At 44.5% G+C, this 109,539-nt stretch overlaps 4 protein-coding genes across 4 annotated transcripts; 2 read left to right on the top strand and 2 right to left on the bottom strand.

Annotated features, from left to right (window-relative positions):
• Positions 1–32,363: 32,363 nt before the first annotated feature.
• Positions 32,364–82,576, top strand: UPB1 (beta-ureidopropionase 1). The gene is made up of 10 exons (XM_060249682.1): positions 32,364–32,550; positions 35,739–35,910; positions 43,790–43,877; positions 51,412–51,506; positions 52,658–52,819; positions 57,461–57,630; positions 71,846–71,927; positions 73,350–73,392; positions 75,945–76,099; positions 78,960–82,576. Exons 1-10 carry the CDS (start codon positions 32,396–32,398, stop codon positions 79,041–79,043), a joined length of 1,206 nt encoding a protein of 401 aa, XP_060105665.1. The 5' UTR covers positions 32,364–32,395; the 3' UTR covers positions 79,044–82,576.
• On the bottom strand, positions 82,567–93,824 carry GUCD1 (guanylyl cyclase domain containing 1). The gene is made up of 6 exons (XM_060249683.1): positions 93,673–93,824; positions 91,102–91,186; positions 89,053–89,218; positions 87,947–88,038; positions 84,976–85,217; positions 82,567–84,085 (listed from the first exon to the last, which is right to left on the bottom strand). The coding sequence occupies exons 1-6, from the start codon at positions 93,707–93,709 to the stop codon at positions 83,994–83,996; spliced, it is 714 nt and encodes a 237-aa protein (XP_060105666.1). The 5' UTR covers positions 93,710–93,824; the 3' UTR covers positions 82,567–83,993.
• Positions 93,825–94,285: 461 nt separating this feature from the next.
• SNRPD3 (small nuclear ribonucleoprotein D3 polypeptide) lies at positions 94,286–97,275 on the top strand. The gene is made up of 4 exons (XM_060249681.1): positions 94,286–94,543; positions 95,830–95,979; positions 96,591–96,783; positions 97,122–97,275. Exons 2-4 carry the CDS (start codon positions 95,854–95,856, stop codon positions 97,181–97,183), a joined length of 381 nt encoding a protein of 126 aa, XP_060105664.1. The 5' UTR covers positions 94,286–94,543; positions 95,830–95,853; the 3' UTR covers positions 97,184–97,275.
• A 1,056-nt stretch (positions 97,276–98,331) lies between these two features.
• On the bottom strand, positions 98,332–105,698 carry LRRC75B (leucine rich repeat containing 75B). Its single transcript, XM_060249679.1, has 4 exons — positions 105,456–105,698; positions 104,398–104,526; positions 101,691–101,803; positions 98,332–99,957 (listed from the first exon to the last, which is right to left on the bottom strand). Exons 1-4 carry the CDS (start codon positions 105,696–105,698, stop codon positions 99,399–99,401), a joined length of 1,044 nt encoding a protein of 347 aa, XP_060105662.1. The 3' UTR covers positions 98,332–99,398.
• Between the last annotated feature and the right edge of the window lie 3,841 nt (positions 105,699–109,539).

Below are 109,539 nucleotides of genomic sequence, written 5' to 3'. Positions count from 1 at the left end.
AAGCAGAATGAAAGGGGGGAAAGTGTAAAATAACAGTAGTCCTCAGAAATATTAAAAGCTATTTGACTGTCCATGCTGGACAGCACTGAATTGCAAATCTGTTTCATGTTGTAAAAACTTACCACAAATCAGGTATGAAAAAGATGGGAGGGTGATGGGGAAAACACTGCCATGCAATAAGTTGCCAACAATGTTATTTGGATTCTCTGTTAAAACTGAATGCATATTGACATTTACAGACTAAACAGCTCATTTAGAAGCAAGTTAAATTAAAGGGCTGGGGCATCTCTGCTACAAGGAAAGGCATTTGGAGTTTGGAAAAGAAAGACTGGAAGAGGGAATTGCTCAAAACCTGATGAGAGATGTAAATGTGATAGCACCAGTTGGGAACAATTACCTTAACGTTATTAAGTTTAGCATTTATGTAAACATGGAGTTGCCCCAGACGACCCACACAACCACATTTAACTTTAGAAGGGGTAACTTCTCTCAAATGAGGGAGAAAGAAGAAACTAAAAAGAAAGGTAAGGCAGGTCAAATCCCTTCAGGAAGCTTGGAGACCATTTAGAATTACAATACTGAAAGCACAGATATAATGTATGCCACAGCTTAGGAAAGGTATAAATGGGTTTTTTTAAAAGGCCTGCATGATTAACAAACAATGTAATTGAAGCAGTAAAAGGTAAGGATTCCTTTAAGTGGTGAAAGGCTAATCTGAGTGAAGTAAATAAAAGGGAGCACAGGCTTTGGCAAATAAAATGCAAGTTGGTGATCAGACCAGCAAAAGGTGAATATGAGAAACATATTGCAAAAAACATATAGACCAACAGTAAAAATTTCTTCAAATACATTAGAAGCAGAAAACCAACCAGGGAGGCAATGGGGCCCTTGGATGACCAAGAGGTGAAAGGATTACTAAAAAATTATAGGGAAATGGCAGAGAAGCTGAATGCATTTTTTGTCTCTTTCTTCACTGTGGAAGATTGGAGGTGTTTGCCCACTCCAGAACTGACAATTTCAGGAAGGGTGTAGACAGACCTGTATTGGATTGAGGTAATGAGACAACTGATGGACAAACTATAAACTGACAAATAACCAGGCCCAGATGGCATACATCCAAGAGTTCTGAAAGAACTCAAATGTGAGTTTGTGGATCTTCTGACATAAATATGTAATCTATCAATAAAATCTGCCCCCATTCCCAAGGACCGGAAGATAGCATATATAATCCACATCTTTTAAAAAGATTTCAGAGGAGATCTGGGAAATTACATGCCACTTAGTCTAGCATCGATACTGAGTACACTGGTGGAATCCATTATTAAAGGTTAAAGGTTGAATTAATAGGCACATTGATTAACAAAAGCTTTTGAGAATGAATCAGCATGGATTTTCTAAGAGAAGATCTTGTCTTGCTAACCTTTTTGAGTTCTTTGAGGGGGTGAACAAATATGCAGACAAGGGTGACCCAGCAGATGTTATTTGTGTAAATTTATAGCAAGCATTTGATAAAGTTCCTCATCAAAGGCTCCAAAGTAAACTAAGCAGTCATGGGATCAGAGAACAAGTCTTTGGAGTAAAAAAAATCCTAACTATACATATACATTTGTAGAGATAAGAAATCCTGCAGAGCAAGCAGTTCTTGTATACTGGAAGCTGCATATGAGCCCCAGTGGGGAGTCTATCCTCTGGGTGCAAGCACAATTGCTTTTTAACCCTGTAGTCAAGCTGTTATACTAGCAACCAGGGTGGGTAAAAGGGGGTGTGTTTAATATATGCTTTATATAAGAGCCACATAGAATAAACGTCAGATGTTTGAGAGCTGTAAGATGTGAATGTCAGATGTTTGAGAGCTGTAAGGCAGGCAGGCAGGAAGGAAAATTGATGGGGGTTGGAGGAGCTCGAAAGAAAGCAACTTTAACTTAAAATGCATTCTCCAAGCCGCCGGCTGGCTTGACTGGGAGAAGAGATTTAAAGAGAGAAATGCCTTCTCCAAGCCAGCCAACGAGGTGGTGGGAGCTTAGAGAGCCACACCATATGCATGAAAGAGCTACATGTAGCCCCCCGAGCCACAGTTTGGCCACCCCTGCTTAATGTATTAAGTGGAGATTATTCAAGTGCTTAAGAGTGCAAGTGGGAGGGTTGCTGAGAGCAGTGGTTCTGGATGCCAAAATTCAAGTCCAGTAGCACCTTTAGAGACCAACAGGATTTTCAGGATATAAACTTTTGGGAGTCAAAGCTTCCTTCGTCAGATGCCTGGAGAAGGGAGCTTTGGCTCTTGAAAGTTTATACTCCCAAAATCTTGTTGGTCTTTAAGGTGCTACTGGATTCAAATCTATCAGACCAACAAAGTTACCCTCTAAAACTAGTTATGGATTAGACATGATTTGCAAGGATGTGATTTGCAATTCAGCAAAGCAGATGCTGAATTAAACAACAGTCAGAGAAACACAGAGCTAGATCAAGGTGAGAGTGGGAATCTTACAACGTAATGAGCTTCCTGTATGTCCAGAGCAGACAGTTCAGCCATGCTGGTTGAAGGGAGTTTAAACTGTGGAGGTTTTTTTTACTGCCCCTTTGCATTGTACTGTCTGACCAACACACATTTATGCACCTCTTTACACTTCCTCCAGAACCACAAACACTCCTAAGTTTCTTGGAAGTGAATTTAATGACCAAGTATATGCTGTAGCTACTGTTTAATTGACAAGCAGGAAGTATGATTAATTCTGCTCTTAAGAAATGTTTTGGTTAAAGGAAAGACAGCTGTAGGATCAGGAAGAAGGGAGAGACAGAGATGCAAAGGAGGATGCAGGGCTGTGTAGCAGAGGGAAATGTAGCAGGTGCTGCTTGTCCTACATAAGTTAGAAATACTGTTATAGCCAGAAGTTCAACTACAGGAGACTTGTCCCCTGTTGCATCAGGGCACCATATATTTATTATTGTTGTTGTTTCATATTATTTATACAGCACTATTACTGAACATCATATGTTACAGAGGAACTTAAGCAAGAGACAGGTCTCTTTCCTGAAGAGTTTCCAATCTAATATGCAATAATCTAATCAGTGATAACTGGTATTTCACAGAGATGTTGCTAAAATAGCAACACTGGCACAGAAGGAAGAGGAGATTGGATCTATATCCTGCCCTTCACTTGGAGTCTCAGAGCAGTTTATAATCTCCTTCCCTTCCTCTCCCCACAACAGACACCATGTGAGGTAGGTGGTGCTGAGAGAACTGCTCTTGAGAGAACAGCTGTGAGAGCACTGTGACTGACCCAAGGTCACCCAACTGGCTGCATGTGAAGGAGTGGGGAATCAAACCCAGTTCTCCAGATTAAAGTCCACTGCTCTCTATCACAACACCAAAAAACATGAAACAGAAGATTGTGGAATCAGAGCAAGGAGACCCCATTGAAAAGGAAGAAAAACTTTAAATCATGTGCATATATATATATATATATTTTTAATCAGGGTGTATCCATCCATGCTGAGTTTTGCTTCTCAAAGCATGAAGTCCCACTGTTGCTTGTTCTATAATGCAATGTTGCTTTCCCTATGGAACTCTGCCCAAGCAGCTTCTATGCGTGAGTGAAGGGCCAGATCCAGGCTGGGAAACTCCTGGAGATTTGAAAATGGAGCCTGAATACCTCATTGGGGAACAATGCCATAGAGTTTATCCTCCAAAGCATCAATTTTCCCCAAGGGAACTGATCTCTGTATCTTGAGATGAGCTGTAATCCTGGGGCATCCTCAGGTACCACCTGGAGGCTGGCATCCCTAGGGGCATTATGAGCCCAATATTATAACGGAAAAGGGCACTTGGGACTTGGGCCCCATCAATCACCAGAAAGGACCCAAAGATCAACAGAAGGCCTTCAACCATCAGCCAGTCAGCCTCGGAGTCCACCTTCAGCTCCTTCTAACCATCGCTCTAGATTGGATCAGCAGCTTGAATGGTGTCCTCAGCTGCCAGGGCCCAGCATCTGCACACGCTTGTATTCCTGTATCCCTTAGCACTGAATTGTAATTGTCCTCCTGGTCCACTTCTGGAGACAATCCTGTCTGAAAAGCGGGGTATGAATAAAATAAGGAACGTGTGACAGAGAAAGGAAAAAGGCATAGTCTCAGTGGCCCTGATGGAGCCCCTATGCACTCTCCATTGAGGGGCACAGATGTCTAGCCAATTACACTTTGTCTTTTATTCCAAGTAAAAAATGTGGGATTGTCAGCATTGATTTTTCCAGCACTGTATATGATTTAGAAACTAATGTGAAGCGCATTGATCAGAAGCTTTCAAAGCAGCTAGTGATTAAACACCAGGATTCTGGGAAGCAAATCCCCTGAGATGGGTAGGCAGTGCTGCTGCCAGGACTGGAATTGTTTCTTGATTGCATTACCTGTTGTTAAAGTTGCCAGCCACACAGGACTCATGTTCCAAAAGTTCAAACATTTCCAAAAGTTTGGTGACTTTTTGTCTCCCTTTTACTGAGCGAGGTAGACTGAAGCTGGTTTCCCTGGCCCTGTCTTTTCCTTCATTCTTATTTATTGATTTTATTTTAGCACATTTCTCTTCCACCCATACCCTGTAGGGCTCAGGGTGGAGTACAATTTTACTTTTAAAATTATTTTGCAGGTGCATGCATTGTGCATGGGGAAACCAGGAAGTGTGTGCATATACATGGTGTGAGAGGAAATTAAATGTATGCACTAGGCTTACTTGTTTTTGTCTCCTGGCCTGCCCCTCCCAGTACTGAGTGGAGTGGCCTGGCTGGCTGCCCACCTGCAAGCTGGCTGTAGGGGTGGAAGAGGAAGCAGGGAGAAGTTCCAAAGGACAGCTCGCTAGTTCTCCTTGTTCACTCAATAGGCTGTGCAGGATGATCACATACTGCCTGCAAGGCTCCTAAGAGCGGGGGACAGAATTCTGGGGGCCCATGGATCAAGGCAAGGCATGTGATTTGCTTACACAAGATGCTTGATTTGAGTCTCAATGGTGTGAAGAAGGCTTCAGAGGAAGTCTTTGTGCGGGGGGGTGGGGGTGGGGGTGGCCATGATGGCTGTCCACAACACCAGCACAGCTTTCATCCCATTCTTAGCCCTGCGAGGTTGAGCAGCCAAGCTGGAAGACAGCAGTCCATTTCTGAATGTTGGAGTTTCAAAAGGCATGAAAGAGTTTCTTTTCATGTTTACTGCTCTGTGTTGCCACTGGCCTTGACCAAAAACCATGATATTGTCTTTCAAAAGCCGTTCATCCTCCTTTATAGGGTTGTCAAGTCCAATTCAATAAATATACGGGGACTTCGGGGGTGGAACCAGAAGACTTTGGGGTGGAGCCAGGAGCAAGGTTGTGACAAGCATAATTGAACTCCAAAGGGAGTTCTGACCATCACATTTAAAGGGACTGCACACCTTTTAAATCCCTTCCCTCCATTGGAAATAATGGATAGGAGCATCTTCTTTTGGGGCTCATAGAATTGGACCCCCTAGTCCAATCCTTTTGAAACTTGGATGGTGATTTGAGGAGAGGCATTGGATGCTATGCTGCAAGTTTTGTGCCTCTACCTCAAAAAACAGCTTCCCCGGAGCCCCAGATAACCACGGATCAATTATCCATTATACACCATGGGAATTGGTCCCCATAGGGAATAATGGAGTGCCAGCAGACATCCCCCCACTTTCTTTCTGATGACTCTGAAGTGGGGAGAGGGCCTCCAGACTGGGGGATCTCTTGCCCCAGCCTGGGAATTGGCAACCCTACCACTTTTTCATAGAAGTATTTAAATCATCAATATGTATTGGAAATGGTAATAGATGGTCCCTGACCTGGATAGCCCAGGCAAGCTTGATCTCATCAGATCTCAGAAGCTAAGCAGGGTGGTTAGTACTTGGATGGGAGACTTGCCTTGAATTACCCAGTTGGAAGGCAGGGGTAGGCTTATTCAAGAAAGAAGGAAGGAAGGAAGGAGGGAAGATGGGGGAAGCATCTTGGAGGTCTGATACGAAAGAAGCTGCTGTTTGAAGTTAACAAAACCCTGAACAGTGACTTGGGTAGCAATTCTAATAACTCTTTCCTGAGAGTAAGCCCTGTTGAATAAACTGGAATTTACTTCTGAGTAGGTGAACTCCCTACAGTGACCGTTCACTGCCTCTGGCACTGTCACATTAGCTTCAACTCACATTCTCTCAGTGGTTCTCTGGTCCCCCTGGATCCTAATGCTTTAGCACTGTATAACCATGCAATCAGCAGCCTGATCTTTGGAGTGGTGGGAAACTATGTGATGAATGAGGCATGTTTAACTGAATGGACTTGGAGATTTTCAGCTTAATTATGGAGCCATATGGAATGTAAAGGGAGCAGAGAGAAACCAGAGAGGGAGATGCAGAAGGGGATTTGGGCAAAAAATCTTGCTGGGGGGATAGGGATACAGCAAGGGAAACTTACAGGAGCAAACTGGGCATAGATCAGGCTTCCTCTTAGGGTTGCCAGCCTCCAGATGGGGTCTGGAGTTCTCCCAGATTACAGCAGGTCTCCAGATGACAGAGATCAGTTCCCCTGGAAAAAAATGGCTGCTTTGCAGGGTGGGCTATATGGCATTATACCCCCTGAGGTCTCTCCCCTCCCCAAATCTCATCCTCCATAGGCTCTGCTTCCAAATCCCCCAGTTCATTGTTAGAAACCCTACTTCCTCTGGCTTTTCCTTTGGAACCCAAATGGGGTGTGCAGCTCTTTTTTAACTTGCATCGTGAGTTGAATTCCATGCCTAGAGAAGAGATCCCTGCATTTTAAAAAATGCATTTGTCACCAGCACAGGGACTCAGTTCAGCTTGAGACCACAGCATAAGGGGAGGGGAGTTAAGCCTTCCCCTCATGTCTCTTTTCCCAATCTATAGCGGTGGCATCCTGGTATAAAGGAGTCCCTTTTCTATATTTTGGATAATAAAGGACACCCTGGCAATCTAGCTGCAAGACCTGTGACCTCTGAGTAGCAGTACAACATTCAAAGTTTGTTTCTCCCAGTAGAAGCTGGTGTTCTTTGTGTTCTTGCAGCTGTCCAGCCAAGTGTGAAACTGGGAAACTTTCTACAATACTGGGTGTTTTTGTTCTGAAGCATCAAAGAGGAAAAACTGGAGGAACAATTGATGTCAGAGGAACAAGTGCAGCTCAAGGAGCAGGAGGAAACAATGGATGTGCCATTCCTGAGAAGAAGAAACACTGCACAGCACAATTCACTTGCTTGGGAAATCCAGGTATAACTCAGTTATCCTGGGCAGAGAGGTGCAGCTCAAACTAGGATCTTGAGAGACAATGCACCTTTAACTCTTGTACAAAAGCAAGGTTACTGGGGTCCCCCCCCCCCATTCCCTGTTCCTTACCCAGCAGTATTTGTTCCCTTTGTGGGTGGGGGGAGCCCCAGTGCATCATGTAAAGGACAGTCCTCAAGCAGGATTGAAGCATACCATGTCTCAGGGGGCTATGGCTCAGTGACACAGCATGCAGAAGTCTTAGAATAACTGCTCTTTGTCACATGTTGCAACACCCTGGATTATAACTAAAGGATAGATTTATCTTTTGCCAACCAGTATTGGAAACAAAATATTTTAAATATATGGTATGTTGTGCGTTTTTTAAAAAAAATAAGAGGAACTTGGATAGGATTTGATTTCTGCTTGACACCTGGGAGAGATGCTATCAAGTGGATCAGACTAACACAGCCCTGTGGCAGAGTTCTGAAGATGCCTACTGGCTCAAAAAGGTTAGGGACCCTGCTCTAGTCTCTAGATTAGGGGTGCCCAAACTGTGCCTCACATATTGTGTGGCTCTTGAAGTCCCCACTGCCCCATCAGCAAACTTGGAGAAAGCATTTCTCTCTTTAAATCACTTCTCCAAGCCAAGTTAGCCAGTGGCTTGGAGAATGCATTTAAAGTTGCTTTCTTTCTACCTTTGCCTCCCTCATCTATTTGCCTTCCTTCCTTCCTTCCTTCCTTCCTTCCTTCCTTCCTTCCTTCCTTCCTTCCTTCCTTCCTTCCTTCCTTCCTTCCTTCCTTCCTTCCTCTGACATTAACGTCTTGTGGCTCTCAAACATTTGACATTTATTCTATGTGGCTCTTATGTTAAGCAAGTTGGGCCACCCTTGCTCTAGATTTTTGCAGCATTCAGGATCCAACTCTGGCAACAGGAAGGGGTGTGATCATCAGCTCCTTACATAAGTCTTCAGTTGATCTCTAGATGGTGCAACAGCTCTTTAGTCTTGCTTGATCTATTCCTGGTCTGACTGTCTGTCCATCCATCCTTTCCCTTTTATGAACATAAGACTGGGATCAAAACAAAGTCCAAGAACTATGACTTCAAGGGTTGCTGTCCATATTTCTCGAGAGATTCACAAGCTGAATGAGATTTCCTTTGTTTGCTGTCTTTATTGCCTGACATTAAAAGTTATACTGTCTTTCTAAACATGGAGGTTCTGTTTTATCTAACATGGCTATAGCTGTTGGTGCACCTTTTCTCTGTGAACATGTCTGCTTTTCAAAACAAAAGCCAGCCAAACTAGAGGCCATCATCACATCTTGGGCTAGTAAATCCAATAAGTAAGTAAGTAAACTAGATTTATATCCCGCCCTCTGTCTCGACTATATGAGAAGACTGTTTCAGAGCATCGTTAAGAAATGTGTACAACTTGTGTGTCTGGACAAAGAAGAAGAGGAGAGGAGATTGGAATTATACCCCGTCCTCACTCAGAGTCTTAGAACAGTTTACAAACTGCTTTTCCCCCTTCCCCTCCCCACAACAGATGCCCTATGAAGTCGGTAGGTCTGAGAGAGCTCTGAGAGAACTTGTGACTGACAGCAGCTGCATGTGGAGGAGTGGGGAATCAAACTCGGCTCTCCCAGATTAGAGTCCACACTCTAACCACTACACCAAACTGGTTCTCCTTCAAAGGAAGCTTAAGCATGTACTGCTTGGGGTTGCAAGAGGCACAAAGCACTGAAGTTATATAGATGGTCTCTTATTAAAAAAAATCTAATAAAAATTCAACAGGGCAGCAAGGCAATTTGGCTGTGTGGGGGATCAAAGAAATGTAACTGATGGATTGGTATTAAATTCAAATAGGAGGGAAAATGCCTCTTGAACCCACATCCTGTTATTGCTGGAGAGGAATGCAGAGGTCCCAGCCAATAGAAACAAAGCAATATGACAGACCCAAATCCTATCAACATTGCAGCCTTCCTAGGCTATAGGAAAGAGACAAACATAAAGGACTGGCAAGTAGTCTAATGTCAGGGCCCTTCCCTTTAGCGAAGCAATTCTGCCTGGTCTTTTTGTCTAGAGGCTAGCTTTCCTCTCTTGGAACAGAGCTGTGAGACCTGTAGTACCCAAGGAGGAATCTTCCACACAGAGCAGGTGCAGGCTGGCATGTACATTTGTGGCTCTTTCTCTAAGCATGCAACTTTTAAAAAGGAAAATTAACTTATGAAAGTTTTTCTTCTTTTTATAAACATGTATGGAGAAGACTTTAAATGTGCATCTGTGTGAATGGGTCTCAAATTCACACTACGGCAGTTTGAGTCTAAGCAAGAAAACATTCCCTCTGCTGTTGCCAGGGCTGCCATTTAAGGGGAGTGGGGGTTCAAGATTCCCAGGGTCCAAGTCAGCTTGACAGCCCAGTGAAGCTAAAACCATCTTGCATTCAATATACTTCTAATGCATTCTGCAAAGGAGTCTCTGAGAGTTCAGGTAAGACACAGCCGTAGCAAACAGAGAGACGCTCTTTCTAGCTGGTGCTATTTGCCAACCTTTTTAGCAGTATTTTTTAAAGAAAGCTTTCCGTGGCTGTTAACTTTTTGAACTTCAAGGCTGAGGAATACCCACAGATCATTTCTCTATTATACCCTATGGGTACTGGTCTCCATAGGGTATAATGACATGTTCAGTGGACATTCCCTCCCCCTCTCTGATAACCCTAGAGTAGGGAGGGCTTCCAAACCAGGGATCCCCTGCCCCCAACTGGAGATTGGCTGAGTCTCTCTCACACTCACCAGAATGTGGTGGCAGAATACTGAAGGCCACCTTGAAATGTTCCTAAACCCACTAACCCTGCTGGGATGCCTTCACTTCTCTTTCCTCACATAGTAACAGAAAGCCAAGTGATTTGTCTTGTTAGGATACTCAGTTTGGATCAGGGTCATGAAGGGGTCCAGATGGAGTTTTTGTCCGGAGGCCCAAGGTGGTTCTCAGCAGCTTGGCTGTCACTCAGTCCTTAAAGCTTCTGGCTGAGGGTTTACACCCAACTTAAAGGAATGCATCCAATCTAGGCAATGACACAAAGGTGTTTTCCATGTGGGGATAGGCTCGTGCAATTTCCCTGTTGCTGCTGCAACTGCCAATACAGCACAGTGTCAGCAGGCCTTCCACATGATAAGTTTCCCCACAGTTTTCCTGTCCTAATGCTCCAGCAGTGGCCACTCCCCTCCTGCACAATTTTCTCAATTTTCTTTTAAACTGGTAATTGAATATCACTATAACGATTGGTATATGATGTTCTCTGAATCCCCAGTTTTCATTTTCAGAAGGTAAGTCTCTGTCGCCTTTCATTATGAAGATATAAGGGGGGAAGTATTTCTCTGCAAGTGGAGGGACTGCTAGAGTCTTAAAAAAATAAAGCTTGGAATTCAGAATACCTGGTACACAGATTGGTATAATGGTGTTCAGTACCAGTTATTAAAAAAAAAAAAAACCCTAGCAGGGAGAGTGGCTGTTGTGGGCACAGGGGCAAGACAACGGCTGCTGTGTGGACAGAGCTGGGAAAATCTGAACTTCCCCACCCACACAGCAGCCATCCAGGCATACCATAATCTTTCTGATATCACAGCAAAGTATGTTTAGGAAAGAAAAAAAGCAGAGAGAACCTGGGAGGTGCAGGGATGCACCAAAATGCAAAACACAAGCAGTCCCATTAAAATCAAAGCATACTGCAGCCAAATTAGTCCTAGTATGCCCAAGAAGAGCTAATATTCCTAATATCCAGACACTCTGTTTCACTCAAAGAAGGGGGAGGCCAAAGATGTAAAGTGGGAGGGTGAACCAGAGATCAGATATCTGTGGAGCTTCTAGGAACTGGTACAAACATATGAGCAGTCAATAATAATAAAAAAAGGGTATTTCAAAGGGAAGAGTGGCAGGGACAACAGATGTGTGGGTACTCTGCTACTCTCGGAACACTGGTAGTCCTGGGCAGGTAACATCTACTTTGGGGACAGATTTTGGCCTCAGTTATAGGACCAGGGGCCTGAAGTAAAAAAAAATTCTGAGTTTGGAAAGGGGAAGGAAGGTCAGGTGAGTTAACTGGTGTGCTCACAGAGTGGCTGAAGGAGAGAAGGAGGGAGGTCTAGAGGCCTGGGAATATTTCCAACTACGCTAAGAGAGGAGCAGTGTCTGGGCAGAGAGGTGGTGTGGTTGCAGGTAGTTTCCTCATTGAGTGGAAGGTTAATTGGGAGAGTACAATAGGTCCCTCCACCCTCTTTGCTGGGTTTTGTCTTTTGTCTTGGAGATAGCCTCACTTTTGGGTCTTGACTGACTGCTGGCAAAAGGAGGGGAAAGTTAGGATCAATTAATTCAGAGCCATGATGGCAATATTTCCCTCTCTACACCTTTGGATCTTCACCCCAAATTTCTTTTAAGTGTCTCCAAGAAGCACACTCTAGCTCTCCATAGGGTCTAATCTTTGTCTTACTTAATATTTGAAATGGGCCTTTAACTATATTAATAGAAATAAAAACAACAAAAGATGAGAATGCCAACAGAGGCTTCTGTATCCTTTGGAGGCTGCTGTGTGGTCTGTCAGTTCTGCTCTCCAAAAGTTCACAAGATTAAATTGACATTGGTGAACCTGTCAAAATCTTGATTTGCTTTTGATGTTGTGCTTGGGTCACATGAAATATATGGAAAAGCTTTGCTTTTTTTCTGTTCTGGTCCTTACTAAGGAGTTCAGAATGTCGAATGCACAATCAAAAATAGTACATTCACTCCACCAGCCAAATGGGCAGTTCCACATTTGTAAGAAGGCTCCTGTTTTGTGGATCTGTCAGGATTCTCCCAGGGTGGGAGGAGGACCAGATGGATAACTGGACTGTAAAATTAGAAACTGAGCCCCTTCTCTTCAACACACCATTCCATCCTGTGTAAGCCAAAATGCCCTCAAAACGAGGATGGGGAATTGTCAGGTGGGCACCTGGCTTAATCAGGATCTTTTACCTGTGTATACAGGATTCCACGTCCAGAAATTAATGCTTAAAAATATTAGGGACTCTAATTAAGTAAAACAATTACAATTTATTCCAGAAAATATAGGCATACATACATGACAATGTGCTCAAGAAACATACATACAGTCCTAGGAAAAATAGAGAGAAATATAGAGACAACACATGGGTAGACAAACAGGGTGATAATTACCAATCATAGTCTTCAAGAAGGCTCCAATGGCAACGATAGAGGAAGTGGAAGAGGGGATCCAAAACTTGGCCTTAGAATCTAGACAGCGGAATTGGGATACTGCTAGAAGCACACATGTGGGGAGCTGTGTCACAGGTTATAAAGACTACCTTGAGCCCTTAGGGATGACAGGTGGTCAGCTGGTACTTGACCTCAGAAAAGGGGAGGTTCTGCAGTGACCATGAGGGCTGGACTTCTGCAGTAGCCAATAGCAAGTTAATTGGTGGCACCTAATTGGGTGCCCATGACTGACCAATGAACAAGCTTGGTCCAGGGGTACCTGGTTGGATTTTCAGGTTGCAATGGACCAGGGTGATGCTCCAAAATGGGGAAAAGAATGGGGGAAATTACTGGGTGGAGGTGTGCTTGAGTTTACCAAACTTATCTAAAAAGGTGACAATAGATGGCCAAATTGCTATTTAAGGTAACACCCGGTTTACACAAAGGAACTTGGCTCTAGCTGAAGATGGTCTTCCTCTTGTTCAGTCTTCTTCTTGGCACCAGTCTTTGTCTTGAGTTCCATTAGACAAAGGCTTAGGCAGTCTGGCAGGATCCACACCTAAGATAAGCTTGATTGCCTTATGCAGAAGTTGAAGCAGCTGTTGGATATGGAGTCAGGAAAACAAGATGGATTCTGGTGGTGTTAGCCTTTGGTTCATGGAAACAGGCTGGAAACTGTTTGCCTGTACAGTTCAGGGTGGTGTGGCTTCTTCCACTGCAGTGGTCAAGACTGGGCACACAAGGAGCAACTGGAAGCTCGTCTGTAGTTCTGGCTAACACCCATCCAGAGATGTAGAATGCTGCTGCAAAGCTGAGGCTTATAGTATCCACATAAGCCTTAGAAACTGTGGGCAAAGTCCACTTCTTAGAGCAGATGTGTGCGAGTCAAAACTCCAGGCACCCTGGCAACCATACTGGTGATCACAATGTCCATGTGTATGAAAAGTAGGGGGCTTTTTCTTACACCTGGAATTCTTCCAAATGGGTTTATCCTGCAGTCCTTTTTACTGTGGGCCTGTATTTTCCCCTTGGGTATGCTGTTAATCAAAAATTAATCTTTTAGGTCATTGTCCCAACACAGATAAAAACTTTACATGCTTCCACAAACACTGTTAATGCACTTTTCAGTTCACTTTCAATACACTTTGCAACTGGATCTTGTTGTGTGAAAGCAAAATCCACTTGCAAATGGCTAAAGTGCATTAAAAGTGTGCTATTCAGTGTGTGTGAAAGTGCCCCTTCTATGCTGCAGAAAGTATGCATCATACCACCACTGGTCCTAAGTCTTGAGTACTTACAGTTACATGTATGCATATACCTTGGACTCTCACATGAAGGCTTCTTGGAGAAGTCTGTTTGCTCCTGCATCTTGGGGCAGCATGCTTACAAGGAAAGATAACAAAAGGTAATTTTGTTGTAGAACCATTTATCCAAGAATGTGAAAGAAATCCTTCCCAAACTGCACTTTACCTGTAACTATGCAGCTGGAGGAAAGAAGAAAAACAGAATGGTACTGTTCCTATCCTTACAGGGAGAAGGGAACCTGGGTATCATCCAACACAATGCACAACCAAAGTCAACTTTCCTTCACCTCACTTTTCTGTACTTAATGCAGGAGCCAGCTCTTCCCCGTGGATGCCCAAATTTGCTCTCATATTCCATCTGTTTGCTACATGTTCCAGAATGCATGATCAGCCTAAATCTTCTTCCCCAACTGGGACAAACCCCTTGAATCCCTTAACAAATATAGACCATAGATCTGTATTCTTCTGACTTCCTTGTGGCTCTTGTCAATCATTGCTCACAAACACTGACCTCTTTCACAAGGCACACCTGTCAACTGTTGGTTTATCTCTTTCTCTCTCTTGCTTCTTTGGGACAGTGAAACCAGTTGTCACTTGTAGGTTTCTTTTCCAGCTGTTCACACCAGATAGCTAAGCCTGTCTCATCTACAGTTGGCAGCAACATCAACAGAACCCTGGAAGCTAACCACAGGCATGTGCCAAAAGGGGGGTCAAATTTGGTCCTCACATTCCCATTGGTGTAGTACAGTTGGGTAATTATGGCTCTCTATCCTTAGCTGACTTTTCAAACAGTTGTGATGAATTTTCCTTTTCCCTGTTGAACATAAGTTTTGTTTGATTACTTTTCAGGCATCAAGTTGCCTCTACTAACAGCTGATGTCCTTGGAGCTATTAAGAGGGAGCTGTTCTTAAAAGACTTTGGAGGGTTAAGTGTTCTTTATTGCTCCCATTTGGGATTTCTTCTATAGTGACTGTTTTGCCTGTTATGGATTTGGAATTAAACAGCAACACTTACATTTTGGCTTTAGATGTTCCTGCATCTGTGGCCAATAGTCACCCTGACACCTGTTCCTTACAAAATAAAGACTCACAATTGAAGGCAGGAAAGTGCCTCACCTTGTGATGAGGGTCGCCCTGGATATTTGGATGGCTTTTGCAGCTGTACCAGGGTGGCTTCCAGTGTTGGACTGTTTTTCTGCACTGAGCATAGACATAAATCCGATGGCTTAAATTTCAAAGTCTGAGGGGGTATATTCTTTAGATCCCTATGTATAATCTTTGGGCTGTTTCCCATCTGTTTCTGGGAAATATCCAACTCATAAACTCTCTCATTAATAGAGAAACTGTAGTAAAAACTCTTCAAAGACTTTAAGGATTTTGGCCAAGTATTTTCTATCTCAGCTTTTTGCTCCACTTTGATGTTTGCTCTCAGGGTTTTTTTTTGTTTGTTTTGAGCAGGAAGGCACAGGAATGCAGTTCTGACTGACTTGGCATCAGGGGGTGTGGCCTAATGAGTTCTTTCTGGACTTTTTCTACCAAAAAACCCCCCTGTGCGAAACAATGGTGATGTCATGGGGTGTAGCCTAATATAAAAATGTGTTCCTGCTGGGCTTTTTCTACAAAAAAAGGCCTATTTGCAGTAACAATTACAAAACAGAAAAAGTCTATACATTCTGTAATGTCAGTAAAAATCAAGAATGACATTTTTGCCTCTGTCTCACTAGCCTTGGATGCAACATGAAATCTCCTACACCCAGTACGAATCTAATTTAGACACTAATGGATTTAATATAGGCCTCCTTGAAGCCTTTCCATTATGGTATGAAATATCTTCTCACCACCACTCCTATTATTTTTATGTGTACTGAACATCTGTCTGATGAAGAGTTCTGGAGAATACTTGAAAGCTTGCACATAGTTTTCTGATAGTTTGGATGGTAAACAGTATTACCCAACTTTTTTTGGGGGGGGGGCATTTTTTTTCCTGTACAGTCCTAAACAGTTAAGTCAGTCAGTTTGGTATCCTAGTTCTGAGCTGCTTGCTGGTTGGTAGCCTCTTGTGAATATACCCCTGACAAGCAGAAAAGCAGGGCACCCTTGGCCTGCTCACTTTGCACACAAAAGTAGAAATGTACCAGAGTAAAATGTGAGTTTCCATCTCACGTTGACTGTTAAAGGGAAAACATTAGGAAGTGGAGACTGAATGGTTTGAGTTGTACCTTACTCAATCTATTCATTTCCTAATGTTTGTTTTATCTGGCAGTATCAAGGTAGAATCATAGTATCACAGTGCTGCAGAGTAGCTTGTGCATCTCCTTGAACAGTGGCCCCCAACCTTTTTGGCACCAAGGACTGATTTTGTGGAAGACAATTTTTCCATGGACGGGGTGGGGGGTGCACAATGGTTTCAAGTTTATACAATTGTGCACTTTATTAGTTTGGTGTAGTGGTTAAGTGTGTAGACTCTTATCTGGGAGAACTGGGTATGATTCCCTACTCCTCCACTTGCAGCTGCTGGAATGGCCTTGGGATAGCTTTCACAGAGCTGTCCTTGAAAGGGGGACAGTTTCTGTGAGAGCTCTCTCAGCCCCACATACCTCACAGGGTGTCTGTTGTGGGGGAGGAGGATAAAGGAGATTGTAAGCCACTCTGAGTTCTGGAGTGGAGAGCAGGATATAAATACAATGTCTTCTTCTACAGTATAATAGATGAAATAACTATACAACCCATGGCCCAGTCGCTAAGAGGTCATGGACCCGTACCGGTCCACGGACCGGGGGTTGGGGAACCCTGTCCTAGAACAGTGGTTCTCAACTAGTGATGTGTGTACCTTTGGTGGGACACTCAGGTAGTCAGTGGGATGCAAGGTTGTCACAAGTAGCTAAAAATTTGCTTTCCTTTAGTCCTCATGTTTATCTTGTGTGTTTCCTCCTAGTGATCCTGCCACAAACTGTCCATCTGTGAACTTTTGCCGTAGTAGTAGTAATAAGAGAATGCCTATAAACATATCAATAAACATATCAATATTTTCAGGAAAAAGTGGGTTTTTTGTTTCTATCATGGCGAGATCTGGGTTCTTTCACAGAGTGATTGGTGATGTGAGATAAGTAAGGTTAAGAACCATTGACTTAGAAGACACAAAAAAAGATCACAAAAAATTTTTCCTAGGCTATTTTTTAAAAGCTTTTATTTCATAGGATTTCCCCCCTCTGTACTCTTTACTTAATAGCATCATATCTGTTGTTCTGATATGGATTAGCATCATATCTAGTCCATGTTCTGTTTCCAGGGCAGAATAAAACTTGGCAACATACCAGCGAGGGGAGTAGATTGGGATTTTTTTTCATTACACATGTTTTTTATTATATTGAAGTAAAAGGTAGGCCCCTGTGCAAGCACCAGTCGTTTCCAACTCTGAGATCACATCACATTACGTTTTTTACTTTTTTACGGGGTGGTTTACCATTGCCTTCCCCAATCATCTACACTTTCCCCCCCAGCAAGCTGGGTACTGATTTTGCCAAACTTGGAAGGATGGAAAGCTGAGTCAACTTTGAGCCGGCTACCTGAACCCAGCTTCAGCCGGGATCGAACTCAGGTTGTGAGCAGAGAGCTCAGACTGCAGTACTGCAGCTTTACCACTCTGCGCAATGGGGTTCCCTCTGCGCCATAGAGCTCCCTATACTGAAGTAAAAAAGAAAGGTAAAGTGCCTGTGCAAGCACTAGTCATTTTTGACTTTGGGGTGACATTGCTTTCATGTTTTCATGGCAGACTTTTTATGGGGTGGTTTGCCATTGCCTTCCCCAGTCATCTACACTCCCCCCCCCCCCCCAGCAAGCTGGGTACTCATTTTACTGACTTCGGAAGGATGGAAGGCTGAGTCAACCTTGAGCCGGCTACCTGAACCCAGCTTCCGCTGGGATCGAACACAGGTCATGAGCAGAGGGCTCCGACTGCAGTACTGCAGCTTTACCACTCTGCGCCACGCTACTGAAGTAGCTCTCATTAAATAAAAGTTTGGCAACCCCTGAGTCCATTATTAATGCCAATTACTATGCTAAGTATTCATACACATTTAGGCTTAAGATTTCCAAAATGTGGAAGGCCTCAAGGGGATATAGCTATCTGCAGCTGCCAACAAGAGCATTTATATACTCAGAGTTTTAACGGTTTTGCATTTTGATCACAAAAGAGAAACTTTATTTTGACTGTGGAGAATTGACTGTCTGCATTTTCTGTATTTATTTTCTAAGAATCTATGGGCAAGCATGCCCCCTGCTGTCTGCAAAACTAACAAATTATTAGTAATTAATTGGAATGCTTAAAACTTCTCTGTGACGATATCCATGATGAGTATTTTCTGTGAGATTTTAAAAATATTCTCAAACACATTTTAGAAGTTTAGGAGCCCCATACTCCAAAAACTGGGCCAGGCTACAACCTTTAAAACCACACACACCATTGCTGAATAGACTTGCTGAACAGCATGTTTAAAAAAACAACTGGTAACCACAGCAAATGAGTTAATTCATGAAAGCAGAGGAGAAAGGGGGAGGGAGTGGGGAAACAGGGAGTGGAAACAAGGAAGGATAATGATTCTGGGGATATGGTTCCCAAGAAACAGGTGGCTGAGGGAGAAGGAAGCATGGGTCGCATCTCCAGGCATTTCTACATAAATTTGAGGAATAGAGACTTACTTAAAGAACCTCTAGATTCTCAGGATTTGAAGGGATCTACCTTTTCTGCATTAAGACTATGCAATAAGCTCTTTTTCAAAAAGGTATCAAGCATGGAATGACAATAAGAGGCAAGATGTTAGTAGCCAAGTATCTTAGCAGCAGTGATCACTTTGGAGGCAGTAATGGCTTTGCATGTCCTGTGACCCGAGATTATGTTGCTGCATCTTTCCAATTAACCATGATATGTTGATGGTCCTCAAGGGAGGAAGGACATATTTGGTGTAATGGAAAAAATAATGGCATAATATGCAGATCCCTTCAGCACTGAGGCAGGCCAGCTGCTATGGGCAAACAGGCATTAATCAGCAATGGAAACTGAGTCTCCATTCTTAGGGAACTTGACATGGAGAAAAGGGGAAATGCTTTGCAATGTTTTAAGGAACAAAGCCACTGGAGTGTCATGAGCCCTGACTAGGAGGAGCTGGAAGGGCTAACAGACCTGGAAGAGTTGCCAGCCAGTTCCTCAGCTGAACAAACAGCAGCTGGCCCATCAATCACTCTCCAGGCACCAGTGTCAGCTGTTGACGATCAATCTCCTCCAAGCTCACCTCCTCCCATCTCAAGAGTTCAAAGCAGGCTCCAGAAAGAACTTTCAGAGCGCAGACATGAGGCACACTGATGCTTCAGATCTCTCAGCCCTGAGTTCTAGCAGAGTCACTGCCACCCAGGGAGCAGGCCGATTGAGACTCCCATATAGCTCCCACCCAGAACCTGGTAACCTTGTGGAAGCAACAAGTCTATTCTCTACCTTGCATCCATGCTACTTCCTGATCCTGACCTGCTTGATTTCCTTGGCACCCTGACCTTTTGGCTTTTGGACAATGACTTCTGATTCCAGTTTGTGATTCTGCATTGGTGACTTGGCTCCTGCTTGACATCCTGGACTTTGACCTTGGACTGGCTTTGGACTCCTGCCTGCCTGCATCCTGAGAACGTGACATGGACCATGTCAGGGTGTCAGATTAATTCTTTGAGAAGAAATAAGATCCAGATGTGAATGTGGCCCTTAAGGTCACTCTTTCTAAATTAACTCTTTGTCAGCATGATATGCAATTCTTTGATCATCTCCTGCCTATAGATATATGTCAATAAGAGTGGATGGAAGGATATTAAGGATCAAGAGTAATTTCAGATAATTTAAACGTCAATATGTATTTCAATTTTCATTTTTCCATCCTGAGGACCAGGCTTCCAAAGTTGCTGTTGCTGATCTTACGACTGTGGCTGTGTGGAAAAGCACATTAGTAGTAAGCACAAGGTCCTAGATTCAGTCCCTGCATCTACATTCTAGCTCCCAGTCTCCAGGCTTTCTGTAAACTACGCAGAAATGAACTATTCAAGAGGGCTTTTCTGCACAGGCTATAGAGTTGCACTGTACAAACTGGTTGGATAAATTATTAGGGACTGTGCTGTATACTGCTATGTAGAGCTCATTGTAAGTAGGATCCTTTTTATGTAATTTCAGTACCTCTTAATGTGCCATGTAAATACTTATGCTATGCTTTCTGGCAGTTCCAGACTTCTAAAACCCGAATAACTGGTTATTGATTTCTCCAATTTGTCAATTGTACTGACTCACTATGTGTAATCCACCTTGAGTCCCTGTGATTTGATTTATTAGATTTATATGCCACTCCATTCCCTGTCAAGAAAGGCTCAGGGTGGCTTACAACAATCAAAACACAATAAATTTGACATATTACAGCTTAAAAATCCATGTTGTTATACTTTAAAACTTAAAACTGATTTACTGCATCAGATAGCACCCTAATATCCATCAGAGGTGGAACAGCAGGGAGCAGCCAGCACAAAAAGGAGAGAAGGGGAGAGGAGGGAGGCCAGCAGATCTCTCTACCCATCACTATCTTCATCCATATGCCCAGTGGAACATCTCAGCCTTACAGACCTTGGAGAATTGAACCAAGTCCTGCAGGGCCTGAGTCTCACTAGATAGAGAGTTCCACCAGGTTGGGGCCATGGATGAAAAGGCCCTGGCCCTGGGGATTCCGGTACTCCTGGGGAGGGGAAGGTATGACGGTGGGAACAGGCAGAAATGGAGGGGAAGGAGATCGAGACAAGATAGTGCTCGACCACCTTCCAGCCTGTGTCCCATCCCGATGGTGACAGGTAGCGGGGCAAGGCGAAATTACTCGCCTCCGTCACTGGTGTTATGTAATGCCAGGTCCATTAATAATAAGACCTCCATCCTCCGGGAATTCCTGCTTGAGCAGGATATGGACCTGGCATGCGTGACCGAGACCTGGGTTCGCGATGGAGAGACCGTAGCTCTCTCCCAGATGGCGCCCCCGGGATACTCGGTCTTTCACCAGTCGCGGACTAGCGGGCGGGGGGGAGGGGTGGCCCTGTTCATTCGAGAGGCTTACTCCTTCCGGGCCCTCCCGGCTCCGGAGATCAAGGGCATTGAGTGTGCCGGCCTGGCGTGGGATGTTGGGGAGGGGTTGGCGATCTGGCTGGTGTACCGACCGCCTAACGCACCGGCCAGCGCCTTACTATCACTGATGGAGGCCGCAGCAGGATGGGCATTGGAGCACCCGAGGCTTCTGATCCTGGGTGACTTCAATGTTCATGCCGATGACGTGACCTCCAATCAGGCGATGGACCTAGTGTCTTCCATGGCGACACTAGGACTCTCCCAAATAGTTACGACACCCACTCACCAGGCCGGTCACATGTTAGACTTGATCTTCGTGTCAGGAGTTTTAGTGAACGATCTTGCTTCTATAGCAGTGCCATGGTCGGATCACTATGCCCTCAAGGCTCGTGTGGACGTCCCACCCCAACCCCGTTTGGGCGGCGAGCTTATTTTAGCTCGCCCGTGGAGCCTGATGGACCCGGAACGGTTCCTGACGGCCCTGCGGGATCCCTGGCCCCCTGGCGATTCCCTCGATGACCTGGTGGAGTCTTGGAATAATAGGCTCACCGGGGCCATCGATGAGATCGCGCCTAGGCGTCCTCTGCGCCCTCGTTCAAGGCCGACACCCTGGTATAACCAGGGGTTGCGGCAGTTGAAACGAGGACTCAGACGACTAGAGAGGCAATGGCGGCGTACCCGAGATGAAGCGACTCGAACATCTTATAGAGAGGTTATGAAGTCCTATGAGGTGGCAGTCAAGGCCGCAAAGAAAACTTACTTTGCGGCAGAGATTGCGTCCGCAATTTCGCGCCCGGCACAACTGTTCAATACAATTCGGACTCTTACAACGCTGCCACAGGGCAGACCAAATTTTAATGAATTGGAAATTGGCTGTGAGGCTTTTGCGAATTTTTTTGCGGATAAAATCGCATCGCTCCGTTCCGACTTCCCTGCCACATTAGATACAGTTAGCGAACCTGAGGCTCCGTGCCTGTCTTCGGAGTGTGTCCTGGACGGTTTCGGCGCGCTCAGCCTGGAAGAAGTTGACAGGATCCTCCTATCTGCACGCCCAACAACTTGTAAATTGGACCCATGCCCCTCCTGGCTTATTAAGACCTGCCAGAGGGAGCTAAGATATCCTATACGGGATATCATAAATAGATCCCTATTGGAGGGACATTTTCCATCGGCGCTCAAAGAGGCGGTGGTCCGTCCCCTCCTGAAGAAAACAACGTTAGATCCGACCGAATTGGCACACTACCGGCCGGTATCGAATTTGCCCTTTTTGGGCAAACTTATAGAGAGGGCAGCGGCGTTGCAGCTACAGAGCTTCCTGGATGATGCTTCTGTCCTCGACCCCTACCAGTCTGGTTTTCGCCCGGGCCACGGGACGGAGGCGGTGCTGGTCGCCCTGGTGGATGACCTTCGGCGACATCTGGATCAAGGCGGCTCGGCGGTGCTGATGTTGTTGGACCTATCGGCAGCGTTCGATATGGTCGACCATCGGCTCCTGGCGTGCCGCCTTGCCGACGCAGGGATTCAGGGGTTGGCCTTGCAATGGCTTTCCTCTTTCCTTGACGGTCGGGGACAAAGGGTGGCGATTGGGGAGGAACTGTCCCGGAGACACACGCTTGAGTGCGGGGTGCCTCAAGGGGCGGTGCTTTCCCCGATGTTATTTAACATCTATATGCGCCCCCTTGCCCAGATGGCCCGAGGGTATGGGCTGGGTTGCCATCAGTATGCTGATGACACCCAGCTCTATCTGCTTATGGACGGCCGGCCCGCCTGCGCCCCAGAAAATCTGGACCGGGCGTTACAGGCAGTGGCTAGGTGGCTTAGGCTGAGTGGGCTGAAGCTGAACCCGGCGAAGACAGAGGTCCTTTGCTTAGGTCGCTGCGGCCCGGGAAGGGAACTCCCCCTGCCAGTTTTTGACGGCGCTCCATTAACAGCGTCGGGCAGGGTTAAGAGCCTGGGGGTGCTGTTGGAGCCTTCATTGACGATGGAGGCTCAGATAGCAGCCACTGCCAAGTCCGCTTTTTTTCATCTTAGGCGGGCGAGGCAGTTGGCCCCCTTCCTGGAACGTGACGACCTGGCAACAGTGATTCATGCTACGGTCACCTCGAGGCTGGACTACTGTAATGCCCTCTACATGGGGCTACCCCTGTGCCGAACCCGGAAACTGCAGTTGGTGCAGAACGCTGCTGCCCGGCTGTTATTAGGGCTCCCAAGATGGGAGCACATTCGACCGGGGCTCCAGGGTCTGCACTGGCTGCCAGTAATATTCCGAGTCCGGTACAAGGTGTTGGTTATGACCTTTAAAGCCCTATATGGCCTAGGACCTGCCTACCTTAGGGACCGTCTCTTCCCACACGTTCCCCAGAGAGTACTACGTTCAGGTTCACAAAACCTGTTGGTAGTCCCCGGGCCAAAGGAGGCCCGCCTAAAATCCACCAGGGATCGGGCCTACTCAATAACGGCACCTTATTGGTGGAACCAGCTGCCGGAAGAGGTGCGGGCCCTGCGGGATCTAGGGCAATTTCGCAGGGCCTGTAAGACAGTCCTCTTCCGGCAGGCCTATGATATTAACTGACAATGCAAAATATCCTGGATGAAAAAATGTATCTATAGGCCGCCGGTTTTTTACTCTATCTTGTTTTTACTAAATTATGGTTTAATGGTATTTTAATTGTTTAAACTGGAATTGTTTTAATTACTGTGTTGTAAGCCGCCCTGAGACACCTAGGTGAGAAGGGCGGGGTATAAATCTTAATATAAATAAATAAATAAATATAAATAAGGACAGCTGGACTGTTCTGGGGCCAGGGATCACTAATAAATTGTTACCAGAGAAGTGTAAGGTTCTCTGAGGGGTGTATAGGGAGAAGCAGTCCCACACGTATGATGGTCCCAAACCATTTAGGGATTTAAAGGTAAGAACCAAAACCTTGAACCTGATTCGGTACTCAATCTGGAGCCAGTGCTGTTTTCAGAGCACAGCCTATATATGTGCTCTCAGGGGGGTCTCAGTATGGACCTGTGCCACCACATTCTTGACCAGCTGAAGCTTCCAGAGCAAGTACAAGAGCAGCCCTGCATAGAACAAGTTACAGTAGTCTAATCTAGAGGTGACATTTGCATGAATCACCATGGCCATGTCTGCACAGACAGGTAAGGGGTGAGTTGCTGGGCTTGGCAAAGATGGATAAACAAAGACTACAAGAAAGGTGGATGATAAATAATGTAAATAAATAAAGCAAATATATAAAAAATGTTGTTATACTCTCTGGCCTCCTCTTGATATCACTGCATACCATTTCCCTGATCAACAATATACCTCCCCTTCCATGCTGTATTTAGTTCTAATAGGGAGAATAGACAAGTGCCTTATTATGCATGTACTTTCTCCCTCTTGAAGGGTGTTCACAGTCAGGATATTTAGCCCACCTCCACCTCGTTACCATTACCCCAATTCCTATTAATCCTCTCTGGCTGGTTTGGGACCAGATTACACGTCTGGAATTCCAGCCATGTAACCCTGTAAAGAAAAGCAGCCAGGTTTGTTTAAAAGTTATAGTTTATGGGCATATGGGAAGCAGTAGAAAAGGGAGGGTGAAATGGGAATGACTGGCAGTTCTGAGAAAACAGAATTCAATCCACTGTAAACTTACTTTTTATTTGAAGAGAATGGAAGAAAGTCAGTTGTGCATCATAGCTGTACCTTGATCCCTCCATTCTGAAAACCCTGAATATGTTTTGCTTTAAATTGGCTTCTCTTTTTCAGATTTTCAAAAAGTTTCATTGGTTTTAAACAGGAAAAGGAATGTAGAATGGGATAAAGTAAAAAAGAAAATGCAATATATTCTGGTATTATTTTGTAAAGGAATACTTTTAAAAAAACACCTTAATTCTACAATATTTTCTTTACACAGATTGTCCCCTATTATTTTGTCTCCATTGCACAAGATCCATTTTCAAATCTTATAGTATAAACCAGGGGTCCTCAAACTTTTTAAATAGGGGGCCAGTTCACTGTCCCTCAGACTGTTGGAGGGCCGGACTGCCGTTACTGTACAAGGCCGCGGGCCGTCAGTTCTCCGTCTTCTGCATCTCTCTCCCTTCCCCACACCACACACCCCGGCCTGGGAACTCACCTCACCTTGGTATCACCTCACACTCTGTCTCCGCCGCCTCAGCCCAGTGCCGGAAGTGTGTGTTGCTAACGCAAGTTTAGGTCGAATGTCACTTCCGGTCTGATTTTGCCATAACCCAGCGGGCCGCATAAACATCCTCAGCGGGCCGCATCTGGCCCGCGGGCCGTAGTTTGAGGACCCCTGGTATAAACCTTTTGTTAAAATTATCTAATAATTTTGACAACTCCAGTGTAGATAGATTTTATAATATAAAGTACAGGAAAAAAGAGAAGAAGAAAAAAGTTCACAACAGAGAATCTTAAGAGTTGTGATTATCTAACCAGGCATAAAATTTCCTCCAATATTTTCTTGCTTCTTCCTTAGGTTTCCCAGCTAACAGCTGGGACAAGAAGTCGAACTCTGCTGTTTCCAGAACTTTTCCCACCAAGTCCATTTTCGTGGGAATTTCCTGGGTTTTCCATCTCTGTGCGAAAAGAACCCTAGTTGCTGTATTAAAATGAGTAAATTGGCTTCTGTTTTTCATCAAATACCATTTTGCTTTCCTGTCAATAAAATGACTTGTTTGTAGTACACAATTTTTTGGTAGGTCATGAAATCAATAGTGTCACAAACAGCACTCAAATTGAGCCCAGGAGCATAGCGGTAACCAGCAGGGTAAGCTTATAGAAACTCCTATCAGTACATTTCCCCAGTAGTGCAATGAGCAGCTCCCTGGTATTGTTTCAGCTTGGGAAAATAGCACGTCAGGGAGGGCTTTATCTCTCATATACAACAGTACAAAACAGGTGGGAACTCTGTTCCCAACACTCTCGGTATCACATGTAGCTGAGCTCTGTGTCTAAAGCTGAAATCAGCAGTTTCACAAAAATATATGGTATTGATTTCTAACATTCAAAGTCTTCTACTTTATAGTGACATAACTCCCGTCTCTCCTTTGTAATTGATCACATTAATTATAGTCATGGAAATAAACTGGCATAAAATAAATTATTTTAAATGGCCTTATGAATACTTGGAACCATTTGGGTTCCACTCACAGGATCCTCTATCTAGGAAAAATTACGCGTTTGAGAACATTTTTCTAGCTGGATAATTTCTTTATCCAAGCACAGTCTGGTGAGGACAAGAACTAATTTGCCTGAGCCTTACTAAAGGCCTAATGTAACATTGTCACGAAGTGGAAGATTCAGTGTGTCAAAGTTGGGGTTTTCTCTTATGAAAGGAAACATGTTTTATAAAACATCTTTCTTTGCTTCCACATGATATTCTTATCAGTCTTCATGTTAACTGCAATGAAGTCTGCTTCCTATGCACGTACTTTAAGCCATTTTGCAAACAAACAAGCCATCGAAAGAGAAGTTGCTGAAAGTCCAAGCTAAGAATAGAAACATGATTTGAAGAGAAGAGTTCAGCTATGTGACCTCTTTCAGGAGATGAACACTAAAATAACAGCTCTGTGGGTTATTTATTTATATATTGTTGCTCTGGAGTATGCAGCTTGTACAGAACATATTGAATTAATACCAAAGCACAACTAACCAGACAAGTTCCCAGACTCTGATGAGCAAAAGCTATGTAATGATGGGGAGTTTATTCAAAGCTGAAAATGACCCTTTGGAGTGGAGATTGGCATGTCAGTGATCAGTAGCCAAAGTGTTCAGACTTACAGGAAAGGTCTCCTGTGCAAGCACCAGTCATTTCCGACTCTGGGGTGACGTTGCTTTCACATTTTCACAGCAGACTTTTTACGGGGTGGTTTGCCATTGCCTTTCCCAGTTATCTACACTTTCCCCCCAGCAAGCTGGGTACTCATTTTACCGACCTCAGAAGGATGGAAGGCTGAGTCAACCTCGAGCTGGCTACCTGAAAACACAGCTTCCGCCAGGGATCGAACTCAGGTCATGAGCAGAGCTTAGGACTACAGTACTGCAGCTTTAACACTCTGCGCCATGGGGCAGACTTACAACATAAGTCTAAATAACAAAATCTTTATTTAAAAAATGGACAGGTGTACATTGGAGCTTTGACTAATATCCTGGGCAATCTTTTCCCAGAAAACTTATTTTTTAATAAAGTTTAGAGAGTTAACTAAAGAGAAATGTGTGAAGATAGACTAAGGAGGATCACCTGCTCTGTACCTGAGCATCTTTTTCCTGGGGATACTCTTCTTCCCTTTCCCGGTTGAATCTGTCCACCACCTCCACTTTAGGAAGTATCTGTCTATGGGAACTTTTCTCTGTGTACATACAGAGAGTAATTAGCTCCTAAGGATAACAGAAACATTGTCAATGAGACTTATGATGATCACAGCAGTGTCTCTTATAGGAGAAACATCAAAACTTGGGGCTCAGTCAACATTGTGGAATATTCTGCCAAAGCACATGTGACTACTTTCCTATCAGTATTCCAGTATTTCATCAATGCAGGGCTTTTTGTAAAGAGTTTAATGTTGACCAATGGTGGCAGAACTAAACCCTCCCCCCAGGATTTACATTTGTACCCTCTTGAGAGTGTTTTATTTGGGATGTCTGTTTTTTATTTTGTAGTTTTAAACTGACGTTTTATGTTTTAAAGGTTTTTAATTTTTTTTTAAACTATGGTTATTCATTTACCACTTCAGGTGCCATCCTGATGGCAGAGTACATAGTATATAAATCTGAAATAGATAAACCACAACATGCATTGGCTTGAATTCCACATAAATTTACACAGGTGCAAAAAATGATGTTTGTGTAATTTTTGCCAATTCCTCCCCTCCCACAGGAGACATCCAGTTTTCCCCTAAGCTACTCCTGGGGGTCCTTTCTTCCAGCAGCAGCATTTCAGGGGGTGTTCTGGGCTGCTGTAGGAGGGAGGAATCAGTGAGGAAAACATAATATATGCACTCCTGCATGTGAAAATAAGGCTTTTATTCTTGCACATTCTTTCTGTAAAAAGGTAGTCCCCTGTGCAAGCACCAGTCGTTTCTGACTCTGGGGTGACGTCGCATCACAACATTTTCACGGCAGACTTTTTACAGGGTGGTTTGCCATTGCCTTCCCCAGTCATCTACACTTCCTCCCTCCCCCCAGCAAGCTCATTTTACCGACCTTGGAAGGATGGAAGGCTGAGTCAACTTTGAGCCGGCTACCTGAACCCAGCTTCCACTGTGATCGAACACAGATCGCGAGCAGAGAGCTCAGACTGCAGTACAAGTTTTACCACTCTGCGCCACCTAATACTAATTTACTAGTCGAGTTCAACCTTAGAACAAAACAAGGAAAGACATAACAACGAGAGTGATTCCATTTATCAGAACAGTTTACTGATGGTAAGACATTACGGTCTTATAAAATGGCCTACTAGAGAGAATGTATTTATTTGTTTATTTAAATAATTGCCTTCTGCTTTTCTCCAACATTGGGGACTCAAAAGCAGGTGGGTCCATGGAAGTCCTGAACAAACGGCTGCAAAAGAGAATGGGTGGGATGAGGGACTATAAACTGAAGCTCAGTCCTGATAAGACTGAGGTGCTGTTGGTCAATGACAAAGTTGTTCAAGGTCTGAGAAGTCAGCCTATTCTGAAGGAGGAAGTGCTCTCCTTGAGGGAGAAAGTTTGTAGCTTGGGAGTGCTGCTGGATCTTGGCATATAGTTGGTTGAGGTCTCCTTGATGGCATCGATTGGCTTTCATCAGCTTCAGCTGATATGCCAACTATAGCTCTTCTTCTAAATGAGTGATCTGGCTATGGTGATGCTTGAAGGACCACCTTATCCTATTCTGTTCAGCCTATCAGTTAAGATAGTTCCTAAAGTGATGGAGATGTGCTTTATCAGCCACAGTACCTTACCTTTACAATGCACTCATAGATGTGGGGCTCACCTGATACCTACTTTAGTGTATATTATGTTCCAAGCCAAAGCATTTCTCTTTGCCCACAGTTTTAACTGAAGAGTTCCATCCTTTCAACGGTATTTTTATGTCCTGCTTCTAGCCTTGTAGTGGTTGTTTGTTGCTGCTGTTATGCTGTCATGATGCCCATGGTGTTAATCTCTTGACTTGTTTTATTTATAAATGTTATGGCTGATGTTTTGATGTTGTATTGTTGTGTGGTTTTTACTTTGTGAGCCATCTAGAGCAGGGCTATGGAGACAGGGCATACATATACTTGTGTCATTTAAAAGATATAATGCCTTACTTCTTCAGATTAAGGACTGTTGGACCAGCTAAAGTGCTTATGTAACCTTTTTGTTGCCCAACATGATTAAGATTCTTACCTGCTAAGAAACATTTATAATTGAGAGACTTTCACTTACACTTGTAAGGAATAAGGTAATTTGGGGACTTTCAGTCAAGTCGCATGACCATTGTTAGTTCTAGACATAGACACTGCTGTACAAGACACTTTAATTGTTCCTTGTATTAAAATTCTTTTAAGCTGTTCCTCATTCTCATTGTCTTAATCTGTAGAGCCAGAAATATTACTCCTCCCTATTCTCTGAGGCACCTCCCACATTTTTTAACAACTCACTATGCCCTCCAATGGGATTCAATAATGAAGTTTAGCAGCATCTAATTCATTTCTCATTCCCTCCTAAAACTTGCCTCTTTTCCCTTTTCAGTGTGTTAATTTTAAGGATAAAAGAATGCATAGCTGGGTAAAGCAAAAAAGTTTATTTTAAGAGTACTGTCGGGAAGGTAGATTACCCATGGATTTCTTTATTTGGATTAAAGTTAAATATTAGTCATTCTTCCTCTGACTGTTTGATTTAAGAAGATTAATATTTAACTGGAAAGCCTGTAAGTAGTATGTTCTAAGAATGGTTCACTATGTAAAAAAGAAATGTGTGAACATGTACAGTATATATTTATTTAATTTTGGGCAGGGTTACCAGTCTCCTCAAAGGAGCTAGAGATACAGAGAATTCATGTAATATGAATATCTACAAGCATAAGAATGGCTCAGTAGTTATTAAAATATGGGAAGAACTTGGTTTTAAAACAGTGGTGTCTGACTATTGAAGCTGTTATTTTTATTAGCTAGTGTGCCTTGTCTAATAGTTGGGTCTGAATGTACTTTGGTATTGGGACAGCAACTCCTGATTTGTGCAGAAGATTAATTTTTGTGGGCTGTAAGATGATTTTCCAGAGATAACCAAGTGCTCAAAATCAATTGGTGAGAACATGGTTAATCATTATGGCTTCTGGCACTTACAATGTACCACACTGCTGTTAAAAAGAAACATGACCTTGTGTGAAAAAGTTGTCCACTCACAGTGCATAGCTGTGCTTTACTCAGCAAAAAATGCTTTTTAAAGAAACTGGTAATAATCTGAGATAGATGTTACCAAGGCAGCAAACTATACAATCTACTAAATTTAGTGAGAATTTTGCTGTTGACATTACTGGGGTATAAACTGTAACTCTAAAGGGCTCTAACCAGGTGGCAGATATTCTGGGGAGAGGCATATTCTCTTCAAAGACATCTCTGGGATAAATGCACAGCTAACATGTCACAGATATTCTCAGAACTTTTTTTGCTGTTGAAAACCATTATTTTAGCTGTTGTGTATTTTATAGATACGCAAGCCTTGTAACACAATCTGTATTCTCTTTGATGTAACTAATTTGAACATTTAATGTAATTTAAATTTCTTTCAAAAAATGATTGTGTTTTGTTAAAGCAGCTAATGTAAAGTACTTCAGTCATACTTGGAATTTTAAGTGTGGCACAAACTCTATTAAGTATTTCAAAGGGTAGCTGTGTTGGTCTGCAGTAGAACAGCCAGATTCAAGTCCAGTTTCACTTTAGAGACCAACAAGATTTTCTGGGTATAAACTTTCAAGAGTCAAAGCTCCCACTATCAGGCGTGTGTTGTGTATGTGTGTAGGAAGGAGAGGCACATAGCATTATCCCACAGATGTGACACTGCTTATTTAGTTCTTTCATGTATGCCAGTCTAAAGGTCAAGTGCTGATGGGTGATGCAGGTCCTGAAATTAACGCACAGAATACACCCGAGGACTTTTACACTCAACTATATTACAGAGAAGCAAAGTGTAATTTACCTTTCCTATAGAACAAAGCAGTAGAAAAGGTGCACTTGACTACTGCTTTGTTCTATTGCTTCAGACCAACACAGCTGCCTACTGGGATTTACCTTTCCTATAGTATTTTTAAGTAAACTTTTTTTGCTTTAACCAGCTATACATTCTTTTACCCTTTTACCCACCCTGCTGCTCCCTTTTGTGGGTCCCACTCCCACATGTTCTGTATTCTTTTTTCCATTTGCGCTTTCCTCAAAAGTGATAGCCATTCTAGGGTCGCCAGGTCCGACTCAGGAAATATCTGGCGACTTTGGGGGTGGAACCAGGAGACTCTAGGAATGGAGTCAGGAGCAAGGTTGTGATAAGGGCCATTGAAGGGAGTTCTGGCAGCCACGTTCCTTTTAAATGCCTTCCTCCCATAGGAAATAATGGAAGATGGGGGCACCTTCTTTTGGGGCTCATAGAACTGGACTCCCTGATCCAATCTTTTTGAAACCAGGGGGGGGGGGGAGCTTGCTATGCTGAAAATCTGATGCCTTTATATATAAAACACACACACACACACACGCGAGCCTCAGATACCAATAGATCGATTCTCCATTATACCCTATGGGGACTTGTCTCCATAGGGTATAATGGAGTGTCCAGAGGACATTCACACCTTTCTAATAACCCTAAAGCAGGGGAGGGCCTCCAAATCAGGGGATCCCCTGCCCCCAACTGGAGATTGGCAACCCTAAGCCATTCTCTGACAGGCTGAGTCTCTCTCTCTCACACACTCAGACACGCACGCACACATTCTCTCTCTCAACAGAATGAGGTGGCGGAATGCTGAAGACCACCTTGCTTCAGACTGCAGGTGAAAGATGGCCTTTTGAATGCTCCCTCGTGTGAAAAATGCCCTGTAAATTAAAAAAAAAACTGCAAGCTAAGCTGTGCTAATTTTCTATTGTAGAGAGAGGTGCTCACACGGTAAAGGAACATCCAAAGCTCGAATCCAGCAGGCGCATCTTCATGCGGGTGTGTAACACGTCCTACCACTTCAGAGCACTGCTTCCTGGTTCTTCTGCACGTATGAACCAAGGCTTAGTTATACATGCGCGCCTTCTCTTCTTAAGGACTTCACCAGCACCGATGCATTGGAAAGAGAAGCCGAAAGTTTTCTTGCTTCACGCGGCTCTCGTTTTCCCGCCCTAGAGCTCGTGCTCGGAGGTGGAGCGCTCCCCCTCGCGGAGTTGCAGCGGAGCCAGCCAAAATGGGCGGAGGAAGTCTTGTGAGGGGCCTCTCTTGTAGGACCCTCCTCCTAGGGCAATGGTCATTTCACCGTCGGTTTGCAGTGAGCGGTGGCCCACGCATACCAGAGGCATGGCAGCCGGCATAGATTCGTTAAGTCGGTGCCTAGAGCGCTATCTACCTGCAGAGCAACTCGGAGAAGTGAAGCGGATACTCTACGGGGAACACGTCAGGTTCGGTAGAACTACACGTCCCGACAGGCTCTGCGTGTGCGCAGCCGACTTACCCTGGCCGATAGGCATGGGCAAGCGACAGAGTGCCTGCTGCGATGTCAGTGTTCTGTAGTTTGCGGGAATGGCCCAGAGGTCCCAGAGAAGGGACGCAGGCCCGTCAGGGAAGGCGGCGAGGTGCCGCTATAACTTCTTTTTAAAACAATTATGTTGAAAAGAATGTGGAAAGTAACACGTAATTGCCACATTATTGCGACAGAAACTGCCGTGGGCGGGGGAGGTGTCGAATATTTGGTGGTCTTACAGACAAAACTGCAAATCCCGTCTCAAAATCCTCAAGGGGATTTCGAGCCTTTTAAATTTAGCAGGCTACATGGTGAAGTACGAAAAACAACCAAAGGAGGTGGAAAGAAAAATGTGGTTCAGGGCACGACAGAATTACAGTTTTGTAGGTCAAGGTCTTGTGCTTCTCTGTTATGCCCTGAAGCGTCCTTTTTCTCCCATTCCGCTTTAGTTTTTGTTAGGAGAGATGAACTGAATAGAATTACACTTCAGGTTTAAGAGTGGGATTTAATGTAATTCACTGCTGTATGTTAGTCAAGCTCATGCATTTGTTCTGTTAGCCTTTGATTTTTCAGCAGTTGCCCTCTTTAAAGCCCTTAAGTGGGTTAAAAGGGCAGGATCTGTGCTGTTAAGTGTCCTTTGGCATTCCCCCCCTCCTATCTTGCAACACCTTTATTAAATGTGAGCTTGTAAATGAAAGGCACATTTTCCTCCTTGGCAGTACTTGTGTGGATCCAGTGTCATATGTTGAAACTTCTTGCCATATAAAATTGCAGAATTACTGGAATAGAACGGTCAGGTGATGGAAACTCTAGTGCAGCAGTCAAAGAGAAATTCAGCAGATAAGGCTTCCATCATAATCATGTTTTCATGCTGAGGATATAAAAATGCTGCACTTTATAGTTAAAATGAACTGATGCAGATAGATGTTAAACAGCAAATCTTTGGGGCCATTCCTTGAAACAATTAGCCATTCCTTGAAACAATTTACCTCTTTCCCCTTTCTAAAGCTGTCTTGTCCTTGTTTCATGAAATAGGAAGGATTGGTTTTTCTCTGGCATGTCTTGTGCTTTTAAGAACTGTGTAGCAAAAAGAAATTCTAGAAGAATCATTCAGATGTAGTGAGAGGAAAATCTTCATCTGAATTTCTGCTTGCCAAAGGTCTAGAGCCCTATCATATAAACCTTGGCATCCTAATTTCTTAGTACTGTTGAGAAGAAGAAGAAGACTGCAGATTTATACCCTGCACTTCTCTCTGAATCAGAGACTCAGAGCGGCTTACAATCAACTATATCTTCTCCCCCTACAAAGACACCTTGTGAGGTGGGTGGGGCTGAAGAGGGCTCTCACAGCAGCTACCCTTTCAAGGACAACTTCTGTGATAGCTATGGCTGACCCAAGGCCATTCCAGCAACTGCAAGTGGAGGAGTGGGGAATCAAACCCGGTTCTCCCAGATAATTACACACTTAAGCACTACCAAACTGGCCGTTGACTGTTGGCTCCCATTCTAGTCATTCCACAATTACTTTTTAAAAAAATAATAATAATTTTATTGTCAATTTCAAACCATTAACAAGTTTTAATTATTGCCACTCTTTTAATTGTAATTTAATCTTTTAAAATAATTCATCTTAATTGTAAGTTTTTTAAGGCTGATTGGAATGTTGATATCTCCATGCTCTTTCTAGCCATTTGAATGGATATGACTGTTTGATGATGTCTTTCATCCCATTGGTGGTATATATTGGATATATTTCAGTTTTAGATTATTCCACAATTACTTTATGGCAGGAATAATTTGAACAAGAGCTGTCAAACTACTAAGAGCCTCAGCCCCTTGCTGTGTCACTCACACACGAGGTTGATTGAGGGCGAAAAACTTGGTGAAGCTTTGGCGCGCACGCGCGCGCGCACACACACACACACACACACACATATATATATATAGTAGCCATTACTTTTTGACTCTTTTCTAAACCAGCATGCCTGTCCTCTCTATCATATATATATGCTAACAGCATATAGTCTTTCTCAACAGTAGCTCTGGGATGTTGTGGGGGAGGGGGTGGTAAATGCTTCTGAACAAACTTTCTTCAAGGTATCCTGTTTTGGTTTTTGACCAATATTAACCCATGATGACATTAGTTTTCTTAAATTAATAATTTGTGAACACTGAAGAAAACCAAAAGGTCATCTTGTCCATTTATTCATGATAAGGCACCCCCTTCCTCAAGTGGATCAACATGTGATGCTGCAGTCCACTCAGAAGTCTCAGAGTGCAGCACAGCCAGCTGCCTGCAGAACACACGGCTTCCAGGGGTGACCTTGATTTTTCCATTAGTTATGCTGCTATGCTATGGAGGTTGATTTAAATTCCCAGAAATTAATTGCTAAGTTTCTATTTCTAAGTACTGGAGGGGTGCTATATAAGGATTCCACATGTGTGATCATGAATAGTTTCCAAGGACCATAGATTGAGAGGATAATTGGGAGGCAAAGGATCAGGTTGAGCTGGAAGCAGAGGCCATGTGGCAAATTTGGGTTTGCTTCTGCATAAAGTGCAAAATGGCCATGGGGTACAGCTTGGTGCTCAGTAATGGCTTGTATTTCTAAATATTAAAATAGAAGATAAAAGTGTTCACATTGATAACTGATTGGAGAGTCCTGTGTTTTATGTTAAGGGAGGGGTATAGTAGCATGGAGTTATTGTGCAAGTGAGACTTAGAATGTTAAGTATGTTCCACTTCAAAAAAATTAAGAATCATTCACGTACTTGATTTAACTTTTTATGAAAGAGAAGACTTGTGCAGTAATTACTTCCTATAAAGAGGCAGACAATTTTTAAAACACTTTATCATACAAAAGAGCATCACCAAAAATACATTTCTGTGACCATGCAATTGCATGGCAAGTTACTCAGTATTACACAAGTGAAGGAACATGTGAGTGAAGGAACTAGTCAGTGAATCTAGGTTAAGCTAGCAGCCTAACCTTCCTTCAGTTTGCTTATCTCTCCAGTGGGCCCCCGGTCTGTATTTTTTATTTGTTTTCCCCCCCTGCTAAATTGCTGTTGGCATACAATAGAGAGAAAGTAATGTTTTTGTCCTTCTGTGTTCTGTCTTTCCAGGCCACTGGATTTGCCTTCTGTTGCTACATCAGCAGCTGCTGAAAGGAACTTTGAACTACTGGGCTATGGATTTCAAGCTGAATCAGAACAATTGAGGCAGCCACGTGTTGTCCGGGTGGGATTGATTCAAAATAAAATTCCACTCCCCACAGATGCACCCGTTGCTGAGCAGGTACTAATGTTGCTAGTAAAGAGGGTGGCCACAGACTAACTTCATCAACCTATTACTACAAGTTGGGGGCCACAAAAAATGGGGGGGGGTAGAGATAAACTGTGAGGAAACTCCTGATTGTATTGCAGTAGTGCAAAACAGCTGTGCTGCAGGGCTAGCTGAATAGCTGCCTGCTTCTGTAACTCTGAATCTCAGTGTTCTGACATTACATTACATTTTCATTTTCAGCAGAAATGGATAGTTGTGAACTCCATACATCAGAAATGCCACCTCGTCAGATTGATGATACTTTTTACCATATGTGGTTGTCCTGTAAAAAGGCCAGTAAATATTGGAAAGATCTATATACTGAAACTCAAAAATTTGAATATAAAATTTGCCATGTTACCTGAAATTTGCCATGTTAACTAGGAATTTTACCAATGAATATAGATAGAACAGTACACAAACTGTTTAGGTATATGTCAACTGCGGCACTAGTAGTATTTGCAACTAACTGGAAAGCCAAGGTTTGCCCAAATTTTGAGAACAGGCAAGATAACATGCAAGAATATGCTGTCATGGCAAAAATGATAAATTATATAAATAAGAGATCAATAAATGAATTTGAGAGACAACTGGAGAGCTTTTAAAGCTTATTATAATTCTTTTATATAATTATATAATTAAATATTATATAAGCATCAATTAGTATATGGAATAATATTATTTTTTCACATTATTACAAACTATACAGTTGTCATCCTTAAATTATACACAGAGTTAATAAGAGTTTACCTAGGTGTCTATCTTTATAACCTTTTGGATAAAAAGGTAAAGGTGTGCAAGCACCAGTCATTTCTGACTCTGGGGTGATGTTGCAGCACAACGTTTTCCTGACAGACTTTTTATGGGGTGGTTTGCCATTGCTTTCCCCTGTCATCTACACTTTACCTCCAGCAAGCTGGGTACTCATTTTACCAACCTTGGAGGCAGGGACGTAGACTTTTCAATTTCCTGGGAGGGGCTGGGGCCCAGCCAGAGACATTTAATCCAGTGACATCATAGGGAGGAGCCAGTGACATCACAGGGAGAAGTTCAATTAGCATTTCTAAGGAGGTGAGGTTGTAAAGTCTTTCACTGAATTTGCAGCTCAGAGGGAAAATCACACATAGCCTTTATCACCCCATTCATGCCTTTGAAGCCCCAAGTCCTGTGTTGGTTGCCTGACGGACTTAGCCCCTGCTGGGAAAATCCGGGGGGGGCTCTAGCCCCCGCGTAGTTTACATCTATGCTTGGAGGGATGGAAGGCTGAGTCAACCTTGAACCGGCTACCTGAACTCAGCTTCCACCAGGATTGAACTCAGGTTGTGAGCAGAGCTTGGACTGCAGTATTGCAGCTTACCACTCTGCACCACAGGGCTCGTAAACCTTTTAGATAGGGAATGATGAAAATATACTATTTGAAAATAGTAGAATACTATGTGCAAAGTGTTAGTGTGAATTATTATATATCAAGTATTCCCTTTAATGATTGTCCTTGATATCTGTAAAAAGTGCCCTTTGTATTCTTTATTTTTCCCTTACCCCTTTCCCCTTATTCTGTATTTCTATAAAAAGGCAAAAATATTTTTTTTAAAAACCATGTTGTCTGATATCCTGAACTGCAAGCAGTATGAGTTATAATCTTATTATCTTGGCAGAGATGTCTTCTCTGTCTTAATTTGCTTCAGCATCTGGGTTGTTTTCTGAAAGTATAAAAAAAATTAAGATGTAGAGCATTTAGGACCTTTTATCCCATGATTCTATAACAGATTTCTGATTAAAGACTTTGTATAATCAATTTGCTTTAGGTACTGCAGCTGAATCCTGTCAAAGAAAACTGTGCAAGCATTCTGCTGAAGTTGCAAAAAATCAAATTGTCTGCTTAACATGACAGCCCCACAGAATCCCCATTGATTCAAAGGGAGGCTGCTCAACATGTATGCTTGGTACAGTGAGCCCATAATGCTAATGTTCAATCTAATGCATTTGCTCTAATCTTCTGTTTGCTTATTTAGGAGATTTCTGTGCCACCTCTTCAGAATCTTGCTGTAAGTGGCTTACAATGCAAACAATAAATTATCTATATAAAAACAAGCCTGGAGACATAAAAACAGCATAAAACAATTTGTAAAACACAATTCAGACCTGAAACAGACCATAAAACAGCTCAAAAGATAAACCCCCTAATTAAACAACCATGTAACAAGATATGTTTTTGCCTGGCACTTAAAAGACAGTAAAATAGATGTCAGGCGAGCTTATTTCTGATTCATGTAACAGTAGCTTTATTTTTTGCTGTAGTGTTTTGCTTCTTTCTGAAACCATAATAGCACCTGCCAGTAGTTTTCTGAATGTATGATATGCTACCTCCTTTACCTTCCTTTATTTATTTTCATAAAATTCTTAGTTGGACCCAAAGAACAGGATGGCTTAGTTGTGTTTTGCAGAATGACAGAATGGTCAGCATGGGGGTGGCTCTGTGGTAAAAGGAGAGCCTTTGCTCTAAATAAAACAGCTTATTTAGAAATAATAGCAGTGTAATGATTTCAGTATAGTTCATAAGCATAATGGTTTCAGATAGGTATAGTTCTTCTTTCTCTAAAGTTAAATAGACCTAGCCATTTAGGCTTATTTTCCTCACTTATCACTTAGGTTAATGGCTTCCACAAAGAACACAGATTTCTCTGATGCTCTGCAATTCCTCACTCACTCACCCACTCAACTCCTTTCTGTCCCACAAACCCTTTCCACAAACTCAGATAACTGCCCCCCATACAGAAGCCATCCACATTTCAATCACCCATCCAGGCCCTTCTCCCTTTGAACACATGAAGCTGCCTTATACTGGATCAGACTTTTGGTCAATCTGTCTACTCAGACTGGCAGTGGCTTTTCCAGAGTCTCAGGCCAGATCGTTTAAATTGGAAATGCTGGGGATTGAACATGAACCTTCTGCATTCCAAGCAGATGCTCTACCACTGAGCTATAGCCTCTCCTTTTTTACTCTAGGGGCCTGCATTTTAAACTACAGCAATAGACATATAAAACCCCACACTAAGTCACAGAAATAAAATACACACAAAATATTTACATAGCGAAGCACCACAGTCTGCAAGTCTTTAATTGACTTGGATATGATAACATCTCAGAGCTGAGTGTCAAAAAACTAGCAGAGTGGCTAGCAAAAATAAGTTGCAGATTTGTGCAAATGATCTTAATTTGAATTGTTTACTCAGGGACATATTATTGAAATGACTTGGGCTACTTGGCCCCCTCCCCCCCATTATAAAGAAGTTTTCCAGAATAACTCCTGAAGTTATTACTACTTTCAAAGGGGGATGCTATTATTTCTTTGTCTCACTATCATGTCTTCTGCACTGGGCACAAATGAATGTAATCTGCCCAGAGCTTCCTGAATCATCTTAAAACTATATTCATATATTGCATATTGTTACTAGCAACATTTTTCTCTCTTCTGTGTTACCTTCTTTTTTAAAGCATGGAAACAGAAGAAGAGTTATGTGAAACTTGGAAGCTAGCTCACTGCTTTATTGTTTTCTTTGGTCTCAGTAAAGAAGTTATGCTTATTTGGATTTGTTTCAATAGGCTTTCTCTTCTGAATGCACTTTAAGATATACTTAAGATATGATGAAAGACTGTATCATTCTTTAAATCTGCTCTCACCTCAAAGTGACTGGGTTACAGCAGTAGCTCTAACACTGTCAGACTGGGAATTAAGAATTCATTTATCCTGCAAATGATACAGAAAAACTATGTCTCTCATTCTCCAAGAAGTTACTCAAAACATTTGATCAGTGTCCTATACTACAAACAGAAGCTGATCAAGGAGAAACTCTCTGAACTGGACATTTCTACAAGAAATCAACCTGCTTGACAAAATTTCCACAAGAAAAGAAAACCATCTGCTCTCAACGGGAGTTGCTGAAGCAACAAACCCCCCAAAACCTCTCTAACCTGCTGGCTGCTTATCTTAACAATGAGAACTCCAACAATATCATCAACCTTTTGCAGCACAGGCTCAGCCCAGAAGAGAAATCTGTTCTTTCAGGTGGGTTTTCATTCTCCCCCTCAATATTCACACAGATTATTCAGTTCTGCAGGGACCTGGAAGCCATTTCCCGCTGTCTACATCTGAAGGAGTGCTTTCAATATACACAAAAACAGAACAAGAAAGAACAGGCAGCATCTTGACAACATACCATCACACAATCTACTGGAAAACAGCTACCATTCCTCTGACCTACCAATGAACAAGATAACCACCAACTGCCATCAAAACAATGCTACAAATGATGGTTGCAATGCCACACTGGATCTCTATACTGAATGCTTTTCCTATAGAGTCCAAACTGATGTGGTCAGCAAGCACCACTGTTTAAACAGAATCTCAACCATGCTGAAAGGAAAGCTATAGACCAGGGGTGGCCAACGGCCGGGGCTAATGGGAGTTGTAGGCAAAAAACATCTGGAGAGCTACCATTGGCCGCCACTGCTATAGACAGTTGCAGGAACAATCCAGATACTATAATTAAAGAGGTAGACAATGGTGGAGCTGCTGTCATCATGAATAGATCAGACGACATCCAGGAAGCTCAAAGACAACTCTCAAATACTGCTTTTTACAAACAACTGGACTCAGACCCCACACAGGAATACAAACAAAGAATTAAACAAAGAAATTAGCCCTGCACATTCAGGAACAAATCTGTTCAGACCACAAGAACCTCAACAAGGTACCTTTTATCTTCTACCCAAAATACACAAACCTGACAACATTGGACGCCCCATTGTCTCAGGGATAGGCTGGGAGTATCTGAATATACATACTCTGTTCTAAGACCCTATGCCATCAACTCTCCTAGTTATGTACATGGCACCACAGACCTGAGGAAAATATAGTCTTTTGAACAGCCTTCCATAGAATACTATTTTAGTCACCGTTAATGTGGAATCTGTATACCAACATCCCCCCACAAAAATGGATTACAAGCTGTAAGGAACATGATTTCACCACTGTTGACTTTGCCACCAAACTGTGCCATTTCATTTTCACCTATAACCACTTCAGATATGGTAAAAGCGTGTTCCTTCAGATCAATGGTACAGCCATGGGCACCCGCATGGCCCCACAGAATGCTAACATCTTTATGCCCAATTTGGAGCAATGCTTCCTAAATTCCTACCCAGTCACACCTCTCTTACACCTGTGATACATTGATGACATCTTTATTGTTAAAGAAGCCCTCAACATAGTCTACCAGCCAATCAACAACTTTGACCACCATCCACCTGACAATAAACCGATCTATGCAAGAAATACATTTTCTGAACACTCCTCTAAAAATATACTATTGGACGCATAGACACCACTTTACACAAGAAACCTGTTGACTGACAGACATATCTACATGCCTCCAGCTAACATTCTTAAACATACCAAACAATCCATTTTATACATTCAAGGCTGTATGCTGCAGCCACATCTGCTCCAATCTTACAGACAAGAGATTCTCACTTGAGGGATCTACAACAGATCTTTTTGGAACTAAAATATCCATCTGATGAAGTCATGAAACAGAATAACAAAGCCAGAATGGTACCCTGAGAAACCCTGTCGCAAGACAAGCCCAAAAAGGACAATAACAGAACACCACTCATGGTGGTCACATATACAGCTCTTGACTCAAAACAGTTCAACGCATCATCAGCGACTTACAACCTCTACTAGATAATGACAGTTCTCTTTCACAAGTACTGGGAGGGGCAAAGCTTTTCTTGTGCACAGACAGACCCCCAATCTTTAAAAAACTCCTCACCCACAATACAATATTTAATTTGAACATGGACACTGGTACCAGAGTGTGCAGTAAACCCAGATGCCAACTTTGTTGTCACATGCACCAGACAACACAATCACTGGACCTAACAATTAGAATGTGAGATTGCAGAATTACAAGTTATTACAACACTCAGGACAATGGAACTCTCAGGGCTTGACAGAGATATCAGGTTCTTATCTAATTACGTGTGCTAAGTCATTCAATTCTCACTTATACCAAAAATTAAACTTTGTTGACGTTAGAGGTGCTACTGGACTCAAACTTAGTTCTCACATCTGGTTGTTAACGCCTTTATTATCTGCAGGACCGGCCCTTGGGCACATAGCACCCTAGGCAGACTTGGCTCGCCACCCCCCCTGCGCCTTCTCCCTTCCCCCCCAGTTTATTTAAATGGCCAGAACTGACAGTGGAGCACCAGCTCCAGGCTATCTAAAGTTGCCCCCCCACCGATCAGCTGATCGACGGGTAAAACCACGTGGCCTGCTGTCAGTGCCTGGGCAGGCCAGCAGCAGCAGACTATGAAGTGACTGTGGTGCTGCCTCCTCCCCACTTCCTAGATGGGAAGGAAGTGGGGAGGAGGCAGCACTGTGGTCACTTCGTGGTCCGCTACTGCTGGCCTGCCCAGGCATTGACAGTGCGCTGCGTGGTTTTACTCGCAGATCAGCTGATCAACGGGGGTCCGCACCTTTAGATAGCCCGGAGCACGGCGCTCCACCGCCAGTTCTGGGCATTTAAATAGACTGGGGCGGGGAGGAGGAGGCTGGGGAGCAGGCAAACTAGGTGTTTGCTTAGGGGGGAGAGGGGAGACCGCATTCAGTGCCCCCTCCCTGCTGGCGCCCTAGGCAACTGTCTGGCTTTCCCAGTGGGCGAGCCGGTCCTGATTATCTGTATGCTAATTTGCTGCTATTAACAGGTTTTACAAACTGCTTTAATTAAATCTTAGCCATACTTGTCACTGAGTTACTTATGGAAACTAATTAGCCCTTCCTGGCAACTAACCACTTCACCTATATGTAATGGTTGAGAAAGTCTTGTTTCAGTGTATCTGAAGAACTGCGCATGCACACAAAAGCTTATATCCAGAATTAAACTTTGTTGGTCTTAAAGGTACCACTGGACTCAATCTTTGTTTCGTCAAAAGTAAGACGAGGATGAGCTGGTTTTGGGAAGCTCAATGGCAAATTTGGGTTTGTTTCTGCATGAAGTGCAAAGTGGCCATGAAACAGAGCCTTTTACTCAATAATGCTATACATATTGAAATAATAAAAATGAAATATAGAATATAAGCTTGTTCACTTTTAACTGATCTGAGATTCCTGCATTTTATACTGGTCTGGGTAAATGATATGGAGTTACTTTGTGAGTGGGTCTAAAAAGTACAGTAAGTGTAGGTGTGGCCCCAAACACTACCATCAATTTAGAAGTGGGATCCAATTCATAAAGATTGAGAACCATTGCTTAAAGTGAAACAGATATAGTTATTAAAACTCTGGCAGAGTTTCATTATAATCCTTCATCCTTCAATGGAGTTGCAGGGAGAGTTGTGTCAGGGAGTATTGTGTTATTTACTGCTGAAAAAGGAATATAAAGGAGGGGGATGCCCATTTCTGTTTGAGAAGTGCCACACTTTCCAGCTTCAGTGTTCTAGACAGAATCCTAACAAGGTTTAGAAGGGGAGGAAACATCAAAGGAATAGATAATATCAGCAGCATCAGGACCTGTCTCTCCAAGATACTTTTTATCAGTTCTTCTTCACAGCATTGCTTTTTATTGAGGCGTTTCAAATCCTTTGCTTTTTATTGAGGCGTTTCAAATCCTTCAGAAGTTAAATCTGGGATTTAGTTTGTGGCTGAATTGGAAGCAAAATGGGAACATTATTTAATTACTGTATTTACTTACTGCTTTTCAACAGAAGGTTCTATATACAGGTTATATAGTAAAATTGAAGTGTTCAAATGTGTGTGAATTTTTACAGCAGTTCTGTTGTTTTCTAGGTAGCTGCCCTGCACAAGCGCATAGAAGAGATTGTGGAGGTGGCAGCAATGTGCAAGGTGAATGTAGTCTGTTTCCAGGAAGCCTGGAGTGAGTAGTGTTTTGCTTTGTTTCCCTGTGTTTGGACTCTGATGTAATTAATGTTCAAAATCCCATACCAATTAAACAGCTACATTAAAGCCTGCAATAATAATTAAATAGAAGTTCTTCAATAAATTGATGTTATAAACAAACATCAAATGCTGAAAGGAGAATGACAGACTCCTGTGGAAGACCAAGGCCCTGTCAAGCCTCAACAGAAATAATTTCTAGTGGTTGACAATAGTCATGTCGTTTATATTTTCTCTCACGTACCCTTTTCCTTGTGTTATGTCATTGTGTTATATCCTTTTCTTTAAACTAGAATTTTTCAGACTTTGATATAAGACATACTTTCCCCCCAGGAATAGGAGACATACTTCATCCATTCCTCAGAATTTTTTAATGATGTATAAGAATGATTCCTTCCTCTGTAACTCACTGATCTATAAGGAGACAAGTCTGGAGCAGTGACTCATGTAGAGTTGCAACAGGCAGGCTTATCTGAAGAGGGTAATTTTACTGCATTTCTGCAGAAGGGAATGATTGGGTGATCACATAGGGAGCTTTTTTATTGGCATGGTATGAGATTTTCAAAGGCACATACCTCTTCTTTAGGTAGAATTAAAAACAAGTTCCCAAAGGATTCAGGGATTGTAAAGCCCTGTCAGAAGAAAACGGTTTCATCTTCTTCGTGGTCTCTGTGCAGTCCCACACATGGGTTTTCCCGCTGGAACGAACCTGACCTCGGAGAATTCAAAGCTAGCCTTAAGCGTTATTTTTGGCGCGCACTTCCTCCCGCTCTGGGGAGTAGGCATCCACTGCGCATGCCTAGAGCGAGGGGGAGGCGCTCCACCCACCAGTTTCTTTCCGACCGCCGCCCGGGATAGTGCTTCCTCGCTGCGTCTCCTCTCATCTAGCCTACCTCACTCGTTTTTTCCTCGTTACCGATCACCGATTTCTCTCAGTTTTCTCTTCCTCTCAATCTTCTCTTCCACCTGGTATCATATAAAAATATATATATATATATTTCTTCCCCCTGTCGTCCCCTTCCTTTTCCCTCCTCCCCCCCCCTTCCCCCCCCGGCGTATGGAAGGAAAAGAAGTTAAAATCACTTTTAAAAAGTGTACCCGCTGCGGGACTAAAATCCCTTCGTCAGACGGCCACTCGTTGTGCTTATTTTGCCTGGGCGAAGCTCATAGAACGGACAGTTGTGCTCATTGTGCCCAATTCGGCAAACAAGCTAGAAAAAACCGCGCCGCGAGACTGAAAAGCCATCTGCTGGAAACTTCGCTACAACCGGCTATGTCTCAGGCCTCTGAATCTCAGAGATCTCCACCCTCCCTCACTCCTCAAAGGGACGGGACGACCCAGGCAGCTTCAGTGGCTTTGACTCCCAGGAAGCTTAAGCCCTCAAAACACCCAAAGAAGCACCACGACTCCAAGAAGAAACACTTGGAGTCAACGGGCAAGGAAAAACCGCCTTCACCAGACCAGAGAGCCTCGGAAGCGAGGGCCTCCGCGGCGGTTTCGTCACTGCGAGTGATTACGGCTCCGAAACCACCCATTCCGAAGCAGACCTTGACACCGACAGATACCATCGATACCGAGGTCATTCGAATCCGATCTTGATCGCCTCCGTCGATTCACGAATCCTTGCCAGACCATTTCTTGGCCGATCAACCGACCCAGCCATCTACACAGTTGCTGCAGCACCAGCTAGGTTCCGACTCCTTCCGCGATGTGACTGCCCCTCGTGTTTATAGGGATGCTATGGTATCTCCACTCCACCTCGACTCTCCTCGGCGTCGAGACCATGCACCCTACAGAAGTCACGAATGCTCTTATTCTGGGGATAGACGAATCGCATCCCCTAGGCACCAAGACACACAGAGCTATCGGTACCACGAAAGGTCCCTTAGTCGGGATAGAGCCCCACGGTTCCGAGAACGATCCTTTAGTAGGGACGAACGTCGTCGCTGTTATAGCAGGTCACGCTCTCCATCGCGATACTCCTACCAGCGCTACACACCATCACGTTCTCCCTCCATCGACTCCTACCGCTCTCGATACCGTGGCCACCGCTCCGACAGGTACCGAGACTCACGATACCAAAGCTCACGATACCACGACCAGTACCAACACCATGACTCTCCTCGATACCAGCAGACCATATTGCCTCGTCGCCTGGAACAGGGAGCATCTCCTCGGCATCAAGATGCTACTTCTCTTACACCATCAACGTCTAAGCAGCAACCCAACCTACCGGTCACCAAACCTCCGGTACCAGAACCCTTAACACCCATTGTACGAGAGGTACGGGATCAAGAAAACTCAGATCCGGAAACTTCGGATTCGTCACAATCTATATCTCAACCAGCGTCACCGGCTTCTGAAATAGTCAAACCTGCGGATCTTTCCCCATCGGAAGGGGCCAAATCTTACCTTGACCTCATCACAGACATGGCCACAGCTTTGAACATCAAGTTGACCACCGACCTTCCCAAGATAACTGACGTGGTCCACGACCTGATTAATTCGGACCTACCTGCGGGCTCATCACTTCCCATGCTTCCGGTTCACTTAGAAGCACTTAAAGAGGCTTGGGATAAGCCGGCCTCTATACTACCAACGTCGAAACGTGTTGAAGCCCTGTACAAGATACACGCTCCGGAGTCCAAATTCCTATTCAATCATCCAGCACCCAACTCGATGATTGTACACTCGTCATCGAAATCGAAACAAACGCGCCATCCAGTACCTCCGGAGAAAGAAGGGAGAAAACTGGATACCCTGGGGAGAAAACTATACTCCATCTCCACGGCATCAGCCAAGATAAATAACTACTTGGCATACTTCGCTGCATACTCTCATAACATTGCCTCCCAGCTTGGTACCCTAGTTCCGTCGCTGCCAGAAACATCCCAAAAGCAAGCTACCAAACTACTAAGGGAACTCAATTGCCTCAGCAAGCAACAGATTAATACCGTTCGACATTCTGTCGGTTGTACCTCCAGATCAATGGCCACGGCGGTAGCTCTCCGAAGGCATGCCTGGCTGCGTTCATCCACTCTACAACAGGATATAAAATTCAAAATCGAGGACCTCCCATTTGATGGGCAAGGACTCTTTAATGCAACCACAGATGATATTCTGACAACCGTAGATGACAGTAGGAAAGGAGCGAAGCGACTTGGAGTCACACAGCAGCAACCTCAAGGCAACCGACAGAGACCCTGGAGAACCCCCTTTTATAAGCGGCCCCGTTCTCCTAAACAATCTGACTATTGGAAACGGAAGGCACCACCTACCAAACAGCCTTTCCAACACCGCCAAAGACCACAACCTCCCAAAAAGACTGCTGCTGCAAGCAAGCAGTCTCTTTGACTTCGCCCTCCTACTTCCTTCTCAACCACAACTCTCTGCCCCCAGACTCCTTCCCTTTCTTCCAGTGTGGCAATGCATAACAACGGACTCTTGGGTGCTTCAAATCATAAAAAAGGGATATTTCATAGAGTTCGACTCACCACCAAAGAACTCTCACTTCATACCAACTCCGCCCTCCTGAGCTCTACAAGACGAGATCGAAACTCTTCTGGCCAAGCAGGCCATAGAGCCAATCCCCCCCCAATACCATCGCACGGGCTTTTATTCCCGGTACTTCTTGGTACCGAAGCGGGACGGGGGTCAGCGCCCCATATTAGATCTCCGCAAGTTAAACAAATACATATGCCACACAAAATTCCGCATGATCACCCTACAGTCCACACTGCCACTCATTCCCAAAAACGCCTGGATGGCACTTATAGATCTACAGGACGCATATTTTCACCTTACCATCAATCACTGCCACAGAAGGTTCCTGAGATTCGCCACAGGCAACGCCCACTATCAGTTCCGGGCACTTCCATTTGGCCTATCAACAGCGCCAAGAGTCTTCACAAAATGCATGGCAGTGGTAGCAGCATTCCTCCGTCAACAGGGGATAGCTGTTTACCCCTATATAGACGACTGGCTCATGGTGGGACACTCGGAAGAACAGCTCAGAGAACACATACAAACAACTCTTCGCCTCCTCTCAACCCTAGGGTTGCAAGTCAGCCACCAAAAATCCCATCTCTCCCCCTCGCAGAATATACACTTCATAGGGGCACGTCTCTCCACCACAGACCACAAGGCCTACTTACCCATGGACAGGGTCGCAAATATTCGAACTTTGGCCAACAGCATCATATCTCATCCAACGCAGACAGCTCTCGTATTCCAACGTATGCTGGGTTTAATGGCAGCAACAACAGCGGTCCTTACACATGCACGACTTCGCATGCGACCTCTGCAACTCTGGTTTGTCAAGACTTTTCACCCGCAGAGACAGTCTCAACAGACGCTCTTAACAGCTCCCAACCATGTCCTACCATCCCTAGAGTGGTGGACGGTTCAAGATCATCTCCTAGAAGGAATGCCCTTCCTGAAACAATCGCCATCAGCTATTGTCACCACATACGCTTCGAGATGGGGGTGGGGATTCTCTCACGGTGCAAGGGCAATGGACAGTGAACGAGAAGTCTCTACATATCAATTGCTTGGAACTTCTCGCTGTTCACAGGGCACTCAAATCCTTCCTGCCATCTCTGCACGGCCGTCACATACAAGTAACATCAGACAATGTGGCGACCGTGTTCTACATCAACCGACAAGGCGGGACCGCATCTGCAAGAGAGCCCTGGATCTTTGGCACTGGAGCATCGCTCATGAAATTCATCTTACAGCAGTGCACCTGCCAGGGGTACAGAATACGCAAGCAGACACACTGAGCAGGATGATAGTGAACGACCACGAGTGGTCAATCAAGAGGAGTTATCTTCTCCCTGTCTTCAGCATGTTCGGTGCCCCAGTCATAGATGTCTTTGCTTCTCCAGACAATGCCCAATGCAACATCTTTTATATGCGGGGACCCCCTTCCCCCCTGTCACCAGGGGATGCATTCCTTCAACGGTGGAGCGGCCCACTTCATTTTGCTTTTCCACCCGTTCCTCTAATAACAAAGACAATTCAGAAGTTACAGTTGGACCGCACCAACTGCATCCTAGTCACACCATGGTGGCCTCGCCAGGCATGGTTCACTACTCTCCTTCTGTTGTCCAACAACATTTACCACTGCTTTCCACAAGCGCGGGACCTGCTGTCACAACAAGGGGGCAAAGTTCTGCATCACAACCCCTCTCTTCTCAAACTGACAGCATGGAGGATCAGTTTTTAGGTTTTCCTGACGAAGTCCGCCACATCTTGTTGAACACCAGGAAACCGTCTACTAGGAAGTCTTACACAGCCAAATGGAAATGGTTCTCCCAATATGCCATGCGCAACAACTTCCGCTCTGCGTCCTCCTCCATCTCGCAGATTCTTACGTACACTGTCTCCCTCTCAGAGTCCGGCCTCACATACTCCTCCCTGAAGGTGCACTTGGCAGCCATTTCAGCCTTCCACCAGAATATAGAGGGTCGCACAGTGCTCTCACACCCTATCACAAAATCCTTCCTCAAGGGAATCCTTCATCTGAAACCTCCAATACGGCAACTTTATCCTACCTGGAGCCTATCCCTAGTGCTCAGCCAGTTAATGAAACCTCCCTTTGAGCCGATGGCGTCCATCCCCCTGCACCTTCTATTGTGGAAAACAGCTCTGCTGGTGGCACTTACCTCTGGGAAAAGAGCCAGCGACATTTGCGCTTTTAGATCGGATGCACCCTACACTGTCTTCCATCATGACAGAGTGGTTCTAAGGCCGGACCCAAAGTTCCTACCTAAGATAGTGTCACCCTTCCACCTCCAAAGGGCAACCACCTTGCCATCCTTCTTCCAGAATCCCACTGATTCGGGACAACGATCCCTCCACAATCTCAATGTACGTCGGGCCCTTGCATTCTACCTGGATAGAACTGCTGTTTTTCGCAAGGACCCAAGATTGTTTGTGTCCTATGGTACTCACAAAAAGGGACAGAAACTCTCTATCCAGAGACTCTCTAAATGGCTGGTTGAGGCTATAACACTGTGCTACCAGTTAGCTAAACAACCAGTTCCAGAACGTTTGAAGGGCCATTCTACCAGGGCTCTATCTACATCCTCTGCCTTTGCAAGGGGCGTGCCCATTGAAGACATCTGTGCAGCTGCAGTATGGTCTTCCTCATCCACCTTTGCCACGCATTATGCCATAGACGTGTATGCAAGGCGGGATGCGTCCTTCGGACAAGCTGTGCTACGATCCATCGTCAATTGAGCTTACCCTGACTTCTCATGGTAAGTGGACGCACCTGACTGATTTCTTTTATAACTTCTGAAATTTCTCTTTCAGAACCAGCACCCACCTCCGTGCAGATCAGCTTATCAGTCACCCAATGTGTGGGACTGCACAGAGACCACGAAGAAGATAAACAGGTTGCTTACCTGTAACTTATGATCTTCGAGTGGTCATCTGTGCAGTCACACACGCCCACCCATCCAGCCCCGCTGCTGTTTCTGTAGTTATTACACTCTATAGACCCTGCTTGTCATACAGCGGCTTGAAAGAAACTGGTGGGTGGAGCGCCTTCCCCTCGCTCTAGGCATGCGCAGTGGATGCCTACTCCCCAGAGCGGGAGGAAGTGCGCGCCAAAAATAACGCTTAAGGCTAGCTTTGAATTCTCCGAGGTCGGGTTCGTTCCAGCGGGAAAACCCATGTGTGTGACTGCACAGATGACCACTCGAAGATCATAAGTTACAGGTAAGCAACCTGTTTCTACGGTGTACCTCCCACTGCAAACAACCATATAGCCTCACAACTTTGCTCCTTGCCACAGCTGTGTCCAGCATGCCCCTGGAACTACTCAACTTCCTGCTTTGTAAGATCATTCCCCCACCCGAGTTCCATGTAGTGTAGAATCAGTGCAGAGTCACCTGCCTGAACTGAGACTGATTGGAAGCATGCAACCAGAAGTGCCTCCTGTGCCAGGGGTCCGTCAGTAGATGTGTGTGTGTGAGTGAGTGAGTGAGAGAGAGACAGAAAGCGATGAGCCCAAGGTCACCCAGCCAGCTGTGTGGCAGAGTGGGATAGATAGTGATTGTTGTAACAAAACAACATCTGGTGTTGATGTGAGGAAGAAATTCCTAAGTGTGTGAGTCATCTCCATTCTCGGGCATTGTACATTTGCAGTGAAATCTGAATTTACTTGAAAAGATAAACTTGAAAAGATAATCATGTTAATGTAATTTCTTATTCCAAGATCAAGAATAAGGAAACAAAGTTGCCTGCATAATAGTCCTAGAAATGGAAAGATCATGGTTTCAGCTATGAAACATTAGGCACCAAAACCAAGACTGTCATCTTGTGCATTCAGGTGACTTTAGGAAAATGCAATCTAGGCTGCATTTTTTTCTTTTTGTTTGGTATTAGTCTCATTTTCATGAAGATAACTTAAGATTCAGCAGCAGAAGAAACAAAAATGGGTTTCGATTAGAACTCCCATGTGACAAAACTGTTGTGTTGATATCTTGCTCTGGTGTTTTTCCAGCAATGCCTTTTGCTTTCTGTACAAGAGAGAGGCTTCCTTGGACAGAGTTTGCTGAATCAGCAGAAGATGGCCCAACAACAAGATTCTGCCAGAAGGTAGGTAACTGAATTCTTGTCTCTGTTATTTTATATCACACTTCAAACACTCTCTAGGACTGTATCAAAATAGACAATGTGCACGATGTGCAATATAAAAGATATTGCTTAGCCATGTGGGTCAGGCTCTGCAATTTGTCTGCAGAACTGAGGGAGCACAAACATCCTTTAATGTAACTAAAAGGAACTAAAGTTGCTGACAGGGCCCATTGAAGAATGGCAGACCTAGGTAGGCTCCATCAGTCCTACTGAAGTCAAAGGATATAAGTAGACTTCAGCTCATGTTTCCCTGCACTCAGATATGTTCTTGTATGGCTCCTGCTCACTATAGTGAGATGTGAATAAGAGGATTGTTCACAACTCACTCATTTTTTTTTTGTAATGGAATGTTAAATGTGGAGCACCTTTGCTATGAGGAGAGTCTGAACAGTCAGGGACTTTTCAGTTTAGAAGAGAGAAGATTAAGGGGGGACATGATAGAGGTTTATAAAATTATGCATGAGGTGGAGAGAGTGGACAAAGAGAATTTTTTCTTCCTCTTCCAAAATACTAGAACTTGAGGGCGTCCAGTGAAACTGATGGATAGTAGATCAAGATGGGCAGCTGTGTTGGTCTGTCTGTAGCAGTAGAAAAGAGCAAGAATCCAGTAGCATCTTAAAGACCAATGACATTTGTAGCAGGGTATGAGCTCTTGTGAGTCACTGCTCACTTCTTCAAATATCTGAAATTTTGTTGGCCTTTAATGTACTACTGGACTCTCACTGTTTTGTACTGATGAGAAGTAGGTTCAGGATGGACAAAAGGAAATACTACCTTACAAAGAAAGTGATTTAAATGTGAAGTTCACTGCCAGAGAATATAGTGATGGCCACAGGAATAAACGGCTTTAAAAGGGGATTAGATAGATTCATGGAGGATAAGTCTATCGTGGCTACTAACAATGGTGACTGAAGGGAGCCTCCACAATCAGAGGTATTAAGCCTCTGAATCTCAGAGCCAGGAGGCAACATCAGGGAAAGGCCTCTATGCCCTGTTGTTGGCTGTCCAGAGGAACTAGTTGTCCACTGTGTGAGACAGATGTATCATTAGATGGGCTATTGGTCTGATCCAGCAGGGATCTTCTTATGTTCTTATAAAATTGATATTTGCAGCTAGCCAAGAAATACAATATGATTGTGGTGTCTCCAATCCTGGAAAGAGATGATGTTCATGGAGGAACTCTGTGGAATACTGCAGTGGTAATTTCAAACTCTGGTGCTGTCCTTGGAAAAAGCAGGAAGAATCACATCCCACGGATTGGAGACTTTAATGAGGTCAGCACTATCTAGCATTTTCTTTTGCTTCATTTAAAACATTTTTGGCCTGCTCTCCTAACCAAATGGTTCTTAAAGCAGTTCAGAACTCAAAATGACACAATAACAGCAAGTAAAATAGAAAAACTGCAGCATAAAAAGAAGAGCCAATATGATTACTATAACCTGCACTAAAAACAGCCAGGGAAGAGTTGGGGACACCTACAACTGTTTCCTCCAAGATGACTGGAACTATCTCTCCCTCTAAGAAAGGTTCACTGTCTCCCAGTTAGTGCCCCTCAGTATCATCTGATAAATCTAAAAAGGCATGAGGTGAACTTAGAGGTAGGCCTTGCCTCTCCAAGCAACTTAGCTACATCCTTGGGCTGCAGCAGTTGTAGTTCATTCAAGCAGTTGCTCAGAGATTGCTCTGATAGCATTCTGAGATTAATCTGTCAGATGACACACAAAACTGTCTTATACTCCATCAGACTATAGGTCTGGCAGTGGCTCTCCAAACTCTCAAGCAGAGGTTGTTCACATCACCTCCTATCTCTTTTCCTTTTAGCTGGAGATGCCTGGGATTGAACCTGTGCATGCAAAGGGGATGCTCTACCACTGAGCCGCAGACCCTCCTCCAAATGACATTCTCCTAGTCTGTATGGTATACCATAGGAGAAACAGAAATCTAGAGCACTTACCCTTTGTAGCTTCTGTTGACCAGTGACCCTAAAAGATTATTGATTGATTGATACTGATACCCTTTTGTAGCTACTTCTGTTTTTATTATGAGCAATTTTATTTATATAACTTTGTATAATGCCTTGCAGACAAGTCACAGTGAGTAACTCAGTTAGCCATACATTTATCATTGGGGTTCTGAAGTCAAAAGACCCTGTAAAGTTCTGTTGGATGGCTTTGTGCAGACACGAGAATAGGGGAGAAGTGTTGTTCTTTGCTGCTATCATCCTTACCCCATAATATTGTCATGCTCTAGCTTGCTGTATTTTTGTAGTTTTGTTACCTACTCACACATGACGGTTTATCCTGCAGTAAATCAGTTAGTCTTTAAGGTGTCACAAGACCATTAGTTATTTCCCTTTATAAATTCCCCATAACTATGTATGGGTGTGAAAGCTGGAAGATGAAGAAGGCTGACAGGAAGAAAGTTGATCCATCTGAAAAGTGCTATTGAAGGAGAGTTTCACAGATACTGTGATGAACCTCCAAAAAGAAGAGGGTTCTAGATCAAACCAAGCTTAAACTCTCCCTAGAAGCTAAAATGACCAAACAGAGGCTATTGTACTTTGGTCACATTAGAAGACAACACAAATCACTGGAAAAGACAAAGACAATAATGCTAGGAAAAGTTGAAGGTAGCAGGAAAAGAAGACCCAACATGAGATGGACTGACTCAGTCAAGGAAGCCACGACCTTCAGTTTGCAAGACTTGAGCAAGGCTGTTAATTATAAGATGTTCTGGAGGTCATTAATCGAAAGGGTTGCCATAACTTAGAAGCAACTTGACAGCACTTTACACATCAATTCCCCAGTTTTCTCAGGCAGTTCTCAGGGGATTGTAAATGTATAAACACATAATGGCACCGTACAGTTGTGATTTTACATAAGGAAATGTACTAGTGCAACTACAATAAAATGCCTTAACTGGCTTTGTGGTGCCAGAGAACAGCCAACTGCTATGTTTCTAGGCCTAGAATTCTCCTAGAATTATAGCTTATCTCCAGACTACAATTAATTCCCCTGGAGGAAATGGCAGCTGGTGGGGCATGATGTTCTAGGAGAAATTGAAGTCTTAAAGTGGCTACAAAGGGTAGGTTCTCTAGGACTTCTGCTTCTCTTATACTATACCATAGAGCAGCGGTGGCCAAACTGCAGCTCAGGAGCCACATGTGGCTCTTTCACACATATTGTGTGGCTCTTGAAGCTCCCACTGCCCCGTTGGCCAGCTTGGAGAAGGCATTTGTCTCTTTAAATTACTTCTCCAAGTCAAACCGGCCAGTGGCTTGGAAAATGCATGTAAAGTTGAAGTTACATTAAGCAAGTTTGGCTACTCTTGCCATAGTGACTAGAAGAAATTATTGTTATTGTAAAGAAACTAGGCTGCTTGCAGATTGAGAGTGGGAGACAAATGTAAAAGTTAGCTGTCAGTCACTTCCCGAATGATCCATCTGTTAACTGTCAGTTGTTAGCCAAAATGCCCTCCAAACGAGGTTGGGGAATTAGTTAGGTGGGCACCTGGCTCACTAGGGATCTTTTCACCTTTGTATACAAGATTAACCAACCAGAGAGTGATGCTTAAATAATGGGACTCTAATTTAATAAAACCAATTACAATTTATTAAGAAAAGTATAGTCTTCCATACAAGATAAAAATACACATACAATCATACATACAGTCCTAGAAATATAGATAGATCGATAGGGGAACATAAAGGGTAGACACACAGGGTAATATTACCTATCGTAGTCTTCAAGGAAGGCTCCAATGGCGACAAAAGAGGACGGGGGAAATGGACCCAAAACTGTGGCCAGAATTGGGGATGGATCTAGACAGCGGAACTGGGATACTGCTAGAAGCACACATGAGTGGAGTTGGGTCAGAGGTTAAATAGACTAGCTTAGACCTTCAGGGGCTGGGAGGTAGGAGGGAGGAGAAAGGGGAGGCTTTGCAATGACCAGGAGGGCTGGACTATTGCAGAGCCAATAGCAAGTCCCTTGGTGGCACCCAATTGGGTACCTGTCTTGACCAATGAACTTGCCTGGATCCTGGGTACCTGAAAGAATTTCCAGATTGAAACAGGCCATGGGGTAGGCTCCAAAGTGACAGAATAGAAGTTATTACTGGGTGGGGAACACTTAAGATTAGATGGACTTATCTGGAAAGGTGATAATAGAGAATCAAATATTGACCTAGGTATCACCCGGGTTAGACAAAAGGCTTGGCTCTGACAGGAGATAGTCTTCCTCTTCCTTATCTTCTTCCTGTCACCAGTCTTTGTCCTGGGTTTCGTTAGACAAAGGCTTGAGTGGTCTGGCAGGATCCATGCCTGGATAAGCTTGATTGCCTTATACAAAAGCTGAAGCAGCTGTTGGATATGGAGTCAGGAAAGCAAGATGGATTCTGGTGGTGTTAGCCCTTGGTTCATGGAAACAGGCTGGAAACTGTTTGCTTGTACAGTTCATGGTGGCATGGCTTCCTTTACTGCAGCGACCAAGACGGGGCACACAAGGAGCAGAGTTCTGGCTAACACCCATCCAGAGGTGTAGAATGCAGCTGCAAAGCTGAGGCTTATAGTATCCACATAAGCCTTAGAAACCGTGGGCAAAGTCCACTTCTTAGAGCAGATGTGTGAGAGTCAAAACTCCAGGCACCCTGGCAACCATACTGGTGATCACGATGTCCATATGTATGAAAAGTAGGGGGCTTTCCTTACACAGTCATTTCCCAAATGTAGTAGGCAGGGCTTTTTTTGGGGGGGGGGATGCAGTAGAACAGCATTCTGGAACCTCTTTTTGGAAACAAATTTCTCAAAAAATGTTTAAAAGTTCACGAGGGGCATCCATGTGTATCTCCTTCATTTCCCTCTTGAGAGTTCCTGTACCTCTTTTTCCAGAAAAAAAGCCCTGATAGGTAATGGGTGGGGGAGTCATTGACCTTTTTAGCTCTGTGGGAGGGCATGTTCATAAAATCAATCCCCTTCAAGTATTAGTTATTGTGGAGATTATTTGAACTTTCAGTGGACAACTGGAGAGAAAGAATTGATAAATTGTCAGTCTCCCTTCTTCCCGCCCCAAAGCAAATATTTCCTCACTTTATAGTCGTAAAACAAAATACTAAGAAATCACAAAGAGAGTGGATTTTTGGCCCTCTACAGTAACATAAGAGTGGCTCTGCTTCAACTGAAAAGGCAGGCCTTCTTCCTGATTGGTTTTGGATGAGTTTTATTTGCTCTTTAATAATAAGAAGTGATGATCAGTAGCACAGGCCTTGTCTGCACTCTCTGTTGCACTGCTGTGCAATCAATGTGTGCCAGGCCTGGAAAATCAGGAACATTGTGGCTCAGGATAACCTAGTGGTGCTGTTTCTCCTTGTCCTGTACAGTTTGTGTTGGTCTGGATTTTTCAAGTGTTATCTATTATGTTAGAGCCAAGGTACAACAGTCTGTGCTTATGCCATGATATAAGGTGGTTACATATCTGCCTGTAAATTTCCATCCCTGCAGATGCTTCTATTTAGAATTCTGCTAAGAAAAAACTGTGGCTGGTTTCTTTAATCTCCTCTATTAAACTGATGATGAATATAAACAGAGCTGCATGCATTTTCTCCTTTTCTTCCACCCTCCCCCATTCTATATCAAGGAAGCTCAAATTTTGCTCTCAGAAGACATTATGCAAAAATATCTTTACTTTAAACAAATGCTTCTGAGAAGGGTCAGGAGTCAGGACACCTCAGGGTTGTAATTGTGCCAGCTGAGGAAGTGAATGAAGGAATAGATCTCCCCTTTTGCCCCATTACCTAGACTGGCTCACTAGCCTAGAGGTGTGCATCAAGAAGAAAGCTTTTTGGACAGAATGATATTTGAGTGTTTTCTGGTGAAGTATGTTTCAGTCTCTTAAGGCATTTGTGTGTGTGTTTTGCAGTCAACCTACTACATGGAAGGGGACAGAGGACATCCAGTGTTCCAGACTCAGTTTGGAAAAATTGCTGTCAATATTTGCTTTGGGCGCCATCATCCCCTCAACTGGCTCATGTACAGTTTGAATGGAGCAGAGATAATCTTTAATCCTTCTGCAACTATTGGGAAACTGAGGTACAGTTAGAATCTTGCATGCTCACTGCAGGATGTGCTATCCTATGTCGTTACCAAATTTTTGGCTTATTGGCAGAAAGGTACTCTGGTTTTCATTAAATTGTGATCTTCTTCGTGGTCTCTGTGCTTCACACTATTGGGATAGACGGCGCCTGCGCCATCTCCGATGGTGTCTCTAAAAATTTAAGCAAGGATCTTCGCGCCCCTCCCCCGACATGCGCAGGAACTTCATCATGCATGCCTGGAGGCGGCGCACCCTGTTCCTGCCAGTTTCTTTCTGACTGCACTTGCAGGAGGATTCCTTCCCCGTCACTTCAATTGGTGCTTCATTTTCTTTGACTTCTTCTATTAAAAATAAGACAGTTTATTAATATTATAGTTAGTGTTAATTAGTTGTTAGAGTGGCTCCAAGTTCCTTTCCCCCCCTTCCGCCCCACATTGGGCCCGTGGCCCATGTGGGGCTGTTTCAAACGTTGTTCCCAGTGCGGGAGCAAACTCACTGATGGGCACTCTCTATGCCTCCTGTGTCTGGGGGAAGGACATTGCATGGATACGTGCCCGCATTGCCAAAAGTTCGGATGGCAAACCAGGAAAAACTGAGCGGCTTGCCTGAAAACGGCTCCGCAGACGATGTTGGAGGTTTCCACTCCGGAGGGAGCTCAGGCTTCAGCGGTAGTCACTCCCCGGCTACAAACACCTGCCAAACATACTTCTGCCCCCACGCTGACAGCCTCAACTTCGATGGGACACACAAAGGAAGTATTGGCTCCAATGCGTCACTCCTCGGCTTTGCAATCCTCTCCTGCTTCCCCGTCTAAGAAGTGTAAGAAGGACAAGCATCGACAACATGCCGACGGCAAAGAACGCAGCAAGAAGCAGTGCCTATCCTCCACACCAGAGGACCAGTCAGCACTGCAACTTTTCCCACTCCAGCTGGACCCTTCGTTCTTGAAATTGGTTCCGAAAAAGATCCTCCAAACCTCGACCAGAAAGGTGAACTTCCCAGCCCAGAGGAATGTTTATGTTTAATTCGATTTATACCCCACCCTCCCCGCCAAGCCGAGCCGAGCTCAGGGCGGTTTACATCAAGTCATAGCGTGCTGTGATCACAGGCATAAAACAATAAAACCGCTTAAATATATAATTTAAAACACATAGAGTAAAACAATATACAGCTTGGTGCTAACACATTAGATGTTCCTCACAGTTCCAGGATGGCGGTTATTCCAGAATAGCAGCCTAGCAGCCGCATTCTGCACTAGCTGGAGTTTCCGGATTTGCGACAAAGGCAGCCCCAAGTAGAGGACGTTACAATAGTCCAATCTCAAGGTGACTGTTGCATGGATCACAGTTGCCAGGTTGCGATGGTCAAGGAAGAGAACCAACTTTTTCGCCCGCCTCAGATGAAAAAAGGCAGATTTCGCAGTTGCTACTATTTGGGCCTCCACTGACAGAGAGGCTTCCAACAGCACCCCCATACTTCTGACCTTGGACGCCATTGACAGTGGCGCCCCATCAAAGGCTGGTGGAATTTCCCTGCCCACACCGCCATGACTCAGGCAAAGGACCTCTGTCTTTGTTGGATTCAGCTTCAGTCAGCTCAGCTTAAGCCAACCAGCCACGGCTTTCAATGCCTGATCCAGGTTTTCTGGGACAGCGCCAGGCTGGCCGTCCATCAGTAGATAGATCTGGATGTCATCTGCGTACTGATGGCAACCCAGCCCATACCTCTGGACAATCTGGGCAAGGGGTCGCAGGTAAATGTTAAACAACATTGAGGATAGAACTGCCCTCTGAGGCACACCACAATTAAGTGGGTGTCTCTGGGACGACTCTCCCCCAATTGACACTCTTCGTCCCGGACCGCATAGGAAAGAGGAAAGCCACTTTAAGGCTAGCCCCTGAATCCCTGCGTTGGCGAGGCGATGGACTAGCAACTGATGGTCGACCATATCGAATGCAGCCAATAGGTCTAACAACATCAGTACCGCCGAGTCACCTCGATCCAGATGCTGCTGGAAGTCATCCACTAGGGCAACCAGAACTGTCTCCGTCCCATGACCAGGCCAGAAGCCGGACTTGGTGGGAATCTAGGACAGAAGCATCCTCCAGAAAATTCTGTAACTGTAACACTACTTCCCTCTCAATAATTTTCTCCCAAAAGGGTAAATTTGAGACCGGTCAATAGTGTGCCAATATGGCTGGGTCTAAGTTGGACTTTTTCAAGAGGGAGCGGACCACTGCCTCTTTAAGAGACATTGGAAAAAGCCATTCCAAGAGAGATCTGTTTACAATATCCCGTATAGGATATTGGAGCTCTTCCTGGCACGCTTTAATCAGCCAGGATGGGCATGGGTCCAGATCATGTTGTTGAGCGTACAGTGGAGAGTACTCTGTCAACTTCCTCCAAACTGAGCGTTTTAAAGCGATCCAAAACCGATCCGAGAGACAGGCATGGAGCCTCAAGTTCGCATACTGTTTCAACTGTAGCGGGAAGGTCGTGATGGAGCAACAAGATCTTGTCTGTGAAAAACTTCGCAAACACCTCACAGCCAATATCTAATTCTCTACGGTTTGGCCTGCTTTGTGGCAGTACAGTAAGTGACCAAATGACACTAAACAATTGTGCCAGGCGCGATGTTGCAGACGCAATCCTAGCCACGAAGAAAGCTTTTTTTGTAGCTTTGACTGCCATCTCATAGAATCTCATACACTCTCTATAAGATGTTCTCATTGCTTCGTCTCGAGTCCACTGCCACTGCCTTTCTAGCCATCTGAGCCCTCGTTTCCTCAGCCACAATTCCGGGGTATACTACTGTGCAAGCTTAGAACGGGGGTACAGAAGGCGTCGTGGTGCAATCTCGTCGATGGCCCTGGAAAGTCAGTCATGCCACGACCCTACCAAGTCATCTAGAGAGTTGCCAGGGGGCCAGGAACCCCAAAGAGCCATTTGGAATTGCTCGGGTTCCATCAGGCTCTGCGGGCAAGCCAAAATATGCTCGCCGCCTAAACGGGCTTGAGGTGGGACATCCACACAGGCCTTTAGGGCATAGTGGTTTGACCATGGCACTGCATCAGCAGTAACCCGATCCACCACAACTCCCATCGCAAAGATCAGATCTAGCATGTGCCCTGCCAGGTGAGTGGGTGTTGTAACAACCTGGGAGAGTCCCAGTGTTGCCATGAATGACACTAGGTCTGTCGCCTGAACAGAGGTCGGGTCATCGGCATGGACATTGAAATCACCCAGGATCAAGAGCCTTGGGTGTTCCAATGCCCAGCCTGTCACGGCCTCCATCAGGGACGGTAAGGCACTGGCTGGTGCGTTATGCGGACGGTACACCAGCCTAACAGCCAGTCCCTCCCCAACATCCCACGCCAAGCCAACACATTCGATGCCTTCAATCTTTGGTGACTGAAGTGCCCCAAAAGAGTAAGCCTCCCATATGGATAGAGCCACCCCTCTCCTCTGCCCACTAGTCTGTGATAGGTGAAAGACTGAGTATCCTGGGGGGGCAACCTGAGAGAGAGTTACTGTCTCCCTGTCGCGCACCCAGGTCTCAGTCACACAAGCCAGATCCATTTTCTTCTCAAGCAGGAAGTCATGAAGTACTGAGGTTTTATTGTTTATGGACCTGGCGTTACATAATACCAGTGACGGAGGTGAGTGATTCAACCTGGCCCCTCTACTCGTTACTATTGGGATGGGACACAGACTAGAAGGCGGCCAAGCTCTCCATTTCTCTGCCACCTTCTTTTATTGTTACGTCATAAGAACATAAGAGAAGCCATGTTGGATAAGGCCAATGGCCCATCGAGTCCAACACTCTGTGTCACACAGTGGCCAAAAATTTTATACACACACACACACACACTGTGGCTAATAGCCACTGATGAACCTCTGCTCCATATTTTTATCTAACCCCCTCTTGAAGCTGGCTATGCTTGTAGCCACCACCACCTCCTGTGGCAGTGAATTCCACATGTTAATCACCCTTTGGTGAAGAAGTACCTCTTTTTATCCGTTCTAACCTGACTGCTCAGCAATTTCATTGAATGCCCACGAGTTCTCGTATTGTGAGAAAGGGAGAAAAGTACTTCTTTCCCACTGTCTGTTCCCACCATCATACTTTCCCCTCCCCAGGAGTACCGGGATCACTAGACTGGTCATCACCCCAATGATCTCTGCCAGCAGCCTCAGATTGATTTAGAGAGAAACAGTTCACAGCCTACGTCAAAGCCCTCGATTCCACTGAAGCTGATGAAATAGACCTCACTCAACAGAACGTTGCCTCCTCAGACTCTGCACAAGCTAGCCCGACAGGCTTTCCAGCCAGACTACCGGACCCAGGACAGCCCTCTTGACCTGAGCCGAGAGTCCCACCTGATCCTTACTGACTGCGGTACCCCGACCTACCGGATCTCAGGTACCCGCCTCGCTGGCCGTCCCCCCCACCGAGGTATCATCCGTGGGACCAGAGACAGCTCCGATACTTCTATGGTCCATACCAACTATGGCCCCCACTCCACCAACAACCAGAATGGGACCAGTATTCTACGCTCTCGACCCGCTCCATACTGAGGGAACCAGTAGACCCACAGAAGCGTCCTAAGAAGAAACCAATCACAACTACCCCAGCTGAACAGACTCATCCAGCACCATTGGAGTTGGGCAGATCAGACCTGAGAGACTCGGCCCCTTCTTCTGATGATGAATCAGATGACGCAACCTCCGATACGGGGGAGCCGACACTGGGACCATAGACCCCGGTGGGTGAGGATTTCCCCATCTTCCCATCCGAAGACCTAAGATCATATGGGGATATCATTAAGAGGATGACTAACACCCTGGGGTTAGCTGTCGTGCAGCCCCAGCCAGAAGTGACCAAGTTAGTTTATGACATTGTCCAAAAGGACACTTCCCCCGTGATTGTGCTCCTGATGACTTCATTCCTACTAAAGGGAGCAAAAGCATCCTGGGATAAACCCGCTTCAGTTGTCATATTGTCACACAAGTTGGACCACATGTACAAAATACAGGACACTAATGCAGACTTCTTACTATTTCACCCAAAACCTAACTATATGGCCATTAGCTCCTTGTCCAAAAACAGGCACTCCTCCTCTACTCCGTCGGACAAGGAGGGTAAAAAGCTGGACGCTTTTGGTTGTAAGTTTTACGCAGCAGGCGCACTTGGCATCAGTATGCTCTTTGGAAGCAAGTCTCGCAAATCCTTCCCAACATACCAATCGAGGTGGGTACACAAAAAGATCCAAAAGGAGGGCATGCTAGTAGCAAAACAGCATATCACCTCAATTAAACATAATTTGGACACGTCAGCAAAGACCCTCTCTTCTGCAGTTGCCCTGCGATGCCACTCCTGGCTTCGCTCCACGTCTCTGACCCAGGATGCAAAGTCTACAATAGAGGACCTCCCCTTCGACAGCACAGGCCTGTTTCATGCCCCTACAGATTCCGTACTGCAGGAAATAGACAAGAATGTAAAGGCCTCTCAAAACCTGAGTGTTACCTCCTCTTCCATAAAGCAGTTCAAACCCAGGTTGGGACCTCGGCCTTGGTCCAGACGCTCATCATCCAGAAGCTCTCCCGATCACTCTTGGAGAAACCGCCCTTACAACACCACACAACCGTCTTCCTACGCAAAGTCTAAGTTTCAGGAATCGCAACAACAACAGTGTTCCAAGAACACCAAGGGTACCAAGCAGGAGTTTGACTCCCCCCGAGTTGGCCCGCCGGCAGTCCTCACAACATCCTCCACTACCTGTCTATACCCCCTCCTACATTCTTGGCAAATGACTACATCAGACAAATGGGTACTTTCAGTAATTGCCAGGGGGTATGCAATCGAATTTCATACTCCACCCTCACCATTGGGGATAGTCAACACACATCCTTCCCCGGTCCTACGGAAGGAAGTCCTCATATTACTGGCCAAGGAAGCAATAGAACCGGTACCTGCCGAGATGAAGGGTGAAGGGTTCTATTCCAGATATTTCACTGTCCCCAAGAAGGACAGCAGTCTTAAGACCTATCATGAACCTGGGAGGACTAAACAAGTTCATTTCTTCAAGGAAATTCTGCATGACCACCCTGACACAAATATTACCCATTCTGCAGAAGGGCTCGTGGATGGCAACAATTGACCTTCAAGATGCCTATTTCCATGTCACAATCCAGGAGGATCACAGACCCTTTCTGAGATTTGCCATAGGGGAACAGCGCTACCAATACGAAGCGCTGCCCTTCGGGATTTCCACAGCCCTGAGAATCTTCACCAGGACCATGGTGGTGGTGGCGGCCTACCTCAGACTACAGAATATAACAGCTTTTCAGTATACAGATGATTGGCTGCTGGTGGCCAACTCGGACCCACAACTCTCTCGGGACATTCAGTCTACATTGTCCCTTCTCCGGGAGCTAGGACTCCAAGTAAATCTTAAAAAGTCCAATCTCATACCCTCACAGAGGGTTCAATTTATAGGGGCGATCCTGGACACAGTGCAAGCCAGAGCTTTCCTCCCACCAGACAGGGCATCTACCCTTCAACAGCTAGTGGTGGACCTGCAGACTGCAAGACAGGCCTCAGCCTTCACCATCCAACATCTCTTGGGACTGATGGCATCTACAACGGTGGTTGTGAGACAGGCCAAGCTGCGCATGCGATCCCTTCAGAATTGGTTGCTTTCCTGTTTCAACCCATCACATCACAGGCAACAGAAGATTTTCCACATTCCAGACAGGGTTCTGTTATCCCTCACATGGTGGAAGACAGATCAGAACCTTATGGGGGGAGTCTCGTTCTCAGCCCCTGGAATGACAGAGACCATCACTACCAATGCATCCCTGTGGGGGTGGGGAGTGCACCTGGCAGACAAACTGGTGGGGGTCATGTGGGATACCCGTCACCGACGTTCCCATATCAACATCCTAGAGCTGCAAGCGATCTTTTTTGCTCTGCAATCTTTCTGCCCACTGCTGTGCGGCAAGGTAGTCACAATAATGACGGACAGGCCTTGCCTATATCAACAAGCAAGGGGGTACCACTTCCAAGAGTCTCTGTCAACTAGCGACAGCCCTCTGGGACTGGTGACTAGTGGAGGACATCCACCCAATCTCAATACATTTGCCAGGGGACCTCAATGCACAGGCAGACTTCCTAAGTCAGGGAGGAGCAATTCTCCACAAATGGAAACTGAACACTCAGTTTCTTCTACCACTATTCCAGCAGTGAGGGCACCCTCCGATAGACGTGTTTGCAACCCACCTCAATAGGAAGTGTCACCTGTTTTGCTGTCAAGGAGATGCAGACCTGGAGTCATTAGGAGATGGCCTGCTGATCACATGGTTGAATAAATTTGTGTATGCGTTTCCCCCCATACCTCTCATTACGAAAGTTGTCAGCAAGATACAGCGGGAGCAGCCAACGTGCATACTAAGTACCCCATGGTGGCCTCGCCAACCATGGTTTGTGACACTTCTACATCTCAGCGGCAATCAGTTTCACCATTTTCCAGCAGCCCCAGACCTCCTCATCAGTCAGGAAGGCCTGGTACTGCATCATGACATCCTGCACCTGAAACTCACAGCATGGCTAATCCAGTGACCTGTTTCTCTGTAAGAGTACAGGATATCTTGGACAATTGTAGGAAACCGTCTGCGAGGCGGTCTTATGAAACCTAATGGCAGAAGTTCTGCTCTTTCCTACCGGCAACCCAGGTATCTCCCGAGACAGTGCCTTTGGAGACGGTTTTCTCCTTCCTGTTGTCCCTCAAGGACAAGGGCCTAGGCTATTCTTCACTCAAGGTTTATCTGGCTGCAATTTCGGCATATCACAAGGACGTGCAGGGAGCATCCGTCTTCTCCCATAGAGACAGTAAGCGGTTTCTTAAAGGTGTCAGACTGTTGTGCCCCACTATGCGGGAACCGCTGCCAGCTTGGGATCTGCCCCTGGTTCTACATATGCTTACTAAGCTTTTGAACCGATGGCAACCTGTGAACTCCGTCTTCTTTCTTGGAAGACACTATTTCTAGTAACCGTCACATCGGCATGAAGAGTTAGCAAACTGGCAGCCTTAAAGGCTGATTTGCCTTACATTAATTTTTCAGTGGAGGGTGTAAGACTAGTTCCGGACATCACCTTCTTGCCGAAGGTGGTCTCTGACTTTCATGTTCACTCTGAGATTTTCCTCCCGACGTTCTTTCCACATCTGACCTCGGATGAGGAATGTCATTTACACTCGTTGGATATTCGCAGAGCCCTATCCTACTATGTACATCGTTCGCAACCTTTTTGTAAATTGAACAGGCTCTTTGTTGCATATGCTGAACAGGCTCTAGAGCAAAGACTCTCGTCCCAGAGACTTTCTTAGTGGTTGGTGGAGATGATCAAGCTCTGTTATTTGTTGGCTAAACGACCCCTGCTGGGACTGGTAAGAGCACACTCCACAAGAGCCATTGCCACATCCACGGCCTTCCTGAAGGGACTTCCATTGTGGGAGATCTGCAGAGCGGCCACGCGGGCATTCACACTTCCCGCCTTCCTTCCCCACTGCTGATGACCCCATCTCTTGGGGGTTACTTGGCGGTCAGAAGGAACTGGTGGGATCTGGGCGCCCCACCTCCGGGCATGTGTGGTGGGGTTCCTGTGCATGCCGGGGGAGGGGCGCGAAGATCATCGCTCGAAGCCTTAGAAACACCAACAGAGTCGGCACAGGCACCATCTATCCCAATAGTGTGAATGCACAGATGACCACTTGAAGACCATCAGTTACAGGTAAGCATCCTGTTTTTCAAGTTTGGCTCATGCTGCCCTATGGCTTCGGCCATTCTGTTTTATAAGAGGTTTAACATTTTTTTCTGCTGCATCATCCCAAGGGCGCTTTAAAAAAATTGAATCCTGTAATAAGGAAAAGGCCTTTTTTTGTAGCAGGAACTCCTTTGCCTATTAGGCTACACATCCCTGATGTAGCCAGTCCTCCCAAGACCTTACAATAGGCCCTGAAAGCTCTTGGAGGATTGGCTACATCAGGGGTGTGTGGCCTAATATGCAAAGGAGTTCATGCTACAAAAAAAGCCCTGAGGAAAAGCAAATGCTGGAGGCTGAGTACCAGGAGATCATCACTGCAAAACCAGGAGAGAAAAGCCAACTCTGGCCAGAATTCTCTATCTGTCTACCATCTTTGGGAAGAAGGTGCATGTTCCAGTCACCCTTTTTACCAGAGCTATGAAGGGTAGTGAAGTTAGTTTTGTACATTCTTCTATTTTGGAACTTTAATTATTTTATTTACTTCATTTATAATCCGACTTTCTCGCTAGTGGATACTCAAGGTTGCTTATGTAATTCCCCCCTTCTCCATTTTATCCTTACAACAACCTTGTTAGGTTGGTTAGACTGAGTTAGACTGTGAGTTTGTGACTGGCCCATGGTCACCCAGCAAGCTTCCATGGCAGAATGAGAATTTGAACCTGATTCTTCCAGATCCTAGTTCAACACTGGCTCTCTCCTGAAGACTCCTTTTAGTTGAAGAGCAATGAATACATGTATACAATAAATACATTTCTGGATCTGCAGAATTGGCCTTGCTTCTGCTAGCCAAGGGAAGGGACAAAGAGCTGTACAGAGCTCTAAGGTTCTAGCCCTCTGACCACAGCATGTCTGATGCGGCTCCCTCAGCTGCTGGGATCTCATCAGTTGCCTTTCATGTGAGTATGAGTAACTGCCCACATCCATAAGGAATGCAAACTTTTTTTTTCCTTTTTAAAATTAAGGCCAAGCTCTTATATGATACCGAATATTTTGCTGGTACAATGCAATGGTGGATGTTCCAAATGCACCCATGATTGGATAATGCCAGCAACAAACTCAAGGTTAGTATCCATGCCAGACTAGAGGGAGGTGGTATAATTAAGAAAAGATTACCAGATTATTAGAGTCTTCACAGTGCTGTCTGGAGAAGAGAAGTGAGTGGCTGGACGGTACTGGAGGGTGCCAAGAGTTCTCATTTGTCAGTCAGATTCCTGTCAAGCTCCCTGGTTGCTTCAAAGACTTCCTCTTTATACAACCATTTGAGGAAAGATTCTTGGTTTACATTATTTGATTGTTTCAGTTTGTTTGTGGTTATTTTATTTTTAAAATTTTACTCTCTTAGTGGACTGTTTTGATCTTGCTTTGTTTGACTGATGTGAGCTACCTGAAAGCCTTTGTGGTTGTTAGAGCAGGATAAATGAAAATGAAGTGATTTTTCAGAATGGGAAACCAGATCCTGTAGCACTTGAGATTAGGTCTTATTAGATGTCTCTGTAAAGACTGTTACCAGTTTATACTGTGTAATTCGCTTTGAATTTCAGTGAAAAAGGTGGACTGTATAGTCAATAAATAACTAGATCGCAAGCCTGCAGCTTGCTTAATGCAGTTATTGTACAGCACCTAGATTTTGAGGTGCTTCATAAATAACAACAATAACAACTTAAGTAGGCAAAATACACAGTGCTGATGGGCCACTACTTGTCTCAATGGAGACTCTGTGTTGTTACAAGAGATGATAAGTGTTTGTTTGGATTGTTCAGTACCAAAAGCAGCCTCCTGAGCAAATAAGGCAAGCAAAATGAAGAGGCTTTTATAGATTTAATCATATTTCCCTCTGTAGTGTTTGAAGGGTGGGATCAGAATAGTCCTTATGATTTATGAGATTATGTCTGCTGTAATACAGAGGTTGAGGATATAATGCCTTATTTGTTTAGCTGTTCTGTAACTATGTGTGCATGGGATTAGTTTGTCCCTTGACTGTTCAGAGGTTGTGTAATCAGAAACTGTGTTTTTAAAAACACAGTGAAAATTTGTGGTAAACACTCAAAATGGCTGCTACCTTGGTGGTGGCCAGGATATAAATAGTCTGTTGAAAATTCATGTTCATGACTGTTGATACCACATTTATTCTTGGTTTATATTGATTATTCTTCAGTTGCTGCCCCATGCTTTTATCTGTTTTATTTGTAGTTTGCTGTAATTTTATGACCTTGAGCATAAAATAAATTTATTTGGAGGTTTTGCAAAAACTTCCTTTAAGAGAAGCAACACTGTATTTTTGTATGACTGACAGTGAAAGGAATTTGATGTGCCTTCTTCATCTGATAGAGGCCAGGTTTTGCCTGCCTTTTTCCTACCATGTTTCATGAAATGTCGTAAAGACCAGATGTGGGATGGAGCTGAACTTTGCCTGCGGTTTAAAATGTTGGATTGCTTCAATGCCCATTAGAAAGGAAACTGACATGTAATTGTATGTCACTTTTAAGGGTTTTTTTTCCTGGCTTCTCTGAGTGGTTTTATTGTGGCAGGATTATTGATGCTCTCTCCCCTTGATTGCTTTATTACTTAGCAAGGGCACAGCTGTGATTTAAATGTGATACCAGTGAAGCAAAAGGCATTCACCCATAGGACTTTGCACTTGTATAGCATCTAATTTATACTGGGCTGCTACATGGTATGCGTATTTTGCATGTGCAGCAGCCCACTTTAAACAAGATGCTGTCTGCCTGCAAAGTCACACATTTAAATTAGGCATAATTTGGTGTGAAGAGAGATTTCTTACCACCCTCTGTAGAGCACAATGAAGCACTTCTCTGCAAGTGGGTGCTTACTCTTCTTCACACACATTTGGCTTAATTGGCAGATACAGGCTGATTTTGCATTTGGCGTTTGCCTCCCTTTTGCTCCGTGGTTATTCCATGCGGGCGCGATTTCCCGATTCCGCACTAGAGGATTTCTCCCGGATTCAATTCCTAATCTGTTCCGTGTGTTCTGATTCCGCATTACTGCTGCTCCCAGAGTTTCCCCCACAATTGTAGCAATTTCCCCCTCCCTCATACATTTCCCTTTTTTTTTTTAACACGCATGTGTGTTCGCGTTACAACGTGATCGTCTTTGTTTGCGTTACAACAAAATGCCAGAGGCATAGTACTGGCAAAGTCACGTGTTTTCCTTTTGCCCTGCCATTGGCAGGTTATCTAAACCCCGGGAAATCTGAGTCGGCAATCCACCATTTTTATCCACACACGCTGAATGTTAAGCACACAGTTTTCCATTAAAAGCTATAACAAATTACAAATAGAAGCATGAAGGTGGCGGGGGGGAGATTTATGCCGAGGGGTTAAGGGATAAAGTTTCCCCAACCTATCAAAAATATAAACCTATAAACATAATAAAATTCCTGTTCCCATTTGAGGCCATATGGGGGGGGGGATTGATAAAGGTGGCAATCGTGCATCTTTAAAGTAGTTCGTGTAACATTGCTGTTTATTTAGTTGCATTGTAATGATCTTATTTGAAAAAAAATTATAATAGGAGTGATTTAATCAGAGGGGGGAAGTAATCACAATGCAATGACACATTATCAAAATCACGTGAAATACCATAAAGAATGGGGGCGGGTGGAAGCAAGGGATGTATTCAGTAAAAGAAAATCGCGTTACATCGTTATATATATTTTTGCGTTGTAACGTGAAATGTGATTTGTTTTAAAAAAAATTACTTTATTTCAGGAAAATATTGGATAATTTTCAAAGGGAGTAAAATTAAGGAAGTATGACAAAATAACTGGGCTGAATCATGGGCATGGAGTTATGTGAGTGTGTTCTACTGATGCAAGAAGTTTGACAGTGCATTGGCGTGAGTTCCGCACATAAATTTTGAGCCCTGAAACCGCATCAAAAATAAACGTCTCGCTTTTTGAGGATCTCCTAAATGCGGGGCAACACCGCTTTGGAGGCGGGTCAAACTGCCGTCCTGGGTCAAGATATGCGGAAACCAACATCCGGGGATATGGGAAAACACGGCGCCGGAGCAAAGGCTAATGCGGAATCAGCCTTAGTTTCAGTTGGAACCTAGTCCCAAAACCTGTGTTCATTGCCAGTGCTAAACTAGATGTTGCATGTAGTTATTTTATGTGCCCCCCAAAAAGAAACATTTCTTTTGGGACGGTGGCTCAATGGTGAGCAGAAGATCTCCGGTTCAATCCCTGGCATCTCCAACTAAAAAGGGTCCAAGCAAATAGGCGTGAAAAAACTCAGCTTGAGACCCTGGAGAGCCACTGCCAGTCTGAGTAGACAATACTGACTTTGATGGACTGAGGGTCTGATTCAGTATAAGACAGCTTCATATGTTGTTCATATGTTCATTTTCCCCTAAAGAAAGAGCTGTTTCCATTCATTGCAATGAGACTGGTGCAGAAAAAACTTTCTGGTGGATTGTGCCTCGTGTAGTGGAAGGGAGAGTGTACCATTAGGATTTTCTGTTTTGGGCAATAATATATTTTATGCTGGCCCTCATGATCCAGGCACAGAGAGTGCCAGAGCTGGGCAGCAGCCCCCAAAAGCAGCAGTATGTTTGTCCCTATGGCTGAGAAACCCTCCCCAGAGTACTGTTGGGTTACATGTAGAGATGATAGGGTTTTCCACACAGGTTGTTTTGCTCTGGCTAGGATGCTGTTGGAAGCAGGGTTCCCCACCCCAGTGCTTCATTTTGGTACCATGGGGATTTCATTCACCTCCTGGATGTTTCCTGCTTTTGCTGTGGTCTTTCTGAAAAGACATCTTTTTGGAGCAGTTGGAACAAACCCTGGCTGAATGCTGTTTGGACAGGCAAGCCTGGATCTTTCTTGGTCCTGTTCACATTGGTGCCATTTTCTCTGCCTCAGTCCTGCCAGGGTGGGAGGGGGATTAATTTTTTAAAAATTGGTAAGGTCGGTAAAATGAGTACCCAGCTTGCTGGGGAGAAAGTGTAGATGACTGGGGAAGGCAATGGCAAACCACCCCGTAAAAAAGTCTGCCATGAAAACGTGAAAGCAATATCACCCCAGTCGGAAACTACTAGTGCTTGCACATGGAACTACTTTTACCTTTTTAAGTGGCTTATTGATGACGTGTTAGTTACCAGCGGGGAAATTAGTGCTACATGACAGTGGGAGACAGAATGGTCACTGGTGGGACTGGAGCAGGGAAAACATAGGGAAACCCACAGCATGGAAACCCTGCTGCCACTGCATTGAATCAACAGTAGCAATGGGAAAACCGCTGAAAAAAATTGTCACATGTAAAATGTCTGTGAAATGAAATGAGGAAGAAGGTAGTCTCTAAATTGGGTCTTTCATGTGCTGCAGTAATAGCATTACGCATACTGTTTAAAAATAATTTTTGCAGTGAATCTTTGTGGCCCATTGAGGCAAGAAACGCCGCCATTGCTAACCATTGCTTCACCTGTGCCATCAACCGAGTAGGAACGGTAAGATTTTTTTTTTTAGTTCTTTATAGTTTTTAGATTTATAACTTGGGAGCAGAACTACTTTATGCAATGGGCAAAAGGGGCGGTTTCCCATGGCCCACCACTGTTAGGGTCCACACCCAGATATAGTAAGAGTAACACATTCAGGGATAGGCCAAGTCATATAGAGAGGAAACAAGGCTATACATGCTGACCCTGCCTCTTTTCATGCCTGTTTGTGCAAACAAGTGGCATTTCAGGTAATGGGGATAGCACCCGAATGTGTACCTTGAAAGGGGACATTTGGGGAGGGGGGTGCATGATAAGTTGTGAATCTCCACTTGAATGCTTGATCCCTCTTCCCTTGTATGTGCATTGACCCTTTTATGAATATAGGTGGTTAGCAGGTCCAGAAAAAGTCATTTTGTACATTTCTCCTGCCCCCACAAAGCTGGCTTCACTCACGTGTTATAGCTTGGGATTATGCTCGTTTCAAAATATAGTACTTAACAGAATGATGCAGTAGCATTAAAATATGTAATCATAGATGTATAGGGGAAATGTGCTTCTCTGATCAGCAGTCTGACCTTTCCAGACTGATCAGCAGTCTGTAAGCTGCATTCCATCTCCAGTTTGCCTCCACTGCCACCCTCCCTCCCCACTGTGCCTCTCATTTCTGGCAGCTGTGACATAGGAAATTGTCCTGCTTGTCCTCTGGGTAGCGAAAGTTTGGGGCAGCTGGGTGTAAGAGAGGTGCGTGCACAGCCAAGTGTATTGGGAGAGGGGGGGAGAAGGCAGAGGTTGCCGGTAGCCATGTCTCCCCCTGCAGCATATTCTTCTGTCCTGCTTGTCCTCTGGATAGTGAAAGTTTGGGGCAGCTGGGTGTAGGAAGAGGTGTGTGCACAGCCAAGTGTGTCTTAGGTGGGAAAGCAGAAGTTGCCTGTAGCCACGTCTTCCCCTGCAGCATATTCTTCAGCCCCTCCCTTTTGGGGCCTTTGGCCTTATTGCCACCAAATAGATTCTACCTGTGAGAAGATGAACTGTTGTTCCCATGCAGTGGTATGGCTGCTATTTCTCTTCCCAACCTCCCCTTCCCATTCAGTCCTCACTGAGTGGCAAGTGGCTAGTGAATGTTTCTCTGGGTGTAGTAAAAGACTCCAGCTTGCCTGTTTTGCGTAAACCAGTGGGCATACTTCCCCCTCAGGGTTTTGCGTTTCATGAACATCAGGCAAATTGGTAGACTGAATGTGCAGACAGGCCACTCTGGAGGGAGAAGGCAATGCTTTATTCAAAAGCCAGACAAATCTTATTAGATTTACAAAGACTGTCAGATAACAAAGGCAATATGGGTTAATCTAGTTTTGTGAAGGATGTGAGTATTATATTGCTGTGGGAGAGGCAGAATGAAGCAAGAGTGCCATCTTCTGTTTGTTTTAATTGCAGGAACTTTATCCAAATCCCTTTACATCAGGAGATGGAGGAGATGGTATGTATGTTTTGCAGTCACCTTTTGCTTTCTTTCCTCTGGAAGCTGAAATCAATAGCTCTTTGTTCTCTGCTGATGCCTTCAGTTGCACATCACTGATAGCAATTGAAGGTGGCTCTGAGGCAGGTGGGGTGGTGGGGTGATGCTTATCTACCTATATTTTTGTCCTGCCATTCCTCCAAGAGGTTAGGGCAATGTACAAGCCTTTCCCCCTTTCTCCGGGGTGTCATACATGCAGTTCAGGGATTGAATCAGGCTCCGATCAGGGCCCCAAAGAACTGGCTGTCATCTGCTTCCTTCCTATATCTTGCTTCCTTCTGCATAACAATTTGCTTTGCAAGGCTTGCTCAACTGCACAGGAGCTACAGAGCAAAACCTCTATTTTCTCCGTTAGCTGAGGCTCCTCCCTTGGGGAGGAAGGGGGGAGGAACAGCTGGCTTTGGCAGGCTCTCTCAGTTGCACAGCTGAGCTACTGAGCCAAACCTCTCTTCCTTCTATTGGCTGAGGCTCCTCCCCCCATCCCCTGGGGAAGAAAGGAAAGAGCCAGAGCTTCCTTTGCCCAGTTCCCTGGATCCCATGGGCAGAATACAAAGAAAGCATCTTTAAGACCAAAGAGTGCTAACGTTTTAAGCATATTTTAAGTTTTAAAATATATTTTATATATATACATATATATTTGTTTGTCCATGTTCTTTATAAAATTTATATCTCTGCTACCTAATCTTAAATAGGTACACACATGGCCCACCCCAACATGGCTCGGCCCAACCCGACATGGTCCGTCCCAACAAGGTCTCATTTATGTAAGATCCAGCCGTCATAACAAATGAGTTTAACACCCCTGGTTTAACTTAAGGTTACCCACTGAAGGTCATGGCTGGCTCTCCTGGGTGGACCCTTACTACTACGCCATATTGATTCTCTGGAGAGCTGTAGTTCTGAATCCAGTTACTTGTAGAAAAGCAGGCCCATATCAGTGCAAAACGACTCTTGGATGGATTTGTTTCACTTGAACAGAAACCTCACTAACCTCTTGATATTGTGTGGCAAAATGCCAAGGAGTGTTTAAGGAACTGTTTATGATTTGACTGTTCAAAAAATTCCATCTGGTCTAGCAGAGCATCTTGTGCGAATCAGTGCAGCTCTTTGAACCGTGTCCGTGATCTAAACTTAAAAATAAGTTTAAGCAGTGCTCTTGTCCTTTTAAAGTCTCTGTTTTACATGCCAGGGGAACATACTGAAAAGATATTTTGGTTCTATTTCCCATTGCACTTTTTTAAATGAAAAGAAATCCCCATTATTGATATTGAAATATGCTAAAATAATGTTTCTTGTTTTTGTACACTTCCAAAACTTAGTTTCAGTATTGCTGGTTTATCTTTTTTCACTAAAGCAAAAGCAGGGAGGGAGGGGATTAATTTGTGTAAAGGAATAGAACTTCTTCACCTGTTGCATTGGTATTTTGGGGTTTGGAGAAACATCCCACATGTGTCTGAAGTGTTCTTGTGTCTGGGCAGCTGCATTTCTATGCTTGTTTCTGCTGCATTATTTATTCAGTTTCCCATGCTGGCCAGCTGCTTTTGATGAAGTAGCTTATAGTGCAGGCCTAAGAACATTTTCCTGGCAGCCAGTTGCATCAAGTAGAATTCTAAATAGTTGTGTTTAGGATTGCAGTGCTAGTCATCTCTGATTTACCTTGCCCACAACCATGAGACTGTGCTTGCAGCTCAGCTTTGTACCATGTATGTGGCAAGGCTTATCGATGTGAAATAATATTTGCAATTTTTAAAAGGGTGTTTCCCACCCTCAAGCCACAATCTGCATTAACCTGTGCCTACATTTAGTTTAAGAATTCTGAGCCTGTCCTTCAGTCAGGGCTCCCAAGGCATGTTAGAAATTAAATAGCAATTAAAACATAAAGAACAATAAAATCAGAAATGAAAAAGAAACAAAATCCATTACCTGTTTGCACTTAGTAGAGAAGTGAGACTGGAAGGCCCCTTTCATTGGCCTACTATTAGGCCCCTCCCTCTTTGAACTGTCTCCTGCAGTGGCAATTCCACCTGCTCATTATGTAAATTACCAGATGGCAGAACTATGTGTTATAAGTAGTTATGCTTCTGCTGTTTCCAGACTGCCACCTATAGAGAGCTTTAATTTAGGCAGATGAGCATGGGTGGAGAGACTATTTAACTCTTTCCCCAGTTTGTTTTCCCTGTTAAAAATCACTGTCCCTGGAGAAAATCTGCATTTTTCCAAGCAGGAGTAAAAGCACGTGAGGAGTGGTGATTTTCAATGGTGATGAGAAGACGTTTTCCTCTTCCCTTCCCTTCCCTTCCTGTTTCTTTTTCTTTTTGTGCTGCATGTATAATGTTGTAGGTAATTACTTTGAATTGTGAACCACCTTGAATGTGATGGCAAGAAGCTGCTATATAAGAAGAACCCTGATTACAAAATGTGCCTTGAAACTCCTTTTAGAAGAGCTTCCTAGAAGCATGCTGTTACATAATTAACTTGTTTCTGGCTTTTTTGTTTTGTTGCTGTTTCTGAAGCTCATCATGATTTGGGTCATTTTTATGGCTCAAGCTATGTGGCCTCCCCAGATGGGAGTCGAACCCCTGAACTTTCCCGCACCCAGGATGGCCTTTTGGTGGTTGAGATGGACTTAAATCTTTGTAGGCAAGTTGGTGACAAATGGAATTTTAAGGTAAGGCCTTCTCTGTGCAAATTTGCTCAGATTTCTTTCTTTCCTAAAAACATTTGACTGATTCAGTTCTCAAGGCAGCTTTTATTCCCTAACACCAGCTTCCAAAAAAATTAATCAAATCCAATATGATTGCCATAGTCCATGATACAATTTCAATAATCTACACTTTTAAATAAGCCCAATACCTTAATGAAAGAAAATGCAGTTTACCTGCCTCCTACATTCTGGCAGTGAGGGCATCCTACAAACCTCTGTTGGTAGGGCATTCCACAGCCTTGATGCTGCCAAAGAGATAGATTTCATGCTAAATATTAAAATAAACGATACAAATATGTTTCAAGTGACAAGATTAAATTGTCTTAACAGTCACGCACACTTGTAAGATGTGCACAAGAGGCCAAATGTTTCTTTCTTTTGCTGCCTTCTGCAAGCTCTAGATTGGTTCTGGTTTTCATTGTTGTTGTTATTTATTTGATGTATAAATTGCCCAATCCATGCTACTGCAAGGCTCTGGGCAACGTACAGAAGCATTAAAAACACTTGCCAAATAAAACAAAGACAAAATTTAAATGCATTATAAAAATAGATGGCGGATACTAATTATCCAGATTTGCAGACTGCCAGCCACTCCATGGGAAGGGGGCAAAGCAAAGATGAAGAACTGAGGAGAGTGCCAGCCAAGATGGAAACCATGGTTGTCCTCAACTAAAGGCCTGTGCACCTCTGCCTTGCAGGCCCTGCAGAATTGCATAAGATCCCACAGGGCCCTGATGGAATTTGACAGAGTTCCACCAGGTTGGGGCCAGGACCAAAAAGGCCCTGGCCCTAGTCAAGGACATTCAGATGTCTTTAAGGCCAGGGACCACCATGAAGAGCATAATGCCCTCCTGGGGACATAATGGAGGAGACAGTCTTGCAGATACATTCGTCCCTCACTGCTCAAGGCCTTATAGGACAATAACCAAACCTTGAATTCGACTTGGTATTCCACTGGGAGCAGCGCAGCATGGGATGTATATGTGCCATCCATGATGTTCCCATCTGGACTTGTACTGCCACATTTTGGACCAGTTGGAGTTTCCAGGTCAATCTCAAGGGCAGGCCAGCATAAAGCAAGTTACAGTGGTCTAGTCTGGAGTAGCCTAGTCTGGTATACGTTATCAGTGAGTGTAAAGTATGGAACTAGAAAAGAGGCAGGTGCATACTCATGAAGGAGGCATGATAGATTGCTTCAGATGGACTATGCCAATTCAAAACTACTTTAAGAGCAGACCTACCTGTCTGGGTTTGTAGGACTGGAAATCTTTAAATGTTAGACTCTTCAGATAACCAAGGATAGAAACTGTATATGACTGAAAGGGGGAGAAACTACTAAATTATTATTTTTTTTAATTATTGCACTTTTCCAAATGACAATTCCCCCCCTCAAAAAAAATCTGACAGCAATTAAAAACACATGAAAACAATACATAGCGAAAGCTAAAATTACAATAAAATGCATTGGTATAATCAGCAGCAAGTGAATCCAGTGAATCAAAGTCTCACACAAAAACCAAGGAATTGAGCGACTATTCCAAATACCTGACAAAATAGAAAGGTCCTTGCGTGGCACTCAGATACCAATAAGTGAAGATGCCAGGTAGATCTCATGGGGGACAATATCATAGAGTGTGGTACCACAGGGCCTATGCATCCCGGGACACCAACCGACTCATTTCAAGTGGTAGGAGAACCCAGAGCTTCTGAGGCAGATCTCAGTGCATAGGCAATTGAAGTTTCTGAGAGACCTTCAAAGATAATCCCACATAGAGTGCTTTCACACACACTAAATAATCAATTTTAATGCAATTTGCTATTAGATTTTACTGTGTGGAATGGAAAAATCCAGTTGCAAATGGTCACCATGTGAAAGTACCCTTTGACATGACCCAAGTGTGGACACAATTTCTTTCCAAAAAGGGATCCAGATCACATACCAGAAAAACTGCTGTAAGATGTTTTTAGTTACAGATAACATACAAAAACAAGGTACCCCACCCCCATGCTTTTAGCATAATCCTTTATGAGGATGCAGCTCCTACCAGAATAGGCTGAATGGCACCATCCTGGTCTAGAGAACTCCCCATCAACTAACACTAAGGCAAGCAGAGCATCTGGAGGCGCGATTCCTGTAGACCATGGCCTCTCCACTTCCTAGACCATCAAGCTTATGTTGGTCCTGTATTCTGAAGGCAACATTTGAGAGGGTTTGCACTACTTGCCCTATTCAGGTGGACTTCAGTAAAACAAGGATTAAGGCCTTCCTGCCATTTTCCTGAGGTATGTGATAGTAACAGTTATAGCTGAAGACTTGATGACACTCTGAGGAATTGGTGTGATACCCTTAATAGAGGCAATATGCAGTGGTGAAACCAGAGAGAGGAGATTAAAGACAAACACAGCAGATGTGCCAAGGGAACTGTGATCCCTCCTCCCTTGCTGCTCAAAGCCTGGCCAGTTTGCCATGCCTTCCCTGCTCTCACTAGCAGTAGTTTATCCCTCACTCCCTTTCACCATAAAGGTTTCCCCACACTTGCCTTTCACCATGAAATGGACTCCACACTGCTGCTAAAAGGGAGCCCTTCTGCCAACTCCAGGGAGTTGTTTCCATCAGACCTAAATGGCTGCTGTGGCAACAGTGAGAAAAGTATCTCCTCTCCTGGGAAAGGCTGCTGGGATCAATAACCAGATATTTTCCATCTCTGGGATGATTTCTGTGAGCTGCATTTGTAAGGCTGTTGTGGGCATTAGCATTTGATTTTTACAGCAATATATGATAAGTGATGGAAGAGCACTGAAGGTTTTTTCCTCCCCTTTCCAGATGACCGGGAGGTACGAGATGTATGCCAAGGAACTTGCTGCAGTAGTACAGCCTAACTTTGTACCTAATGTTATCCATGAGTGATTTTTCTTTGGAGCAATTTTTTCTTTACCTACTCACATGGAGTAGGGGAAGTATACTTCCTTTTCTCTTTCAGACATGATCTCTGTCTCTTGGTAACATTCCTCCAGGGAGAATGCCTCAAAAGGCATGAATCAGTTAGCTAATAGCAATCTTGACTCCCACTCCATTTGAATGGAAGGTGCATCCCTATGCAACACAGAATACTTTCAAAAACATCTTCAGACAGCTGGCATGAAAGTCTTCTCACCATTTTCAAAGGAGCCCCATTGTGAACTGTAGGGCCTGTTCAGTCATGTTGCATTTTTTATACAAGGTCCATAGGCTTTTAAAATATGTATAAAGGTAAAGGTAGTCCCCTGTGCAAGCACCGAGTCGTTACCAACCCATGGGATGATGTCACATCAAGACGTTTTCATGGCAGACTTTTACAGGATGGTTTGCCATTGCCTTCCCCAGTCATCTACACTTTACCCCCAGCAAGCTAGGTATACTGTGGTTTTAAAACCACCGTTGTTTAGGGCAGCTTCAAAGAAATGTTTTGATCTAGGGTTGCCTGAAGGATAGAAGGTAGGGTTGCCAGTGACCTGGAGGGAGAAAGAATATCTTCCCCTTTTAAAAAAGCTCCATGTTCAGAAATAGACAGTTGAAGCTTTTTCATGGCACAGAGGTAACTAACATCACCTGATAAATAATAATTTGAAAAAGGGCAGGACATTTTTCTTCTTGTAGTTGGAGGGCTGGAAGCTTACAATGGAACAGGTTTTTCAAATGTTTCACATAATAGCCCTAATCAGCCTTTGATCACTGGCCTACGTAACTCAGTTTTGTTGTTTAGTTGGCAGTGGTTCTCTGGCAGTTTTCTCAAAACATGCCATCCAAAAGACTTCTTTAATTTAATATTCAGTTTTTGCTTGCCAAGCAGGTGCTCAGAGGTAACTAAAATCACCTGGTAAATCATATTTTATAAAAAGGCAGGAGATTGCCCCCCCACCTCAATTGTTGGAGGGCTGGAAGCTTATAAAGGAAAAGTTTTTTCACACGTTTCACATAATGGCCTTAATCAGCCTTTGACCACTGGTCTATGTAGTTTTGTTCTGATTAGTTGGCAGTGGCTCTCTGGTGGTTTTCTCAAAACATGCTATTCAAAAGCCTTCTTTAATTAGTAATCAGTTTTTGCATGGCAAGGAGGTGCATTATGAGAGCCATGGCTCCTCCCCAGTTTTAATGAAAGGTTTTTACCCACTTGGGGAGCCCCCACCTCATCCTTCCTCAGCAGAGTATCTAAAGTGAAGACAAAAGGGAGGCACCTACTCCATAAATAAAACCTCATCAGGATCAAAGTGAAGACTGTGCAGTGCTGATGACCTGCAGCAGCTAGAAATGGGGGCTGCATCTGTGTATACCTTGTGGAATGTTTCTGCTACAGCTTTCTAAAAGTGATACAAAAGCCATTTAAATGACCTGTGTAAATTACATATCCCCTCGATTCTTCCTGTCCTCTACCCGATGAGGTACTTGGTGCTGAAGACTGAATTTTGAAGTTTCCTTTTTAGAAACTATTCACCACTGTGAAGCCTTTCAGCTTCTCTGAAAGAAGGAAGCGGCATGCATTTTGCTCTTGGATTACAACTTAAACCTTTATTGAGAGTGATTTAATTACAAAGTATATTTTCCATATAAAATTTCTCTATGTAAAATATTCCTTTTATTATGGACAAGAGTGAATGAAGGCCTGTTGTAACAAATAATTTGTTTGAATTCAGCAACCCAATAACAAGAAAAGAGTGAGGTTTAGATCTGTTTCCTAACTCAGGATCGCCTTTGATTTTGCACTGAATCCATTGCTTGCTTTTTTAGGCTTGTACCTGGTGTATGCTTAAGAGACCTTAATGGTGGAAGTGCACATTCAGCTTTCTTTGTACAATGCAGAAACGAGTTTGCTGCTTGTACCCTCCCCAGTAGTAGCTTCTGTTCTGTTATTAAGCCACTATCTGAAGAGAGGGGTTTTTGTTTTAACTGGCTGTAAAGGCCAATCTTCCAGGGTCACTTCCTTCATCACATCAAGGAATGAGGTAGTCATATCTACCAATAATTCATCATACATCTCTTGGCTTATGTGAAAGGTCTGAGTAAGAATCAGCAAGCAATTCTACTTATATTAACAAGTGCATTTAAATCCTGCATCTTTTACAGTGCTAGGACTCCTGTCTAGGGATATGCATTCAGTTCAGCTCAACTGAATACAACCCCGAATAACAACTGATTTGGCTGTATTTGGCTCTGTATATAGATGAATCAGATTCTCTGATCTGATTCAGCTGCTGAATACAGCAATGCCAAAAACTACTGAATCTATTCAGCAACTATTTCTCTCCATTATACCCTATGGGCCATTGAAGTCAGTGGCAAAATAGGGTATAATGAATGGGGGGAAGGGATTTGAGGGAGAGGCACCAAATTTGCAGGCGACTGCAGGAGCCTCTCCCCCAGAGAACCCCAAGTTTCAAAAAGATTGGACCCCAAAGTGGTTGTCCCCATTCCTCATTGTTTCCTATGATGGGGAAAACTTGTAAATGTAGGCAGCAGTCAGATTCTCCTAGAGAATCAATTCAGTGGAAAGTCAACTGTGGTGAGGATGCTTGTTTGCAAGGTGCATAACAATGCTATGTGCCCAGCAGAACAAGTGCTACTGTGGCAGTGCCAGTGCCACACACACAGGACTTTAGTTCAAATCAGGTTTGTAATTCAGAGAGATTCTCAGATTTGAACTACAGTCCTATGTGTGTGGCTACCAAATCTGATATTCAGAGATATCCCTCCCCTCCCCCCCAAAATTTTGCCCCCCAAATCTGAATTCTACCCAATTTTTTTCCCACATCCCTACTCCTGGACTTTAAAATAAAAAAATGGCCCTTTAGTATTATTAGCCTTAAAAGACTTCAGCAATGCCTTAAGCAAAAATGACTATTTTCCCCTTTACTGTTGAAAGTATACACCATTTTAACTAACAAAGCATAAATGATATTAGAAGACCGTCCTTTTGCCTGTTGTAGTTTTCAGATCCTGCCCTCCCTGCAATTCCCTTTGCTCTCCTTGCCCCCTCAAACTCCTTGTGAGCAGTCTCTTAATAGAAGAGCTGTAGGTAAGACAAGGAATTCAGAAAACCCAAGTGACACAGAACTCTTTGGATCCTGCCATAAAAGGTCACAACAGCAGGAGAGAAATGTTTACCCTTTTCTTAAGGTTTTTGCTTCTAGTGCAATGGGGTTCTTTGTTTTTTCCAGATTATTTAGAGCACTTGTCTTACCACATTCACTTTCTGGGGTGGATAAGATTTTGAACCCAAACAACATGGCACTTAATAGCACACACTTCTTTAAAAATCTACAAGTGAAGCTTTGCCACTGGTGTCTCCCTATTTCAGTTGTCTCTCATTGCCAGAATTTTGTTTTTTCTTCACTGGCTAATGTGTCACCACCAATTCTCTGTATTTGCAATACTTTCAAATAAAGTACACAGTGGGTTATGCTGTATGAAAATTTTATTTTATTTTAACCATTAGGGAAGCCTCTTCTGAGCATGAGTGTAGTACTGATGAGGTAGAAAGTGGGTTCTGGCTAGCACCTGTTCTAAAACTCAGCTAAGAGAAGTTTCCCTGTTTCAGTTCTAAAATCCAACTGCTAGCTGCCTCTGCCTTGGAAGTTCATGAACACGGTTAGCGATAGAGTTCTAGTCTCCAATTACAGGTCTGTAGAAGCGAATGAAGTTTCCCTCCCTACTTGCTAGCCCTGTGGTGATACTGCCAACTGCACGCACACTCACACAAGTGAATTTTAAAGCATCATTCTGTTGCCATGACATCAGCTTCTAGATATGTTCTGACAGCACAGTGCCAGATTGAAAGCAGAACAGTAAGGCTGGGCCTGTGGGTGGCCATTGGCAAGTTTCACTTTGGAGCTTTTCTTCAGAGTCTCCTGGTTGATGACTGTTCAAGTGGTAGCGATGCTGACCCCACTTCCCGTTAAACATGCTTAAAATCAAAGGTTTAAAAGATCTTTAATTGTGCAGTGTTAGAACTGCTAAGTTAGCAAAGGACTCTTTCAAAATTTATCTTGAGAATATTTAAGTTATTGAGAAGAAGCACAGTACATTCAGGATTCTGCAGCCCTTCCCCATAAACGGCACTGAGGAAGCAAGCAGAGTGGCTGAAAATAAGTGGGTGGCATGCGGTGATCAGATTCACACCACCACTTCCAAGGCGGCAGTGCAGTCACCATGCAACAACTTTCCCCTTCACCTACTGAAATCATCTTCTGAAAGCACTTCTAGCCTGCTGCCAACACAGCTATATATTTTACACACTTAGAAGTGAATTACTGAATGTGGAGATTCAGAAGAATGGCGTAACAACAAGGATGTCCCTTTCTGCTTCTGCTGTAGAATCCCTTTTGGACAACAAGGACTTCTTCCTCTTGCTGCCCACTTTCAAAAATAGTTTATTTCATTATGATCTGGGCGAAGGATGTGTCTTTATTTGTTGCTTCTTCCTGTGTCTACCCTTTCTCCAAATACCCCCAAGTGATGATTAACATTTAATGGATTTGGTTTCGGAGTTTTATTCCTGGGAAGGAAAAGGGTCTGACATCCAACAGGAAAAAAAGTCTGATTTTGCATTTTAAACTCAAGTGTGCAAAATTAAAATTAAATACATACACATTGTATGTATATAGCATAGTGTATGTACACAGGCTATTTCATCATCAAGAATAAAAAGATGGTGATAGGACAGCAATGTAGCTCTACCAGCGTCTCTAAAGCATCCCTTGTTTGCAAGCCTGCTGCAGTCTGGGAGCAAAGTCTCTGTAGCAGGAGTCCTGAGACAAGCCAGCTGCCCATATTGGTGCTGGGCAGGCTGGGCCAATGACAAACTGGAAGCACCAGACCCAGGTGTCAGCTGTCTGTGTAAATAAACAGGATGTCTTCATCTGTGCCGTAACTCGTTCTGGCTTCCTCAAAGTTATTGATGCTGGTGCTGCATGTTCCTGTGGGATAGGACCAATATGTATTCAGTGGGAATCAGGGTTTAAGAGAGACCAGAATGGGAATCCAGGCAGTGGAAATCCAGAGCTGGAAAGCAAGGCTATCTAATCAGCAGCCCCATACATGACAAATCAAGCAGCCTGTGCTTCAGAGACTGACTAGGGCTTGGGTCAAAGACTAGATGTTTCCATGGAATGCAATTTCCCCCCTACTGTAGCAGCCCCAGTTCCACAGAAATCCCGTTGTGGGAGAACCCCCAGAACAATTTCAGGAGGGATTTGGTGCTGCCTTGAGTGGGGGTGGGGGGAGAAGAAAAATCACACTCCCTGGTTGGAAATCCTTATGCTTGTAGAAATGTTAATCTGGATCCAACCCTATGCATTGCTAAGAACATCTTGTGATAACAACAAAAAACAGCCAATGTAAAATATTTTAAAATTATTGTTCTAGCACATTTTTATCCTATTTTTCCTTCCAAGGACGGACTGATTCATTAATATTTTGAGTATTTTATCTGACTGTGCTTCTGCGCTATATCATCATAAGTCATAATTCTGGATGTGGCAGGATATAAATCTTTTAATAAATAAAAAAGCTTCTTGTAGTATACCTAGGAACTTCCCCCCCACCCGTCCTTTTTCTTCTCACAACAACTTTGTGAGGTAGGCTAGGTCAAGAAAAAGGAACTGCTGATCCAAGATCACCTAGTGAGCTTTGTGGCAAGGTGAGAATGTGAGCTGGGATCTCCAGTCACTCACACTGTAGCTATTAATCCACATGGACTACAAGATCACAGCGGACAACTTTAACTAGCATTAATTGAAATTTAAAAAGTTCACAGAACTGGAGAGGAGGAGAAACCAGAGCTTGGAAGCAGGGGGTGGTTACTCACGATCAGCATAGGCAGGGTTGTTGTAATAAATACTCCCTGAAGCTTCATTGTAGCCACACAACACAATGAAGTGGCCCTGGTAGTCGGGGCTCCTGCAGAAGCACTTCTGTCCAATTGGGAGAAAGCAGCAGTATTTGACTGGGCTGGAGCACAGGTCACACAGCAACAGGACTGCATTCACCAGCACAATGGCAACGTGGCCTTGGGCCAAGTGTTCTTGGATGTCTCGGATAGTCACTGTGCTGCGGAAAGAGAGAATGTAGGCTAGGAGAGCTGCTAGCCAAGAAGCTAAGGCCATCAAAACATCAATTATGTCCCTAGTGCTGTTTGAGGACCAGAATAGATGCTGAGCATTTTTTGCTCTTGGAGGCCATCTGGATAGTATACTTAAAGACAATAACTCCTGAGGCAACTTTGGCAGAATGCCTGTACAACATATGCTGAATTGCATCACCTAGCCATTGATGGGCATTTCCACCTGAAGGAACTCTTCCAGTTAGCATCTGATGTGGAAAAGGAATGCAGTTTAAAAGAGCTCCTTGTTCATTGCCTCTCCCAAAGGTTAAGTTGACCACTGCAATAAGAATTTATTTATTCTTCGCATTTATATCCCGCCCTCCCCGCCGAAGCAGGCTCATATATTCTATAACTGGGTCTACCTTGAGGACTCCCTATTTGGGTGGAAAGGCATCATATAAATGTTTTAAATAAGTAATAAATTGATCTTGAATCTGTGCAAGTGAAAAGCATGTTACAAATTTTGGCTTATAACTAGATTTGTTAAAATTCCACATGCTTAAACATATTAATTCTGTTCCATCTTTGCATAAAGCTTATGCTATAATGCATCAAGGACAGGAGATTAGAGCTACAATCCCTGTGCTGATGAGAAAATTCCAACCATGAGTGCATCCAAATAAATTTTTTGGATTGTGACTACAGAATGGTGCACTTCATTCTGGAATAAGGATGTCTCGACTCGCATTAAAAATCTGCATGTTGACACTCATTGGCACGTTAGCCCTGAGTAAATGATTTTTTTAAATGATCTTTTTACCTGATAACTTGTTTGTACTTGTAATTAAACACTATTATTCTTTAGCTGTGGCCATGAGGCCTGAATGTTAGAATACATCTAAACTGTTCATAAAACAACTGAATGTTTTGCAGAAGCCTTGGTCAGACAAGACAGAAGCTCCCAGCCCCCAAGTTTCAAATGCAGTTAGCTGTTTCTGTCTTTTCAGCAGGCAATGGATTTCAGAACTGTTAGCGAAACACCCACATAAGACCTTTCCCTCTGTTGCTAATCTTGCCTGCTGAAAAGACCATGGAAGATGATGTCTTCCATATCACTTTGAACATGCTATTTGGATCTGATCCACAGCCATTGGGCTCTTCAGCTTCTCCTTCGACCTTTCCAGTCCAGACGCATGCCCTCTCTCACTTTTGGCATTCCTTTCCTCTTATCTCAATGCCAAAGAAACTTATAGTATCAGCTGCACACTGTCAGTACTTGCCCCAACCTAGCCTTCGTGTGGGAGGAAGATTCCTCAAGGCTTGAGGAACCCTCTCCATGGTCTGCACTATACCCAAGCCTCCTTTCTCTGACAGCAGGCTCCTGTTTAGGAGCCAGTGAAATAAGCCGAAGAGGAACTCCATCTCCACAATCCCTACAGTCTCCCCCAGGAATGAAGGCAGCAGAGAGCTGGTGTCACGTGGTCCAGACAAAATAGAGGACCGCATACCTGGCAGCTCAAAGCATCCTGCAGTCTTGTCTCGTTTCTGTATCTTTGCAAGATTCTGCTCCAACTCTCGTTACAGCAAGGAGTGGGGTCTTGCTCTCCCTATATAAACCTTAAGTCAAACATTAGCCTTTGCTAGATCAACATCAGTCTAACCCGTGTGAAGTCCTGGACAGCTTGCACCAAGGTTTCTACTCTAACACTGAGGGTAAGCTTCAGCTTAGTCTGATTTTGGCCTACTGCCAGAGACTGTTTGCATCCCTGATGGACCAGGTACAAGACCAAATACACACTCTGCCTCCATGTGGGTAGAAAAAAGACTAAGAAAACAAATCTTAAGCACGCCTGGACCAATTTCCCACTGGAGCTTTAATCCTGGTTTAACTCTGTCCCCAAACTGACTTTCTACACTAGAATCATAGAGTCATAAAGTTGGTTTCTCTGCTTCTATGATTCTACTGTTGAAGGTCAGTTTGAGGACAGAGTTAAACCAGGATTAAAACTCTAGTGCGAAATTGGTCCTGCAAACTCAGTGGGACTTCAAAGTAAACATTCTTAAGATGATGCTGTAAGAGAACAGAAAAATAAAGCCAGCTCTTCACAACTTGATGCTCATCTGGATGAGTGACTACAACTGACGGGCAATATAAAATCTGTTAGCAGCTGCAACTTTTCATAGGACTGGTTAATCCTGTTCAGAGTTACTCTGCCTCAAGACTTGCCAGTCATTTTCATGATTTTTCAGTTAATGGGGAAAGAATTAAAAATCTTTCCCCATGAACATGTAGATGGTACCTGTACTCAGCAGAATCCCAACTTTAGTTTAAAAGAGTAGCAAAGTACTCCCATCTGGAGAGACAAGGCAACTGCAGCCTTGTTGATATCAATGTTAACAAGAGAATAAATTGCAAAGAATTCCACAGACTTTGCTTCCAGGAAAATACGCACAGGATTAGGATGCAAGAGTTGAGAGATTTGTTTCTCAAACTTCACTGCATTTTTATCCTGTTCCTCCTCAGGGTGGTAGACAGAGTTCTTCCCTTGTCATCTGGGTCTCTCCAATTCCAGTCTGACATTAACCTAGTTTGCTCCCATTTCTCTAAGCCCAGATGAAAATTCAAAGGAAGGCTAACTTGAGAGCTTTCACATTTTAGAGCTAACTATTCCAGAAGAGCTGGCCCATTTGCACAACAAAGCCAAAAAAGGAAAAGACACCACCAAGAGCTCACCACTTCTCCACCAGCACCTTGCAGGATTTGGCTTGTGCAAATAGCTGGTTGACTCGGTTCTCCTCTGTGTCAAAGTGTTTCCTGTAAAATGACTGAACAAAGAAGACAATTAGCCTGGTCAGACTGACTTTCAGCAGGAACATATCTGCAACAAGTGACTTTTGAAGGAACCAAGCTATTCCAGAAGGTGCTTCTCCACTGAGGGGTACACAACTGTGGGATCTAGAACCACACAGCAGTTCAGCAGAAGCAAAAGTCAGACAGACCGGAATGTTCATGAATTGCAAAAAACAAACTATTTTTAAGAACATAAGACAAGCCCTGCTGGATTAGACCAGTAGTCCAGCATCCTGTTTCATACAATAGCCAACCAGTTGTTGTGGACAGACAACAGAACACAGAAGCCAAAGCCTTCCCTCTGATGTTGCCACTTGGTACTGGTATTCAGAGAATTTGGAGGATCCCTTTACTCACCATGGATAGTAGCTATTAATGGACCTATCCTCCATCTGTCTAACCCCCTTTTAAAGCCATCTATTTGTGGCCATCACTACTCACACTGGCAATGACTTCAATAATTTAATTACTCATTGAGTAAACAAATACTTCTTTTTGTCTATCCTGTTTCTATCGGTTGGCCCCCTAAGTTCTGGTATTATTTTATCTCCTTCTATCCACCTTATTCACCCCATCCATAATTTTATAAATCTCTGTCATGGTCCCACCTCTTAGCCTTTTTTCTAAACTAAAACATCCCAGACCCTTCAGCCTTTCCTCGTAGGAAACCCCTAAATCATCTTGGTTACTCACTTTGGTACGTCTTCCGATTTTGCAATGTCCTTTTTGAAATACATCAACCAGAATGATATACAGTATTTCAACTGAGGCTGCACCATAATTCTATACAAAGGCAGCACACCATTTGCTGTTTCATTCCCAATCCCTTTCCTAATAATCTCCAGCATGAGGTTCGCCTTCTTCACCGCTGCTGTGGTGCTCCTAAGGAAACCTGATACGGCCATCAAAAAGAATCCCTGCCTTCACTTTGCCAGAGAACCAGAATTTGGGTAACATCAGCATTTCACTGTTAGAAACAGGAAACTGACCTGGGTCTTATAACCCTTGTCTACCCCCAGGGTCTGTGTGCAGAATCTGTGCTTCACACCAAAGTGGCGCATTAAGTAGGCCAAGTCAATGGTCCAGATGCTTTTTGTCAAACGGAGTTCCTGAATGGCCTTCTGAAATTCATCATCATTCAGAAGATTCAGGTATCTGAGGTTAAATAAAAAGGGGTGGATGCAATATTAGGTAAAAAAGAGCATTTCGGAACATTTCTTATGGCACATGGGAAACACAGAATTATAGGATCAGTCTAAATGGACAGACATTCCACTACCAAAACGACCCAAAATTCAAATCAGTGGAATGTTAAATGCTTGCTTGCTTCTGGGACTTTGTTCTTGTCTTAATAGGGTAATGTAGCTGAATTGTTTATACAAAAATGTATTTTAGAGCTGTTTATAACCCACTGGTTTATGTAAATGCAAGAGGGACCAGAGAAGAGGGTCTGATAGCTACATGTTGGTTGCTCGTAGATGGGCGGTTAAAGCTGCCCTGGGAATGGCAGGCAGAAGGATCTAAAGAACATGTCTACACATGCACATCTACCTGCCATCTCCGTCCTGCCCCCAAGCCATCCCTGACTTACTGGGAGCCAGCTCAAAAAGGCACCACTTTGAAAGTGGTGCCTTTTTGCTGGGACGCCTCCAAGGCGCTCCCCAGCCATCTGGACAGCTGGGAAGCACCCGGAGAGTGCCCAGGGAGCTGTGAGCAGGGCACATGAGCACTCCAGATGCTCCCCAGAGTGCCCACAGCCTGTCCCTCTTCTGCAGACTGTTGGGACACTCCTGGGTGCTCCTTTTCTGGCTGGCTCACTTCTGGGTCAGCTTGATGCCATCCTGAGCCAGCTGTCTGTTAGAGGCTGTTAGGTGTTTGTTTGAACCAGTGAGACACTGGAGGATAAAAGTAAATAACTTGGCAAAGTTTCCTCATGCCCATGGCTTTCTGTATCTATAGTTCAGTGTTACAGCAAACATTAGGGTTCGCCACTATGGTCTGAAATAACCAGGCCTCTCCTGAGATCACAGTTTGAAGTGGGCTTGCAAGCCATCAGTTTTGAACAACCTGGTCAGCTCTAATGTTAGCCCCAGTAAGACCATAACCCTGAACTATGATTAGCACAAACCCTGGGAGGGTAGGGGAAACACACGAGCCTGCAGTGCATTCCCAGTGTGCAAACCACGATGATGTCTGAACCAGACCTGCATTGTGGCAGTAAGAAGAAAGACAAAGGAAAAAATTGGTGGTAGGAAAAACTTCAGGAACAGTGGGAGAGAGCAGCTCATTCAGGATCAAGGTTAAAGGGTCACCTGGCAGTGAGAAGAAACTTGCAGGAAAAGCCACTGGAATTCAGAAATGAAGAGGAAAGAGAGTGGTTTGGATCTTCAGGAAAGGAAGTTTGGTTTCTGGAAACTGCTTGGAATGGGTAGGGCAAGAGGAGAGGCAGGTTACAAGTAGTCAAGATGGGAAATTACCAGCGCATGGACTAACGTCTTGGCAGAAGGGATGGAGAGAAATGAAAATCTTCTGCTTCTTATCTATTAAGTAGACATCTAAATATTCTCCTGCACCTAAAGCTCATGTTCCTCTGTGGAAGGAAAGACGAGTTCAGCAGGACAGCTAGCAGGTTGGAAAAATGAAACCCAGGCAACACAACACAGAAAATCGGAACCATTGTTATTTGTGGATCACAAATGGCAGCAACTTTGTGGAATGGAAAATGGCAAGATATGTACAACACATGAACAGGACAAAAGCTATTTGTTGATTACAATTACTTAAAGAACAATGCAAATCAGTGGCATGATACAAGATGTAAACCAATGAGGGAAATAATGGTTTTCCAGTTTTTTTACACCCAATAGATCAGTCCCTGATAGAAGCAAAAGGTCCATGTTTTTCTCCTCTCACAACTGAGAAGCTGGCACTACAGCTAGTCACACATGTTTAAAAGGCCAGCAACCTTCACGGTTGTTCAGATCCAGGAGCTATCTTGCTGGTAAATGCTATCATTAGCCCTAGCCCAGTTTACTTACTGCAGTACCATCCTGGAGCAGGCCAGTCCACAGTCCCAATGGTACCACTGCTGAAGCACTGGCACTTTCAACTGCACTTGGTCCCCTGCACCAAAAAAAGAGACAGCAGTGAATGAACAGTATGGCAGAAAAACATAGACATTCTTCTGCATGTTTATTCAAGAGCAAGTGTGAGTGTAGTGGTAAAGAGAAGCAGACTCTAATATGGAAAATCAGGTTTGATTCACTACTCCTCCACATGAAGCCTGCTGGGTGACCTTGGGTCAGTCACAGTTCCCTCAGAACTCTCTCAGCCCCACCTACCTCACACAGTACCTGTTGTGGGAGAAGACAGGAAGGAGATTGTAAGCCACTCTGAGATTTCTTAAGGTGGAAAAAAGTGAGGTATGGAAATCAACTCTTCTTTTTCTTGTTCTATTTTCCCCTTGGGGGAACCTAATCTTTCATTCCATTGTGTAGAAATCTGCATGTAATTTTTTTTACATGCCAGAGAACCTAATTTAAATAAAATTTATGAAGGTGGTTATGCGAACAGCTATCATAAAATAGCAACCTTAGAGGGGGATTATTTAAAGTGTTCAAGACATGGAAGTAGGGGCAAATGTTTATCACGACTGTTTTTTCACAGAAAAAAATGCATTACTAAAAATGCAGTATTAGCATAGCAAATGAATTAGAAAACAGCCAACTGGGCAGTTTCAAAGTTGTAGTTTGATATCTAGGGCTAGTAATACGGGGGGAAAAAATCTCTTTCATATGCGCTATTTAAACCCCACTATATAAGCTTTGCTGATTTCCCCACCCCTAATCAAATATTTCAAGTCTACTACTTTGGACTAATACCACTGGCAATGATCTCCTGTATCTCCTGTAAACAATAGCCATGTTAGCATCTCTGCATAGGGGGCATAAATCCATCCATTACTGAAAAAAAAAAACACAAGATGCTGTGATAGGCCCAAAGCAGATTTTCAAGAGGTACAGCTGAAACAAAGTAGGGATGGTCAGCATTTCAGCACCTGTGCAGCCTAAAGGGCAGCCTTTTCTCTACAATTCAGTTGATGAAATGATTATGGCCAACCTCAATTCCTTTCAGACTGGATCTCGGCTAATTCAAGAGATGCTGAAGGGCTAACGTGCAAGTCTGTTTTGCACTTGTAGCTTGATCTATGCATTTTGACACAAAGAAAATAAGTTTGGATCAGTGACAACATTCTCTGTGGTCTTTAGCACTAAGTGCTGTGTTACAGCTAGATTCATTTGAAAGTCTAAGATACAGCACATTATTGATGTTTCCAGGATTAGGACCTGAATTGTAACAGAGTATGTTCAGGGCAACACTGAATGTTCACAAGTTCAGCTATACAGGGAATTTCTAGCATATCTAACAGTATTTCTGGGTTCATAATGAATACAAACTCCCCAAAATAACCTGGAGTTACCTGTTTTTATCAGGACCTCTCATTATAAATTCTAGAAAGGAGTGTTACACTTGTAAGGAAAACTATAAAAATACAATTTATTATGAGGAGGTAAAATTAAACTCAGCATTCAAAACAGGCTTTTCATCAGCTGAATGTACAACTACAATTAATATATTTACTTCCTTGAATAATGAACTTCCTATCAGGAAGGCGGTGAAATCAGGAAGTCAATCTATATAATTTCCTAGGTGTGCAGAAAAATGTGTGCACATCCAAAAAATGGCCTAAAGAAAACACAGAGTATTTGTTACCTTTCAGGAGCCACATAAGGGGCAGGAAGAGAAGAGAACTGGCTTTATTGGGCCTCTAACGGATTGTAAAGTCTGGTTTAAGGACCAGTTTAAAGACCAATCTGGCGGGACAATGATCCTCATGGGACTATGCACATGGGCTTTGAGAAAAACACCACTCACAAGTTTAATCAGCCCGTCCCGGTTTAATGTCAACAAGAGCTACAGATGTGCACACTAAGCGTGCATACGCCCTGTTTACGCGAGACGATGAGTCCGTGCAAAAAGCGCACCAGGAAGATCTATTACCAGGTCAGCGGCACGTTCAAACCCGGCTTAACTTAACACCCTGGAGGACGGCACAGAGTGGCGGCTTCGAGGGGAGTCTGCAGACTGGAGGAAAAGCGCTTCCTTCAAGCCTGTCACTAAGCCACCAAGCCACCCGGCCTGAGGTGACATCCAGGGGCAGAGCCGGCCTTGGTGGGGACCGCGACACAACAAACATCTTCACCCCTCCATCTCCGCTGAGCGCCAGGGCGCCCGGCGGGCGAAGGGAAGATTCCCCCCTCCCACGCACACCCGTCCAGGACCATGCACACGTTACGTGTCGTTTTGCAAATCTTTCCCCGGATTTTTCTTTAGCAACAACCGCGGGGGGGGGGAGGCTTCAGAGGGGCCAGGTGAGCAAGGCGGCCCCAGGGGCTTAGGGCAGGGACTGCTCGTTTGGCCCCGGACACCAACGGAGGAAGATCTCCCGTAAGCGCGTAGCACCGCCTTGATGCCGCGCACAGGCAGACCTGGCGCTTTGCACATACTCTGTGGGCTTCTCGCTGCGTCCTTTCTAGCTCTTGACCGACCTGCGGGCGGCTCCGCCTCCTCTTTGGGACTCTTCATGGCGGGCGGGCGCAGGACCAAGGAACCGCTTAGGGGGCAGCCGCGGGCCCGGTCATGTCTCCCACGGCGGCGGCTCTTCCGCCTGCTCCTCTTCCACCCTCCCTCCCGGGCCGGCAGAGGCGGAGCCGCCCAGTGGCGGGAGGCGAGGCGGTCTGGTAGGGCGGGCTGCGTTCGCGATGTGCTCCCCTAGCATAGCAAAAGCTTGGAGGCACGGCCACAATAGCTGGCCACAGCAGAGATGGCCCTTCCTGGCAACTAACCCCTTCCCCGCCCTTTCTCTTTTTTTATCATGCAGTGGTTGAGGAAATTCTGTTTCACTGTATCTGAGGAAGTGTGCTTGAACACGGAAGCTTATACCTTGAATAAAGCTATGTTGGTTTTAAAGGTGCCACTATTGGACCCAAACTATGTTTCGTCACCGCATATATTCACACATTACTGTTTCCGACACGATATGCTCAATGAGGGCTGTTGGCGGACTGCTCTTCTTCATGTCGGGCAAAAGGAGCTGCTGGGGTCGAGCGCGAAACTGCAGCAGCCTTTGTCAGGTTCATGGAGAGCCTCTGCGTCTCCTACCCCAGCAGAGCCGCCATGTTCTATCAACGGTGCTGGTCAGAGGAGAAAGTCACAACGTAGCCTGTCTGCCGCACGGAACTGTTGTCTACGCGTCTGTTTCTCAGCCGGGCCTTTCAACTTGCGCGCTTCCGACCATAGAGTTTACACGTGCGGAGCAGAGCGGCTACGAGTTTCCGGGTGATTGTCGCGTTCTATGGTGAGGTTCAGGAGAACGGAGAGCCGTTGTTGAAGCATCAGTCGCAGTAAGAATCCCCGACGGTGAGGAACCTGGTTGATGCTGTGGGAGGGAAAAGTTATTGGGGTAGGCCCGGGTGGTATTGATGTGCTTGTAGTGTCCCCCTCCTCCCAGTTTTCCTTCGCATGCAGTGGATGGCTCGGGTCTCCTGGAAGGCCTCTTAGCTTAGGCTTTGTCGTTCTCCCCAGTACTGGCTGCCGAGTATCTCCGGTGTTGTGTAGGTTCTTACAATACCTTGTAGGGCTCTTCGTGCTTTTGATGTGGCTATCGCCGTTCAGGAAGCGGAGTCAGAAATAGCGTCCCATGGATTATTCACGTGGCCTGGAGGCGTGTTTAAAGAGAGGGACCGATTCCGCACTTAGCACAGGCCTCCCTTCTGTGTCGGGCTCATCAGGATAGCTCTTTCCCCCGGGTTCATTGGAATCTCTGGAACAGGGCTGTGTGTTCCCTGCTTGCTCCCTGCCTTATGCAAACTCGAGAGCCAAGGACGAGACTGAGATAAAGGCTAATGCGGGGTCGCTCTTGTATCCGGCACTCTACCCTTTCCTGCCTATAAAGACTGTCTGGTGGTGGCATCCTTTTCCCCTCGTCCAGGGCCGGATCTACCCATTTTTTGAGCGGGGGCAAAATTAAAAAATGGTGCCCCCCCCACTCAAAAAACGGTGTGTGGGGGTGCCTGCCGCCTCAGGCAAGGCACCCCACCCCCACAGCGCAGCCCCAATCTTCCGTTCCCCCCCCAGGTGCCCACCCCTTTTTTCTTTCCCAAGTCTGTGCACAGACCCAGAGGAAAAAAGGGGGCGCGGCACAAACGCCTCCCCCGATGTTGTTAATTTCTCCTCCCTGGGTCTGTGCACACAGACTCAAGGAGGAGAAAGGTGGGGGGAGAGCAGTGTTTGCGCCATCCTCAGCTCCAAGGACTGTACAAACACCACGAGAATGCCCTGGCTTTCTCCTCCCCGGGTCTGTGCACAGACCAAGGGAGGAGAAAGGGGCTGGGGCAGCATTTGCGCCGTCCCGGTGCAAACACCACCAGGGCACCCTTACTTTCTTCTCCCCCCGTTCTGTGCACACAGACTGGGGGAGGAGAAAAGTGTTGGTGGAATGGCCAATTTGGCACCACTCTCTGATGGCGCCCAGGGCAGGCATGCACTCTGCCCCCCCCCCCCCAAATCCGGCCCTGCCCTCATCCTCCCCATCCTCATTGATCCCCTCTCCTCCGAACTGGTGTTCTTGAGCTTTTTCACTTTCTAAGTTTATAACGGGGGGTGGCAATGATGCGAGGAATGACTTTTGCATTTTAACTTTTCAGGTTTGAATACAGACAACTACCACCATGTCTATTGGAGTGCCAATTAAAGTTCTACATGAAGCAGAGGGCCATATTGTGACTTGTGAGACCAATACGGGTGAAGTCTACCGGGGGAAGCTCATTGAGGCTGAGGACAATATGAACTGCCAGGCAAGTTTCCCCCAAGAAGTAACAAGTGTGTGTGTGTTGGGAGGGGTTTATAAAATGTCCCACTGTTTTTTCATCCAATTTGGTGGAACTCTAAACCCAGAGAAAACTTGATTGACTCTTTCTGTGCTACAGAAATAAATCATAAACTGACATGCCTGGAAGAAGTGCTATCTCACCACATCCACTCAAGTTTTATTTTTTTAAGCTCCTTGAGATCCCCCAATGGCAATAGAGTTGATTAATCCGCAGATGTTTGTGCTTTGTAAGCTGGGTATGAGTGATCTGAAGAACATAGGGAGGGGCCCTCATTATATGGGACAATGTGCATCCTTGTCAAATGTAGCCCATGGGCATCATTAGCATGGATCTGCTTCATATATTTAGCTCAATAAACAAACTCTTAGAACAAGTGCTGCTCTTTGTTTTATAGCACCAAAGCAATTTGACAAGCTGATGACCTTAACTACACATTGATTTTTAGTCAGATTTACTAAGTACTGGTGATGCTTTCTGAGACTGCTCTTTTTGGCTCGGCAAGTAACCAGCAAATCCTGCTTTCATGCTTTTTTTTAGCACTTTTGCACTCAACAATTCCAATTTTTCCCTTTCAGATGTCCAACATCACAGTGACCTACAGAGATGGGCGTGTGGCACAGTTAGAGCAAGTGTACATTCGGGGAAGCAAAATCAGGTTTCTCATCTTGCCAGATATGTTGAAAAATGCTCCAATGTTGAAAAGCATGAAGAACAAAAACCAAGGTTCTGGAGCTGGAAGAGGCAAAGCAGCTATTCTCAAAGCCCAGGGTTAGTGCCTGTTTATGTGTAATTCCAGAAATCGGGAGAAGGGCTGTGATCTAGAAAGGAGGATTTTCAGTGTAGGGGGTGGGGAAGGAGATTTCAACATCCTGCACTGGTGCTTCACCCTTTTCGTTGTGTAAAGATACAGTTCCCTTGCATTTACAGTTTGTGAATCTGTTACATAGTCTTTTCTGTTTCCCTGGTCCCTAGTCAATATAGGCGGCTTAGATTTCGGAAACAAAATGAATACTGCAAGCAGAAATGAGCCAGGGGGTGCTGTGTTGAGAACTTGGCTTACTCTGGAGCATTAACAAGATCTATATGTGCTGTGTGTTTTCCTTCAGTGGCTGCAAGAGGAAGAGGCCGTGGAATGGGGCGTGGCAACATTTTCCAGAAGCGAAGATAACTTTGGACTGTGTCTTTCCTTGGTGAATTAAAAACTGTTGGAAGATAATTGTGTTATGTGTTCCAATAAATGTGTTTCTTAGAAAATGGTAATTCTGTTCTGTGGAATCAAGTTTGCTTTTGATGTAGAAACTGGCTTCTGTTTTACCAACCAAGTTAAATTAATGTTGGGGGGTACAAGTGGTAGTATTTTAGCTCCTTTCTGCCGCCATCCCCTCACTCCCCATCCTTTAACAATAATTGTGTTGAGGTTTTTCACACTGTTGGATTGTGAATGGGGCTATTAGCCACAACTTACCATATACAGGAGAATATCATGCACTTAGGTAATTGGTAATGCATGTTGGTGTTCAGACTGTGCACTTTGATAAACAGAATAGTAACTCTGGCTAAAAATAGACTTCTCAAACAGGTAAGTGTTCAAAGAGACTCTGCGGCATTGTTCTTTTGATGGTCCATCCCTAACTGTGATTTATTTATAATTTGGCATTGTTTGTGTTTTACATAAGACTCACTCAATGTAATGGTTCTGTAACAGCTTTAGAAAAAGGATGAGAGAGGCATCCAGATATTGTAGGCTTCATAGAGGGCCACGGATAACTTTGTTGCTTATTATCCACTGTTAATACATGAAACTTTGTTCTACAAACCTCCACCTAACCCAGAGCCTAATTTTGATTTAGAAAAGAAATTGCATGTAGAAGGTAGCTGTTTAAAAAAAAATCTTATAACCATTAGCTGCTGAAATTTAAAAAGTAAACTAGAAAACTTTGCAACTCAAAATCTGGCTAGTTCAAAACAGTATAAGCCAAGGTTTCTATACCTTTTAAAAACTGAACAATTACATGTGCAAACACAGTTTCCCTTAGCACTATAAATTGCAGTCGCTTCAGTGTGATAATCCATACAATGGGGATGGAGGTAACTGCTGAAGATCAACATGAAGCTGCTTGTATTATTTTCTTCCAATGAAAGGTGATGAATCATGTATTTGCTCAAGAAAATCACAGTGTTACTTCTACAGGTGTGTGTTGCTTTCTTTAGCTCCTAAAGTGCTCCTGCATTTGAGGAGAAGGGGAAAAGTGCTCAAACTCCAAAGCAGTAAAACCAACAACTTAAAGGCCTTCTGAGAAAAGTTAATTACACTTGTTTTTGTTAATTTTGTAACATGTTATTTGCTAAGACAGCACTTGTAATTACATTAATTTGTAATGAAGACATTCTGTTTAATACAGAAAATGGTCCCCATCTCTAGTGCTCTTGCATAGGATCCATTCAGTGCAGCAGGGCTTGAATAGAGGAACTTCTAAGTCATCTGTCCAGGAGGTCTGTAGTGAGCCTGCTCGTTCCCTATTAAAATATTTGGATAAACAAGTCATTTATTGTCCTTCATTGCATACAGCAAACGGTGGGAAGCACTGCATTCTCAGTTTCCACACTGGCCTTGACATGTTTTAACACCACTTTAAAATCAAGCCATCCCCAGTGGCAGAGCTGTGATGTGTTCTAGACAGGTCCATTTCTCTGTATCAAGCAGCCCAAGCGATACAAGCATTCCTGCTCCTCCCGGTCCATACAACAATACTTGTTTCTTTTAATCCCCAAAGAGATGGAATAGAGACACCCATCCCTAATGCCTGGGCTTGAAATACCCTGACACTGCAACCCAGTCACATGTTCTCTTGGTCTGCACACAGAGCTGAATGTGGGATTCCATTGCCTTTTGTCTGAAGAATTAAAACACTACTGCAGCGGGGAGGGTGCTTGGCACAAGGGAGTAGCTCATGCTTGCTTTTCCTGATGAGGTCCTTCTGAGGAGCGGCTCAGCCTTTAAATGCAGAACTCTCTCTGCAAATAAAAGTCATTGCCCCTGATGCTTAATAAGTTGAGAGGAAGAAAGGGAAGCAAGAAGGCAACAGCTTGTACTTTATCCCAGCCAGTGCTGTCTGGAGGTTCTGAGTTCCTACAAATGGTTTACCTACTGATGGGTTCCTTGTCATCACGGTAAGTGACTGATCCCCTGTTAACGAAGTACATGAGATGAAGACCCTGGCTGTGAATTGCAGCAGTCTTTCACTGGAACAATGTAAATTTGATCAGGGCTGTTAAAGGCAAGAGAAGTGCCAAGTGAAACTGGCTGGAAGAGCTGGAGCCATGTGCCTGTACAGCAAGTACTACTGCCATGGTATCATTCTTGTACAGAAGGTCTTGCGCAGTCACCTTTTGCAGGACCACTGGCCGAAGATGCATGACTCTTCTTCAGCCTTTAGGTGTGCCTTGTCAGCCTGAAATGCAGCTGCTGCCTCTGTGCCTTCTAGCTGGCCAATCTTGGGACTGGTAGAGAGCTCAGAATCGCTATCTAGGGACTCGTAGATGGTAGGCAGGGTAGTCTGCAAATTGAGACGCTTCCGCAAGCCAACCAGCAGAGGCTGTGGCATAGAAGACACATCTACGTTGTTGCCAAGGTCAATCCAGGCCAAGCAAGGGAACTGGTTCATGTCCTTCATGGCATCAGTCAGTTCTTTTACAGTGGCTTTGGTCAGGCGATTCCCGTTGAGGGAGAGATGGGTGAGCCTGGGCAGTGACCACAGAAAAGGAAGCAGGAGGTGCATCTTGTCATCATTCAAGTCAGTGAAGCTTAAGTCCACTGTGTGGAGGCTATGGCCATTGTTCTGCAGGTAATAGGCCATGCGATGGATGTCCCGTGTGGAAAGAGGGATCCCTGATAGGTCCATAGCATCTTGGCTCAGCTTCTTCTGTAAATTGTTCTTTAGACTAGAGAGACAGTGCAGATGGGGGGAGGATTAGGGAGTTTGGTACTTAAGATCCTTTAGGGCAAGAAGAAACAGCTTGGCAATGCTAACTTGGTTCCTTAGGGTGGCGTGGAACCCCTCTAGTTTAAAAAAAAAATCCCCACAACTGCAGGCCAAACTAATGTAGCTAGGCCCCTGTGGAAGAGAGCTGCAATGGCTTAAGAGGATTTACAGTTTTAAGCCTATAATAATATCTTCCTGTTACACAAAGCCTAAACTTGTGTCAGTCCATCCTGCAATAGTTCTGCATATTCTTGAAAGGTATTTTAGGTGCATTGGTAAATCAGTTCCCAGAACTGATCTTACAGTGACATCAAAGAATGCTAAAATTCCAGAAATGCAGAGATGACTTCCACAAGCAACCTGGCTTGTTCAGCAGAATACCAAAAATGCCTTACAGGAAAACTCTGCAACTTGAGTAGCTTTGCAATACATCTGAGTGACAACATAATACAAGACACAACCATTGGAACATGTGTTCTAGGAGACCACAACTTAACTGTAGCAAATCAGTTTGCCATAGAGGCAGCTCAGCCTATTGGGCTGTATTTTGAAGGAATTTTACAGAAAATTGCTGCTATTAAACAACGTAGTAAAAACTGATTTAACTGAACAGTTAAACTGAAGTGGGATGTGAGGCAGGTTTCTCTCCTGTAAGCTGATTTTCCCTCCTCTCGAGACCTTGGGAACTGCTGAGAAGGACAGCTTTTGCATTCATTTTAGGAATGACTTCCAAATAGACAGGCCATATTGTGCTACACCCATGACTGGTATCTGCCCACCCCACAGCCAATATTATAGATACAGCAAATATGTATCTGCCTGTACCAGCTATACTCCCTGAAAGAGGAGAGTTCCAATAGCTCACTTTTTTAGCCTCCTTTGTACATATAAGGCCAACTGTGGCTCCCTCTGGTGCCTGTGACATATTCACAGTTTCCGTGTAGCTGTCATTAATTCCTATTAGGTGCAAAGCTGCTGTCAGGACCTTGCTAACAAAGCCACCTTCTAATTGAGCCCTTGGGGCAGAGACACGTACTTTAACCTTCTCTATGGAGCTCTTGCATACAATCCCTCCTTCAACACCTTCCTCATTTCCAGCTTGCTTCCATCCTCTGGTCAAGCTCACCCCATTTCAATCCCAGACACTTATTTTCCATGCCTGGGTACAGCTTGCAATAGCCCCCTAGCCCCCCCCCTTAAGTTTATGGTGTGTGAACGGGGTGGGGAGGGAAGGAAGCCCAATTGTGGAGGTAATATGGGGAGGGATGATGGCTCAGTGGTAGAGCATCTGCTTGGCAAGTAGAAGGTCCCAGGTTCAGTCCCTGGCATCTCTTAACTAAAAAGGGTCCAGGCAAATAGGCGTAAAAACCTCAGCTTGAGATCCTGGAGAGCCACTGCCAGTCTGAGTAGACAATACTGACTTTAATGGACTGAGGGTCAAGTATAAGGCAGCTTCATATGTTCATATAAGATACGTTGGCATGCTGATTGTATAAGGGTACTCAGTATGAATGCTCAGTATGAGGTGCCATTTTTATGCAGACGGAGCTGGCTGGGGGAAAGGAGCCCTTTCCTTAGACAGAATGCACCGGCTGGCCCCTCTCTTGCTGATGCCCAGCCAAGGATCAAGAGGCTTACACCTGCACCTGCCCTGCCCCACTTTCAACCCCCACCCCAATCTGCATTTCTCACCTTGCCTGTGACTTCCGATGTGGCATGCTGTGCTGTTGCCATTTTGAATGAGGAGTCAAATGATAAATCAGCTGCCGGCAGATCCGATCTGCAGACTTCCAAGGGTCATATTCCTGAAACCAAAAGAATCTAAGCTATCAGCAGGGAGCTTGGTGGTTTTAATTTCTATACCATGACAGAACAGATTAGTCCCCAGAAGGGAGACCAGGAGTGACGTGCTACAGGACAAGACCAAAACAAAAGGTCAGGGAATATTACAGATAAACTGGGAGGTGTAGGTGATGGTGAGCACAGTACATCCTGGACAATTATACCTCTCCATCTCCCATCATTTATGAACAACTCCCTAATCTAAGGCAGTAGCACTGGAACAACTAACAAAGACACAAGCTTAGGGATGAGACCTTGCATTGCAACTAACCCAGACACACCTACTCTGTCCCCATGTCTAATACCAGTCCTAATAACATCAGCTACACTAACTGGGCTCATCTAATGTCACATGTCAGCAATGCTCTGCTGCTCTTAACAGGGCAAAAATTTCAGTACCTACAAACGGGTCATTTTGTAGAAAAAGAGGTGCCAGGGCTCATTTGCATATGCCACACACCCCTGCCATCACCAGAAGGAATATTAAATTATATCAGCTCAGCATCTACCTTAAAATGCTTCTTGAATTATAACTGTCATAATAAAACCTTATTCTCATCATACTTTTAAAATTACTTTTTCCTGTGTGGCCACAGTAGCATGATGAAGATTTCCATCTGCCTGCTTTATATGTTTTGGTTATTTTCTTATTTTCTGTGGAGAAAAATATTAGAAAGTTTGTCAAATCTTAGAGCTCAGCAAAATTCCCACAGTGAGTTTGAACAATGGAGCCCAGAGGCAAGTGTTTGGGGAGAAAGGTAAGAAAGAGCACAATAAAATTTAGACGTTCTGGAGCTCCTGCCCAAAATGAGGGCTGCCTACAAAAAGGAATATGTGGACAGATATCCATTGTTCAAAATGACACTACTCAGAAACCAGTGGAAAATCTCCCAGGACACACTGTTGCTGATCTTGCAACCAGGGCTTTTTTGTAGGAAAAGCCCAGCAGGAACTCATTTGCATATTAGGCCACACCCCCTGACATCACAATTGTCTCGCACAGGGCTTTTCTGTAGAAAAAGCCCAGCAGGGACTCATTTGCATATCAGGCCACACCTGCTGACACCAAGCCAGCCAAAACTGCATTCCTGGCTCCAAAAAAGCCCTGCTTGCAACCATTCTGTAGCAAAAAAATTTCAAAGGCATACTTCACTGTGAAAACTCCAAAAGTAGAATTTATCAGGAAGCTTCATATTATCTAATTAAGATGCTGCAGGGATTCTCAGTTCATCTCATGAAAGCATGACTTAGTTTAGCAAGTCTAATAAAAATATTTTATTAATGCTTTCATCAATGCAAGCAGGGCTTTTTTTGTAGAAAAAGCCCAGCAGGAATTTGCATACTAGGCCAAATTCCCTGACATCACCATTGTTTCACACAGGGCTTTTTTGTAGAAAAGCCCAGCAGGAATCTATTTGCATATTAGGCCACACCCCTTGACACCCAGCCAGCCAGAACAATGTTCCTCTGTGTTAAAAAAAGCACTGGTTGTGAGTGGCAATTGGGCTTATCTTATACATATTTGAGCTTTGCACAGAAATGCAAGAAACAGAAACTAACATTTCATTAGCTTTTGACTCCACAGTTCACATTTCTTCCTCCACATCTCCTTCTGAGGACACACTTCATGCAATAAATGGGTTCTAATTTCTGGCACAATAAACCTCTTAGGTTTTAAGGTGATGCAATCTTGCATGCGTGTGTGTGCATTCATTCTGAAGCTGCAGACTGTCTCATGCCTTGTCCTCAACTGATGTTGTCTGCTTATCAGTGCTGTCATAACACACACCTTGTATACTGCTGGGCTTGCCCTGGGATAAGCAGTTGCACAACTGGCTTGAGGCTTTCATGCCAGGGGAAAAGAGAAGGATACCATGCAGTTAACACCACCATGTCCAGCAATGGAATTTAGTGCTAAAGATTAAAAAATAGCACTATTTGGCATATGTATCAAAATTAAAAGCAGAAATGTTTTAGTTATCTACAAGCAAAATTATGACTATACCAGAGAAACGATATGTGCCAGCTGGAAACAGCTGTGCCCAATGCTTCCTTGGCACATTGATTTGAGAAGTAAGGGGGGGGGGAAATAAATGCTGAAACAAATTCTGTCGTAACTGTGTATGATTTGGACAGAAATAGTCACAAGAGTAGCTGCATGTTTAGATTCTGAGTTAAATTTTAAAATGTGTATTATCATATACATTTTAGCATATTTTAAAAGTCTCATTTAAACAATAAACCTATTCCAAATGTTGTATGTCTGCAATATACATAGGTATTGCTATTCTCTAATAGTGTGGATTGCTTCGCATCTAAATCTCCATAGTACATATTTTAAGTAAACCCTTGTCCTTAGAAGCATTTTGTTCCTCCAGTGCTCCCCCAATATTTCCAGTTTTTTTCTATTTACTGGGAACATGCCTTCACATCTCTAATTGAATCTACCTGGACACCTCAGGCAGCTTGAGATGCCCAGGTTTTCTCCCAAAGTAAGCAAACCATGTACAGACACATTTCTCTCCCACCCACGCCAGCGGTAAGCCATGAGCCTCACCTTCTTGGGGCACTGCAGGTCTCTGGCTAGGCTCATCAGGAGGTCGTGGGAGATGGGATCCACAAGGTTGAGAAAGGCAGCCTTCTTATAAAGGACTTCACTAAGGAATGTCCCTTCTAGACCAAGATCCTATGGGAAGAAAGCAACCAAAAATCAAAAACACTGCGGGGAGGGGGGGGGGGGATGTCATGAGCCTTCAACCAAGAGTGGCCACTACAGCAGTGAGGCATGCCACTAAGCCACTTTAAGGGATGGGCATTGCGACTCAACATTTCCCATTCCTTTTTCCCATGCAACCTGCCAGCAAAATGAGCTGCCTAGCATGTATACTTAGCTAGGTTTCTTGAAAAAGAAAGGCAAAGACCAACAACAGTTGGCTTCTTCAGTGTGGACCTCCAACCAGGAATCACTAGCTCCAACTAGAGTTGAAGGAGCACTTGCTCCAGTGTGCTGGAATAACTGTCCTGGGTTTCGGTTTGGCCCTGCACTTAATGCCTTGATCTTATTCCATCTCTCCCCGCCCATGTTTTCCCGGGTCCTGCCGCATGTCCGCCTCAGCCAGAGCAGGGAGAGTTCTGTGTGAAACAACGAGCGTAACAGATCAATAGTGTGCAGAGCACCGATCGCCCCAATCTACCTACAGACTTACACGCTGGTGAAGGGGCTAACTTGTCAGAAGTAGTCAAAGTGATGTTGTCACAACTGGGCAGTAAGAGCTTGGCGCCCTAACCAAAGCTAACCGCGCTGGCCTGCCGGTGCCGGAGGGCGAGTGCAAAGAAGAGGGCCCGGCCCAGCCCGCCACGCCCTGCTTCCGCCCCCCGCTCTCCCAGACAGCAGCAGCCGCCGCCGCCGCTGTAGCAGCGCTCAGAGGCGCCTGGGCCCTTGTGGGGAAGGGAGAGCGCCTCATCCCCGCAGTCTGTGCTTCTCGCTCCCCAGGCAGCCAGGCGGGCTTCTGCGGCTGCCGGGAGGCTTTCCAGCGGAGGCTTCCAGGCGCGCCGCTCCAAAGCCTGGGTGGGCGCCGCCCCTGCCGCGCCCTTGGCTTGCCGCGCCGCGCTCACCTTCCGGAGCAAGAGGAGGACGTGGAGCGCCTGGTCGCGGTGGCGCGCGGTGAGGGTCGCCTGGATCTCGCGGATCCACTGCACTCGCCTCTCGTAGGGCGCCGCCTTGGCGGTCCTCAGCGCGCCGGGCAGCTTGGGGGAGCCGCGGAGCAGGGAGGCCAGCGGGAAGCGGCCCGGACGCCCCTCCGGCGGCCTCCCGGGCCCCCCCTCCGGGCTGCTGTGCCTGCTCAGTCGGGAGCCCATGGCGGCGGCGGCGGCCCTGCTCGGGCTCAGCCTCCTCCGGGGCGCGGCGGTCCGGGCAGCCTGGCTGGTGCGGGGCCGCCCCCCAGCATCTCCACGGCGGCGGCGGCTGCTGCTGCGGCTCTCTGCGCCAGGCACGTGCACGGGGCGGGGGCGCTGCTGGCTGCTCCTGCTGGAGGAGTCCGGCTCGGAGGGGGGGGATTCCCAGGGGACCTCCGGCCTCTGATGGCGCCGCTCGGCGTCGGAGCCATTTCTCTCGCTTTGGGCCACTCAGGACTGGCCCGGCCAGGAATGTTCCGTTTCGCCAACCAAGTGTCCCCCCGCCCCGGCCAGGCTTTGTTCCCGGACCAGATGAATTAATCTCCCCTCTGGGTTCATCGCTGGCGCCGCCTCCTTTGCCAGGTGCATAGCGATCGCAAACATCAGCAGTTTCCATGCTGCTTCGCGGAGTCATATTTTACGTTCTCAGTAGTACTGGGTGGAGCAACAGTCGGAACTGTCATGCTGCAAAGAACCCAGCGGCTTCATTCAGCCCACTTTGGTTTGCTCAGTCGGCTAGGAGCAACATCAAGGCTCTGAACATTTAGTGGGATTCTGTTGCGAGGCAGACTAGATGTTGTGAAGCACTGACTTGGAGCCAACTCAGTTTTTTGCTGAGTTGTTGACCTTTCTGCCATCCCCCTGTCTTGCATGGTTTTTGTCCATGCAGTTCCCCTGATCTAGCATAGCTGTTTTTCTGGCCAGAGTCCTGTCATTTTCAGCAACAGAAGCTGGCCCCAGCCCACTGAAACAGTGTCCTGGAGAGAACCCCACCGCACTGTTGAAATTAGCATTCTTCCAAAATGCCTCACTTACACAACCAGATGGGAATCTTTTGGGGAGACAAATAATTCAGTACATGAGAACACTTAAGTGTTGAAGGTTTTATGGATGTGCTTATTTACCGTAGTTTTCATGTCCCAGAAAGAATAGTGATTGTGTTGAGTGTCATTGTGACGGATAGGTTAAGTTCCCTCTCTCCGTTAGAGTGACCAATGAGAGCTGATGGAGTGTTGAGAGAGACAGCTGGAAAACAGCAGTTGGGAGTTGGCAACTAGGGGTAGAAAGGGGAAAGAGCATATCTGACTGTGAAGCTGAGGTGAAGAGCGGCTTAAAGCTAAATAGAAAGAAAAGTCAATTTGTAACAAAATTCCAAATGCTGGAATAGGGAAACAGTTTTAAAGTTCAATGGAAAGCAGATGTTGTAACCCTAACCTTACTTTCTTCAGTGTTACATTCAAACCATAAATAAAAGTTCGCCCCTTGTTTATTTAATCCTGTGTTACAGGGAAAGAAACACATACACAAGTCAAGGTCTCAGTCTTCATATATTTTAGGATATGAATAAATGGTGGGACCATGTGACTGGAACAGCATTTGAGCCCCAAACCCAATAACTGTTTTGAGTGATGGAGGTTATTAAAGGGGACTGGGTTGCCCTGTCTGTGGCTGTTTCTGTAAGTGAGAGAGCACCTGAGGAAAGAAATGGTCACGGCTATCTATAACCCATGGGTGGCCAAACGTGCTTAACATAATAGCCACATAGAATAAATGTCAGAGGTTTGAGAGCTGCAAGACATGAACATCAGATGTTTGAGGGAAGGAAGGAAAATAGATGGGGGAGGGAAGGAAGAGAAAGGTGGAAAGAAAGCAACTTTTAATGCCTTCTCCAAGCTGGCCAATGGGGCAGTGGCAGCTTCAAGAGCCACACAATATGTGTGAAAGAGCCACATGTGGCTCCCAAGCTGCAGTTTGGCCACCCCTGCTATAGACTTTAAAAGAAGAAAAGACTGGTGGTAATGTCCTGACCTACTGAACCTAAAAGAGCAGTTGTGGAGGGTGGTAGGCACTCTGAGTGGAGAGGAACTCACAGTCATATGCATGTGTAATCCCTGTGGGATGCTGATTAATGCTTGTCGTTGTTGAGAGTCCCTAAAGATCACATTGTCCTGACCTGGATGACCCAGAGTACCTGATCTTGCAAGATCTTGGAAGGAAGCCTGGATCACTCACAGAGGGAGGCAATGGCAAGCTGCCTCTGCTCACCTCTTGCCTTTAAAAATGATGGGTTGCTGTGAGTCAGCTGAAACTTGGCAGCGCTTTATACACACCCACAGATCACCTTAGGAGTAGCTCTTTTCTTTCTGATAGTCATTCAGAAAAGACAAAATTCCAATTGTAATTTGGAAGGCACTTCATTCATTTTCCAAGGGTCTGAAGATGAAGAGGTTCTTTCTCCTCTTCATGGGAAGGGGAATAGTCTGGGCAGAGGAAAGCTATTTCCTTACAGGAAGGGAGTTAAGCAAAAGCAGCTACAAGCTCCTTTTCACGAGGATGAAACAGCCAGTGGATGAAGTTCGAAGCCATCAAACCACTTTGTGTGACTCCTTCCCACTCTCCCTCAAGGGAATCTTTGCAGCCCTCAGGAGTGGCTTGAGACATTTGGGCATGCCAAGTGCCCTCTTCCTGTGACTTGGCATTAGAGGCAGCATTTAGCATTATCAATGTCAACATGTATCAGAGAACCCATCTATTATCTTGGGCAAATGACAGATGGTCACTGTGTCAGTTGGTCAAAACACTAGTCTAGTGAGGGACTTAATGCAACTCCAGTGTAATTGCAGGTCTGGAAAATGGAACAGCTTTATCAGAACTCATCTTGAGATGCACATTCATTGCTGTTTCAGAATGGGGATCTACGGTATATCCCAGGAGCGAAAGCTGTGCCTCTCAATAGCAAAACAGCCACATTTTTGCATAATGTAATGATTATGATGATGGAGTTTGGAGTAAAAAGAGGCTGGAAGTGGTACAGTAATACTATTTATGCTTATCACTCCCCCTTAACTTCCTCTGCTGTACCATGATCTGAATCACTTGTGTTCCCTTTTCCCACCATAACCAGGGGGTGGGGAATCATACCACTTCACATGATTGGGCTGGGGACTGCTAATAAATGAAACTGCAAGTCACAGATATGCAAATCTGTACTCTATTGTTTGCAAAATTAAACATACAAATAGTAAATCCATATAAATAAAGGTGACCCATGTGCTGATTTTCTTTTGTGATTGGACTCTTACCAGTGGCCAGCAGCACTATAAAACAGAGAGGCCCATCCACTGGATTCTTTTTTGACCTACTTTCATTTTATCTTTATTGCCTATTTTCAGTTTTTGTACAGACAACAGCTCTGTTTTACATTTCTGCAGTCTCAGTCCTATTATGTTGCTTATTAGACATCCTCCTGATTTCATTGATTTGCATGGTATAATCCTCCTTGAGTTTCAGTGAGAAAAACAGTCAATAAATAACTTAAATAAATATGAATATAATAAATGCTGAAACATGGCAATTTCTTAAAGAGGCTCAACAGGCACAAGCATTCCTTGTCTCTTCCATTGGTGCCCATCAAGCCCCAGAATAGAGTAACTTGATATCTATCAGCAATTGTTGGACTTGATCACTGAGCCTTATCCAGTGCAGACTAACCTCACAGGTTGGTATGTCCCACCCAAAACTCCAACTGATTCAAATGAATGTGGCATTCCAGCCTTAATTATAATGTTGCTATTGTGTGTTGTAATTAGCAGCTGAGAAAACATTAATAAGCACAGAGTCACCTAATTGGGTTTTCTTATGTAAGAGGCTTTTTGAGAACGAAAACTGTAATTTGCCACTAGAGCTAGAATTCACAGAGTGCCATGTGGAATGATGAAATCAGAGGATTTGTTGCCCAGTTGCTTTGAGGATGCCTTGCACAGAAACTGGTGGACTAAACCAACATGGATGGACCAAAATCTGG

The sequence above is a fragment of the Heteronotia binoei genome, chromosome 11, assembly GCF_032191835.1.
Source record: "Heteronotia binoei isolate CCM8104 ecotype False Entrance Well chromosome 11, APGP_CSIRO_Hbin_v1, whole genome shotgun sequence".
Classification (NCBI taxonomy): domain Eukaryota; kingdom Metazoa; phylum Chordata; class Lepidosauria; order Squamata; family Gekkonidae; genus Heteronotia; species Heteronotia binoei.
The sequence above is the reverse complement of the archived record's forward strand: the minus strand, read 5'-3'. Positions and strand labels throughout refer to the sequence as shown.

Coding starts and splice junctions, on each gene's coding strand:
- GUCD1 (XM_060249683.1), bottom strand. CDS start 93,709: ATGAAGAGTCCCAAAGAGGAGGCGGAGCCGCCCGCAG. Junction 91,187..93,672: donor GGAGGCGGAGCCGCCCGCAG/GTCGGTCAAGAG, acceptor TTTTTGGTGCAG/GGGACCAAGTGCAGTTGAAA. Junction 85,218..87,946: donor AAGGTGCTGGTGGAGAAGTG/GTGAGCTCTTGG, acceptor CTCTTTCCGCAG/CACAGTGACTATCCGAGACA.
- LRRC75B (XM_060249679.1), bottom strand. CDS start 105,698: ATGGGCTCCCGACTGAGCAGGCACAGCAGCCCGGAGGGGGGGCCCGGG. Junction 104,527..105,455: donor TCCTCCTCTTGCTCCGGAAG/GTGAGCGCGGCG, acceptor TTCTTCCCATAG/GATCTTGGTCTAGAAGGGAC. Junction 99,958..101,690: donor CATCGGAAGTCACAGGCAAG/GTGAGAAATGCA, acceptor CTGTCTCTCTAG/TCTAAAGAACAATTTACAGA.
- SNRPD3 (XM_060249681.1), top strand. CDS start 95,854: ATGTCTATTGGAGTGCCAATTAAAGTTCTACATGAAGCAGAGGGCCAT. Junction 95,980..96,590: donor AGGACAATATGAACTGCCAG/GCAAGTTTCCCC, acceptor TTTCCCTTTCAG/ATGTCCAACATCACAGTGAC. Junction 96,784..97,121: donor AGCTATTCTCAAAGCCCAGG/GTTAGTGCCTGT, acceptor GTTTTCCTTCAG/TGGCTGCAAGAGGAAGAGGC.
- UPB1 (XM_060249682.1), top strand. CDS start 32,396: ATGGTCATTTCACCGTCGGTTTGCAGTGAGCGGTGGCCCACGCATACC. Junction 43,878..51,411: donor CTGTTTCCAGGAAGCCTGGA/GTGAGTAGTGTT, acceptor GTGTTTTTCCAG/CAATGCCTTTTGCTTTCTGT. Junction 71,928..73,349: donor CCATCAACCGAGTAGGAACG/GTAAGATTTTTT, acceptor TTTTAATTGCAG/GAACTTTATCCAAATCCCTT.